The 144179-nt window shown below is 45.1% G+C and overlaps 1 protein-coding gene and 2 long non-coding RNA genes across 5 annotated transcripts; 2 read left to right on the top strand and 1 right to left on the bottom strand.

Annotated features, from left to right (window-relative positions):
• Positions 1 to 35698: 35698 nt before the first annotated feature.
• On the top strand, positions 35699 to 72826 carry LOC149454050 (uncharacterized). Of its 3 annotated transcripts, none has more exons than XR_016314386.1 (4): positions 35699 to 36093; positions 40959 to 41044; positions 65322 to 65446; positions 72686 to 72826. It is a non-coding gene; the product is annotated as an uncharacterized LOC149454050 (long non-coding RNA). The 3 variants fall into 3 exon arrangements; XR_016314385.1 differs by lacking the exon at positions 35699 to 36093 and adding an exon at positions 36345 to 37760; XR_016314387.1 differs by lacking the exon at positions 40959 to 41044 and having other exon boundaries at positions 35713 to 36093.
• On the bottom strand, positions 72690 to 83021 carry LOC149454051 (forkhead box protein C2-like). Its single transcript, XM_089687899.1, has 3 exons — positions 82515 to 83021; positions 81515 to 81687; positions 72690 to 72900 (listed from the first exon to the last, which is right to left on the bottom strand). Exons 1-3 carry the CDS (start codon positions 83019 to 83021, stop codon positions 72690 to 72692), a joined length of 891 nt encoding a protein of 296 aa, XP_089544025.1.
• Positions 75019 to 91429, top strand: LOC149454052 (uncharacterized). Its single transcript, XR_016314388.1, has 3 exons — positions 75019 to 75465; positions 82727 to 83041; positions 91126 to 91429. It is a non-coding gene; the product is annotated as an uncharacterized LOC149454052 (long non-coding RNA).
• The last annotated feature ends 52750 nt before the right edge of the window (positions 91430 to 144179 follow it).

Raw genomic sequence — 144179 nt, forward strand, 5'->3', positions numbered from 1 at the left:
CGCCTATGCTCTCACCTCAACGACAACAACCTCCTCGATCCCCTACAGTCCGGCTGCCGTCCCCTACACTCCACCGAAACTGCCTTACTCAAACTCTCCAACGACCTGCTAACCGCCAAAGCTAATGGCCACTATTCAGTGCTCCTACTCCTTGACCTCTCTGCGGCCTTCGACACAGTCGACCACCCCCTCCTCAAAAAACTACACTCCCTCGGCCTCAGAGATTCTGCTCTCTCCTGGCTCTCATCCTACCTGTCACAACGCTCCTTCAGCGTTACCTATAATGCTACCACCTCCCCCTCACTCCCCCTCTCTGTTGGGGTCCCTCAAGGCTCTGTCCTTGGGCCCCTTCTCTTCTCCATCTATACCTCCTCCCTTGGCCAACTCATACACTCTCACGGCTTCAACTACCACCTCTATGCCGACGACACACAAATCTATCTCTCAACCCCCCACCTCACCCCCTTGGTCTCAGCCTGAATCACACACCTACTGAGCGACATATCAGACTGGATGTCGCTCCACTTCCTTAAATTGAACCTCTCCAAAACCGAGTTTCTTGTCTTCCCCCCAGCCCGGACACCACCCCCCATTGATTTCTCCGTCACATCCAACAACGCTACCATCAAACCCGCCCTGCAGGCCAGAGTACTGGGTGTCATTTTGGACTCCAACCTATCCTTCCAGCCCCAAGTCCAATCTTTAACAAACTCGTGCAAACTCCACCTCCGCAACATCGCCAAAATCCGCACGTTCCTAACCCCAGAAACCACTAAACAGCTCATCCACTCTCTCATCATATCACGACTCGACTACTGCAACTCCCTCCTCACTGGCCTGCCTCGCCGCTGGCTATCCCCGCTTCAGTCGATCCTGAAAACGGCTGCCAGACTCATTCACCTTTCCAACCGCTCTGTTTCCGCCACCCCCCTCTGCCAATCCCTCCACTGGCTTCCGATTGCGCAACGGATCAAATTCAAAATCCTAACGCTGACGTACAAAGCTGTCCACCATACTGCCCCGAACTACATCACTGACCTAATATCCAAGTACCGCCCAGCACGCACACTCCGCTCCTCACAAGACCTCCTTCTCTCTAGTTCCCTGGTCTCCTCCTCCCATGCCCGCCTCCAGGACTTCTCCAGGGTGTCACCCATCCTCTGGAACTCCCTGCCCCAACCCATCAGATTATCACCTACTCTCCTCTCCTTTAGGCGCACCCTGAAAACCCATCTCTTCAGGGAAGCCTACCCCACTCCCTGCTAACTTGCCGACCTCCTCCACTCTTCCTACCACTCCATCCCCCACAGCTATCTCCTCCTGTGCCACCACCCCCTCCCTCCTAGATTGTAAGCTCGAAAGAGCAGGGCCCTCGAACCCCTCGTGTATCACATTGTATTGGTATTGTTCTGTCACATGTTCTGTCCCCCTTTGTAATGTACAGCGCTGAGCAAACTATTGGCGCTTTATAAATACTGTATAATAATAATAATAATAATAATTGTCCATCTGCACTGTGAAGCGGCGTCCAATGAGTTCTGAAGCATTTGGCTGAATATGAGCAGATAATATTGCCCGAAACACTTCACAATTCATCCTGCTGCTTTTGTCAGCAGTCACATCATCAATAAATACAAGAGAACCAGTTCCATTGGCAGCCATACATGCCCACGCCATGACACTACCACCACCATGCTTCACTGATGAGGTGGTATGCTTAGGATCATGAGCAGTTCCTTTCCTTCTCCATACTCTTCTCTTCCCATCACTCTGGTACAAGTTGATCTTGGTCTCATCTGTCCATAGGATGTTGTTCCAGAACTTTGAAGGCTTTTTTAGATGTCGTTTGGAAAACTCTAATCTGGCCTTCCTGTTTTTGAGGCTCACAAATGGTTTACATCTTGTGGTGAACCCTCTGTATTCACTCTGGTGAAGTCTTCTCTTGATTGTTGACTTTGACACACATACACCTACCTCCTGGAGAGTGTTCTTGATCTGGCCAACTGTTGTGAAGGGTGTTTTCTTCACCAGGGAAAGAATTCTTTGGTCATCCACCACAGTTGTTTTCCGTGGTCTTCCGTGTCTTTTGGTGTTGCTGAGCTCACCGGTGCGTTCCTTCTTTTTAAGAATGTTCCAAACAGTTGTTTTGGGCACGCCTAATGTTTTTGCTATCTCTCTGATGGGTTTGTTTTGTTTTTTCAGCCTAATGATGGCTTGCTTGCTGGAGAGTTGACAGCAACAGATTCCAAATGCAAATAGCACACTTGAAATGAACTCTGGACCTTTTATCTGCTCAGTGTAATTGGGATATTGAGGGAATAACACACACCTGGCCATGGAACAGCTGAGAAGCCAATTTTCCCATTACTTTTGGTCCCTTAACAAGTGGGAGGCACATATGCAAACTGTATTCATTTATGGACCTGACTGTATCAACTAATTGACACTCATGCATCAGTTTCTTTAATAATCTCTAGGACCTGCTCTCTTCCCTCCTCATATAGGAAGTAGTATCCATCCGCGGGTCCATACAGACATTAAAGTCTCCAGCTATTATCATACAACCCTTTTTAAAGTCCATCAATTTCTTCAATACACGTCTCAAGAATATCTCCAGTTTCTTATTTGGACAATATATGCTAGCTATTGTACACTCAATTACCTGCAATTTACCCCTCAAAAACAAAAACCTTCCCTCCGGATCCGTTATTCTCTTCTCCACCTCAAACCTTATATTCTTTGCGAAACCTATATCAACCCCTTTTGCTCTTTTATTTGGTGAGTCCGCATAATTCCATGTCGGAAAATATCTAGTCTTCAGCCTAACCTTTGACTCCATCTCTAAGTGTGTTTCCTGTAAAAATACCACCGAAGATGTTCTATGTTGTAGTTATTTAAATAACCTGAATCTCTTCCCAGGGCAACACAACCCCTTTACATTATAGGTTATAAATTGGATTTCTTCCATCTTACCCTACTCCTTTTAACTCCTTCTTCCTCCTATCCTTCCTCTTTCTTGTTTCTCTTGTCCCGCAGAGTGTTACTACCCCACTACTCTTTTCCCTAACCATATCCCTCCATCCCGCTCTCAATAGCCCCCTCCACCCCCCCTTCCACTCCCATCCGTCCCCATCCCCTCCCCCATACTAGGCCTACTATTTGCCTTCTAATCCTTTGTGGCCCTAATGCCACGTTTGATTTTTAACCCTGGGGTTGGGCTCTGTCCATGTGCGGCTCACCTTCCCTCCATTTCCCCCAATGTCCCCTTATCTATCATTTCTCTATTTTCTCCTTCTAACTAGCTGCCATTCCTCTTTTCTCATAGCACATATCCCTCCTTCTTTCTCCTCCCAACCTGGGATCTCTATTTTCTGAATATTAAGTTTATCAAAAAAGTCTCTTAGTTCCTCAGGAAATCTCAGGTATGCAGTGACTCCATTCTTCCATCCAATTAAACACGTCGAGCTACTCCATCTATATTGTGTATTCTGTTTTTTCATCTGTTCTAGTAGTGGTTTCAATGATCTCTTTCTCCACAATGTCTCAGCTGTCAAGTCTGCAAAAATTTGTATATTTTTTCCTCCATATATACAGTTGTGACCAAAATTATTCAACCCCCAATGCTGTAAAGGGGTTTAGGGACTATAGTGTACATTTGGAATTGTATTCAGAATCAAATCCTACAAGGACGTTGTAACTACCCAAATGCAACTAAAATGACATCAATTGTTTATGTAATACAGTAGTAAATGGTTCTTATGTGGTTTCTTCATTGCCACAATTATTCAACCCCTTAAAGACTACCACTCTGAAGAACAGAGGTTCATACAGGTGCTTTCCATCAGGTATTGAAAACACCTGTGGATGTCACCGAGCAGCAATCAAGCATAATAAGCACCAATTAGGCAGCTTTAAAATGACTGTGATACTCAGCTCCTTCTAGACATTTACTGGTGTGGTTACAAACATGGTGAAGGCAAGAGAATGGTCCAGGAAGACAAGAGAAGAGGTGATTTCTCTTCACAGGAAGGGCAATGGCTATAAGAAGATTGCAAAGATGTTAAACATACCAAGAGACACCTTAGGAAGCATCATTCGCAAATTCAAGGCAAAGGGCACTGTTGAAACGCTACCTGGTCGTGGCAGAAAGAAGATGCTGACTTCGACTGCTGTGCGCTACCTGAAGCGTAGAGTGGAGAGAAGTCCCCGTGTGACTGCTGAGGAACTGAGAAAAGATTTGTCAGATGTGGGTACAGAAGTTTCAGCCCAGACAATAAGACGCACACTGCGTAATGAAGGCCTCCGTGCCAGAACTCCCAGGCGTACCCCCTTGCTGTCTCCAAAGAATAAGAAGAGTCGACTGCAGTATGCCAAAAGCCATGTGGACAAACCACAAAAGTTGTGGGATAGTGTTCTGTGGACTGATGAAACAAAATTAGAACTGTTTGGGCCCATGGATCAACGCTATGTTTGGAGGAGGAAGAACAAGGCCTATGATGAAAAGAACACCTTGCCTACTGTGAAGCATGGTGGAGGGTCAATCATGCTTTGGGGCTGTTTTGCTTCTGCAGGTACAGGGAAGCTTCAGCGTGTGCAAGGTACCATGAATTCTCTTCAGTACCAGGAGATATTGGATGGAAACGTGATGCAGTCCGTCACACACCTGAGGCTTGGGAGACGTTGGACCTTTCAACAGGACAATGATCCCAAGCATACCTCCAAGTCCACTAGAGCATGGTTGCAGAGGAAAGGCTGGAACATTTTGGAGTGGCCATCGCAGTCACCAGACTTAAATCCGATTGAGAACCTCTGGTGGGACTTAAAGAAAGCAGTTGCAGTGCGCAAGCCTAAGAATGTGACTGAACTGGAGGCCTTTGCCCATGAAGAATGGGCGAAGATACCCGTAGATCGCTGCAAGACACTTGTGTCAAGCTATGCTTCACGTTTAAAAGCTGTTATAACTGTAAAAGGATGCTGTACTAAGTACTAAGATTGAATGTCACTTGGGGGTTGAATAAAACTGATAATGCTGTGAGCACAGAAAAGACATTTGTGGTTATTTCATTATAACTGTTATGTTATATTTGTCTGACCTACAAGTGCCTCTTTAATGTAAATGTAAGCAAGATGACTGAATGATCAAAAGCAATGTCAAACTGGCCAAAACACTCAATTTCAGTGGGGGTTGAATAATTTTGGTCACAACTGTAATACTGGTTCTTCCTTTTATCTTCTTCCATACCTCTTCTCTGTCTCCATATTTATAGAATTGTACTACTACATCTCTTGGTCTCTCTTCCACCCAATCCCTTTGGAACTTCCTATCCTATATACATTGTCCAATTCATATTTCTCAGTATTGGGTTTATCCATAATGGAGTTTAAGATTTTACATATTGTCCCTTTTAGATCTTCTCCTTGTGTAAACTCCGGGACTCCTTTTATCCTAAGATTATTTTTCCTATTCTTATTACCTTGTATCTCCAACTTATACTGCAGCTTTTTTTGTTCTTTCCTCTTCTCCAGTATCTGATTTTTTAATTCTGGAATAGCTTGAGCATGTTTTTTAATTTTTTCTTCCATTTCTTCTACTCTGGATAATAAATGTCCCAAATCATTCCGAATGATCCCCATCTCTTGTTTAATAGATTTTTCCAGATTTTTAAACATTTCTGCCATCTCCTTTTTATTTGGGATTTGTAGTTCTCCTTCATTTTCTCTTAACTTTGTTCCCTCTGATGTTTGTTGGCTATTATTATCTATTTCCTCAGAAGACCTGGCGCTCTTATCCAAACTGTTTTCCATTATACTCCTTTCACATGCCTCCTGAGATCTTTCTGGGGTCACATTTCCCTGGGACGTATATTTCCTGATCGTTCCAGATTGGGGGTGCTTAGGACCACTCCCTTTACTATTTTTACTCTTCATATTTGCTGTAAATCCAGTCCCTCTTCTCTAAGCTCTAGGGCATGTGCTATAATTACCTTTGGGAGAATTCAAATTTTCTTCTGTCCCCTTGGGAATCCCCCTTTTCCTCCGTGTATTCATCCTCTACTTCAACCTAAATAATCCACATACAGGATCAATATACAGTCCAGCCACCCTCACTCACCCTCCTTCCGACTGCTTTTTCAGTGAGGCGTTCTTCCAGGTTCCTTATCTGCTGTCTGTCTTTATTTCCTCTGTAGGGGGATTCCTCCGGGTCACACTCCTCTTCCTTCTCCTGCTCTCCTTGACAGGTAGCAGGCAGGGTGCCTCTCTGTCGAGCCGGCGTCTCCCCAGCTCCTCAACACGCCGGTCGGCTCTTCCCTTCTCTTTCTCTCCCTCCTCACAGGGCCCGTGTCTGTCTCCACTTGCGGCTGTCAGTGAGAAGCCGGCACCTCCCCTCTGCCTGGGAACGCCGGCCGGCTTCTCTTCCTCCCAGTAGTCCCTTGCGAGGGGTCACGTGGCCGCCTTGCGTCCTCCAGGCTCCCAGCAGCCCGCTGTCTCGGACGGGAAGCTCCAGCCGTCCCACCGCAACGGACCCATAGCGCTCCGTCCTCCTCACTTCTCCGGTAGGATCCCGCTCACAGGTAGGGCCTCCTGGGCATCTCCAGTGGCATTCACAGGGCACATGGAGGGGAAGGTGACTGTCTTGCGGAGAGAGAGCTTACATCGCTCTCTCCCCTGCCACCATGACCAGGCTCCTCCCCCCCCACCCAGGTCTTATACATCTTGACCCTATTTCTGGCATGCTTGCTGGGCAGAAATTGTTTGAATGCAAGGCGGCCAGAAAAATTAATGAGGAACTCATCATCGCAAATGTTTTGCTGGGGAGTATAGACATCTGCAAATTTTTGGTTAAGGTTATTTATGAGGGGCTGAATTTTGTGGAGCCGGTCAAACTATAGTCTCATATCTATGCCTGGCCATGGCAGCAGAAAACATGGGCATATGATGAATCAGGTCTGTGGACCAATACGACCGCAATTGATTTTTTTTAGTAATGCCCATGTTGAGGGTTAGGCCCAAAAAACTTTAAATTCGGAAACCGCAATGGGTTTCCATGCGAATGGTCTGGCAAGGTTTGAATTTGAGTTAGTGCTGATGAATTGTTGTACATATAAATAGCTTTGATCCACATTCAATGCATAGAGATCTTCCGTGAAAAACCGCTCCAAAAAATCAAAGGGAGTAGTTAAATTTGCTGTTTCCACCTGAATTCTGGCTTGGGCAGTGAATGGGGGAAGTACGGATGCTACAGAATTTGTGGGCTGCCAATTGGGATTTGCAAGCACATCTGGAAGGATACTAGGGGCTCTACTGGCCTGTGTGTGAATTCTTGGTGGCTGCAGGACACTACTTGTGCTCGCCACCGCACCAGCTTGTACTGCACTTATGGGACTTGCCATATCATCAAGTGATACTGCAATGCTGGTATGTAAAAGACCAGGAGGTACTAGGCCACTGGTGCTCGCCAGTTCACCAAAAGGTAGAGTGGCAGTCTGCTGTATATGAGAGTCATCATGTGATTGTAACTTCTCAGCAACCTGGGAACGGGGTCGGGTACGCCTGACCTTAACAGGGATCTCTTCTCCATCGCCTGAGCTATCTGTTAGGGTGCTGCTGATGTCTACAGGTTCGTATTCTGAGGCTGATTGTGTCAGTGAGTCTTCCCCTTCGCTCTCAGCTGACATGCTCAGAATCCTTTAGGCCTCTTTACTAGAGTACCTTTTGATTGACATCTTGGCCACTAAATTTATAGGTACCTAGTGCAACTCATGGGGGAAAAAGAGGACCTGGCTGTCAGGGACTGCTTGAGCCACTACAAAAAAATTTACCGGCAAGTGCTAACAGAGATCAGGCCTGAGCAAAAAAGTATTTAGTCAGCCACCAATTGTGCAAGTTCTCCCACTTAAAAAGATGAGAGAGGCCTGTAATTGGCATCATAGGTAGACCTCAACTATGAGAGACAAAATGAGAAAAAAAATCCAGACAATCACATTGGCTGATTTGGAAAGAATTTATTTGCAAATTATGGTGGAAAATAAGTATTTGGTCACCTACAAACAAGCAAGATTTCTGGCTCTCACAGACATGTACCTTCTTCTTTAAGAGGCTCCTCTGTCCTGCACTCATTACCTGTATCAATGGCACCTGTTTGAACTTGTTATCAGTATAAAAGACACCTGTCCACAACCTCAAACAGTCACACTCCAAACTCCACTATGGTGCAGACCACAGAGCTGTCGAAGGACACCAGAAACAAAATTGTAGACCTGCACCAGGCTGGGAAGACTGAATCTGCAATAGGCAAGCAGCTTGGTGTGAACAAATCAACTGTGGGAGCAATAATTAGAAAATGGAAGGTGGAGCCCAGGACACCATTGACACTACGCCGCCGGTGCCACGTGGAGGCCCGGCTGCCATCTTTAATCTTAAAGGGTCAGTCATTTGATTAAACCTGGCACCATTGTGAGTTTTTTCTGAACACTCCTGTTTTTCTTGAATAAAATCATTTTCATCAACCTACTACACTATGGGTTCTTTCCTGTGTCTTCTGCGATGAGCCTTTTCAGCTTCTGCAGACCCAGATTGATCGCTGCACCAGCCTTTGAGAAGAGGAATTTTCCACTTCACACACTTCTGTAAGGATTTCTGTGACCTGCTGGACCTCCATTTCGCCACACGAGGGCGCTTCATCTCCACTATCTTCAGCTCCTGCCCATTACCAGACCAGAAAAGAGAGGGGAATCTCCATGATATCATATACACATGCGTATTATTAATACGTTTCTGGTTAGTGCGCATTTCTAACTTTTGCACTGGGAATCAGCGAGCACCATTACTGGACTGTGATTTATTTATTTATTGATTCATTTATTAATTTGCTTTGGTTTCATTTATTATTTATATCTGCCCCCAATATAGTAACATCACACAGCGCTGCATTTTCTTTATATATATATTTTTGGGACTTTTATGTGTTTTCCTTGAATGTTCAGCTGCTGACCATTGGAGCGCTCACTGTATTTTTTATACTCTTATATATTAATAGCTGCACTTTAGAAGTCATGCACACTTGAGCTCAAAAGGGACAATGCACACTGGGCATAAAAAATTCTGCTTATACAGTCTTTTGACGTTTTCTTCAGCCTGTGTAAGTAGCTCTCTATTAGTCTATTAGGGATATTTACAGGCACATTTGCAGAGAAGCATTTTCAGGCAGAAAGAAAAAAATAATTCCATTTTGAGAGTTTTCAGGCAGAAAAAATGCTTGATGTGCATAAGCTCTCATAAATGCTCATAAATATGCATAAACACAGCATACAGGAGAATTGACCCATAAACAAATTCCAATAAACTCTTATAAATTCTTGTAAAATACAAACCACTATGAGCATTTTTATGCTGCTTTTTCTGCCAAAGATTGTGGCATTTTATCAGCCACCTAGTGTGCATACACACAAAAGTACCTAAACGTGCATTAAGGGCACCCGATTCTGGCCATAATCCTAGTTTCAATCCTGGTACAGGACTAGTGATTTTGGGCTGCCTAGACTCTCCATTACTTGCTGTTTTCCGGGGCGAAGACCAGGTGCAGAAGCACCGGCTTGCCACACAATAGATCCAGTGAGTACTGAGGTCTTGGTGGGGCCTTTTGCTTCTGTCGCTTGTGACATAGAGACACAGACTGATGGCACAGACTCTACCTCCTCTGACTCCACCAATTTTGACTCTGTTATGCAGGCTATTAACACTTGCCAGACTGCCCTTACTACTAAGATCGACCATGTGAAAAGCCCACATTGTTCTGATCCACTAAGATCTTGAACGATTCCATGAACATGTCACCAAGGTCAAGCACTGGGTGTCTGCAGTGGATAATGTGCAACAAGACCATAATGTTGACCTCCACACAAGATTAAGATGAAGCACCTAGAAACCAGAGCTGGGAATGCGGGAAACCACAACCAACGCAATAATCTGTGCATGATTGGGGTGCCTGAGGGCTTTGAATTCTCTGATCAAACCACCTTTGCTGTAACTCTCCTGAAGACCCTACTGTACAGAGCCATGTTTTCGCCCTATTTTTCTGCTGACCCACTTTCCGTATTCAACCTATGGCCCACAAGGGGTACCGCCCAACACCTTTATTTTTAAACTTCTGCATTTCAGAAACCTTGACCTTTTGCTACATGAAGCTCGCAACCAAGGTGACCTGCTGTTTGAAAACACCATATTACTTGTGTTCCTGGATTATTCTGTGAAGACGCTGCACCAACGTATGTGCTTCTCTGGAGGATGCCGCATCTTGGGTTGAGATTGTCCACAAGTAACTTCTCCTGTTGTGTATCTCCTTTAGTTTGCTCTGCTATTTGAGCTTTGGGGGCCTGCTGGCCTGTTCTGTTAATGCTGTGATAACCAGTTTGCCTGCCTTGTGCTCTGGGGGTGTTCCTTCCCTGGGAGTTGAGTTTCTACTGGGGTGGTTTCTTCAACTGCTCTGGAATTCTACTGGATATTGTTCCCCCCTCTGATGTATGGAGATCATGTTATTGGCCACTTTATCCATGCTATGTCCTTTAGAGCCTTTGGCTCCCTACACTGATTACAGTTGCCGTTCTGTTATAGTTAATAATTAACTGTACACGTTTAAGTAACGTACCCCCTGGTTTATCCGGGTGACCTGCACCACATTTATTATAATTATAGTGCAGCTCCTCACCTCACTTCAGTACTTAATGTGACATTAATATCAACCATAAATCATACACTGTGCATATAATATGTGAATTCCACAAAACAATAATTGTGCAACAAGTCCCATATGTCCTTTTGAATCTTCCATACTGCTCTTCCAATAATGCAACCATAAAACAATTCACAGTTCTATCAATCTAGTGTCTTCAGATTCACTATTAGTGCTCCTTCACCATCACCCAAGATGTGCTCTAACCTGGATCTTTTGACCTCACATATATAATGTTTGATCAGAAAGCACTTGTGTCCCTTAGATAGGTCTAATTGAATGGTAATTCTCAGATGGATATCCTTCTCCTCCTGACGCGTCGTATCCTCTGTTACACCTTTTCCTCCTCCTTACTCCATCAATCCATATATAAAGCAAAATAGGCAGAAATCGTGTTGAAATACATTTCAATAAATAAATATATATATTTATACTGTATGTTGAAATGCGTTTTTCATATATATTCCATATATATATTACAAAATATATGAAAACTTTTTAAAAATATTTATTTTTTAAATATATTCTTCAGATTTTTTTTTAATATTTAAAAAAGTAATTTTAACATATATTTTTACATATATTTGTAAGTGCATTCAAAAAATGTAGATACTTTGAAATATATTGAATATGGCCAAAATTATAGTATTTCAAATATATTTCTCTTTGTGGGCTGAACTAGCAGGGATGACTCAGAGTGCATAAGTAATCATTTAAAATAACGAATTAACACTTTAACCATTTGCCCTCCTGAGGATTTACCCCCCTTCATGACCAGGCCATTTTTTTCATTAAGGCGCTGCGTCAGTTTAACTGACAATTGCGCAGTCATGCAACGCTGCGCCCAAATTAAATGCACAGCCATCCTGAGCAGTGTGCCTGAGCTGACTGTCAAGGTCCTACCTTTCCTCAGACCTTGTGCTTCTCCATGTGCTGGCATCCATCTTAGGTGTCTGCAAAGCATTGTGGGATCTTTTATGCTTTCAGCCCTCTGCGGCTCCTCCCCCAGGAGGTGGCGGCTTGTCACATATGTCTGCTGTTTGTGGCTGTCCATTGCATTCGTGTCCTGTCTGTTGCACAACAGCAAGCTCTTGTTTAGCTACTCATTGCTTTCCTGGATACCGACTCGGCTTTGGCTAAGACTCCTCCTGGCTTCTGACCCCGGCTCTGGCGACCATTCTTCCTGGCTCCTGATCCCGGCTGTGGCGTTGATTCTTCCTGGCTCCTGATCCCAGCTCTGGTGACGATTCTTCCTGGCTCTTGACCCCGGTTTTGGCTACGATTTCTGCTGTTGGACTTGCATAGACTCTAATCTTATTTTTATATTAATAAACCTACCTTTAATTGCACCTCCTTGTGTGTCTGGCTCCTCGCTCCCTGACACTACACGAATGTCATGAATCCTGACGGTGCAGGTACGCCCCCGCTCCTTATGTTGGTTGCCAGACTTGATCAGCAGGATCTCTTGTTGGCTCAGTTCGCTCAGGCGTTGCAGACGCTGCTTGCACGCACAGCGCACCTTGCTCCTGGTGCTATTAGGCCGTTTTTCACTCCTGTGGTTGCTCCCGTTGTTGCTCCGGTTGTTGCGCCTACCTCCGCATCTGCTGCCGCACCTGCGGTGCCCAGAGGTATGACTGGTTCAGCCCCCCTTCCACAGCGCTTTGGGGGTGAACCAAGTCAGTGTCGGGGTTTCCTTAACCAAGTGGGCATATATTTTGAATTGATACCCCACGCTTTTCCTACTGAGAGGTCAAAGGTGGGCTTCCTAATCTCGCTGCCCTCGGATAAGGCCTTGGCCAGGGCAAATCCCTTATGGGAGAACACTAACCCTGTGATTCACGAGTTTGCCGGTTTTGTTGCCTCCTTCCGTACGGTATTTGATGTGCCTGCTTGCTCCGCCTCTGCTGCTAAGCTGCTCATGTCCATGCATCAGGGTTCACAAACCGTTGCCGAGTACGCCATAGGATTTTGTACCCTGGTGGCAGAGGTGGGTTGGAACAATGAGACTCTGGTGGCTGCTTTCTCTCATGGTCTCTCAGATGCGTTGAAGGACGAGATTGCAGCCAAAGAACTGCCTGTGGAGCTCGAAGCACTCATTTCCTTCCTAATCCTGATTGACACCAGGCTCAGGGAGAGGCCTTCACTTAAGGAGCGTCTGCGGAGGCCTCCTAACCGATTGGCGCCTACGTTTTCTGTCCCTCCCTCTCCTCCCACGCCTCCTGGGGATGGCTTGTCTGGCGGTGAGCCCATGCAGCTGGGGTTTGCTCGCCTTTCCGAGGGGGAGCGGGCCTCTCGGCGTCGGTAGGGTTGTTGCCTGTACTGTGGTCTCGGTGGGCATTTTCGGCAGTCCTGTCCGGTCCGTCCGGGAAATGCTCGCACCTGAGATCCTGTCGGGGACAGATCTTGGGTGGAGTTTCCTCGTTCCTGGTTTCCCGCAAAGATAAACCGCTAATCACCGTTGTCCTCTCTTGAGCGGAAGGCTCGGTGATGGCCCAGGCGTTGGTAGACTCTGGTGCTGGACAGTTTGTTTGCTGCCCAGTACTCCATTCCTCTGCAGGCTCAAATTACTCCATTAGTCCTCGAGGCGATAGATGGCAGGCCCCTGCAACCGCCGCAGGTTACCTACGAGACCCTGCCGGTGGAAGTAGCTATTGGGGCTGTTCACAGGGAGTTGGCCTGTTTCCAGGTAATTTCTTCCCCGCACTACTCTGTGGTTTTGGGATATCCCTGGCTTCAGAAGCACAATCCAACCTTTGATTGGCAGTCGGTCGAGATTCTCTTGTGGTCTCCACAGTGTGGGGCAGGTTGCATCTGTGGACCTGTTAAGGTGTTGTGTGCCTCCTCAGACTCTGTGTTACCCACTGACTATGGGGAGTACCTGGACATTTGACAAGTTGCGCGCCGGTGCTCTGCCTCCTCATCGTCCATATGATTGTGCCATAACCTTAAAACGCGGTGCCACTGCTCCGCGTGGCAGGGTGAATCCTCTTTCGGTTGCGGAGAATCAGGCCATGGAGGAGAATGTTGCGGATGCGCTTTCCTGGGGGCACATTCGCAAGTCTACTTCTCCAGCAGGAGCTGGCTTTTTCTTCGTGAAAAAGAAGGGCGGTGAATTGAGGCCTTGCATTGATTTTAGGGGTCTCAATCGAATCACGATTAAGAATGCTTACCCAATTCCGTTGATAACCGAGTTGTTCGACCGCCTCAAGGGAGCAACGGTCTTTACTAAACTCGACCTTTGGGCTGCGTACAACCTCGTACGGATCAAGGAGGGCGACGAGTGGAAGACCGCGTTCAACACCAGAACCGGCCACTATGAATCCCTGGTTATGCCCTTCGGGTTGTGTAACGCGCCCGCGGTCTTTCAGGAGTTCATTAATGATGTCTTTCGTGACTTGTTGCAGCAGTGTGTGGTGGTTTACTTGGACGACATCCTGGTTTACTCTGCGTCCATGGAGTCTTATATCCAGGATGTTAAGCAAGTGCTGCAACGATTACGTGAGAACAAGCTTTTCTGTAAGCTTGAGAAGTGTGAATTTCACCAATCCCAGGTTGCCTTTTTGGGCTACATCATTTCCGCTGTGGGATTTTCCATGGACCCTCAAAAGGTTTCGGCGGTTCTGCAGTGGCCTTGTCCCAGTGGTCTTCGGTCCATTCAGCGCTTTTTGGGATTCGCCAACTATTATCGGAAGTTTATCAGGAACTTCTCCACGCTGGCCAAGCCTTTCTCGGATCTGACCAAGAAGTGCAGTAATCCCCACGAGTGGTCATCCGAGGCCATCTTAGCTTTCGAAGCTCTGAAATCCGCCTTCGCTTCGGCTCTGATACTGTCTCATCCCAATCCTGGGTTGCCTTTTGTCCTCGAGGTTGATGCATCTGAGATGGGAGTAGGCGCCCTCCTGTCTCAGCGTCGGTTGCCCGATGGACCCCTACTTCCCTGTGGGTTCTACTCCAGGAAGCTTTCCTCCACAGAATGCAACTACCAGATTGGAGACAGGGAGTTGTTGGCCATTATTCAGGCTCTCAAGGAATGGAGGCACCTGCTCGAGGGTTCTTTGGTTCCGGTTCTCATTCTCACTGACCACAAGAACCTGACATATCTCTCAGAAGCTAAGAGGTTGATACCCCGTCAGGACAGATGGGCTCTGTTCTTGTCGCGTTTTAACTATGTCGTCTCCTATTTGCCTGGCTTCAAGAATGTCAGGGCTGATGCCTTGTTGCGGCAATACTCTGAGCTGTTCAGGGAGGACTCTGAGCCGACCTCGGTCATACCTCCGGATCAGATCCTGGCTGCCATTCGTACCAGCCTGACTTGTCCCCTTGGGGAGCAGATTTTGGTGGCTCAAACTGATGCTCCCTCTGAGAGACCGGCTGGTAGATGTTTCATACCTGAGGGATTGTGCATCCGCTTGCTGCGTACCTACCATAATTCCAAGACCGCCGGTCATCCAGGGAGGAACCAGTTGTCGTCTCTCGTTTATTCTGGTGGCCATCTCTCCGTTCCGACATTGCCTCATATGTAGCGGCATGTTCTGTCTGTGCCCAGAATAAATCTCCTCGGCATCTTCCATTGGGCCTTCTGCAACCCATTCCCAATGGGGAGCGTCCCTGGTCACACCTGGGCATGGATTTTATTGTAGACCTCCCTGCGTCTCGAGGCCATACAGTCATTCTTATGGTCATTGATCATTTCTCCAAGATGTGCCATTGTGTTCCGTTCAAGAAATTGCCTGGCTACGGATTTCGCCAGGGAGATCTTTCGCTTGCATGGGTTGCCTAAGGTGATTGTCTCGGACCGTGGAGCCAGTTTGTGTCCAGGTTCTGGCGCGCCTTCTGCTCCCAGTTGGGTATCAAGCTCTCCTTCTCTCCGGACTACCACTCGCAGTCCAATGGGGCTGCGGAGCGTTCCAACCAGGCCCTGGAACAATTCCTTCGCTGCTATATCTCTGACCATCAAGACAATTGGGTCGATCTCCTGCCATGGGCAGAGTTTGCGAGGAACTCGGCTGTCAACTCCTCCTCTGGGATGTCTCCTTTCATGGCCAACTATGGGTTCCAACCCGCTGTATTGCCTGAGTTGTTCTCGCCATAGGACATTCCAGCTGTGGATAACCATCTTGCTGCCCTGCGTTCCTCGTGGGGGCAGATCCAGAGGTCCTTGAAGGACTCGGCTCAGCGCCAGAAGCTCCAGGCTGATCGTAGACGGTTGCCCGCTCCTTCATACTAGGTCGGAGATCGGGTGTGGTTGTCCACTCATAACCTCAATCTTCGGGTGCCCGCACCGAAACTGTCTCCCCGTTTTGTTGGTCCTTTCCGCATCCTCCGCAGGGTGAACCTGGTTGCCGATGCCCTTGCTCTTCCTCCTGGGATGCGTATCTCCAATGTCTTCCACATATCCCTGTTGAAGCCTCTGGTCTGTAATCTCTTTACTGCCTCTCGGCCTCGTCCTATCTGGGTTGACGGTCATGAGGAGTATGAGGTGAGCCGCATCCTGGACTCTCGGTTGGTCCGCGGTCGGGTGCAGTTCCTGGTCCATTGGCGTGGTTATGGTCCCGAGGAGCGTTCCTGGGTTTCTTCCACGGATGTTCATGCTCCTGCCCTCCTCCGTGCTTTTCACACCCGCTTTCCACAGAAGCCTTATGTTGAGCCGCGGAGGGGGAGGGGTCCTTGAGGAGGAGGTACTGTCAAGGTCCTACCTTTCCTCAGACCTTGTGCTTCTCCATGTGCTGGCATCCATCTTAGGTGTCTGCAAAGCATTGTGGGATCCTTTATGCTTTCAGCCCTCTGCGGCTCCTCCCCCAGGAGGTGGCGGCTTATCACATATAAGTCTGCTGTTTGTGGCTGTCCATTGCATTCGTGTCCTGTCTGTTGCACAACACCAAGCTCCTGATTAGCTACTCATTGGTTTCCTGGATACCAACTCGGCTTTGGCTAAGACTCCTCCTGGCTTCTGACCCCGGCTCTGGCGACCATTCTTCCTGGCTCTGGCAACGATTCTTTCTGGCTCCTGATCCCAGCTCTGGCGACGATTCTTCCTGGCTCTTGACCCCGGATTTGGCTACGATTTCTGCTGTTGGACTTGCATAGACTCTTGTCTTATTTTTATATTAATAAACCTACCTTTAATTGCACCTCCTTGTATGTCTGGCTCCTCGCTCCCGGACACTGACAAGGAGGAGGACTGTTAGTAAACAAAACAGTCCTCCTCCCCGTCGGAGATCTTCAGAAATCACCGGGCGCTTGTGAGTAATTACTGGCCGGGATCCGGTGATGGACAGCCGTGGGTGCAAATGGCTGTGCAGGTCCCCTACCCGGAAATGCAAAATCACATATACAATTGTGTTCAAAATAATAGCAGTCAGATATCACTAACCTGATCAATCACTGTTTTTGGTAGAAATGATATTTCTACATGGCAAATAATTTACTAGCAGGTGTAGTAGAGTAATAGAAATCCAACAGACCCAACAGTCATGACATGCATGCTGCTGATTCTGTGTAGCTGAATCACGAATTGAAAGGGGCATGTTCAAAATAATAGCAGTGTGGAGTTCTATTAGTGAGGTAATTCCTTCTTTAAAAAACAAGTGGCAATTATTGCCCTTATTTAAGGAAGGAAAGCAGCAAATGTTGTACATGCTGGTTACAGTGCATTTCTCTCTGAAATTCTGAGGAAAATGGGTCGTTCCAGACATTGTTCAGAAAAATAGCGTACCTTGATTAAAAAGTTGATTGGAGAGGGGAAAATATATAAAGAAGTGCAGAAAATGATAGGCTGCTCAGCTAAAATGATCGCAAATGCTTTAAAATGGCAACCAAAACCTGAAAGACACAGAAGAAAGCGAAAAACTACCATTCGAATGGATAGAAGAATAGCCAAAATGGCAAGGACTCAGCCAACAATCAGTTCCAGGAAGATCAAAGAAGGTCTAAAGTTACCTGTGAGTACTGTTACAATTAGAAGACGCCTATGTGAAGCCAAGCTATCTGCAAGAAGCCCCCGCAAAGTCCCACTGTTGAAAAAAAGACATGTGCTGAAGAGGTTAAAATTTGCCAAAGGGCACATTGACTGGCCTAAAGAGAAATGGTGCAACATTTTGTGGACTGATGAAAGTAAGATTGTTCTTTTTGGGTCTAGTGGCTGGAGACAGTTTGTCAGACAATGCTGAATTCAAGCCACAATACACTGTGAAGACAGTGAAGCATGGTTGCACAAGCATCATGATATAAGGATGCTTCTCATACTACGGTGTTGGGCCTATTTATCGCATACCAGGGATCATGGATCAGTTTGAATACATCAGAATACTTGAAGAGGTCATGCTGCCTTATGCTGAAGAGGAAATGCCCTTGAAATGGGTGCTCCAACAAGACAACGACCCCAAACTCACCAGTAAACGTGCAACATCTTGGTTCCAGACCAACAAGATTGATGTTATGGAGTGGGCAGCCCAATCCCCAGATCTTAATCCAATAGAAAACTTGTGGGGTGACATCAAAAATGCAGTTTCTGAGGCAAAACCAAGAAATAGAGAAGAACTGTGGAATGTAGTCCAATCATCCTGGGCTGGAATACCTGTTCACAGGTGACAGAAGTTGGTTGACTCCATGCAACACAGATGTACAGCAGTTCTCAGAAACAGTGGTTATACAACAAAATATTAATTAAGTGATTCAAAGAAAGCAAAATCTTCAAACATTTTTCAGTTTATATAGTGAATGTTTGAGTTTGTAAAGAAGAATACAAACACTGCTATTTTTTTGAACAGTCTAATATTCACTTTTCTTAAATTTTTTTAGAGGAACAACACAAATTTGATATATTTTTCTTCATGTTTTGATTTGGAATAGAATGTGTAGTGTTCCCAATGCATTTGTGTGTATGGAAATAAAAGCTATTAGAAGGATTTTGAGCTTTATTTACTTTTTTCAACACACTGCTATTATTTTGAACACAACTGTGTGTGTGTGTGTATATATATATGTGTGTGTGTGTGTGTGTGTGTGTGTGTGTGTGTGTGTGTGTGTGTGATTTTGCGCACCTGTGCCGCCCTGTAGCAGTATTTCTACTATAGGGCGGACTGGACTGGAAGCTGTTAAAAAGAATATAGCCAATCTTCCAAAATATCTTCAAGAAAATCCAAATCGATTCGGAACAACGAATATACAAATATATTAATATATTCAAGGAAATCAATTTAATGGTAAGTCTAACTCTGGCTTTTGCCTTTAGTTTTACTTTAACCACTTGCCCTCCAGAGGATTTAACCCCCTTAATGACCAGGCCTCTTTTTGCTATTCGGTGCTACACTAATTCAACTGATAATTGCGCAGTCATGCAATGCTGTACCCAAACAAAATTTACGTCCTTTTTTCACACAAATAGAGCTTTCTTTTGGTGGTATTTGATGTTTTCACGGTTTTCATGTTTTTGGTAAAAAAATCCAAATACGTGTATATTGATTGCTTTGTGTGAAAGTTATAGCGTCTGCAAACTATGGTATAGATACTGCAATTTACGCCATTTTTTTGCTATACTGCACTAGTTTAACTGACAATTGCGTGGTCATGCAATATGGTACATAAATGAAATTTATGTCCTTTTTTTCACACCAATATAGCTTTCTTTTGGTGGTATTTGATCACCTGTGCGCTTTTTAATATTTGGCGCTATAAACAAAAAGTTTTTCTTTGTGTGAAAGTTATAGCATCTACTAACTATGGTATAGATAATAGAATATACACAGCTTTTACTTTCTGACTGCCCTTCACATTTCTTGAGGTGCTAAAATACCAGGATAGTACAAACGCCCCCAAATGACCCCTTTTCAGAAAGTAGATACTAGGGGCGGACTGACAACTCATGGGGCCCCCGGGCAATAGTGGATCATGGGGCCCCTGTGTCCTTGCCCAAACTCAAAAAAGCCTATGAAAAAGGTAACAGGGGCATCTCATGGGGCCCCCTACTGACCCCGGGCCCTCGAGCAGTGCCCCAGTTTCCAAATGGTCAGTCCGCCCCTGGTAGATACCCTAAGCTATCTGCAGAGAGGCATATTGAGTCATGAAAGATTTTTTTTTTTCCATAATTTTCTGGAAAATTACAAAAACATTTTTTTTTACACAAAGTTGTCATTTAAATTATATATTTCTCGCACAAGCCATGGGTATATGTGGAATTACACCCCAAAATACATTCTGCTACTGCTACCAAGTATGGTGTGAGACTTTTTGGGAGCCTAGCCACATACAGGAGCCTGAAATCCAATGACCACTTTGAAAGTCTGAAGGTGCGTAACTTCCTCATTTCACTTCCTCACTACCTATCACAGTTTTGAAGGCCCTGAAATGCCAGGATAGCAACAAACCCCCCCCCCCCAAATGACCCCTTTTTGGAAAGTAGACACCCCAAGGAATTTAAAAAGGAGGAATGGTGAGTATTTTGCAGATCTAATTTTCTCTCACAAGGTTTTGAAATATAACAAAAGAAAAAATATGTTTTTGTTTTTTTTCTTCATTTTCCAAAAACTGGCGGCAACAAACGAGATCTGCAAAATACTCACCATGCTTCTTATCAAATTCCTTGGGGTGTCTACTTTCCAAAAAGTGGTCATTTGGGGGGGGGGGGGGGGTTGGTGTTATCCTGGCATTTCAGGGCCTCTGAAACTGTGATAGGTAGTCAGGAAGTGTAATGAGGAAATAAAGCCCTTTAAAAGCCTGAAGGTGCTTATTGGATTTTGGGGTCCTGTACTTGGCTAGACTGCCAAAACATCTCTCACATGTGGTACACCCATACTCGGAAGAAATAGCAGAATGTATTTTGAGGAGTAATTCCACATATACCCATGGCAGGTGTGAGCCATCATTTAAGTGACAATTTTGTGTAAAAAAAAAAAAAATTTCATTTTTCAAAAACTTGTGGTAAAAAAAATTAATTATTCTATTGATTCAACATGCCTCTCAGCAAATAGTTTGGGTTGTATACTTTCCAAAAATGGGTCTTTTTGGGGGGTGGGAGCATTTTATGCTTCACATCACTCACTCTTCTAACCACCTGAAGATCAAGCATTTTCTGACACTTTTTGTTCACATGAAAAAAAAAATCAGTATTTTTGCTAGGAAATTAATTTAAACCCCCAAACATTATATATTTTTAAAGCAAACACCCTAGTGAATAAAATGGTGGGTTCTGCAATTTTTTATGTCACATGGTACTCGCGCAGTGATTTTTCAAACACAATTTAAAATGCACAAAAACACAATATATTGGCCAATTATTTGGTAAAATATAAAAGATGATGGTATGCCGAGTAAATAGATACCAAACATGACATGCTTTAAAACTGCAATGGCGACAAACTGCATACGTTTTTAATATCCATACGCAACGTTTTAAAAGCCTTTACAAGCTACCATTTTAGATTAACAAAGGAGGTCTAGTGCTAAAATTACTGCCCTTGATCTGACATTCACAGTGATACCTCACATGCATGGTGCAACCGCTGTTTACATACCAGCACAGGGCCAACGCTCATGCACGCGGGGGGGTGGGCCAAGGGTGATTTTGTTTTTAAGTTATTTTGATTTTTTTCAATTATTTTTACACTGTCCCTTTCATTTTGTTTTTATCACTTTTAATGCTATCACAGGGAATGCAAATATCCCATATAACTTCAATGGGAAGTGTCATATATTCTTGTTTGAGAAATCTGGGATCTATCAGACTCCTAGATATCTCCTCTGCCCTTACATTATCTAATCCAGCCAAGGTCGGTGTGATCAGATGCTTTCCCAATTTACAAATGGCGCTGTTTATATCCTGCGAAACTGAAGTGATGAAATGCTCGTAGCTTCTGATTGCTATAGAGATGATTGGCACCATTCTGGTCTCCAATCAGCTCTATGGTCAGCTGGCAGAAACATCGGCTGCATTCTCAGGTTCCCCCGATGGCACGGGACTGCCCGAGAAAGCTGTGGAAGGCAATGGGGGAGGGGGACATCATCTCCCGCTGCTTCCTGCAGCTAATTAGCCACTAGCATTGCTTTTACATGAATGCTCATCGCTGGCTGAAAAATATTGTACCAGGATAATGCCTGTAGCTGTAGGCATCATCCTGGTATAGCCATTCAAAATCCAGTGATGTACCAGTACGTCGCTGGTCCTTGTTTGTATATATGCTATGTTCTTTTTTTTTTTTTTTTTTTTCTTTTTGTATGCAGCCTGTGGGCTGAATGAAAATAAGAGAAGAAATCTCTGCCAGAAAAAGTGTGCCCACCATTAGACTATACTGCCCTGCATCCACCCACTTCTAATGGTGGGCACACATTAGGTCGCACGGTGCCATATGCGCCAGTTCCAAGATTGTACAAATGTCTAAATAGTGGCAAGCTTGAATAAAAATTGTCCACGTATAAGTGGTACCCCATATGGAAAAAGGATGACGCAAAGTCCCAAACTATCTTGCCACTGCTCCCCATGTAGTCTGGGCATCCGGGGGGCTCCACATGACTATCTTTTCCCTCGTAAATCTGAAACGTATATGTATAGCCTGTTGCCCTCTCACAGGTCTTCTACATTTTGACCCCATATCTGGCACACTTGCTGGGGAGAAATTGTTTGAATGCAAGGCGGCCAGAAAAATGAATGAGGGACTCATCGACACAAATTTTTGGCTGGGGAGTATAGACATTTGCAAATTTTTGGTTAAGGTGATTTACGGGAGGCTGAATTTTGTGGAGCCGGTCAAATTCAGGGTCACCCCGAGGAAGACAGAGTGTATTGTCGTTGAAATGCATAAAACGCAATATAATCTCATATCTATACCTGGCCATGGCAGCAGAGAACATGGGCATATAATGAATCGGGTCTGTGGACCAATACAACCGCAATTCATTTTTTTTTAGTAATGCCCGTGTTGAGGGTAAGGTCCAAACAAAATTTAAATTCGGAAACCGTAATGAGTTTTCATGCAATCAGTCTGGCAAGGTTTGAATTTGGGTTGGCGGCGATACGTTGTTGTGCATATAAATTGCTTTGATTCACAATCAATGCATACAGATCTTCCGTGAAAAATAGCTCCAAAAAATCAAGAGGAGTAGTTAAACTTGCTGTTTCCACCTGAATTCCGGGTTAGGCAGTGAATGGGGGAAGTACGGGTGCTGCAGAATTTGTGGGCTGTCAATCGGGATTTGCAAACACATCCGGAAGGATACTAGGGACTCTATGGGCCTGTGTGCAAATTCTTGGTGGTTGCGGGACACTAGCACCAGCTTGTACTGCACTTATGAGACTCGCCACGTCACCAAGTGATACTGCAGTGCTGGTATGTGAAAGACCAGGATGTACTAGGCCGCTGGTGCTCGCCAGTTCACCAAAAAGTAGAGTGGCACTAGTACTGGCACTCTGCTGCATATGAGAGTTATCAAAATTTACTGGCAAGTGCTAGCAGAGATCAAGCCTGATTCTACGAACACTGCGGTTTTGTGTGCAATGTATCAAGTGACAGTGACCTACTGACACTACACTTGCTGGGGGAGAAGGGGGGATAAGTGTAGGGGCTAAATGCAGCTGCTGGCAGGTGCCAGGGCTGATCCCTCTAATGCTACATTTTTGGGGACCCTATACTTCTGTAATGTGAATGCTGGTATAGTGCTGATCTGATCAAAGATATTGATCCATTCAGACACTACACTAGCAATGGAGGTTTATTGTGTATGAGAGTGTTTCTGGCAATCAAGGGGTTAAATTTGATTACTGGTGTACTGATGGGCAATATGACACTATCTGGGAGAGGTGTGAAAACCACAGGAGTGGGAATCACTTGTGTATATATATATATATATATATATACACAGTTGCAAGAAAAAGTATGTGAACCCCTTGGGATTACGTGGAGTTTTGCATGAATTGGGCATAAAATGTGCTCTGAACGTCATGTAAGTCACAACAATAGAAGAACACAGTCTGCTGAACATAATACTACACAAACATTAGATGTCGTCATGGTTTAATTGCACATAACATGTAAACATTCACAGTGCAGGGAGGAAAAAGTATGTGAGGCCCTAGCCTAATGACTTCTCCCAGAGCTAATTGGAGCCAGGAGTGAGCCAACCTTGACTCCAATCAGTGTGATGATATTGGATGTGTTGCTGACAGCTGTCCTGCCCTTAAAAAACACACACCTGTTTTGGGTTTACTGGTTTCAAGAAGCACTGTCTGATGTGAACCATGCCTCGCAGAAAAGAGCTCTCAGAAGACCTACGATCAAGAATTGTTGACTTGCATGAAGCTGGAAAGGGTTACAAAAGTATCTCCAAAAGCCTTGATGTTCATTTGTCCACGGTAAGACAGACTGTCTACAAATGGAGAAAGTTTAGCACCGTTGCTACTCTCCCTAGGCGTGGTCGTCCTGTAGAAATGACTGCAAGAGCACAGCGCAGAATGCTGCATGAGGTAAAGAAGAATCGCAGAGTGTCAGCTAAAGACCTACAGAAATCTCTGGCACATGCTAACATTTTTGTTGACACATCTACAATAAGGAAAACATTAAACAAGAATGGAGTACATGGGAGGACACCACGGAGGAAGCCATTGCTGTCCAAAAAGAATATTGCAGCACGTTTGAAGTTTGCAAAAGAGCACCTGGATGTTCCACAGCACTACTGGCAAAATATACTGTGGACATATGAAACCAAGATTGAGTTGTTTGGGAAGAACACACAACACTATGTGTGGAGAAAAATAGGCACAGCACACCAACATCAAAACCTCATCCCCACTGTAAAACATGGCGGAGGGAGCATCATGGTTTGGGGCTGCTTTGCTGCCTCAGGGCCTGGACGGATTGTTGTCATTGAAGGGAAAATGAATTCCAGAGTTTATCAAGACATTTTGCAGGAAAACGTACGACCATCTGTCCGCCAACTGAAGCTCCGCAGAGGATGGGTGATGCAACAGGACAATGACCCAAAGCATACAAGTAATTCAACAAAACAATGGCTGCAACAGCACAGAATACGCCTTCTGGAGTGGCCTAGTCAGAGTCCTGACCTCAACCCGATTGAAATGCTGTGGCATGACCTTAAGAGAGCGATTCACACCAGACATCCCAAGAATATTGCTACACTGAAACAGTTTTGTGAAAAGGAGTGGTCCAAAATGACTCCAGATCGTTGTGCAGGTCTGATCTGCAACTACAGGAAATGTTTGGTTGAGGTTATTGCTGCCAAAGGAGGGTCAACCAGTTATTAAGTCCAAAGGTTCACATACTTTTTCCTCCCTGCACTGTGAATGTTTACATGTTATGTGCAATTAAACCATGGCAACATCTAATGTTTGTGTAGTATTATGTTCAGCAGACTGTGTTCTTCTATTGTTGTGACTTACATGACGTTCAGAGCACATTTTATGCCCAATTCATGCAAAACTCCACGTAATCCCAAGGGGTTCACATACTTTTTCTTGCAACTGTATATATATGTGATTTTGCGCACCTGTGCTGTCCTGTAGCAGTATTTCTGCAATAGGGCGGTCAGGAAGCGGTTACATAAGCGGTTTGTGTTATGGCACTGCGTTACTTTAAGTGACAATTGCGCAGGCATGCAACGCTGCACCAAAATGAAATTTACGTCCTTTTTTCCCCATGAATTGAGCTTTTTTTTGGTGGCATTTGATCGCATTTGCATTTTTATTCTTTGCGCTATAAAAAAAAAAGAGTCCGACAATTTTGAGAAAAAAAAACAATATTTTGGACTTTTTGCTATAAAACATGTCCAGTAAAAAAATTTAAAAATCAATTTTCGTCATAAATTTCGGCCAAAATGTATTCTGCGACATGTCTTTCCAAAAAAAAAATCCCAATACGTGTAAATTAATTGGTTTATGTAAAAGTTATAGTGTTTACAAATGGCGGTATATATTCTGGATTTTTTTTTATACTAATAATAGCGGCGATCAGCGACTTATGGTGGCGATCAGCTACTTATAGCGGTACTGTGGCAGACATTCTGACATTGGGGGGAAATAACTTGGGGTCACTGACATCCCCAGTGACACCAATACAGTGATCAGTGCAAAAAAAAAAAGCACTGACACTGTACTAATGGCACTGGGGAGGAAGGGGTTAATATTAGAAGGCAATCAAAGGGTTAACTGTTTGAGGGGAGTGTTTCACTAGGGGGCGGGGGGGGTGTGCTTCACTGTAAGCACACTGATCTGGAAGGTTGAGCTCATCCATCCGGATCAGTGTGCCCAAACTGACAGGGAGGAGAGCTCCATTGAAAACAATGCAGCTGTGCTCCCTGTCAGTGTTTGCCGGCAATCGCAGGGCTCCGGCAGGTAATGACCAGCCGGGACTCAGTGATTGACATCCGCAGCCGCAATCGGTGCCGCGTGTAGGGCAGTCGCGTGCCTCGTGTGCGCCCCCTACCCCGATATCAGGATGACATTTATAAACGAGATCCTGCACACAAGGGCTGCCTTGCCACAGTATATGTACTGTCGGCGGTCCCATAGTGGTTAAAGTTAAAATTCAGGTAAACCGCTAAATAAACAGTTGAAGAGCTGTCTTTCCTGGCTTTATATTTCTGTCCATTCAGATCCTGAGATTTACAAGGCCTTACCACAAAGCACAACCAGCCTGGTGATCTAACTTTTTGCTGCTGTAGTAAAGCAACACAGGTGACATATTCTCTCCTCTAGTTAACATGTTCCTTAAAGGATAAGTTTACCTTTTAGACAAAAATAACAAATGCATTTTTTTTGCAGGTAAAAAAATGTGCATTTATTATTTTTGTCTACAGGAGCCTGGAAAACATTGCACCAGCGATCAATAGATCCCTGATGCCATGCAGATCTCCTGCAGACCTGTCAGAATATCTGCTTGCTACATGGGATGTACGAGAAAGCAGATATTCTGACAGGAAGCTTCAATGAACTACAATGGCGCTGCACAGTGCCATGGTAGTTAATTGAAAACTACAAGCGCGACAGCCGCTAAGGCTGTTGGGACTTGCAGTTCATTAATTCACAGAAGTCTGCGCTTTTTTCAAATTTCACAGACACTATGGAGAGACTGCTGCCTGTACTATCAGTCAGAGGGGGGGGGGGGGGTGCTGTGTCTGCGGCTATAGGAACATGTTACATGTTCCCAAAGGTTAACTTATCCTTTAAAGCGGAGCTCCAGGCTCCCCAAAATAATAAAAGTAAGCAGCTACAAATACTGTACTGTAGCTGCTGACTTTTAATAATAGGGCACTTACTTGTCCCGGGGGTCCAGCAATGTCCTCAACCTAGTGGATTCTTCAATTGGCTTCGGTTGTTGGCGCCGGCATCTTCAGTAAGGGAAACCAGAAATGAAGCCTTGTGGCTTCACAGCCAGTTTTCTTCTGCGCATGCACTAAGTGTGCTGCACTTTGTGAATGGGCTGCAGTCTTCTGGGACCTGTGAAGTGTCCTAGAAGGCTTTGGGGTTTGGGGGGGTGAAGTTCTGGCTCGTGGAGATCTGACCCGGAAGTGGGAGCGGGCATCTGTCAAACCCAGGTACCTACCCCCAGCCTCCCCCCCAAAAAAGTGCCAAATGTGGCAGTGGAGTGGGGGAGGAGGCAGATAAGCGGTACTTGGATGGAGTTCTGCTTTAAAACAGTGGTTCTCAACATTAGGGAGACCAGGGATCAGTAAATTCTTCTAAAGCCTTCCATGTACCAACATGGCCAGGATTGACAGGTAGACACCCAATGACCTGTTGCCAACCACAAATTTAAACCTTCCCTACTCTATCCATAACAAACAAAAAAGGTTTGGTGTATAGATAAACTTTAAGGAAAAAATCCAGCTATGGACCAGCTTGGATCAGTGTAACTATGTACACACCATAGCTAGGCAATGCTACTAGAAGCTGGAAATCACTGAAGTAGAGACCACTATTTCAGTGTTCTCCACTTGCTTCCGGGTTTCATGCTGAGCAGCCGGCCTGATGTATTGTGACTACAGGAGGTTGGCTGCTCATCATGGGTGTCATTCAGAAAATGTTTTACATTTTCTGAATAAATGCAAAGCCCTCTCTGGTTGGATGAGGTGGAGGGTGTGACGAGTAGAAGGGAAACTAGGCAGGCAGGAGGAAGGCTTCTGCCCGATACTGGGCCTTGGCTCCGTGGTTGAGAACTACTACATTAAAGTGTGTTTTCCCATACACAAAGCATGCCTAGTGATAATAAATTTGCTCATTCACATAGGCATCTTAAATGGTGGGTATAGATGTGTACAGTGTATAGTTTTGTACACATCTAAAAGCAGCACTATAGGAATCAGTGGGGCCATACACACAGTTTCTGCTACAAACGAAAATGTTCTCCATGTTTGACAGTGTACAAAAAAAAGTAAGACACAGCTACAGCCAGGGTGGTAAGCGGTGGTACCCAATGCAGACCGTCCTCCCTCCAATTATGCCACTGCAGTACAGGTTCAGTGCTGGGGGTGCCAGAATGTAGTATTATCACACGGTCATAGCACACCGCTGTCAATGGATGGCATACTCTAGTATGCTGTCCATGACTGGTACACTGTTCACTTCTCCCTGAGATTGACCAAAATAACCACACTGACAACAAAGATACTTTTAACTGCGTTGATACTTTATTATTTAAGTATCGGCCACAGCTTGATATCTATGAATAATGAACAATCAACCAATAAAATATATCTAACACCAAATCCCTTTTATCAGTGCTGAGTGGCGTATCTCCACTTTTCTTCCTTAGCAGGAGCCAATTCAGCCCCCAGTTGTCCATGTTAGGCTCAGTGGCTAACTTGGGCCTGCTGCTACCAATTCCACCACCTCTACCAGCCACCTGCCACCTCAGCCTGCAAAAGGGATAAACGACACTGTCAGGAGAACGATGATCGACTCCCTGACCGCCACAAGGAAAGAGCCCATTCAATCCAATCCTGCAGCAACAGGTTGAAAATGCAAGACCCACATCATTAAGATGGACCCTATCCAACCGAAAATAACAATGCCTGCCTTCCAACTCCACGTGACGAGCCACCAAGCCATTCCAGGAAGCAGTAAACTTAGAGATAGCCCTGTTAACCTTAATACTCCGACCATACCAGAAGAACATTAGGATGGTCATCCAAACAGGCCGTCAAATCACGTTGCATGGCCAAAATAAGGGCACAGAAGGGGACAACCCCAAGGTCACCCCCCCCACATGTAAAAGCAAAATGTCTGGAGGTCCCTCCAGCGCCACTCGATTTCGAAGAAATCAAAGCCCAAAGCAGTCCTCGAATTCCAAACCACGCCAATTTGAGTTGGACCAACAAGAAACCTAGAAAAACCTAGTTGCAGACCACTGCGGCGAGGCTCTGCTCTACGACCCGCCCAGAAAATAAAGGAATGGCTGACGATCCAGGCCACAAGCCACCACTGCCTAAAAGAATTAAGACAAACAAAGAAAAAATAAATCACCATAGCAGCAGAAGGTGTAAAAAATGCAACACGCAAAAAAGAGGTCAAAAACCCAACACATCAGAAATGTACCGAGCTGTCCTATGCCTCACATATGCACGATAGCGGCTCGACTCCCACCTGCCAATCCTCTGAACCACATCCCTGGACATACCTAACCTGTGGCCACACCAGTACAGAATGAGTGCATCCCATATTCGGACGTCGACAGCCCGAGTGTAGATAGGCAACGTTGAAGGAGGCACGTGAATTGAAAGCGAGAGAGGAATACACCATTCTCATGCAAAAGGTTGCCCCCCCCAACACAAGATCGAATTGCCAAAAATGCCATCAAACAAGCAACAGGACATGTCACACAGCCAGGCAGTGCAAATAAAGGAATAGCCACACCCCGATGCAGCTGATTGCAAGACAATCTCAATACCATGGTCCTTCCGTTGGACATCCTCCACTAGGAGACCCCCAGCTGTCCTTTTGTTGGGGCACCAAAGAATGCCAGGGAAAAAGCCAACACAAAGAGAGACACTTCATAGGGGGAATATCATAACTGAGGTAGAACCGTTATCATATTACGCAACATGTCCCAGGAAACCGGCCTTCGGCGATCCGCACACCTCCGCAGCCTCCTACACCCTTTTAATGCCTGGCGAACCACGAACAACTTAGTGCAGTCAGGCCATCCCAACAATTTAAACAGGCCAATGCTGCCAACTTCCTGTCAATAGCTGCAGGCGATTCACCACATTGCAATAGTCCGCCAACAAACCAAAGGAACAGATCCTGCCGACTGTTACCATGATGCAACTCACCAGCCAAACGCTCCATTTAAAACCACTGGGACCACACAGTGACATACACTGACCATGTAGATGGATCTAAGGAACCTCGAATAAATGGCCACATACCTGTTAAACGAGGGTCCATAGCCAGGCCGGACAGGGGTCGCCCTCCTCCTGCGCTTCGGGCACCAACATCCTGAACTGGCTCCACTGGAAACGAGAGAGAGAGTCGGCAACGTCATTAAACAACCCAGAAATGTGAATTGCCCTAAAGAGCAAGATATAGCGCAAACATAAAAGTACAAACTGTCTCAGAAGCGTGACAACAGGAGGAGAAAAGGCAGACAAAGTGAAAGTGCACAGACTTATTGTGGAGCCAAGGACCCCAAATCGTGACTGCCACGAACAACGGAAAGAGTTCCAGAAGCGTCAAGTTCTTCATAAATCTGACATCAACCTAAAGAAGTCCTCTGTAGCAACTGCTCCCTCCTTTGTTCCATCCCCCAGCTCTTCTCTGCCTTCAGCTGCTCTATCCACTTACAAACCTGCGCTTACTTCCTGTGCTCCAGTAACTAAAACCAGGAAAAAGAGAAAATTCTTTCCAACCAGTACCATCCTGCCAGTATCCAAACCGGTCAGCCTGAACGTCTGAGAACCCGCCTTCCGTGGTTCAGCCTGGTGCCCCAGCACCCGCAATTCAGCCTGATACCCTGATGCCTGATGACCCAGTGTACGCTACCCAGCCTGATGGTTCTACCCAGCCTGATGGTTCTACCCAGCCTGATGGTTCTACCCAGCCTGATGTTCCTACCCAGCCTGTTGAACTGATCGAGCCAGATGACCTGTTGCCAGATGACCCGATGCCCGCTGTCAAGCCAGATGACCCCGGTACCCGCTGTCGAGCCAGACGATCCGATGCCTGATGACCCGGTGCCCGCTGTCGAGCCAGATGACCCGGTACCCGCTGTCAAGCCAGACGATCCGATGCCTGATGACTCGGTGCCCGCTGTCTTGCCAGATGACTCGGTGCCCGCTGTCTTGCCAGGTGACTCGGTGCCCGCTGTCTTGCCAGATGACTCGGTGCCCGCTGTCTTGCTTGCCGACCCGATGCCCGCTGTCTTGCCAGATGACCCAGTGCCTGCTGTTTTGCCAGTTGACTCGGTGCCCGCTGTCGAGCTTGATGACCCGATGCCCGCTGTTTTGCCAGATGACTCAGTGCCCGCTGTCTTGCCAGATGACCCGGTGCCCGCTGTTTTGCCAGATGACTCGGTGCCCGCAGTCTTTCCAGATGACTCGGTGCCCGCAGTCTTTCCAGATGACTCAGTGCCCGCAGTCTTGCCAGATGACTCGTGCCCGCTGTCTTGCTTGACGACCCAATGCTTGCTGTCTTGCCAGATGACCCGATGCCCGCTGTTTTGCCAGTTGACTCGGTGCCCGCTGTCTTGCCAGATGACCTGGTGCCCGCTGTTTTGCCAGATGACTCGGTGCCCGCAGTCTTGCCAGATGACTCGGTGCCCGCTGTCTTGCTTGACGACCCAATGCCCGCTGTCTTGCCAGATGATCCGGTGCCCACTGTTTTGCCAGTTGACTCGGTGCCCGCTGTCGAGCTTGACGACCCAATGCCCGCTGTTTTGCCAGATGACTCGGTGCCCGCAGTCTTGCCAGATGACTCGGTGCCCGCTGTCTTGCCAGATGACCCAGTGCCTGCTGTTTTGCCAGATGACTCGGTGCCCGCAGTCTTGCCAGATGACTCGGTGCCCGCAGTCTTGCCAGATGACTCGGTGCCCGCTGTCTTGCTTGACGACCCAATGCCCGCTGTCTTGCCAGATGATCCGGTGCCCACTGTTTTGCCAGTTGACTCGGTGCCCGCTGTCGAGCTTGACGACCCAATGCCCGCTGTTTTGCCAGATGACTCGGTGCCCGCAGTCTTGCCAGATGACTCGGTGCCCGCTGTCTTGCCAGATGACCCAGTGCCTGCTGTTTTGCCAGATGACTCGGTGCCCGCAGTCTTGCCAGATGACTCGGTGCCCGCAGTTTTGCCAGATGACTTGGTGCCCGCAGTTTTGCCAGATGACTTGGTGCCCGCAGTCTTGCCAGATGACTCGGTGCCTGCAGTCTTGCCAGTAGACTCGGTGCCCGCTGTCGAACTTGACGACCCGATGCCCGCTGTTTTGCCAGATGACTCGGTGCCCGCAGTCTTGCCAGATGACTCGGTGCCCGCAGTCTTGCCAGATGACTCGGTGCCCGCAGTCTTGCCAGATGACTCGGTGCCCGCTGTCTTGCCAGATGACTCGGCGCCCGCAGTCTTGCCAGATGACTCGGCGCCCGCAGTCTTGCCAGATGACTCGGCGCCCGCAGTCTTGCCAGATGACTCGGTGCCCGCTGTCAAGCTTAAAGCCCCGATGCCTGCTGTTTTGCCAGATGACTCGGTCCCCACAGTCTTGCCAGATGACTCGGTGCCCGCAGTCTTTCCAGATGACTCGGTGCTCGATGTCTTGCCAGATGACTCGGCGCCCGCAGTCTTGCCAGATGACTCGGCGCCCGCAGTCTTGCCAGATGACTCGGCGCCCGCAGTCTTGCCAGATGACTCGGTGCCCGCAGTCTTGCCAGATGACTCGCTGCCTGCAGTCTTTCCAGATGACTCGGCGCCCGCAGTCTTGCCAGATGACTCGGTGCCTGCTGCTCTGCCTGGTGGCCTGGTGCCCGCTGCTCCGCTTGGTGGCCCGGTGCCCGCTGCTCCGCCTGGTGACCCGGCGCCCAGCCTGATGTGCCTCTGTCCTGTGCCCAGTCTGATGTGCCTCGGTCCGGTGTCCAGCCTGATGTGCCTCTGTCCGGTGTCCAGCCTGATGTGCCTCTGTCCGGTGTCCAGCCTGATGTGCCTCTGTCCGGTGTCCAGCCTGATGTGCCTCTGTTCAGTGCCCAGCCTGATGTGCCTCTGCCCGGTGCCCAGCCTGATGTACCAGTCCTTGATATCCCGCCAATTACCAGATCCGGGCGGTGGAACATTTTGCCCATTTAGGACGGTTTGGAGCGTCCTGAGGCCGCTCCTTGAGGGGGGGGGGTACTGTCAGGAATGGACTGGCCAATAGTGGTGGGACTCACCTGCCTTGTGGGTTGCAGTACCAGGACTGGCCAGCGGGTGCTCTCAGCAACCAGAGGCTCACTCCTGCAGTCAGCCAAAACACCTGAGGCTGATTGCAGGAGGTGCATATAAGGAATGGCCAGACTTGCAATCAGGGCCTTGGTGTATGTTTTCCCAAGAGCCCCTGTACCTGCATCCTGTCGGCTTCCTGTCTGATCCTGCTTGATCCCTGACTCTGATTGAACTCCGCCTGTCCTGACCTCTGCTATTCCTGACCACTCTCCAGTCTGCTCCTTTGGTACCTTGTCTGCCTGATTGTTCCTGACTCGGCCCGTCTGACTACGCTCTGCCTGCTCCTTTGTACCTTGCCTGCCCATTTGCTACCTACCCGGCCTGCCCGACTACGCTTAGTATTGTTCTTTTGTTATCTTTTGGGGGTTTTGGTTCGGTTTGTTTGCACTGTGTTTATGTTTAGTCTTGCACTGCATATATGTATTGTTTAGTCTTAAATAAATTATATTGTTTATACTATATCTGAAGCCTGCGTTTTCCTGTGTCAGTCCACACACCTCTGGTCATACCGGGAGCCCTGACAGTGATCTTTTTTCCCTGCAGAGCTAAGTCAATGCTAGAAAGCAAGTCAGCGATTTTGTTGGCAGGCTGTCTACAGACCCCCTGTACAGAGTCAATTTAGATGCTCAAAAATTTGATGACTGTAGAAGGATCCTCTGTCTTGTCAGGGGCAATAGGCACACCAAATCACCAAAAAATGCACGCAAGACTGTGGAGCATCATCTCGCAAACCTGGGAACGACTGGGACCGACAGTCATCAAGGTAATGGACCACATAGTCAAATCCAGTGTGAGTTCTGACAACTCATTCTAGGAATGAGCTGAAAAGCTTAAAATAGGCACAAGAAATAGAGCAGCCCATGGGAAGGCACTGGTCTACATAATAAGCCCGTCAAAGTGGCTCCCAAGAAGAAACAAACTTTCTGGATGAACTGGTAATAGGCAGAAGGCAGCTTCAATATCAGTCTTTGCCATAAGGGCGCCAGGCCTGAACGATTTATTTAAAGACAGGGCGGCATCGAAGGATGTGTAGGAGACAGAAGAAAGATCCTTACTAATGCCATCATTTACGGACTTCCCTTTCAGAAATGATAAGCGATGGATCATGCGAAAAGTACCTACTTCCTTCTTGGGGACATCACTAGATTAGGAATAGGCGGTTCCGAAAAAGGGCCTGCCATGCGGTCCAAGGTGACCTCTTTTTCCGTAAAACCTCCGGGTGTTGGCCAGCCGACTTTAAATTGAGAGAGGATGGCAACGTAGGAGGGAGGTCGCAAGGTATAACAAAGCCAAGAAGAAAACCCTCCTCCAACTGTGACGCCGCCCGCCTGTCTGGGTATCTATTGAGCCTTGGTCGAATCACCTCTATGTTCACCGATGACCTCCCCTTTCCCAGAAACATCCCCCCGGTTTGTGGAGCAAACCCTTGCCTTTTTTGAAACAACGACTAATGGGGTGGTTTCCCCCACAGCCTGACCACTTGTGCCAGAAATGGCAGGCGGAACCCCACTTGCAGTGGGAATTGTTGAAAGACCAACACCCCCTTTTTACCGTGTCCTGAAGTCCTGCTCCTGCAGAGGTGTGGTGCCAAACAGAAAGGGAGAATGCGCAGACGTATTGGTATACACTCCACCTTTTGAATTCATGACTCTCATCCAAACTACAATGTCCTTATGATCCCAGCTAAGATCCGGTTGAACAGACATGCGCTGCTGAAATTGTTCCTCATATCAAAGCCAAGCTATACCCCCATAAATCCTGTGGGCTTCCCAAATGGAATCAAGATAACAGAAAAGAGCTGAACAGAGCTCTGGCTGCATTTCCCCCACAACACTACCCAAGATTATTATTATTATACAGTATTTATATAGTGCCAACAGTTCGCTCAGCGCTGTACGAAAACAATACAATGTGATACACGAGGGGTTCGAGGGCCCTGCTCTTTCGAGCTTACAATCTAGGAGATCATAAAGGCCTGAAGCCAATTCCCAAAGGTACGAGGGATCAACTGAAAATGTTGCCGATCCTCCTCCTTATGGTGCTCTTTACCCTTTTCCCATTTATTGATCGGGAAACGTTCCAATGGGAGTAAGGTGAAAATGTCGATATATTCTCTTTTCCTGATTTTTTCCTTAATGTCTGGCTTAAGATGAGCACCCAGGGGCCCTCATAACAGACATAGGAGTGCCCCTTTGCCGAATCTGAAATTTGGACAGTACCCAATGCAGAGGTATCCAACGCCGATGTGGAGAACACCCCAGTCGCAAGCACCCTGACCAGATGAGAAAACACTGCAGATGAAATCCCTGCTGCGGGTGTTGTGGACAAGGGTACCTACAGAGAAGAACCGCTCCCCGATGAATCCCAGACCACGCCAGGGTTCAAAGGCCAGCCGCCAGACCCGGCCTCCAAATTCTCTAGCAAAGCCCGGATACCTTGCATGAACCCGTGAACCCCCCCATCCAGTGTCGCGGGAATGTGTTAACAAGCAATGGTGTGTGAGAGTTCATATGTGGGAGGCGCAGGAACTTCACTTCCCCCGACCGGACGATTGGGATTCAGCCCATCGGTGCCTGATGATCTCAAAGCCAACGCCATGCCCCTCTGGAAGTCCATCGAAGAAGCCACGGGAGGTGTGGACTGGAGCTCGTTGCAAATCCCACCTGACTGTGGTACCTGTGGACCTGCAGGGGTTAAGCTGGCAGAATCTGGTGTGGCCCTTCTCTCTCCCCATAGCCTGTGACGATCAGGGGGAGATGTTTGGATGCCCGAGCAGAGAGCTGACGGAGGGAGCTCCGCCCCCTGTAACTCTGGCCGGCTCCACAAACACAGAGGACCCAGCAGCAGGATCCCCGCGGCCCGAGGAGGATCTCTGAGCAGCAGCAGCTCTCCTCTGATGCCTGATACCGGGGCAGGGGCTCCTACTGCCCAAACGCTGCACAACCCGAGGAGGGGATGGACTGAGGTGGGAAGCAGGGCGGCAGATCCGGCATGGTCAGACCTCAGGAGCCATTTGGGGGAGTCCAGCCACCAGACCCCTCAGCCAGTCCTCTCCACGCTGCTCAGCTGCCAGGCGGATATGAGCGAGGAGCTTCTCCATGCCAAGATAGGAGAGTGGATGGAAGGGGATGGAATGGAAAGGGGGGGCACATGTGGGGGGCAGAAGTGCAAGAAAGCTGAGCGAGGGGGACTTCTTTCTTCGTGGAAGGGCATCAGCTGAGTGACCAGTATATCACGGGACTTAACGTGATGCAGGAGTCCCCTCTTTTTTTCTTCCTCCTACCAATAATCTGCCACCACGATCCAAATCACGCCCCTTCACCATCCTGTCCTTTTGCCATCACTTAACCCCTTTATTATCCTACAGACTAGTCTAAAGGGACCGTCCCCAGTCATGATGCTTGCTGTGTTTATAACACAGGGCATTGCTTTCTGAGCACAGTGAGCATGTACCAGTGTCACAATTTAACCGTTTTCCTGCCTGTATAGTTTTACCTCCTTGCTACAGTGCTACTCCTAGACCTGATTCCTTTCATTCATTGGCTTTTGTGCTTACTAATGGGCATCACCTGAAATTCTGTGGCTTTATATTCCCTTACCATTCCATCACTTCCTGGCCCACCTTCCAGTTTGCTTCTCTATATAAAGACATGCTCAGTGCAACCTGCATTGCCTGAGCACTTTCCTAGTTCTCTGAGCTTCTCTTTGTCCACTATTATGTGTATTCAGTATCTGACTTCTCGCGTATCGACCCTGGCTTTGTCTACCGTCTGTTCTTGCCTGCCGCTTGCCCTGACCTCAGCTTGTTTCCTGGATTTCCCTCTGTCTCTTGCCCTTTGTACTCTGAAAACGCAAGTGATCTCTGCATCCTCAGATGGGCGTACCTGGGGGTTGTGACCTGGTTCCAGCTTGCTGCAAGTCCATCCCCACCATCAGGGGCCCTGGTGAAGAAGCAGGCAGGGGCTTATACTTCGTGCCATGGGGAACCCTGAGTTTGCAGTCTACAAGGGCCCACTATCACAGACCAGTGATGTCATCAGCCTCTATAAATGTGAATATCTCCTAAAACGGTAGACCTTTAGGAGATGTTCACTGTACCTACAGGTAAGCCTTATTATAGACTTACCTACAGGTACAAGCCATAAAGTAGACTTTACTACTGCTTTAAAGGAAAAGTCCACCTCTGGAACATGTTACATGTTCCACCCATTTTTAGGGTGGAACATGTAACATGTTCCCATAACTGCAGCCGCGCCCGCTGCCCCCCTCCCTCTGACAGATAGTACAGGGAGAGATAACAGACACTGCTGACACGAACACGACCCAAGAAAGTGATTTGCAAGTATTCAATCTATTTAAGATGTCATTAACAATTGACCATCTAACAGTATTGAGGAGAGTATTGTCCTTTGTACTTACACAGGACTTTAACCTATTTGAATGGGGTGAAAATATAAATTTGTTTGCCAGGAAACTGGCTTTGAAGAAGGAATATAAGGAAAAACCATCTAATACTCTGATTGGTCTGACATCTAGAGATATGGAAGCCCGAAGTGTATTGGAATCATTACAAGCTGAAAATAACAGTGGGAATGCTGAAATACGGGGTCCTTTTTCCACATTCAAACCAAGGTATAACTTTACCCTGCCCTTCCTTCAGGGGAGCAGCATCTAACTGTTTTTAAAATTGGTTGAGAGAGATTTGAATGATTTATGGTTAAAAAGGCATATGAAAAATAAGTCATATAATATGACTTATTCTGATTGGAAGGCATTGGAAGATCTGCACAGTGATAAAGAAGTAGTTATAAAGGCAGCCGACAAAGGGGGAAATATAGTCTTGATGGACAGAGCATTTCATTTGAAAATGTGTTATGAGTTATTAAACAATGAGGATAACTATGAAATACTTCAGAATCATCCAACCCCCAAATACTTGAGTGAGTTGAACTTTATTTTGAAAAGGGATGTTGAAGAGGGGATCCTCTCCAAAGATGAAGGTGCCTTTATTATGAATGCACATCCAATTATTGCAACTTTTTATGCCTTACCTAAGGTACACAAACATAAAGAAAAACCGCCTGGCCGCCCAATTATCTCGGGCAATAACAATCTTACAAAAGGAGCAAGCAAATATCTACATTATATCATGCGTCCATTTGTATATAGTTTACCTTCATATATCGAAGATACACGAGACTTTGTGAACAGACTAATAGATATCACAATGGAAGATGATGTGTGGTTAGCTAGTCTAGATGTGGAGGCTTTATGTAGTAATATCAGTCATGACTTGAGTCTAAAAGCTTGTAAATACTTTCTGGAAACTAGAGGCAACCTATTTGAGAACCATACCACATTCACTCTCCAACTTTTGCAGTTTGTATTGGAACACAATTTTTTCCTATTTGATGGTAAAGCATATAGACAGTGCAGAGGAACTGCGATGGGTTCATCGTGTGCAGCTAAGTATGCAAATTTCTTTCTTGGGTGGTGGGAGTGTACTATGGTCTTTGTAGAAGGACTAGAATGTTTTATGTTACACATTCTTATGTGGGTAAGATTCATTGATGATGTGTTCATATTATATCAGGGTCAAAAGTATCTGCTCATGGAATTTGTAGCCACCTTAAATCAAAACAATATTGGGATGTACTTCACGAGTGAAATTAAATATAGCATATATTTTTTGGCCTTGGAGATTAAAAGGAGTGAAGGAGGCAATATTAATACAACAATCTATTGAATACTGACCTCCATGAATAGCCTGTTACATTGGGGAAGCTCAAATCCAGCAGCCTTGAAAAGTGGAATCCCCACTGGTCAATTTATGAGAGCAAAGCGAAATTGCTCAATGGAAGGGGCATTCCAAATGGACAGTCAAAAATTGTTTGACAGATTTATGAGACATGGCTATCATAAGACTGATTTAGTTAAATTCTATGAGAAAGTAAAAGAGGTTCTGAGAGAATCTCTGTTGGGTCAGAAAGCCATAAAAGTGGATGATCAGCAAGGCATGCTTATCATAGGAAAATACTCAAATCAATCAGGGCAGATTTTCAACATCATAAAGAGATATTGGAATATTTTGGATGAGGACAAATATCTATCATAGATCCTATCTAAAGACCCCAAGATAAACTACAGACAGGGTAGAAGTTTGAGAGACATGTTAGTACATAGTCATCTAGAAAAAAACTCTAAAACATCAATGAAACACACTTGGCTATGAGAAACCAAAAGGTAGTTTCAGGTGTAGTCACTGTAAGGCATGTACTTTCTTGAGCAATACCAAGGAGTTTGTTAATCCTAAAAATGGGGAGATTATTAAAACAAGAGATTTCTATAATTGCAGCACAGAGGGGGTGATGTATGCTTTAAAATGCCCATGCCCCCTAATATATGTAGGAAAAACAATTAGCCCCTTTAGGAGACAAGTTCTTGAACATGTGAACAATATTGCTCGAAACAGGGATAGACCAGTAGCAAGACATATGATACAAAAACATGATGGTAAGGCTGACTTCTTAAACTTTTGGATTATTTACAAATATAATCTGGGTCCTAGAAAAGGAGACCTAGATAAATGTCTTTTGAAACTTGAAGCAACATGGAATTTATGTAAAGGAACAAGGGCACCTTATGGTTTAAATGAAGGATTTACCTTCCTTCCTTTTTTGTGTGATTAGGGATTCTGTGCTTTTTGTTTGATTTTGCACCATAAATGCTATATAATGGTATGAACTGTAGTTTTGGTCCTTAGTTATTGGGGTATTAACAGTGTTTGAGAACACCAGCATTGTCTATTGTGTTGTGGACTGATGTGCTGCTGTGATGTTGTTTTTTGTCCACAAGATGGCATCTGTTGAGGTACTGAGCATGTGCAGTTTTTAGTCCACAAGATGGTATCTGTTGAGGAACTGAGCATGTGCGGGGGCCATTTTGATGGCCATCTTTATATATACAGGTGAAACAAACGATAGGTGCCATTTTGCCCCCATGTGCAGCTGAGCACAACTTCGAGCCACTATATGACCTATTTTAATTCTTTATATCCTGACTAAGCTCTGTTTTCTGGAGCAAAACATGTAGAGTTTCTTTTTTTCTTTGGGTCTTTCTTTGGGAGCACTTTTTGAAAGCACATGGTATTCACTCCTCTCCCCCCTTTTTTTGGAGAGGTCTGTACTGCATTTTACAGTGCATCCTTTGCATTCCTCAAGACAGAGAGGTCTGGATATGGTGATGTATGGGACTTCTCCATGAGAGGCTGACATTTAAGCCTGTGAATGAGTGTACCCGTATTACATATCTGTAGCAAGATAGATTATACTGTCTAATTAGTTTTGTCCATGGGGTAACTCCATTTCCTTAACAGAGATTATATATTCAAGCTGTTAGGCTTATGGTCAAACTACAGTGCCTCTTTGTATGCCATCACTTCATTCACTGCCATCCCGTACGCCAAGCAGATATTCTGACAGGTCTGCTGAAGACCTGAATGGCATCAGCGATATACTGATCGCTGGTGCAATGCTTTCCAGGCTTTTTTGGACAACAATAATAAATGCAAATTTTTTTCACCTGCAGAAAAATGTGCATTTATTATTTTTGTCCAGAAGGTGAACTTATCCTTTAACATGCACTGTAATGAACTTTAGGGAAATGTTATATAAACCTTAAAACTCAACCTTTAAATGGTGTCTGAATGTTCCAAAACCACCATCCAGATTAAATAATTGCGCCTATGTATATAAATGTTGGTATTAAGGGAAATTTAGGGAAATGTTGCTTTCATTTTTTTTTAATTCAGTTCCACTTTTCTTCCAGTAGATGCCGCCACAGGACAGAATCATTATTCATAAGTGTCTGGGAGAACAAGTGAATCCATGTTATGTAAGTCTGGTTGTCTCCCATAGGTATGTAGTTGTTGTCAGACTTATCTTTTAAGACTTTTCCAAGACTAAGTGCAAAATATTTTTCTTTTTATTGTTTTTTATTTTCAGTTTATAAGTGATAACAGAACTGGGTGTAAATAATCATGTAACAGCATGACAGCACCTCCTAGGCAAACTAAGGAATAATCATGTTTTGGTAAGACATACATGCAGGTGTATCGCACATTTAGAATCATTTATATACAAATGAAAAGTCAGTGGTACAATATTTCTGATCTTTCACATGCTTTGATTCAGTGGTATAAATGAAACCTTATAATGATCTGGTAATGGGCAACACAGTGGCTAAAAGGTTAGCACTTTTGCCTGACAGCACTAATGTCGTTGGTTTGAATCCTAGTCACAGCATCACCTGCCTGGAGTTTGCATGTGCTTGTGTGGGTTTCCTGTGACACAAGACATGCTGGTAGGTTAATTGGCTCCTGTTTAAATTGGCCCTAGTATCTGTGTGCAGGGGCGTATTTGCCGTGAGGCAAACAAAGCGTTTGCCTAGGGAGGCACTTTTCAGGGGGGAGGCACCCCCCCTTCCCACGGAAGGTACACTTCTGTGGGAAAGGGACAGGGGCTTCTGTGTCTTACCTGTGTCTGCAACTCCGTGCCCACTTTGATCCAGTCCACGAGGCGCTGCTGGAGGAGGGGTGCAGAGGGTGTGATTCCGGTGTCTTCATCTTTCTGGATCTTGATCGCAATGTGGGCAGGATGACATGCCACCCCTCTCATCTGGTCACACCCCTGAGATAACTGGGCAGCCTATGTAAGCCTGTCCCTCCCTCTGCAAACTCTACCTCCTCGCCAGTGATTGGCCACTGGATCTGTAGCTCAGGAAAGGCACACAGGCAGCCAATCACCGGCAAGGACGCAGAGCTTGGAGAGAAGGAGCTGAGTAGCAGCGCGAAGATCAAAGAAGATCGAGATAGGGACCAGCCGGAACCGGGGAAGAAGAGGAGAGCAGCCAGAGAAGGAAGACAACTGATGGGTAAGGTAAGTGTGGCCTGGATCTGGGCAAAGCAGATGGTCCTGCTGCAGCCGGGTATGCTGGCTGTGGATGGGAGAGGGAGGGAGCCTGGGCTGGAGCAGGAGTTAGCAAGGTAAGTATCATTGGTGTCCGTGGGAGTAATAGTGCCCCATCATTAGTGTCACTGACACCAATGAGGGGTCACTTTTCTTCACACTGACACCAATGATGGAACGCTTTTCCTCCCACTGACACCACTAACGGGGGAACCATTCCTCCCACTGATACCAATGATGGGGCACTATTCCTCCCACTGATACTAATGATGGGGCACTATTCCTCCCACTGATACTAATGATGGGGCGCTGTTCCTACCACTGACACCAATGATGGGGCACTATTCCTTCCACTGAGACCAATGATGGGGCACTATTCCTTCCACTGAGACCAATGATGGGACACTATTACTTCCACTGACACCAATGATGGGGCACTATTCCTCCAACTGACCCTGATGATGGGGCACTATTCCTCCCACACTTACACTAATGATGGGGCACCATCGTGGGTGTCAGTGGGAGGAATAGTGCCCCATGATTGGTGTCAGTGTGGAAGGAATAGTGCCCAATCATTGGTGTCAGTGTCACTATTGTCAGGGGCACTATTCCTCCCACACTGATACTAATGATGGGGCACCATCGTTGGTGTCAGTGGGAGAAATAGTGCCCCATCATTGGTGTCAGTGGGAGGAATAGTGCCCCATCCTTGTTGTCAATGGGAGAAATAGCGCCCCATTGTTGTTGTCTGTGAGTGGAGCACTAATAGGAAAAGATGGAGCCTAAAGAGGAAGGGGTGGAGTTTACAGTTAAAGGGGTGGATCTTAAACAGGAAGGGGTGGGGCAAATTTAGATGTTGGGGGGTGCCCGATTTTAGTCTTGCCTAGGGCAGCACAAAACCAAAATACAACACTGTCTGTATGTGAGTGTGTGACCTTAGATTGAACACTCTTTGAGGGTTAGGGACTGATGTGAATGTACAATATATATATATATATATATATATATATATGTGTGTGTACAAAGCTGAATAAAGTGATGGTACTATATAAGTACCTGTAATAATAATATAAACAAAGAAGGGGAAGACTGAAAAAGAAAAATGAGGGAGGGGGTGTAGGGAGATGGGAGGGAGGAGTGCCTAGAAATCTAGAGGAGTCAAAATAAGCTAAAAAAGGTATAACTGTTGATGGTATAAGTCCAGCAGGTACCAGTCAACATCTTCCAGTAGGAAGTGTAAAATCCTATGACTCCCAGGTCTTTTTAAATGTTGTTTGTGTAGCAGGAAAGATTAATCCTATCTGTGATTGCTGTGATCTGCTGACTGGCCTCTCCTGTGTAATCTAACACTTGCACTGACATAGACGAAGCAGTGAGGGATTTCAGCCCCCCCTCTCCTTTCAGACTGTAATAGAGAGAGAGAGCCAATCATAAGAGCCATTAAAGGAGCTAATGACAAGGACTTTCTCAAGCAGGGAGGTGCAGCTGAAAAGCATTGTGGAATATGTAGTCCTGAACAGAAATGGCCTGATAGGATTATATTGCAATGAAACTACAAAGGCCAGAATGCTGTGTGAGAGCAGAGTGAAGGACTCCATCTTGTTTCTCCTGAGGAGAGTGGAGTGCATGTGGCAGGAGAGAGATTGGACCTGGCAAAGAAGTGCTTATGGGCAGTGCACTGCATGCTTGGTGATCTGCATCAGGCAAGGGAACATCCAAACTGAGAGAAGTGGCCTACAGTACAGTGCCCACCCTGACAGTGTGAAGTGCTCATCGTGAGGTGACCAGAGGAGCCTGTCTTTTCCAGGACGATCGTTTGGGCCTTAGTCACAGGATCTGGTGAGAGGGATTATTCCCACTGTCAGATGACAGGAACACTGCACACATACTGCATCATACCTTGCTCATATTCACCAGGCACTGGGTTGTGTAGATGACCCTGCTGAACAGACACAGTATTCGCTTTGCTATGCAAATACTGTCACAGGATTACAATTATATTTTAAGTGTTTAAGGCGTTTGTGTGCACCAACGAAAGTGGCTAGCTGAAGATCCCAAGATTCATCCTGTTACCAAGAGACTGAAGTTACTGGTGCCATACGTGCATGTGCACGCGCATGCGTATTTAGGCCTGTGTGTGCTTTTCATTGGTCCTTGCACTTACACTATTGCCAGGTGTGTCAGTTGGGGCAGAGTGAACAAACTTAAGCAGCCCCTTCGGGGGTATCGCTACATGTGGGGGCTCATCCGGGATAATTTCCAATACTCTACAATTAACTCTTAAAGATAGATACATGCTGGACCCAGAAGTCAGCACCTCAAAGCCAGTGACATCCTTAGAAGAATCCCTTTCTCTGCTAGTGGCTGAGTTTGGCAAACTAGTTACAGGGCTTCTGAAGAACTCAGTAGGGTCCACCAATTACAGGTATCACGAACTACAGTTCTTTTCGGGGAAAGTTCCCACACCCTCAGGAGAAGATGACTTTGATACTTGGATGGATCAAGCCATCCAAGCTGTGGAAGAGTGGGATGTGATTGACACGGTAAAGAGACAGAGGGTAGTAGAGAGCCTGCGGGCACCAGCTTCTGATGTAGTTCGAAACCTGAAACGGGATAAACCCACCTGCTCAGTTTCTGAGTGTCTAGAAGCACTCTGTGAGGTTTATGGGAGAGTTGAAGATTGCACAGAATTAATCTATCTCTTTCATCACACTTATCAATTGGAGGGTGAGAAGTTAATAAACTATGTCACGTGGCTGGATCAAACCCTTCAACAAGTTTTAATGAAAGGTGGGATGAAAGCTGAAGAGGCCAATAAAGCCTTAATGCTACAGGTGCAAAGGGGAGCCCAGCCACTGGATCCCATTGTGCTACAACTTAAATCCAGGAGTCCAACTTCACTTACTCCAAATTCATGAAGGCTATTAGAGAGGAAGAAGCTCTCATTGCAGCCAAGGCACAGATACCTGAGTCTGCCAAGGGTCTTAAACATGGCGCTACGGCTTACATCATACAGTCTCGGTCTGCATCGGAGACCAGCTAAGATGGAGGGCCGGCAGCTCTATTGACACTTTGACACAAGCTATAGTTCAGTTGGCACAGGCGCAAACTACTCTAGAGCAAACATTCTGTGGAATTCCGAAAACAGTAGGACAAGTGATGGAAGCCCATGCCGATATGCAACAATCACTTGAGGAAGTGAAGCAGAAGGTGTCCACCATGATCAAGGGAGGAAGGAGTGTTGTCTCCTCTAACGATAAGAAGTGTTATCGCTGTGGAGAGGTAGGCCATTTTATCACTAATTGCTCAAATGAAGAGAACCTGACAGAAGTTTCAGCAGAGTTGGTGAGAGCATAAAAGAAGCTGTCTCTTGGAAAGTCGCAGGAAAACCTTCAGAAGGCCCCGGTGAAGGAGCAAACTGGGTGCCCATCTGAAGTAGTGAGCTTCATAAAAAAAGACGCGAGGAGACAACAGTGGAAGTCCAAACCTTTGCAGAAGGCTCCTGTTGTTGCCTCTGAGCAACCCAGTGCCCCATTTGCTTTGGCACTTATGGCCAAGCAACAGAGGATCAATGCACACCAGATGCCCAGCACTCAAAGGAGACTCAAACCAGATCAGAATTTTCACAAGAAAGTAGTGCGGATTCAGGCCACCAAACAGACTCGGATCCCCACCACCCCCAAGCTTCCAGACAGGCTGGTGGGACCTGCTCCTGTCGTTTCCATCAAAGTAGAGGGAATTTACACTAAGGCCCTTTTGGATACTGGAGCTCAAGTGACCCTTCTCTACCGAGACTTCTATGACAGGCACCTCAAGCACCTGTCCTTGCAGAAGTTGAAGGAGCTGGAGATATGGGGAATTGGAACTCAGAGCTTCCCTTATGACGGTTATTTACCAGTCAGGCTGACTTTTGATCCCTCAGTGGCTGGGAAAACTGAGACATTTGACACGTAAGCAGTGGTCTGCCCTCGCCCAATAGGGGTCAGTATGAGCTCCCTGATCATAGGTACCAATACTGATCTGGTCAGAAGACTGTTGACGCCTGTTGTTCTGGAGTCAGGCACTTCAACTACAACTGTTCACCCCATGTTGAGACAGGCCTATCAGCACCTGGTACAAGAACAGAAGGCTCCAGCTGAAGGAGTTGGGAAGATCTGGCGTTTGGACCACAGGGAGAAGGTGATACAGCCTGGTGAAGTGGCTTGTTTACAAGCGTCTGTCAAGTTGAACTGGAAGCAACCTGGCCCTTTCATTGTCATCAAGGCAGATGGCCAGAGGAAAGGTTCGCGAATAGAGATAATTTCTGAAGTTGTTTGAACTAAAGCGTTACAAAGAAATCATGGAAAAATCTCAGTTAGTGTCTGCAACATAACGGCCTTGCCTGTGAAGATGCCAGCACGAATGTTGTTGGGACAAGTTAACCCAACCATCCCAGTCTCACTATCTGATTTGGTGGGGGAAGAGAAAGATGGGATCCCTGCCAAGGAATTTTATCTGGAAAATACTCCCCTTCCACCTGAATGGAAGGAAAGGGCCAAGGCTCAGCTTCAGGGATGGAAGGTTGCATTCTCCAAGAGTGAATTCGATGTGGGATGTGCAAAAAGTGCCAAACACCGAATCCGTCTTAAGGAGGATAAGCCATTCAGGGAGAGAGTTCGACTGATTCCTTTAGGGGACCTGGCAGATGAAAGGGGCAAGTATCATCCGAGAGTCCCGGAGTCCATACGCTTCTCCAATAGTGGTGGTACGGAAGAAGAATGGGGCATTGAGGCTGTGTATTGATTATCGGACACTGAACAGGAGGACCATTCCTGACCAATACACCACCCCACGAATAGAAGACGCCTTGCAGAGTCTATCAGGAGCCAAGTGGTTTAGCGTGTTGGATTTGAAGAGCGGATACTATCAAATTCCCATGCACCCAGAAGACCGCTTTCATTACCCCGGTGGGGTTCTTCAAATTTGACTGCATGCCACAAGGTCTGTCCGGTGCCCCAGCCACTTTCCAGAGGTTAATGGAAAAGACGGTGGGCGACATGAACCTGATAGAGGTATTGGTGTACCTAGATGATATCATTGTCTTCGGCAAGACTCTGGAGGAGCACGAAGAGCGTCTAGAGAGGATACTGAAGAGACTCCATGATGAGGGGTTGAAGTTATCCCTGGAGAAGTGCCAGTTCTATCAACCTTCGGTTAACTACCTTGGCCACATTGTTTCTGCTGATGGAGTGGCCACTGACCCCCAGAAGCTGGAGGCTGTCACTTCTTAGGCCAAGGCCTACTAATGTGACCGAGCTTAGGTCATTTCTGGGATTCTGTTCCTACTATAAAAGATTCGTCGAGGGATTCGCTAAAATGGCTCGCCCACTCAATGAACTACTGAAGAGCGAGGATGAAGACGATGACTCAGATCTGCCTATACCTGTCCGATCAGCTGGAGGTCCTAGGAAACCCAGAGAGTCCATTCAAGAACAGTGGACTACTCGGTGTGAAGAGGCTTTCAGACAGCTGAAGTGGAGTCTAACCACTGCTCCAGTTCTAGCCTATGCAGGCCCAACCAAGCCATACGAGCTGCATGTTGATGCTAGCAGAGACTGGTTAGGCGGGGTGCTGTATCAAGAGCATGATGGGCACCTTCAGCCTGTTGCCTATGTGAGTCGGAGCTTGGCACCCACTGAGAAGAACTATCCCACACACAAGCTTGATTTTCTGGCTCTAAAGTGGGCAGTAGTGGATAAGCTGAGAGATTACTTGTACGGGGCTGAATTCGTGATCAAGACCGACAATAACCCTCTCACCTATATCCTCACTACGGCAAAGTTAGATGCCACAGGTCACAGATGGCTGGCTGCCCTATCTGAATTCACTTTCAGTCTGAAATATCGACCAGGAGTTGGAAACAAAGATGCGGATGCATTGTCAAGAAGGCCTCATTGTTCCAGGGACTATCCTGAAGAATGGACTCAGCTGACTCCCGAAGGTGTACAAGCCTTATGTCGAGGAGCAGAACACCAAGCTGGAGGAGGTTCCAAGGCCAAAGACATTGGAGTGTCAGCTGTTAGTGTTCCCAGATGTTACTGCAATGTCAACCAACTCGGGGATGAAGGCCTGCCAAAACTTTCCAAGAAAGACTTGCGAAGGGATCAGCTGGAAGACCCTCTCTGTAGCTTGGCATTGAAAGCCTTGGAGAGCCAATGCCCTGACTTGCTCCTCACTGACTCCCTTAAGGAAGCCCGTTTACTACACCGAGAGTGGGATCGGTTTCAGTTGCACCAAGGGGTGGTCTACCAAAGGGGCCCCTCTGGTGATCCTGAAGAAAGATGGCAGTTGTTCCTGCCAGAAAAACACACAGAGACAGTATTAACTGCCTTGCACGATAGTCATGGTCACTTAGGACCCGACAGGACCTTCCACCTGGTGAGGGACAGATTCTACTGGCCCTGCATGCGGGCTGAAGTTGAGGGTTACTGTCACTCCTGCATTAGGCGCATCCAAAGGAAGACTTTGCCTCACCGAGCTGCCCCAATGGGCTATCTTCATAGTCAGGGACCCATGGAGCTGGTGTGCATTGATTTTCTGAGCTTGGAGCCTGACTTGAGTGGACAGGGAAATATCCTAGTGGTAACTGATCACTTCACTAGGTATACCCAGGCTTTTCCCTTGAGAGACCAACAAGCATCCACGGTGGCCAAGATCTTGGTGGAGAAATTCTTTGTACACTATGGTCTACCTCAACGCATCCATTCTGATCAAGGAAGGGATTTTGAAAGCAGCCTCATCAAGAAACTGTTAGACCTATTAGGCACCAAGAAGTCTAGAACCACCCCATACCATCCTCAGGGAGATCTCCAACCAGAGAGATTCAACAGAACCCTCTTGGATATGCTTGGGACTCTGACCTCTGAGAAAAAGCAGCACTGGAGCAAGCACATAGCAGCTATCATGCATGCTTATAACAGCACCAAAAAAGATGGCAAAGGATACTCTCCCTATCGTCTGATATTTGGGCGGGAGGCCCGGCTGCCAGTAGATTTGGCTTTTTGCACATACATAGACCGTACCTATGCAATCTCACACAGAGGATATGTGGACTGCCTGCCGAAAAGTCTGAAGGCTGCCTATGACAAGGCCCAAGCTGCTTCAGATGCCTGAGGACAGAGAAACAAAAGAAACTTTGATCTCAGGGTGCGAGTGCAGGACTTACAGCCGGGTGACAAGGTACTGCTGAGAAACCTGGGTGTCCCTGGAAAACGCAAATTGGCTGACCGATGAAAATTGCAGCCCTATGTCACCTGCAAACAGCTGCCAGGGCTCCCAGTGTACCAGATCCGGCCAGAGGGAAGCACAGGCCCACTGAAGACTTGGCATCGTAATCATTTGTTGTCTCTATCTGAAGCAGTTCATATGCCACTACAGTCAGATCCACAGTCATCATCCAGGGCCACCCAGAGATCTCGGCCAGTGACTCGGTCTCAGTCTGTGCTCCAGCCTGCAAAAGATGGGGACAGCGAAGATGAAGAGATAGGAATGGATTGGCTGTTGTTGTCTCAGATGCCTGAATCTGATATCCCTCCTTCTCCTTCCACAGTAATCGACACCGGGATACTCAGGCCAGAAGCTCCTGAGTTTGTGCCTCAGAGTCCACTAATTGAAGAGCTGGAAGACTCTCAGTCCTCTTTGCTGACAACAGACTCTGCAGACTTCCCATCCTTCATTGAAGAGGAAGTTAGGGATGAAGCTAAAATTCAGGGAGACCAGTGTGCTTGCAACCCCAGAGGATAAAGAACAGCGAGAGCGTAGGGTTATTCACCAGCCAAAGAGACTAACATATGATACTTTGGGTGAGAGCTCTGAAGAGGTTGTTCTCACCGCAAAAAGGACTCTTGAAGCACCTGATCCATCCATCGCAGATTTGGTGGTTGAAAATCCTGCCGCGCCCCCTGTCACATCTGGCTGGGCAAGAACAATTAAGGTGGCTTATAGGCTACTAACTGGTGGGAGGTTCCCCTGCCAAGATTTTATGAGAATGTAAATTGTTTGGTTTCCTGTGCGTACTAACTTGTTTTTCTCCGCGTGTATATATCAAGCATGTACCAGGTCAAGGATTGTTACTGCCTTTGGAGGACCAAAGGTTCTTTGGTGGGGGGAGTGTGTAGCAGGAAAGATTAATCCTATCTGTGATGGCTGTGATCTGCTGACTGGCCTCTCCTGTGTAATCTAACACTTGCACTGACACAGACGAAGCAGTGAGGGATTTCAGCCCCCCTTCTCCTCTCAGACTGTAATAGAGAGAGAGAGCCAATCATAAGAGCCATTAAAGGAGCCAATGACAAGGACTTTATTAAGCAGGGAGGTGCAGCTGAAAAGCATTGTGGAATATGTAGTCCTGAACAGAAATGGCCTGATAGGATTATATTGCAATGAAACTACAAAGGCCAGAATGCTGAGTGAGAGCAGAGTGAAGGACTCCATCTTGTTTCTCCTGAGGAGAGTGGAGTGCATGTGGCAGGAGAGAGATTGGATCTGGCAAAGAAGTGCTTATGGGCAGTGCACTGAATGCTTGGTGATCTGCATCAGGCAAGGGAAAATCCAAACTGAGAGAAGTGGCCTACAGTAAAGTGCCCACCCTGACAGTGTGAAGTGCTCATCGTGAGGTGACCAGAGGAGCCTGTCATTTCCAGGACGATCGTTTTGGCCTTAGTCACAGGATCTGGTGAGAGGGATTTTTCCCACTGTCAGATGACAGGAACACTGCACACATACTGCATCATACCTTGCTCATATTCACCAGGCACTGGGTTGTGTAGATGGCCCTGCTGAACAGACACAGTATTTGCTTTGCTATACAAATACTGTCACAGGATTACAATTATATTTTAAGTGTTTAAGAAGTTTATGTGCACCAACGAAAGTGGCTAGCTGAAGATCCCAAGATTCATCCTGTTACCAAGAGACTGAAGTTACTGGTGCCATACATGCACGTGCACGCGCATACGTATTTAGGCCTCTATATTTTATGGTGTGTGAGGGAATAGCTTTACCTTGGAAAGCAGCTTTTAAGCATCATTTGGGTACAGTGATTGCCTATTGGGCTTGTGGTGTCGGGGGTTAGAAGGGAGAAGTTTGACACAACAGAGAGTCATTTTTCTGCTCTCCTCCTGCTTGGACATCATAGAGCCGAATCTATGTAGAGGAGGTAAACCCACTTTCAGGTTGCCATTTAAGTGTTTCCTCTGCTCTTGGGGTTATTCACGGTTGGAATCCCCTGAAAGCAGACTGAGTGTAAAAGTGAGTTATATTGCTTTTGGTCACAGTATTTGCTGTTCTCTTGATTCACCGAACATATACAGTCAGGTCCATAAATATTGGGACATCGACACAATTCTAACATTTTTGGCTCTATACACCACCACAATGGATTTGAAATGAATTGAACAAGATGTGCTTTAACTGCAGACTGTCAGCTTTAATTTGAGGGTATTTACATCCAAATCAGGTGAACGGTGTAGGAATTACAACAGTTTGCATATGTGCCTCCCACTTGTTAGGGGACCAAAAGTAATGGGACAATTGGCTTCTCAGCTGTTCCATGGCCAGGTGTGTGTTATTCCCTCATTATCCCAATTACAATGAGCAGATAAAAGGTTCAGAGTTCATTTCAAGTGTGCTATTTGCATTTGGAATCTGTTGCTGTCAACTCTCAAGATGAGATCCAAAGAGCTGTCACTATCAGTGAAGCAAGCCATCATTAGGCTGAAAAAACAAAACAAACCCATCAGAGAGATAGCAAAAACATTAGTCGAGGCCAAAACAACTGTTTGGAACATTCTTAAAAAGAAAGAACGCAACAGTGAGCTCAGAAACACCAAAAGAATCGGAAGACCACGGAAAACAACTGTGGTGGATGACTGAAGAATTCTTTCCCTGGTGAAGAAAACACCCTTCACAACAGTTGGTCAGATCAAGAACACTCTCCAGGAGGTAGGTGTATGTGTGTCAAAGTCAACAATCAAGAGAAGACTTAACCAGAGTGAATACAGAGGGTTCACCACAAGATATAAACCATTGGTGAGCCTCAAAAACAGGAAGGCCAGATTAGAGTTTGCCAAACGACATCTAAAAAAGCCTTCAAAGTTCTGGAACAACATCCTATGGACAGATGAGACCAAGATCAACTTGTACCAGAGTGATGGGAAGAGAAGAGTATGGAGAAGGAAAGGAACTGCTCATGATCCTAAGCATACCACCTCATCAGTGAAGCATGGTGGTGGTAATGTCATGGTGTGGGTATGTATGGCTGCCAATGGAAGTGGTTCTCTTGTATATATTGATGATGTGACTGCTGACAAAAGCAGCAGGATGAATTCTGAAGTGTTTCGGGCAATATTATCTGCTCATATTCAGCCAAATGCTTCAGAACTCATTGGACGCCGCTTCACAGTGCAGATGGACAATTACCCAAAGCATACTGCAAAAGCAACCAAAGAGTTTTTTAAGGGAAAGAAGTGGAATGTTATGCAATGGCCAAGTCAATCACCTGACCTGAATCCGATTGAGCATGCATTTCACTTGCTGAAGACAAAACTGAAGAGAAAATGCCCCAAGAACAAGCAGGAACTGAAGACAGTTGCAGTAGAGGCCTGGCAGAGCATCACCAGGGATGAAACCCAGCGTCTGGTGATGTCTATGCATTCCAGACTTCAGGCTGTAATTGACTGCAATTGATTTGCAACCAAGTATTAAAAAGTGAAAGTTTGATTTATGATTATTATTCTGTCCCATTACTTTTGGTTCCTTAACAAGTGGGAAGCACATATGCAAACTGTTGTAATTCCTACACCGTTCACCTGATTTGGAGGTAAATACCCTCAAATTAAAGCTGACAGTCTGCAGTTAAAGCGCATCTTGTTTGTTTCATTTCAAATCCATTATGGTGGTGTATAGAGCCAAAAATGTTAGAATTGTGTCGATGTCCCAATATTTATGGACCTGACTGTACCTGTTGTTTTTGTTTATTACTTCCCATAGAGGTCTTACAGTAAAGCTGATCTCTGTGTTTTATTATAACGTGTGTGCTTTTTATTGGTCCTTGCACTTACACTATTGCCAGGTGTGTCAGTTGGGGCTGAGACAGTTCTTGGGGTTGAGAGACAGAGTAGCGGAGTGAACAAACTTAAGCAGCCCCTTCGGGGGTATCACTACATTTGCACCAGATAGCTTTTACATTTTATATTCAAAGTGTTTTGAAGTCAAGGCTTACCCTGAATGGATAGTGCTAGAGTGCCTCTGTTTGTGTTGACCAGGTTCAGCTTTCTAAATCAGCGTGTCAATGGAATGGGGTTGTCACCAGATCATTGGCACTGTAATGGTTTCCTCCTGATGCCATTTAATCTGTTGTTGCCCATGTAACACACATATGCAGCTGCAAAAGGGTGGGCTTTAACACCCATAGGCCACAAATATGCATTACTGTTTATGTGCTGAGAGCTCTCTCCTAGTACAGAGACCGAGCTGTCAAAGACGGCTTTCTGTCCCCAATAACGGTCAGTAGTGGGACCAGGTCCCACTCATGTTGCCACTGTGACAGCCAATTACAGTGGTCACATGATCTCCTATCCTTCTGGCCCCCTGGGCGTACAGATCCTGTTAAAGGGACACTGCAGCTGGAAGACAGGAAGAGGATAAAAACCAGGTCTGGATTATGTCTAATGTGGGTTGCAGTCACAAAATGTCAGGGAAAACATACTGTCAACACACCTTTGTTTTATCTTTGTGGTTTTATGTGTTTCAAGAATTCTTATTGTTAACAGTCTTCTTAATCTTCTCTTTGTGTGCCACAGTCCTTGAGAAATGCTAATTTTTATACTGGATCTTTCAGGGCCGTCTTAATAGCATCATGGGCCCCTGAGCAAAGTAATGCACTGGGGCCCCGACCAGCATGATACCATTTACACCTATTCTCAAAAATTAAATTATAAATAGTTGATACATTTAAACATAGTATTGAACATAGGGCACAGTACAGGGGGTAAGGAGAGCACAGTACAGGGGGGACAGAAGATACAGTACAGGGGGGCACAGTAAGGGGGAAAGAATGGCACAGTATGGGGGAACAGGAAGACACAGTACAGGGGGCAGGAAGGCACAGTACGGGGGGGGGGGGGAGGAGGGCACAGTATGGGGGAACAGGAAGACACAGTACAGGGGGCAGGAAGGCACAGTACGGGGGGGAGGAGGGCACAGTATGGGTGCAGGATGGAACAGTACAGGGGTCAGGAGGGCACAGTTTGGTATGGCAGTAAAGCACAGTTTCAGGGCAGTCTTAATAGCATCATACATAGTACATCCAAAGGGGGAAGAGTTAAACACAAGCTGACATTTGACCCTGGAATCACATCAACCGGCTTCAGGATGCTGAGCAGGAGGAGACATAGGAACGTCCATTCTTCAACCTCCTCTTTCAGTGATTGAAGCTGAAAGCAACAATGATTTTGTCACTTTCAGTTTCTGAGCTGTTTTCTAAAGCACAATCCTGACCCCTGAACTTTGTGCATTACTCAATCCTGACCCATGAACTTTGTGTGTTACTTAATGATGACTCCTGAACTTTGTCCATTACTCAATCCTGACAACTGAAGTCTGTGCAGTGGGAGCATACATAGAGTTTACGGGTCAACACACTTATTCAGAGGTCATTTAAGTAACAGTTCTGGGATCAGGCAAACTTGTCCCTGTGAACCGCCAGGAAGTGTAAGCATATCTCCTAACAGTCCTGGACTGGGCAGGACTTTCCCACATTTTCACTTTTGTCCAATGGTCCCAGTGTACAGGAGTTTTGTCCCGCATTACTCTATCTATTCTTTATATGTGAACTTCCAGACGAGCAGGACCTGCAGCAGTGTGAAAATTTTTTTAACATCTAGCACAGCCAGGGATTGGCAGGCAAGCCAGCAGAGCTTGAAGCCGCAATGAGAGAGAGCATGCAGCTGTCAACTCCAACCTGTGATGTTGGAAAGGGGTGGGGCTGATATGCATTTCAGGTGCTCTGCCCCCTTTGTCAAGCAAGCACTGCATAGATAAACAACTGGTATTTATATATTGCTGGCCAGGGAAGAAGGTGACAAGGGGCAGGACCAATTGGAACTACTGCTTGTGCACCCGCAGCAGTGTATAATAAACCTGAATTATACACCGCTACAGGTGCACATGTAGTAGTTCCAATTGGTCCTGCCCCTTGCCACCTTTTCCCCATTTGAAACTGTATAAATGCTGAGTGTTTCCCTATGAAAGGGTTGTTTTTAAAAGTAGGCGGAGCCACTGAAACACATATCGGCCCTGCCCATCCCCAACATCACAGGTTGGATATGACAGCTGCACTCTCTGTCATTGCAGCCATACCCCCGCCGGCTTGTTCACCAATCCCTGGCTATGCAAGATGTTCACACTCCTGCAGGTTCTGCTCAGCTGCACTCATTTGTTATCCATCTGATGTCTGCATTCTTTCCTCGGCTCCTGTATGCTGTTAATCAAGATTTTAGAACGTAAGTGTATGTTTAATTGGTGTCTTTGCTGTTTAACTAACTTTTGAACTTTGCAGTCTGTACATAACGCATTCCGAAATCCTGCACTCTGTATGAAATGCACTCCTGAACCTTGTACTCTGTACGTAACACATTCCTGAATCCTGCACTCTGTGCATAATGCATTCCTGAATCCTTCCACACTTTGTGTAATGCACCCTGCCACAGTTTGTGCAAAACCAGTTGTAATGGGAGCTTTTTATTCTTCTTATTATTTTTTTTAAATGATTGTGCTGGGGTTTGTGTCCGTGAGACTCTTGCTTGTGGCACAGCAATCAAAGCATATTTTATAGGTACAAGGAAGCCTGGGGCTTTTTTAACCACTCCCCTTAGGCCCCTCCCACTGTTAAGCATCTGGTCACACCCATTTTTGCCACAGTGCACTACACATGCCACAGGTCACTTCCTCCCTCAAATGTCCCTCATTCTGAAGTTCAAAAGTTGGGAGGCATGTGTAAGGTTTGCATTGCTCAGACTCCAACCCACACTTCAAACTAGATTGGCTTTTCGCAGTGTGAGTTAAAAATGGCATTCATGGAGTGGTCTGCACTTGCACGAGAGCATGACCCTTGAAGTGCCATTTTTTAGTTGCCGGTAACCTGTACTCTACAAACTTAAGACTCAGTTGACAAAATTTACTCCCAGGGACAAACATGAGGTTGCCTATTTCCCAGGCATTATCCCTGGGTAACGGGGATGAATGGCAGCCTTCTTCTGTTTCCCCTAGTTGTATTAACGGTCCTGATGCTTCCTGCAGTAGTATTTTCTGAAATCTCAGAGAGAAGATCCAAGTTAGCATACAGATTTTCAAACACATCCCTGTACACATTGTAGTGACCTCTCTTCCGTATTTCCAGTAGTCTTTTCAGAAATGGCACATTGTAATGCTGTGTAATGTAGTGATGATGAAATCATGAACCTGATAACTAAAAAAAAAAAGTTTTTCCACAAGGCTCAGCTTGCATAGCATGCACCACTGTCAGATAAAGCTGATGATTGTATGAGGGGAATTCAAGTTAAACCGGAACTTTTGAGTTTATATAACAATAGACTTTATATAATAAATGACTTGAACTGTAAAGGCTTCTTTCTGGCAACTCGACCATGCAGCTCATTTTTGTTTAAGAATTGTATTGTGCTCCTTAAAAAAATCCACACTGTCTTTTTCCAGAGCAACCTGTGTTTCTTCTGAGGTTACCTGTGTTTTTTTCTTTGTATCCCGAACAATTCTTCTGGCAGTTGTGGCTGCAAGTATCATCATACTTGGGAGGAGTAACAGAATGTGTTTTGTGGTGTAATTCTAGGTATGCCTATGATATGTGTTAGAAATATCTTATTAATTGACAAATACATTTTAATTTTCTTTCCTGCATTTTCCAAAACCTTGTGGCAAAAAAATTATATTTTCAAAATACTAACTATGCCTTTCCAAAAATATCTTGGAGTGTTTGCTTTCTAAAATGTGTTCAATTTGTGGGTGTTTTTCCTGTCCTGGCACTTCAGGGACTTAAGAAATATGATAGGTAGTCAGGAAATTAGTCAAGTATTTTATGCTCCTTTAAAGCCCAAAGGTGCTCCTTGAATGTTGGGCCTCTATGCATCTAGGCTGTGAAAATGTACTATCCTCATACTCGGGAGGCATAGCAGAATGTGTTTTGGGGTGTGATTAAAAGTATGCTTATGTGTGAGAAATAACTTGTTCAAATAGCAACTTTGTGAAATTTTATTTGACTTCTTCATTCAACAAAAAGTTACAATTTAAGCAAACGTATCATGCCTCTAAATACCTTAGACTGCCTACTTCCCAAAAAAGGGGTCATTTGGGATTATTTTTACTGTTCTAGCCTTTTAGGGCCTCAAGAAACGAGATAGGCAGTCAGTAGATCAGGATTGATCATATATACCATAATTTGTAGACTCTGTAACTTTCACACAAACTAAATCATATACACTACAGGTTATTTTTACCAAACAAATGTAGCAGAATACAATTGGCAAAATTTTAAAACAAATACTAAAAAAACTGTTAAATTTTTCAGTCTTTTTTCCTTTATACAACACATAATAAAAGACCCAGTGGTGGTTAAATACCACCAAAATAAAAATGATGTAAAATTAATTTGTGTACGGTGCTGGTGTAAAGTAATTGTCATTAAAAGTGTGACAGTGCTGAAAACTGAAAAATGGCCTGTGCAGGAAGGAGGTGAAACAGTCTGGTCTAGAAGTAGTTAAGCCATAAAAGGTTCAGTGTTTCTCCCTTCTGCGCCTTCGGTGAACTCTAGCAGGCAAATATTATTTCCTTACAAGTGGACATTTTATTTGTACATAGTTACATACAGTAGTTAGCCTGGTTGAAAAAAGACACAAGTCATCCAGTTCAACCCACACAAAAACACACACACACACACACAAAAAGAAAACCTGCATATACATAATCCTATACCCACAGTTGATCTAGAGGAAAGCAAAAAAACCCCAACAAAGCATGATCCAATTTGCTCCAGTGGAGGAAAAAAAATCCTTCCTGATACCCAAAATAGGCAATTGAATCAATTTTACCTAGTATCCAGTTATATTTTGTGCATTTAGTAAAGAATCCAGCCCTTTTTAAAACAATCTACTGAGATGGCCAGAACCAGCTTTTGAGGTAGTCTATTCCACATTTTCACAGTTCTTAATGTGAAAAAGACTTTCCATATTTAGAGGTTTTCTGTGATGACCTTAAAGTGAATAACTCTACACCAAGCACACTATATGGACCACTTACGGGATAATACATGTTGATCATATTCCCCCTTAATCTTGTCTTCTCAAAAGAGAATAAATTCAGTTCAGCTAATCTTTCATCATAGCTTAGCTCCTCTATGCCTCTTATCAGTTTGGTTGCCCTTCTCTGCACTTTATCCAGTTCTCCCATATTTTTTTTGTGAACTGGTGCCTAAAACTGAACTGTATATTCTAGATGGGGTCTCACTAGTGATTTGTGCAGGGGCAAAATGATGTCTCTCTGGAGTCTATACCTCTTTTAATACAAGAAAATAATTTTACTCGCTTTGGAAACCGCAGTTTGGTACTGCATGCTAGAGTATGGTATATATAAAGTGCTAGTGAATATTTAGATAATGAAATATTAACCATTAGCCGCCCGGCCAATGGCCGTTTGGCGGCTTCAGATGTGTCTCTGCATTCCGGGTGCACGCCATTTGGCGTGCTCCTGCACATGCGCCGTTTGCGCTAATGCAGAGCGGCGCAGCAGTGCGATCTGTCACCGGCCGTGCACCTCGGACACGGCCGATGACAGATCCGAGTACCGGCTCCCGTTGCTGGTACCATGTGACCTGCTGTGACCAATCACAGCAGGTCACATGACAGTTGTATACAGTGGATGGCTTCATTCATGATGCCATCCATTGTATACTAGTGCCTAGCTGAATGGTCACAGCTAATCACATGCACATGTTATGTGATTAGCTGTGACCAAATCACAGCTAAGCACAAAAAAAAAAAAAAAAAAAGAAAAAAAAAAGCTGAATGAATCGATTTCATTCAGGTAAATGCTTGCTTATAGCAAAGTAATTCTTTGCTATAAGCAAATTGTGTAAAAAAAAAAATACTGATCACTTCCCCAAAGTAGTACAATGTTACTATGGTAACATTGTACTACTTTGGTCATAGTAAAATTTAAAAAAAATTAAAAAAAAATGTAATAAAAAATTAAATATAATAAAAAAATAAAAAAAAATAAAAAAAATATATATATATTTTTTTTTTCATACTGTCACCAGTCAGTGTCCCTGTTCACCACCATGCCAGTTATATGATGACGCTGTACTGCACTGGTGACAGTATGTAAAAAAAAAATAGTGAAAATAATTTTTTTAATTTTTTAATTTTCCGAAAAATTATGACAAAAAAATACAAATTCAAAAAACTCGCCATGCCTCTTATTAAGTACGTCGGACTGTCTACTCTGCAAAAAGGGGTCATTTGGGGATATCTGTACTGTTCTGACATTCTTGGACCTCAAGAAATTAGATTGGCTGTCAGTACTTCAGGATTGATCACTATTCAGATCTATACCATAGTTTGTGAACTCTATAACTTTACTACAAACTAAAAAATACATCCTAATTTGGGTTATTTTCACCAAAGACATGTAGCAGAATACATCTCGGCCTAAATTTATGAAGAACAATTATTTATTTGTAAACTTTTATAACAGAAACAAAGAAAAATGTGTTTTTTTTCAAAATTTTTGGTCTTTTTTTGTTAATTTAGCAAAAAATAAAAACCCCAGCGGTGATTAAATACCACCAAAAGAAAGCTCTAGTTGTGTGAAGAAAATGATAAAATTTTAGTTTGGGTACAGTGTTGTATGACCGTGCAATTGTCATTCAAAATGTGAGAGCGCTGAAACCTGAAAAATGGCCTGGGCAGGAAGGTGTAAAATTGCACGGTATTGAAACGGTTAAACGATAATAAAATTGTTGTGAAACCAATACAATGGTGAAAATTAAAATAAAAAAATAAAAAATAAAAATTGTGTAAAAACTGAAAAAATGTGGTTCGCTTACACTCTACACATACTCATACCATTGTGTTATAGAGAATACTGCCAGAAATAGTGTCGTGCTCCACTACCAATTGCAATAATAAAATAGTGATTAAATAAATATTAAATATAAATTAAATAATAGTCCAGCATCAAAAAAATATATATCAATATCACTGCAATTATATTACAGCTGCAAACATGTCCTTATTAAGTCCGTGATTTTGATACTTCTGTGATATGAAATAATAACCGTGCAGTTCACCAATTATGAAAAATCACCTTCACCGGTTGTGCTCTCACCTGGTGTATGTTACCAAACCGTTAAGTGAGGTAATAAAAAGCTTGTGTCCCTTTATTTGGACTTAGTAGTATATGGATAAGATTATCCAAACAAACAATGGCTTTGAAATGACAGAGCTCAATTCTTTTAAGACGTGGGTATATGCCATCCGGTCCAGATGCTTTATTCATCTTTATTCTGTATACATTTTTGTGGACCATATCAATTTTGAGCTGTAGTGGTTTATTTGGGGCTATGTCAATATTATTCCCATTATGGACTTGAGCCCCCCCGTGCTCCTTTGTATATATAGAGCTATAGAAGGTATTTAATATATTTGCCTTCTCTTTGCCCCCAGTCACCCACTCCAGATTGTTTTGTAAAGGGCCTACATGCTCAGACCTGACCTTTTTATTGTTAATATATATGAAGAATTTTTGGGATTTGTCCTGTTCTCTTTTGAAATCTGTCATTCATTTGGAATTTTGCAGCCTTGATTTCCTTTTTACATATTTTGTTATATTCTTTGTAACATTTGATTATAGTGTTCCTTAATTTTTATTCTCTTATAAGTTATTTTCTTATTTATAGCTTTTGAAATTTTGGTCATGAGCTACTTAGGTTTTATTTTTAGCCTTTTAAACCTATTGCCCATGGGAGTATACTTCTGTTCTATGTTCTTCAATGCCAATATTCCCTCCTAGTCTAAGTCTTGGAGAGCAGCCCTCAGCCTTGGAAAATGTGCTCTTTTATTTTTCCAGTAGGTGCTTGTTGTTTACAGCTAACATTTAATGAACTCTTGTTATGGTCACTGCTGCCCAAATGTTCTTTTATACAGTTGCAAGAAAAAGTATGTGAACCCCTTGGGATTACGTGGAGTTTTGCATGAATTGGGCATAAAATGTGCTCTGAACGTCATCTAAGTCACAACAATAGAAGAACACAGTCTGCTGAACATAATACTACACAAACATTAGATGTTGCCATGGTTTAATTGCACATAACATGTAAACATTCACAGTGCAGGGAGCAAAAAGTATGTGAGGCCCTAGCTTAATGACTTCTCCCAGAGCTAATTGGAGCCAGGAGTGAGCCAACCTTGACTCCAATCAGTGTGATGATATTGGATGTGTTGCTGACAGCTGTCCTGCCCTTAAAAAACACAAACCTGTTTTGGGTTTACTGGTTTCAAGAAGCACTGTCTGATGTGAACCATGCCTCGCAGAAAAGAGCTCTCAGAAAACCTACGATCAAGAATTGTTACAAATGGAGAAACAGAAAAAGGGCGCAACGATCAAGAATTGTTACAAATGGAGAAACAGAAAAAGGGCGCACCGACCTAGTGCATTATCGTCCATACGATAGAACCCTGGATGACCAACTGGCTAACGCGTTTCGAGGACACAACCTCTTCCTCAGAGCCGAGGTTTGTTTGTTGTTTGGATCATACATCTTGTTCAGTTTGACATGCCTGTGTTATTATGTCCATTGTGAGTATGATACCTATTTTATTCAATAAATTATTTTAAACGATAATGCACTAGGTCGGTGCGCCCTTTTTCTGTTTCTCCATTTGTATCCAGTGTATTTGTTGAGGGCAGTTAGCAGTGCATATTCCAGAAAATTCCAGAACATTCCTATTGGGTCTACTGAGTCCTTTCCTAGCGCAGGAGTAAAGTGTTTGTTGTGTTGGATCAAGAATTGTTGACTTGCATAAAGCTGGAAAGGGTTACAAAAGTATCTCCAAAAGCCTTGATGTTCATGTGCCCACGGTAAGACAGACTGTCTACAAATGGAGAAAGTTTAGCACTGTTGCTACTCTCCCTAGGCGTGGTCGTCCTGTAAAAATGACTGCAAGAGCACAGCACAGAATGCTGCATGAGGTAAAGAAGAATCCCAGAGTGTCAGCTAAAGACCTACAGAAATCTCTGGAACATGCTAACATTTTTGTTGATACATCTACAATAAGGAAAACATTAAACAAGAATGGAGTACATGGGAGGACACCACGGAGAAAGCCATTGCTGTCCAAAAACATTATTGCAGCACGTTTGAAGTTTGCAAAAGAGCACCTGGATGTTCCACAGCACTACTGGCAAATATACTGTGGACAGATGAAACCAAGATTGAGTTGTTTGGGAAGAACACACAACACTATGTGTGGAGAAAAAAAGGCACAGCACACCAACATCAAAACCTCATCCCCACTGTAAAACATGGCGGAGGGAGCATCATGGTTTGGGGCTGCTTTCCTGCCTCAGGGCCTGGACGGATTGTTGTAATTGATGGGAAAATGAATTCCAGTTTATCAAGACATTTTGCAGGAAAACGTACGACCATCTGTCCGCCAACTGAAGCTCCACAGAGGATGGGTGATGCAACAGGACAATGACCCAAAGCATACAAGTAATTCAACAAAATAATGGCTGCAACAGCACAGAATACGCCTTCTGGAGTGGCCCAGTCAGAGTCCTGACCTCAACCCGATTGAAATGCTGTGGCATGACCTTAAGAGAGCGATTCACACCAGACATCCCAAGAATATTGCTACACTGAAACAGTTTTGTGAAGAGGAGTGGTCCAAAATTACTCCAGATCGTTGTGCAGGTCTGATCTGCAACTACAGGAAACGTTTGGTTGAGGTTATTGCTGCCAAAGGAGGGTCAACCAGTTATTAAGTCCAAAGGTTCACATACTTTTTCCTCCCTGCACTGTGAATGTTTACATGTTATGTGCAATTAAACCATGGCAACATCTAATGTTTGTGTAGTATTATGTTCAGCAGACTGTGTTCTTCTATTGTTGTGACTTAGATGACGTTCAGAGCACATTGTATGCCCAATTCATGCAAAACTCCACGTAATCCCAAGGGGTTCACATACTTTTTCTTGCAACTGTATGAACATTAGTAAAAGCTCTGCATGGTTTGAGCTTAGCAGAGCATCAGTTCTAGTTGGGTTCTCTATGAGCTGTACCAAAAATGTGTCTTGTAATAGGTTTATAAATGTTTGCCCTTTAACTGTCCCAGCAGTGCCATTACAATTAATTTCAGGGTAGTTAAAAACCCTCATTATCATCACTGTCCCAGCTCTTGGAAATCTTTCTGTCTGTGCAAGGATTTGTGTCTCCACCTCCTCAATAACACTGGGTGGCCTTTAAGAAACTCCAATGATTAACGTTCGAGTACGCACACCCATATATAGTTCACACATAATGCTTCAGTCTCATCATGCTCTCCATCAACTAGGTCCTCTTTCACACTCACTTTGAGATCACTTCTGACATAGAGGCAGACTACACACCACGTTTACATTTTACCCTTTTTTTTTTTTAAACAGAGCCTAGCCAGGAATATTAATATTAATATTAATATTAGCGCAATCATGTGATGAATGAAGCCAAGATTTAGCAATACTAATTAAATTATAGTTCTCTGTAGCTTGTTATGTTACCTAAGATCTGCATTCACATGGTGGATAGTGTTCTCTTGATGGCCAGTCCTCTGCTGAGTCTGCTCTGCTTCGCTAACTCGGTTTCTAACAGAATCGCAGGAGGTGATGATGGAGAGAGCTGTTCTTTATGTGCAGGATGCATAAGCAGATGGGTGAACAGCAGTGGAGTTTGCTCAATGCACTGCTTTTATCCCATAAATTTTCCACACCCTCAGTACAATATTTTTCTGGCTTTCTCTGCAAAATAGTTTTGATTTTTTTTTTATAAAGCAAGCTGGCCTCTGCCTACGAAAATGTAGCTTAGTAAAATTACCAACACAGTGTGCTTGGAATCTGTACAATATTTCTGGCTGTTGTCCTGGAAATAATACTTTAATGATAAAACCTGCCTGGTCTCCCTTACATAAAATGCAGCCTAATAAAGCTGCTGAATTGAGATGGAGCATAGAATGCATTAAGGTAAAAAAAACCTTCTGTCAAGACAATCCCCCCCTTTCCTATTCATAGGGGAACACGCCACAGATGCCCTCTTTCTCCGATACTTTTTGTTTTAGCTACAGCTTGTTGGTCACAGGTGTCACCTTCGCTCACCAAATCTTTAAAGTTAGCGCATTTGAAGATGACCTGCTTCTGACTCTGACCCGACCACACACCACATTACCTACCCTCTTCTCCATTCTAACCAGATTTTCTAACATTTCAGGTCTAATAGTAAACAAAGACAAATCTTCAGCCCTTAACGTTTCCCTACCCATAGAGGACATAAATTTGCTAAAACAAAACTTCAACTTTACCTGGCCCCCAGCGCATCTAGAATACCTGTTCTGGTTAGCATTTCTCCATCCATCAACCCCCAATATTTGCTTCCAAGGCTGTAATGCATCGGGAGATGTTCTACACATATGGTGCACCTACCCTATGCTTTCCCAGTTTTGGTCAAAGGTTCTCAAACTACTCCAATCATTCTTTACTTGCCCCTTCCCGAGAGACCCTTGGTAAACTATTTTACAAATAAAACTTCTGGGTCTGTCCAAAAGCTAATTTAAATTAGCCACTCATGTGCTATTGGCAGTCAAACAAACCATACCGAAAGCCTGGAAACAACAGTTCATATCCTTCACAGAAATCCACCGCCTCCTCGCTTTCTTGTTAATGAAAGAAAAACTGCCTAGCATTCTCTCAGATTCCCATGAGAGATTCCTTAAAACTTGGACTCCATGGATCCCCGGGATCTCAGTGGATAGCTTCACTTCACTATAGCCTTATTAAACTTTATAAGCTGAACTCAAGTGCTTTAGATGTTCACCCCCCCAAATTTGTCTCCATTCTTTTGTCTTTATTCTTTTTCTCTTCCTTTTAGATTTCCGGTCTCTGGCTCTTCCACAGGGATGCCTCACAAACCAACAGATGTCCTATACATCTCCTGTTTTGATAGCATATCCTAATGATATAATCCTTCTATCAATGCCGGCTGATGAGCTACAGGTAGGTAGCCTTTTCTGTTCACTAACTAGTCAACCTACTCAAAATGTATGTCTTATTCCTGATTCTTTGACAAGTTATCTATACCATTAGTTATTATAGTTATCTTCCATTTGTATATGACTGCTGTTGACTGCTGTTCATTGTTGTGACTGCCTGTTTCTGTACTAGGGTTTGTACCTTGTGCCTAAAATATAAAAAAAAACCATTAAAACTCATCGAAAAGGAAAAACCTACTGCCTATGCTTTTTTTATCTATAGTGTAGTGCATCTCATCGCATGTCACCGCATTGGATAAAAGTTAAAAGAAAAGTAAACATTGTGATGCATTTAAATGGCCATCACACAGCCCCCTGCCAGATCTCATATTGACAGCTGCCTGTGTTGTAAAATGCTGCATGTTACTGTGAGGGCTAGTGTGAGCAAGCCTTAAAGTGATATTAAAGGCTTATATTGTTTGTTTAAAAAAAATAACAAATACATCATACTTACTTGTTCTCTGCAGTGGTTTTACATGGAGCAGCCCCTATCCTCCTCTTCTTGGGTCCCCTGCTTGCACTCCTAGCCCCTTCCTCCTGTCGGATGCCCCCACAACAAGCAGCTTGCTATGGGGGCATCCACTGCTGCATGTGTCCATTCACACATGGAGCCGTGGCTTGGCCTCCTCCCCTTCTCTGTTCTCATTGGCTTACCGGCTGTGATTGACAGCAGCCATAGCCAATGGCTTCCACTGTTGTCTCAGCAAGTGAGGAGAGGGAGCCCCGGGCTTGTCAAGACTTCAGTGCGCATCGCTGGATAGAGAGGTGGCTTAGGTGAGTATTTGGGGGAGGGCTGGGGGAGCTGCTGCACCCCTTCCTGTGACACTGTCCCCCTCCTGTGACACTGCCCCCCACCTAGCCCGCTACCCTCCCTCCTGTCTCACTGCTCCCCACTTGTCTCCGTGCCCCCTTCCTGTGACACTGCTCACCCACCTATTCCACTGCCCCCCTCTTGTGACGCTGCCCCTTCCTAACTTTTTTGTAATATATTTTATTGTAAAAGAGGGCAACATAAAACTAGTTCAATAATGAACACTGTTTTTGATAAACTAATGCATCAATATCTGGTTCAATGGATGTAGTAGCAACTCTCAATGAATGCTTGTCAGATATTTTGGTTCTAATTTTGCCCTTCGTGTGCTTCATCCTTGCAATTGTTGCTCAGAAATACACTCACTGGCCACTGTATTAGGTATGCCTGTTCAATTGCTTGGTAACACAAATTGCTAATTCGTCAATCACATGGCAGCAACTCAATGCATTTAAGCATCTAGACGTGGTGAAGGTGACTTGCTGAAGTTTAAACAGAGAACTAAAATGGGGGAGAAAGGGGATTTAAGTGACTTTGAATGTGGCATGGTTGTTGGCGCCAGACGGGCTGGTCTGAGTATTTCAAAAACTGCTGATCTACTGGGATTTTCACACAAAACCATCTCTAGGGTTTACAGAGAATGTTCTGAAAAAGAGAAAATATTCAGTGAGCGGCAGTTGTGTGGACGAAAATGCCTTGTTGATGTCAGAGGAGAATGGGCAGACTGGCTTCTGCGACATTCAGAAGGTATGGTCAGAATTTGGCGTAAACAATATGAAAGCATGGATCCATCCTGCCTTGTATTAACAGTTCAGGCTGGTGGTGGTGTAATGGTGTGAGGGATATTTTCTTGGCAAAAGCAAGGTGTACCTAATAAAGTACTTCCATATGGGTATATAAGTACCTGTGATAAATTACATAAATAAAAAAGGAAAAGAGACATGTAACATTTTCTTTGGCATTTGTAAATGCATTTTAATAAAAAATTCCCAAAACAGTCAACATTTTTAAGTAACGATTTTGTGATGGGCCACATTCATAGCCATCTTGGGCCGCAAATTCCTTGGTCAGAACCTTTACTTTCTATTATACTGTTATCTGAATCTCTATTATGAAGCGTTCCCCTCTCCCAGATGAATAGAAAAAAACTTAATGGATTCCCCCATCCACACAATCAAGGTGGATGAGTCAATATATTCTGCAGCACTGATCGAACCAAAATTTTCAAAAAAGCCCTTTTGAGAGCAGTCAGATTTTAGATTATCTACTGTCAAATAGGAATGACCATAGATGGATTGAGATTTGCCTGGTCCTTTCTGACTGCTGAACTGGATGAATTTCAGTCCATCTTTGGTCAGCTTTACACTGAGACAGGAGGCACATCTAGAAAGCATATCTGCAGAGATGTTAACCCTTCCTCACTTTTGTAAGCAAAAAGTTTTAATTGACCACAATAACTAAGATTGGAAGTGAAGGAAATATTCTGCAAAGGGAACACAGACACTACTGTAATAACACACTGACAGAGGTAACCCTTTCACATTTTATGCAAAAAAAAAAGTTTTGAAGGAATTTCTAGTTATATTTCTACATGTAAAAAAAAAAAGAAGATTACAACAACAGGTACCAGCAGGTTTTATACTCACACAATCACTATGTCTAGTGAAAAAGCATAAAACACAATGCAGCAATATAACATATGAGTCACATGAGTGAGACTTGTAGGACTGCAACACAATAATATTAGCAAAATATAAAACAAAATACTGTTATTTACAAAATGAGTACAAATGTGTCCGGAAACAAAAGTTTACTCTATATATATATATATATATATATATATATATATATATATATATATATATATATAGTAAAATTTTGTATATACACACACATGCATTATAATGTGCATCCCTTCAATCATATATAGAGTTGGTATTACATAATACAAAATCAGTCTTTTACATGAAAATAATGTTTCAAGATTATTTTTAATGGTATTAATCCTCATAAATCATGTTCTAAAGCAGCCATCAAGTGAAATATGTTTACCTAGCCCAGCCCTTTCATTACTTTGCAGATAACTCCTTCCTGACCAGACCATTTTTTGCGTTTTGGCACTTCGTTAATTTAACTGACAATTGCATGGATATGCAACGCTGCACCCAAATTAAATTTACGTCCTTTTTTTAAAAAAAATAGAGCTTTCTTTCAGTGGTATTTGATCGCCTGTGCGGTTTTTATTTTTTGAGCTAATAAAAAAAAAGACTGACAATTTTGAGAAAAAAACAATATATTTGCCTTTTTGTTAAACATGTCCAGTAAAAAAAATTTGTCATGAATTTATGCCAAAATGTATTCTGCTACATGTCTTTGATAAAAAAAATCCCAATACGTGTAAATTAATTGGTTTACGTGAAAGTTTTAGCGTTTACAAATGGCGGTGTAGATACTGGCATTTTTTTTTTTTTTTACTAGTAATGGCGGCGATCAGCGACCTTTAGTGGGACTGCGGTAGACATTCTGACACTGGGGAGAACTGACTTGGTTTCACTGACATCCCCAATGACACCAATACAGTGATAATAAAAAGCACTGACACTGTACTAATGGCACTGGGCAGGAAGGGGTTAACATGAGGGGCAATCAAAGGGTTAACTGTGTGCTGGGAGTGTTTTACATAGGGAGCCGTGTCAATGTACTTCATTGTAAGCACACTGCTTTGGATGGCTGTACTGTGTACAGCCATCCAAAGCAGTGTGCCCGAGCTGACAGGGAGGAGAACTCTAAGTAAATAAAACAGTTCTCCTCCCTGTCGGAGATCGTTTGAAATCACCGGGTGCCGGCGAGTAATTACCTGCCAGGACCCAGTGATTAACAGCCACAGCCGCGAATGACAGCGGGGGTAGGGCGCATGAGCATGAGGAAATGCAAAATCACACACACATATATATATATATATGTGTGATTTTGTGCATCCGTACCGCCCTGCAGCAGTATTTCTGCTATAGGGTGGCGCGGAAGCAGTTAAAGTGTATGCACACCCTAACAATAAACTTCTTTTACATTTCTGCCTGTTAAATATACCATTAAAAACATTTTGTTAGATCTGTTCAATAAGTGCCAAAAAACTCCTGTCGCTCTAGCCAAACTGCTTGTTAGCTGATGACTTTCTGTGATATCTACCACCACATCTTTACTAATTTCAGTTAGCATTGTTCCTAGCTATTTCTGTGGAGTGGAATACCTCTCACACATGTTAAAAAGAAGAGGAGAGGGGGAGGTAGGCAATCTGTAGTCATAAAACAAACATTTACTGTCATGGGGTAGCCACAGTATAGTGAGCATTGTCACTCTAGGATAGAAAATGTGCTACTGACAGGATCACCAGGTGAAAGTAAAGGAAAGAAATCTTGAAAAAGAAAACTAATTCAGCCACCACATATACGGACTGGTATGATGCAGTATATAACATTTTTGTTCTTGAGTTTAGATACGCTATAAGTATCTCTGGTGGCCAAAATGCCCTTGTACTTTGAAATGCAGAGGCTTCCTGAATTAGATGGGTTAAGTGCTTAGTACTATCCCCAACCCCAACTGCTTGCCACTGAAGTAACCCATTACAGTAATGACCCAATGCCTAGGAGAAGGCGTTCAACCCATCTAACCTAGGAAGTCACTAGATATCACAGCGCCAAGCATTGTGGACTCCGAAGGCACCTGAAGTACTGGCTCTGTGATCAAAGTGCTGGAATAAAAATTTAATTTCAGAGTTGTGTTAATATTCTCCATACCACTTGGAAAACCAAAGTCATACTTTTCTTAATATGTGGTTTGTTTCAAACCTAGTGCTTCAGGTGGAGCTCCAGGCAGGAAGGGGGAGACAGTGCCGGGGGGAGGGGGTGGCATATCATGTAGAGTGATTGGAGCATTATTCTTAACTTCTGCTGTGTGTGCCTTTATGTAATGTCAGAGGACTAGTGTCACAAGTGGTAATCACTCACTGTAGTGTATGACTGCCCTGTGTTCCTACCTGTCATTTCAAGCACTAGGGGGTACAAACAGAGCTAGTGGCCAGCTGCAATGTCAGAGTTGATGTGGCATAAGTACAGTCAGTCAATAGATTGGAAAGATGACAAGTGACAAATCTTTATTGCAGTTCCAGTCAGTCAATGAGATAGGTGGTTGTGGGGTCATCAATGTAGGTAGCTAGGTTGTGGGATAGTTGGAGTGCATGCACATAGATGTAAAGTCACATGTGGGGGGGGGTATTTAAAACTGGAGATTGCAAAATCTGGTGCAGCTCTGCATAGAAATCAATCAGTTTCCAGGTTTTATTGTGAAAGTGTAATTGAACAAGCTTAATTTAGAAGTTGATTGGCTACCATGCACAGCTGCACCAGTTTTAGTAAATCTACCCCTTAGTGTCAATCAAGAGAGCCTACAGCCAATATAGCAGCAAGAAAACAGATTACCCCTCACACAGTGCATACTCAGTTGTAGATTTTTTTCAGTTTACAATGGTATTTTCAGTACAGTTAGTGGACTTCGTACCACGGACACGAATAGGCGCCACAGACAGACATTGAGCCTTTGATTGTTTCTAGAGTGCTAACATTTGCTGTTGGAGCTCCATGATTTGTAGTTACTCCCCTAATATTGGAAAATGTTTGATCTCTGTAAAAAAAAAATTCTAGGTACACTAGATAATTTGTGAAAATTAAATTTTTGCCAATGTAAACAGATTAAATAACTACACGTATACCACTTTCCCTCCTGTCATCATTACATCATAGCAGCTGTGTAAGCAAAATAATAGAATATGTAGTGTTTATCACACATGTGTCACAGTTCATAGGACAAGGCATAAGATTACTGTCATAAGCTTCCTATTTTTCGAAGTTCAGCAGATTCTGATTAAGTGGACAGATAAATACAAACACCGTGAGCTCCAAATCCTACTAAAGCACAATTACAGCCTTAAAGCTGAAGATCTTGTTAAGCGCCTCACAGGCAATTAGTTGTAATTAGGACAAGTTTGGAATATGATGTGTGATGGTTCGTTGTAGGAACAGCAGAAGTACAGCAAACTAGCATAAAAAGCTAGCTGCATCAAGCAACAAGGTTGTAAAAGAAATAAGGCAGAAAAAAGAAAGTCAAAGAAAAGTGCTAGTGCAAATAGAAAATTAAAAAAATGTTACTGGGTTCAGAATACAGAATGCTAGTCATATATAAAGTACATGGACTACTTTCATTCCACAGTAATACTGATTAACAAAATAACAAAATTATGTACAGTATGTGAAAACCTTTTTGCTAGTTATTTTATCAATATATTGTCATATTTATTTTTTGCAAACTATAATACTATTAGTGTTTTGTCACCAGACTAATTTACTGCTTTGATAAGGTCATCATCATAAGGTAGGCTTGTTAAACTCTAGAAATTAATAGGTTCCTTAATGAAAATGTTAATAGCTTCCTTTTTAAAATGTTAGCTGTCTGGCTGGGTCTAACATTAATAAACAGACTCAGAACATGCATGCTGAAAATTAATTCAGATAAAAAAAAAACTTGCTCCGCACTAGTGTGTAAGTGTTGAAGTTAAAGCCAGGTAACTATCAGTTTTATCAGGAAGGGCAGCTGTTGTGTATTTTAAAGGATAGTTCACCTTGTGTAACATGTGACATGTTACGATCTGACTGGCCCCGCTTTGACAGTTAGCGGGGGATCTTTCCCCCCTCACTAGTTGTCAAATTTCAAAAGAACGTGGCTGTGTGTGGCCGCATCACTCATTCACAGTATGCTGTGAATGAGAGACTACAAGTCCCTGCAGCCTTAGTGGCTGTCAGCTTGTAGTCCTCAATAAACTACCACGGCGCTATGGAGCGCCATGGTAATTCATTGATTTTTCCTGTCAGTATATATACTTGTTCGTACATCCCGTAGGAGCAAACAGATATTCTGACAGATCTGCAGGAGACTGCATGTGCAATGCTATACAGGCTCCTGCAGACAAAAATAATAAGTGCACATTTTATTTAACTGCAAAAAATGTGCCTTTATTATTATTTTTTTCTAAAAGGTGATCTTATCCTTTAAATATGCACTCATATAAAGATCGGGTCAATCTTTGCTCAGATTGGCATACGCGGTAATGCTGACATTTTGGATAATTAGGCAGCAATAGAAACAGTTCTGCTGCACCTTCCATCATATGCTTGCCAAATTACTTTCATTTTACCATTCTGTGGAACTCTTAAGTGCTCTATATGAAGTACATTTATAAAAAATGTTATACAAGAGGAACTTCATAAAATAAATATTTTACATGTTTGCCATAGTGAATCCAGTTTAGAATGGAGTTTTGAAGTTCTCTCTCTAACTTTTCAGAATATTATATGTAAGGAGGAAGCTGATGCCAAGGCCAAAAAAATGGTACAGCAAGAGACCTTTGTGATTGGTGCTGAACATTTTCTCCTAAAGGCCACATTTGATTAAGACTGGAATGAACATGGAGAGAAGGGCACCAGATGCAAAACCTTTGGTTAGCACAAGGCAGATTGCAGAGGGGTAAGTGAGGTGAACATCCAAGTACAGAGGACACCCTGTTGAAGAAAGAATTTTGTATATTAAAATAAATCACAAAGAAAATAGCAAAGCGATTAATAATCTATTATAAACACTGGGTGGGGCCCAGTTAAAAAAATCTGTTCAAAGAGCAGTAATTACTATTATTACAGAAATGATGGGCAAAGTGCATTACAGCTGGCCATACATGTAAGGCCCCGTTCACACAGGTGTTCCGTATGTCTGTTTTTCGTCTGGCCATTTATGGATGAAAAACAGACACCGATGTATTTCTATTGACTAGCAGATGTAAACGGATGATCATCTGTTTACATCCGTTAATGTCCACATCCGTTAACATCCGTTCTTTTGAAAGGAAGAAAACCCTATTTTTCTTCTGTTAAAAAAAAACAAAACAGATGGTAAACGGACAAAAAACGGATGTAAACTAATGAAAAACAGATGTAAACGGATGAAAAACGGCCAAAAAATTGATGTAAACTAATGAAAAACTGATGTAAACAGAAGAAAATTGGATGTAAACAGAAAAAAAACAGATGTAAACTGATAAAAAACTAATGTAAACTGATCCATTTTTTCTTGGAAAAAACGTGACTGAGCTGATTAAAAAAAACCGGAACGTCTGTGTGAAATTGATTTACCAACAACTACTGTATGCAGTGTGCCGACCTACTTGACTCAATATAAATTTAATTGATTGGTTAGGTAGGCCCTTGCAAAACTGTATGGCCTTCTTTAATCAGACCCCTTGGCAAACAGCTAAATACACATGTGAATACAAATTTGTGATCTATTTTATCTACCAAATCATCTGTAATTTGGTCATGTCTTTTGATAGACACACCTCTGATAGTCACTAGCTGTCCCCTCACTTCTTGTCCTATAACCAAAAAGGAAGTGTGAAGAAATCACACCAAAATGAGGGAATCATTGGTTGTCAGCAGAATTATTGTCCCCATAGGAAGAGTTCCCTCAATTCCTGTTCTGGGGACTTCCAAAATTTTGTATTTTTTTTTACTTTCACTTTCAGTGATATCAGTAAAATGGGCAACTATAGGGGGAGACAGACAGCAATATAAACCTGACAGGTGTTCTAATCCCCTCTCTACTCTATCCAAAACTAAAAAAAGTTTTGCCTTTAGATACACTTAGATAACTTACCTGACTGCAGTGAGCAGAAATCTGATTAGCTGTGAAACATCCTTGCTTGTGGCACATAAATCAGCTAACCTCAGGTATAACATATTTTCATTGTTTCTGCAGACATGTTTGTACATGTTCAAATACTAACTAAATGTTGCAAATGTAGAGCTCTAGTAGAAGTGTCCTTCAGCTCAAAAAGACCAATTTACCTTTTCAGGGGGCTTCTTATGTAGCCAGGTGCTGGCTATATCATTATGTCATTCAAGGACATTTACAGATGAGACTATGGTTAATCTTTTCCCTTTACTGGCCAGTATTCGGACTGCTACATTACTTCCTGTTAGCAGAGTGGATTTAGTTTTTCTAACAGCCAAGGATCTTGGGACCTGTAGTCCTATAGGACTACAGGTCCCAAGATCCTTGGCTGTCAGCCAATGATCTTGGGACCTGTAGTCCTAATGTGTTAGTGCTAATGTCCCCCCTGATTGCTAGCAGAAGACAATGGATAGCTTCATATCAGGAACTTTAAACATCAAAGGACTCAACTTGCAATCTCTAGTTAAAGGGACCTGTTGTCTTTTAAGATAATTGGGGTACTTTTAGCTATTCATAGTGAAGTATACTTTTACGTAATTCTCTGCATCCCCTTTAGCGGCACTGGTGGTCTGGAGGGAGCTGATAAGTCAACAAGCCTTTTCTTCCTTCTCTTATTGCTGTTGCTGCAATTAAATGATTGATGTACTCTTGATGTATAATCTATTAAACATTGCTAATTGATTGTTTCCATTGTACCAGTGTTCTGGTTTATGCATTAACTAGGGTTGTATATCTTAAACCCATTATTTCTGGGGCCTACTCTTTTTAACATGTTTAATAGAGAGGTGTTACAGAATAGTATATAATTGTGTCTCTTGCACTATTATTCTATAGTGTTGAAATATGTCTGAACCTAGAGTGACAGAGGTGTTGGGAGGCTTGCAAGGTCAGGGCAACCACTGGGGAGAAGCATTATCAAGTAGCCCCCGTGGTGGTAGCGCTACACTTCGTTTTGTCTAGTCTTTTTTTTATTTGCCATGTGTAACTCCTGATGAGGACCCACAGACCTGAGTTGGTACAACAGAGAATGTGAAATAGCTGTTGGAGAGGACACACTGCTGTATCTTTAGAAAAAAAACCTTTATTACCCTGTCACTACCCCATGAATGTGCCTACTACATTTTTATGTAAAAATAATCATAATTTAGTAACTGACTCACTTTACTTTCCAATTTTGGGCTCCTAGTGCACTGCAAACAGACTAAGTAATCTACATGTACTACAACACTTCTAGAGGAAGACTATCTTTGCAAATCAATCAAGGCTTCCCCATTCATAGCAGGGAAGTCGGGTCCTGGGAAGGTGAGCAGCCATGCCTGGCTGGAATGCAGAGCCTCCAACAGGTGAGGAAGATAGTGTCAATGTTTGCAGGACACCAGCAAATCGAAATTTGAAAATAAAGGAAGCCACAGCTATTTCAGTCAGTAGTTTTACATGGCAGCTTAATCCTAGCTTGTATGGGATGATGACAGGGTCTCTTTCAGCCTACCATTACTAACCCACCTTCCAAAAATAGTTGGCTGGCTTTTTTGTCTACTAAAGGCTTTATAGGCTAAGTTTGCTTTTTTTTTTTTCTTCTAAATTCCAGCTTCCCTATGTACTATTATACCATGATTGTGCCTCTATTGCAAAAAGAAAAGGCTTTCTCTGTCTTTTAGGAAAAGGCCTTACCTCAGCCCCCAGGGTGTTCATAGAAAACTTCTACATTACTTCCTTCTCCATTCTGAATTTGGTATTTAGGACATAAATACCAGTAGAAGGAAGTAGTTCACCAGCTGACCTCATTAACACCCACCCTGCACCTCTCACAAATACTGAGTACTTTCCCCCGGGAAAGAATAAGATATCAGGGAGATGGTTTAGAAAGGAGGATACCCAACTGAGAGATGTTTTGGTGGAGGGGGAATTGAGATCACTTAAAGATTTAATAGAGAAGAAGGGAGATATTTTTATTAGAATAGATGAGTGGAAATATCATCAATTGAAATGTTTTATTGGAAATCTACCGAAACCCCTGAGAATAAAACAGGAGTGGAATATGTTTGAAAGGTTGTTAGAGACACGAAGGGATGGGAAACACGGTATTTCAAAAGTGTATAGAATACTCACAGAATTAGACACAAACACAAAGTTAACTTTTATCACAAAATGGGAAAGGGATATGTGAGTTGGGTTTGATGAAGATAGACAGAGAAAGATGTTTAGATTGATACACGATAATGTTAGTATGAGAGAGGTTGAGGTTAATTATAAGTGTGTGACACGATGGCACATTACACCGAGTGTAGAGCACAAGATGAATGGGGAAAATTCAAATATGTGTTGGAGAGGATGTGGAGAGATAGGCACGGTGTTTCACATATGGTGGGAATGTCTGAAAATCCAGGCTTTTTGGAAGATAATAGTCAAACTGATTGAAGAAATAACTGAAATTGACATAGGGTTAGACCCAACGACGTGCCTCCTACACAATGTGGAGACATCTGTAAATAAATATAAAGATTCAGGTATTTGGTACTTCTTGAATGCGGCGAAAGGGTTGATACCCAAGTTTTGGTGGAAAGCTGAGGTACCGAAGGAGGAAGACTGGATTAACAGAGTAAACCAGATAGGTAGAATGGAAAGATCATATCATATGCAGGAAGATAGGATGAGAGTTTATATTAGGAGATGGGAAAAGTGGGAAAGAGCAGGATTGAAAGAGAAATATAGGAAAATATGAACTAGGATGTTAGCAAAAAATTAATAAGCCTCAAGAGATTAGAATGGGCTAGAGTCTGCAGGGGGGGAGGAGGGGGGATGAGGGGCGGGAAGGGGGGGTAGTGGGATGGGAAAAAAAAAAAAAGTTTTTAGTAAGGGAAAGGTAGAAATGTTATAAATGTCTATTTGTATGAGAATTATTTACCTTTTTGGGTTTTTGTATTAACATGAAAAATTTAATAAATATTTAAATTAAAAAAAAAATAAAAAAAACACCCACCCTGCACCTGTCCTCCCTTAAAGTCCACTATACAATCTGATTGTACAACTTCCTTTAGATCTACCATCAACTATGTAGTGCAAAAGCCTGCTTGATTAGGTACAGAATGATGCGATAGATAGGTGTGTCCTCTTATATAGTTTTGGTAAAGGTAAAGGAGATTGTACAAAGATTGCACAATCAGATTGTACAGGGTATGGCCAACTATATACACCTAAAATAAACTAGTGACACTTTCGGTGTCATTGATTGTTAACAGCACCCCAAATGCAGAAGCAAACACACACTTTGCCACACAAAAGAATTGTGAAAAACACAGCAAAATGCACAGTAAAAAATGTGCTAATTGCACCACACCAAAATGTCCCATGAGCTTCTTTGCCACTTGTAGGGCAAGCCATTGAAATCAGTGGGCTGCCCTATACATGTTGTGCGTAAAATCAGCCAATAAATGTGCGCTCCCACTACACTAGGTTTATACAAGAACAATGAAGCTCCATTCACATCTGTGCATTTCTGAATGCATGGCAAATTGCATAGAAAACATGAGCTTTGCTGCATGTTTTGGAAATGTACTGCAAATGCGTATTGCACGTAATGGTACCCCAAGCGCAGGTAACCGGCATGCGCCTGCTTTGCGACAAATGCACTATAAGTGCACCAAAAAACAGGGTAAAAACAAACCATGCTCCACTCTAAAGAAATTTCTGAGGCTTCTTTGGGGCGTTTGTTACACATAGGGCAGCTCATTCAAGGTAATTGGCTGCCCTATGCGTGACAAGCAGAAATGCTCCAAAACGCCCCCCCCCCCAAAAAAAACCCAAAAAAAACACACGCAGGAACGTGAGTGCCTCCTATATGGAGATGTGAATGGGGACTGACAGCTGAGTGTCTCCAGTCACTCTGTCCTCCTATGTACTTGTATAAAGATGGCCATACACTATGCAATCTGCACAATCTCCATACAATTTGCATCAAATCAGACAGATCCTTGCACTACATCCCTGATGGTAGATCTAAAGAGAAACAGAAACGTGAAAATTGAAAACTTCAGTGGATGAGGTAAGAGATAAGAACATTGGGATGGCTGGGGCAGAAAGGACATTAGAAGAGGCTTCTATTTATTATGAAAAGTGCAATTCTGCCCGAAAAGGTGAATTTATCCTTTAATATTTTAGAGTGGCACACCTAGAACAAGTGTGCATTTCAGAAAAGTCACAAGATTTCATTTAATATATTGATTTTTATTTCTAATGTAAAAGTGAGCAGTTCTCAGCACTGAACACCACATGACTTCTCAATTCTTTTACTTGATTATGCTAGTAATTTCTTAAAGGATAAGTTCACCTTTGGAACATGTTACATGTTTTTAGGATGGAACATGGAACATGTTCCCATAGCTGCAGCCAAGCCCGCTGCCCCCCCTCCCTCTGACAGATAGTACAGGAAGAAGTTTCTCTGTACTATCTGTCAGATTTGAAAACAGCACAACCATGAGGGGCGCCATCCACACGGCACGTCACTTATTCACAGAGTTCAGTGAATGAGTGCCTACAAGTCCCGGCAACCTTAACGACTGTCAGCTTGTAGTTTTCAATGGAATACCACTGCGCTGTAGAGCACTGTTGAAGCTTCCTGTCAGTCTATCTGTTTGCTCCATACATCCGGTACTGCAAGCAGATATTCTGACAAGTCTGCAGGAGACCTGCATGGCATCAGCGATCTGCTGATCACTGGTGCAATGCTTTCCAGGTTCCTTTGGACAAAAATAATAAATGCACATTTTTTTACCTGCAAAAAAATGTGGATTTATTATTTTTGTCCACAAGGTGGACTTATCCTTTTAACGTCAGCTTTTAACAACTGGGGGGGGGGGGGGGGGCTTTTAGGGACAGTGTCATCAGTGATCTGTTTGAAATGCTTATGAGAACATTTAAACTTTACTGACAGGTGCTTTAAGACTCGCAGTTGGCTTCCTTCTGAACTGAATCTGACCAGCTTCAAACATGTGTTGCTTTCCTACAGATTAGTATAGGATTGCAAAACTTGCTTGAAGTCTAGTAACACAGACTTATATACAGACCACCAGTTACTGATCAACATTGTAAAAGGACAAAGCAATCTTTGTCTGCGTTTCTTTCCTGGCCATTATTATAATTAGTTTTATTTATTCATTTTTAGCTGTATATCATTTTTATCAAATGTACCCTAAAGTCCATACATTGTTTTAAGAGTTTCTTGGGAATAAAAAGTTGAGAAAGGCTGACCTTAACCATCACAACATATGTTGTATTCTGATAACTGTAAACAACTGACTAGCGAAAGATTGGTGAAAAAGCGTGTATAAGGTACAACACAAAAAAAGTCATCTTAAAGCAGAACTTCACTCGGGGACTTGCAATACATGGTTTATGGTAGATATAAAGGAGGTTGTACAGTCAGATTGTATAGTGTATAATGAGCTTTTCGGACTTCTAGGGGCACACTTTTCCTGTTTTCAATACTACAATCCTGCTCCACATAGGCTGTTATTTGAACGCTCAGCTACTGCACACTCTGCCAAATGAACGATCTAGTGTAAGAAGAAAATAAAGTATAAAGCAATCAATCATCAGAGGAAGACAAGGGCTGTGTATTCAGGGAGAATGGTGCTAACTGGCAATGACTGCTTGTAACTACAGAGGTGGGCAGGAGCAATCTCCAGGTGGGGGTGGGCAGGTGAATGGATGTGTGTCAATGAGGTCAACTGCTGAAGTACTTCCTTCTAATGATTTTCCTGTCCCAAATACCAGGACGAATACCAGGAAGCAATGGAAGAGCAGAAGTACATTAACGCGATATTGGTGCATAGGTAACCTGGAATTTAGAAAAATAAAAAGGTGAACTTAGCCTTTAAATCAGGATCAGAGTTAGAACTTCTTGAGGGTAATGGACAAAGTGAACATTACTATCTTTAACCTCTTCACGCCGGTCGCACACAAATGTGCGGCCTCCCGGCGTCTAGGCCTAGATGCCGAGCGGCCGCACATTTGTGTTCGTGAGAGCCCTGGGGAAGAACGGTTAGTGCTTGGACCCTGTGTCTGTGGTGAGTCCTCATCATCCACCAGGGTTACCTGCTCGTGTACATATCATGCTGATCAGTGTGAAACTCTCTACTGCAATAGCTACTGGTCTTTCAGCCCACCCCTGGTCATGACAAACTGGTCCCCCCTTAGGATCCAAGTAATGTGACCCTGGGTTTTTGAAAGATTTGTCCATTTGGTTAGTGACATAACTAAAAAGATATTAATGCCGTCCACCCTTACTCCGAGAACTATTTTAGCGTGCTGAGTAAGCTGCATGCATAGTGTGCCTTGGTGCTAAGTGGGAGCCTGGTTTTAGCAAAACTATTCTGGAAAGCCTTCTATTGACAAACAAACATCCTAGTACAGTGGTAAAGATTAACCTGAAGACATGTAGAGCCTCCCAAAAAATAAAGTAATTGCCAAAAAAAAAGCAATGGGGAGAGATAAACACTGCTCTACACAGAGAGGCACAACCCCAAGAAAAATAATTACTTGCTTACTGACTTAGAGAGCTGTGCATGGAAGCTTCCTGTTCCTTTCTCAGCCAGGGATGACTGCACAAATCCATTCATTTAACCTCTAATGTGATTCTCAGGAGACTGATTCTTTGCAATCAATCCAGGCTTATTTGGAAATAGCAAACCCCCTAAACTAAAATGTCCACTACACTATTGTCCTCATCCTTCAGGATTTATAGCAGCTGCCTGGGCTGCTATAGAATATGCTTTGCATATGATTTATAGATGTACAATAACAATATACGTGTATCTACAGATATATTACATTTCACCCACTTGCAGGATTCCACACAGCAATAAATGCATTTCAAGTGCCCTTCATGCATTTGAAGTACACTGTGGTATGTAACAGCACACGTTAACATATTCATATGTTAACATGTTTTGCATTAGGACAGCCTATTCATTTTAAAAGGGCTCCCAACACATCAAAATACACAAAAAGAGGACTTCTTTACTCTACTTACTTTTCTTACTTTTTTAGCAACACATTCCATCACATTGTGGATTTTGTGGATCTGTGCATTTTGGTGTTATGCAACACCCATTTTGTTGGGTTGTGTTTGCAAGATGCACTGAGGTTTCTTTCAAAATTTAATCCACCACATTGCAGCACACAGCCACTCATGCACTACCATGCTTTGTAGTCACACACACGATCAAACTTTAATTTTACTGCACCTTATCACAACACAAAGGTGTGAGGCTGGTCTTTAACACGGCTGCCTATTGCCTAATTTATTTTATAGACCTTGTAACTATTGTACAATGTTTTTATTTTTGCATCTTGCAAATAGTAATAGTTTACAAAAACAGTGTGAATAATTACCTGCGGATACGTCTTCTAGTCCTGCGGCGCTGATAATCTCCTCGAGAAAAAGCCTCCATGTTGGCAGGATGAACAGTCCAGTAATGCCCTTTTCCATTATCACTACGTCCTGCCTTAATGAAGCACTCATTTAAGGAAAGATTATGGCGGACACTATTCCTCCAGCTTTTGTCCTAAGGAAACAATAATGTTGTGTAGTCAAATGCATTCGCAGAATCACAAATGTTAGTAACAAAACAAATATGTAAAATTAAATGACTGAAGGCAAAATGAAGATAATTTACTAAAAGATGCAAAACCGTTCTCTTGGAAAAGTGTAGGTATACTTAGCTTAGTAAAAAGGTTAATTTGTGTTGCCTTTTATTATTCAGTCTAGATACAATAAACAATCCTGTTTAAATTTCCTTTCTACATGCTGGTGCATTCAGTGTGAACACAGCTTTACCTTCTAAGTGAATTTTGAGATCACTAAGTAAAAAGCCGATATTCCTTAAGTAATACAACCCCAGTGAATCAATGCATTCCAAAACCACAAAAAAATACTTGTTTAGGAAAAGTATCCAGTGGGACAAGATGAAACTTATGCATTATTCATAGCACAATGTGCATGAATTTATAATTCAAGTTTTTATTCAGCCTAGATGTAACAGCTGATTATATTAAAGAGCATGCTACACACCATATGGGCTTTCGGGACGTGTTTTGTTTCGAGGAGAGATGCTCATCTGGCTTAGTCACATAGGCATATAGAGGGGAACTACAACTGCCTTAAAATCCCACATTTAAAATCAAACCTACAGCAATCACTCAAATGAATTGACCTTACTTCTAAAGTAAATCATAAATCTGTCAATTTTTTAAATATAACAAAATGATAAGTAGTTTAAACATGTACATTTAAAACTGAAAAAAAACACACTTCAATTTCCTTATTCGCAAACAAGATCCATTTCGTTAGTAGTTATGGTTACCTTATCTGTTTAATTATTGTAATTTGTACCTGGTTGTGGTAATATGGGTAAGTGTCCATGATCCACTGATATATATCACTTAATTGCAGCCTTTTCTCAGGAGTGGACAAGATAGCTTTTGAAATTAGAGCTATATATGATTGGTTTGGTTTTTCGAGAAGATTATTATTTTCTTCATGTTGATTTCCAGAATGTACAGTCTTTTGTTTTAACTGACAACCTGTTATCATTTTCTCTTCAGATGTGATGCCAGCAGATGACTGTGATTGGCTGATGATATTGGGATTTACACTTTCCCTTTTATCATTACCTTCTGGCTTCAGTATGTTCTCTTTTGTATGGTGTTTAATCATTTTGTCCTTTTCTTCTGACTGACTTGCCCTTAGTCCTGTATTTGAGTATAACTTTTCATCAGATTTGTCTTGACTGCGTAGGGTCCCAAAGGTCTGTGTAGCTTCTTCCTCAGGCTGTGATGTCCAACCCATCAATGCTTCTATGAGAAAAGAAGCTCCAGTGGTATTTACAGAAGAGGACATTTTTCAGCAACTTCTCTATAGTAAGTGCTGAGATTGTTTAAATTTGTTTTCCAGATGGGTTCTTTCTGTCCAGCTGGATGTTTGACACCTAACTGTCTCTATAGCTGTTCTTCATGCAATAGAAGCATATTACCACTACTGATAAGTGTGCCTGTTTATCCTTTCAAGTCTTATTCTGTGAGGATTTACACTCTAATCCTGCAAATAACATGATTAATGCGCAAGCCAAACACAAAGCCACATATCCACCTTGATGTTCCACAAACTGAACATACTTATGCCAAAACATATCAAGCAAGCAGTATTCAGCACAGCAGATAACCAAAGACGTTCACTTTTACAGAAAGTTTCACTGTAGTAAAGTAAATCTCTGTAGTAATAAATAATAAGTAAATGCTATATAAAAGCAAAACCTTTTTCCTTTTTTTAGTTTTGTATAGAGTGGGGATTATGAATTAGATCCTCTGCCATGTTTTTATTGCCATTTATGTCCCAGCTGGGGAAGTTGTAAGAAAGCAAGCTGTAAAACAAATCTCTAGAATTGTTGCCGAAGTAAGGGCTAATCAAGTTTTGGCTTTACATATACAGTACTGTAAGGCTAGTCATAGATGTGCCTGTAAATCATTATGAATCTTCTTCCCTCTTTATCCTAATGGTGTCACTATACACAGCAAAAGCTTTCTACTAATTGGCTGAGGTGGCTGAAGCTCCCTTTTAATAGCTAAGCAGCACCCTGCCCTATTCAATTTTGGTCCTGGAGTGGTACTGTATTTTAGCTCCATAAGAAGCAAAAAAATGGGGGAAATGTCTGTGCATCTTATGGAGCGAATATTGACCAGGACTACCCCCCCAGCCGCTGGGTTAGAATACCGGGCCGACCACTTGGTTCTTCTGTGGCAGAGGAGAGGAGGAGTCAGAGTCAGCAGTGCAGACAGCACCAGGCAGGGCCCAAAGCAGCTGCCCCTTAAAGCGGAGTTCAAATGAAAAAAAAAAAGTCAGCAGCTACAAAAACTGTAGCTGCTGACTTTTAAAATACAGCTACTTACCTGTTCCTCGCTGGTTTCACCGGCCGTCTTCTCTCCCTGGTGCCGGTATCTTTAGTGTGGGCAGCTAGCTTGCGGTTTCACAGCCGGGTGCCCACTGCGCATGTGCGAGAAGTGCTGTGGTTTGTGAATGGCCCCATAGTCTTCTGGGACCTGTCACGTGTCCCAGAAGACTACAGGGAGGAAGGGAGAAAGGACAACTTCCACTTCTGATCGCCTAAGTGATCACAGTGGAAGTGGGAAAAGGTACCTGTCAAATTCGGGTACCGGCTCCCCTTCCGCTCCCCAAAGGTGCCAATCCATAATGGGGAGTGGAGGTCAAAGCATTAAAGTGGAACTTCCCCTTTTGGGTGGAACTCCGCTTTAAGCCCGCACCGCCCTTAGGTTTGGGCCCCAATCACTGCACTGCAGAGCCGAATAGGGTACGCTGAAGACATTGTTGTGAGCGCCACCCTCAGAGAGGATGCTGAGCCCGGCTGGCCAGGTATGTCCTCTTCCCCCCCATAGACTGTATATATGTGCATTGCTGAAAGGTCTCTGTTCATCCCCTGTACTATGTCTGCAGTCTCTGGTCATCTCCTGTAGTATGTCCGCAGTCTCTGGTCATCTCCTGTACTATGTTCGCAGTCTCTTGTCATCTCCTGTGCTATATATGCAGTCCATTGTTCAGAATATTTTTTTTCTTGTTTCCTCCTCTAAAACCTAAGTGCATCTTATGGTCAGGTGCGTCTTATGGAGCAAAAAATACGGTAAATGGAATTGGGCAAATGGGACTGCCTTGAAGCAGGCTACCATCAGGCCCAGAACTTATTGCAAAAGCTGAGCGTTAAATGGCTCAGGACTATAGCATTTGAATCTGTGGAGAGTTGGTAATTTGACTTGTGGAAAAAATTCTGGTCAGGTTAGTATCTAACATGACATCCATATAGTCAAAATGATGGGTTAATTCCAGCGCTGACTTCTAAAATTTCAGGTTCCAACCCAAACACTGTCTGACAGAGATTGTGCCGATTGCTGTCTCAGTAGGAGGTTGTCTAGGTATCAGGGAATTCCCTGGGATTGCACAAGGGTTTGCACTGGGGTTAATAACCTTGGTGAACACTTGCCGCATGGAAGACAAAGTGAATAGAAAAACCACAAACTGGTAGTGTTGTGTGCCCACATCAAAACACAGGTAGCATTGATGTGCTGGAAAGCTAAGGACATGCAAGTATACATCTTTGGTGTCCACAGAGGATTCCATGCAAACTTTTTACACTTAAATTAAGACATTGAGAGCTTTCAGATCTAATATGTGATGAATGGTGTGACTTTGGGAATGGTGAACAAATTTGAGTAGAAACTTTGAAACCTTTCATCTTCTGCAACAATGGCAATGGCTCCTTGACTTAGGAGATCCACCAGGGCAATATGGATGTCTGTTTGCATGTGCAGGGACACAGTCAGGTTGGAGGACATGAAGCAAGGAGGAGGCAGATTGTAGCCTAGCTAACTCTAGCTTGTAGCCCCTGGCCTCTTTTACCCATAAACTTGAGATGCTTTTGGTCAAGATATCTGCAAAGGCCAACAGATGCTCCCCCCCCCCCCCACCACACACACACACGCACACTTTTTCAAGTAGGGGAGCCCTTTAATAGAAAAGAGGGCTTGTATGTTGGGAGCCCAGAACCTGCAATTAAACTGGGTCCCAGACTTTGGCCTGGACTTGAAGGCCTGGGAAAAATTAAAGGAATTCTTCTTGGCTTCAGAATCAGGAGAACTGATGCCAGTTTGAGGCTTACTTTTCTATTGCTGCAACATAAATGTACTTTTTCTGCCAGTGTCATCTTTAATAAAATTGTCCAGTGAAGCACCAAAAGATCTTCCTCAAGAAGTGTTTTTTTTGCAAATGTCCCACAGAAAACATTTTAGAGTTCTCTGCTTATTAACAGATATGAGATTCGTTCTGGAGTTGAAACAAACAATATCCACTAACCCATCAACACAATAGTGTATAGCCGTAGGTAGAAGCTCAAAATGTTCAATAACTGAGTGGTCAATAAGGATAGTTTCAGGTTCGTCGGACATGTGATAACACCATGACAGCTATAGCAGGTTGCATAGCAGGGCCTGCTGGGAGAACAAAGTCTTAGAATGGTCTCTTGTCAGTCAGATCTTTGAACACTGGTACATCCTTTACAGGAACAGTCAAGGTCTTGTTTTTGTTTTGTTTTTTTTCCCACCTTCCCACCCACCTCCTCTGATCTTCATAACCCTTTCATTTACTTCTTGTTCTTCTGATGTTGTTCTATCTGGCTTCTTCCCCCTCTTATCCTTTTCCTACTCTCTTATCCTTCTCATACTCTTATTCCTTTACCTTTTGCTTTCTTTTTTCATTACACTCCAACCACTTCTAAATATCTTTTTGATTTTTTGAAGTCGTGCAATCCTTCCCAGGATTTTTACATTTTTTAAATTTTATTCACATCCAAGTGGTATAGGTCTTCCATATATGCTCAACTCTGTTTATCCAGTCTTATATTTTTGGGGGCTCTATTGCTTGCCAGGATTTGGGAATGAGACTTTTGGCCTTGTTTAGTAAATGGAACAATATTGCATTTTTGTATTGCGTCACTGAAGTCTCAGATTTATGGAATAAACAGACCCACGTTCTTATTAAAGCAAGGTCTTATTAAAACAAAAAATGGTTGGATCCACAATGGGAACAGCTCATTTCTTTAAAAAATGCATCATAAAACTGATAATGCTTTGCAACGTGTTTGGAATGAGAGAACAGTTTGTCAGGAGTAGTCGAATGTCTGTACAGAATAGGTTTAAGTAAGGAATGTACTGGAATGGTTTTGATAGTCTTAGGACCTGTAACACTGACCTTAGTCTATCAATGAAAATTCCCAAAACAGTTACACTGTTTGCAAAAGTGACTGCAGAGCTCAATCTCAGTTTTCACAGGACTGAGATTGAGCTCTGTAGTCACTTTTGCAGCAGTTGTTTTCTTATTCTGGGTAACAATCCTGCACAATGTCCTTTTGTCTCTGTCGGTCAGTTGACCATTTCGACCGTGCTTATACTCAGCAGATTATGTTTGCCCTGAAATTGTATATGCCTTCATAACCTTTGATACTGTACCTCATAACACGGCAGATAAATTGGCAACTTCAGTCACACAGGCACCAGCTGAGCGGGCACCAACAATTAGCCCTCTTTGAACCTCAGTAAGCTCTGACACAACTCCATATTGCTAGCAGCATGGACAGTGAATGATGAAAGTGAGGCTTCCCACTGGTTAGCTAGGTGTCTCATCACACAGTAGAAGCAAAAGAATGTTACATCACTTCTGCTTTCAATGCAAAACATGTCATCACTTTCAAACCTGCAAATCATCTAGTGTTTCCTTTTTTTTTTGTCTAACCCCTGTAGGCAGCATTTATTTCTTCTGCACCTTAACCCTTTGAGCGAAAAACAGTGGCAGTAGAAAATAGCATCCATGCTCACACAGGGCTAAGTCACAGACATAAACTATAGCTGTAATCCTGGACATTGCTCTGTTACAAAGAATCACAGTACTAGGGTACTGTAGATTGCCATAAGCAGGACCCAGTGATCGATGTTATATTCCAGGAGTTTTTTCACCCTATTCAAGAGCACACCCCCAAGGGGTCATCAGGAACGGGATGTGTCACAAGCAGAGCCCAGTGCCCAAGGGTCACATGATAGGTATGCCAACAAAGTTGGGTCTGGCAGGGTTTGGATACAGCCTTCAAAAAGACCATCATAAATAAGCCAATCCAGATAGCTTCGTAAGAGCTCAGCTCAACAACAAGACAATTAAGTGGAATTATCTTGTGAAAAATAAAAAATGTCTAGTAAATTAGGGTGGGAGGGGTTATACCTGCCTGGCCAATGTTTCTTGTTTGCTAGTGTCCAGTTCTTCCTTAAGCCATGACTATAATCCAATTGTTTCTGATGTACATCTGATCCTATGTCTTTAATTGAAAAATAAGGAAGCATCTTTTTTTTCTTTTTTTCTTTTTTCTTTTAATCAGTTTTTCTTTATTTTGCATCCCTCCCATCTGTTTTTGTAATACATGCACACACAGACTACAAAAAAATCCATAGCATACAGAACAAAATAATTATAGGTCCTTTCAAACAAGTGTCATCGGTTTCATTACAAAAACTAATAAAAAAGCTTGATTCTCCCCAAGAGATTATGTTCATTATGAGCATTCTTCTGTCAAATTCATGCACTTTTCTCTAAATTCTTCTGGGTTGGTAAGCTGGTGAGCAATAAACGCACTATACTCAAGCAGACTAAATTTGCAGGGGAGCTTGGTTTTTCAGATGTAGGACTGGTCTTAGATGGAGTGATTTTATTTCTTGCAACTAAGGGTTGCAGGAAAGAAAATAGGTTGGTCCCCCCCCCCCCCCCCCTCCATTAACACAATCAGTGTTGATGGGGAATCCCTACCGCAAATCTATTGTGTTCTGGCAGGGGGAGGTGGGGGGAACCTTCTTTCCGAGAGAACACAGTGATTACTGTTAGCAGCTATAATAAGGCTGGTTGAACCCAAGTTGATTGATCGATAAACTTGGGTACATTCAGCCTGCCCATACCTGGTTCGAATCTCAGCCAGTCTCTGCTGAACCAGCCAAGATTCGAACTGTCTATGGCCAGCTGTATACTCAGACATAAATGGACTTAGATCTAAGCCAATGTAAATGGACGGATGTCTGTTTACATAACCCCACTCATAGACATACATTGTCTGACAGACGGATTCAGAGTGAACGCCCATGTGAAAGGGCTGTAATGCAGGCCATAGATGGGGGTGAAATCTGGCGATTTTTCGGCCGACATTAAAATCGTCAGATATTTGTGCCGTGTATGGGTCATTTTGTCGTCTGTTTTTCGTTTTTTGCTCATTTGGATTATCGGTCATGCTGGAAAATTTTTGTTAAACGACCGATTTTCATCTCATTGATGGTCCAACCGAACGAATTTCCAAACTATAATTATATGCGCATGTGTGGTGACCTGGAAAGAAAAGAATTTTCTCACGAACGAAATGTCTTTTCTGGAAGAAAGGTCAAACGTTCTAGCATGTAAACCAAACATCATTTCAAATACTACTTTGTTATTAGCTTTGTTTGTGATGTACATAAGAACATGAATCCTCTATGTTTATTGCACTGTGCTGTAGTACCCCACAAATTAACAAATTTATGTTCATTATCAACATCTATTAAACTTTATATATTTATACACACAAATAATAACAGTCATATACTTTTAAAGCAGCATAGCTTTATTGACACATTGTCATTATCCAAAGCAGTTGTTTTTTAATCATGTATTATCTTTATAAAAATATTACTTTTTTTTTTACAATATAAAATGTGAAGTGTACATTGTATACATATATTTATAGACAAATATTGTTTAATGGTACAGATCTTCAATAAAGAAGACATAATAAACATCATCCACAATGTGTGCAATCACATTGTAGTCTTGACATATATTAAACAATACACTACCCTAAGTGTTTTTTATTTGCTGACATGACATGAATGAAAGCATTTCCAAAAATTGGTAAGAGAAAAGGACAATCTATTTGCAAGACATCCTTTGCCAAAACCTATATTGACAAGACAGTAATCAGTATGCTAAAATATCTGAAAGATTGATATGTAATGTGCAAAACCCCAAGTGCTAACATGAATGAAAGCTGTTCAAATATCCTGAGGAAAATGTTAGACATTCAACAGCAGGGGTGGACTGACAACTCATGGGGCCCCCGGGGAATAGGGGATCATGTGGCCCCTGTGTCCTTGCCCAAACTCAAAAAAGCCTATGAAAAAGGTACCAGGGGCATCTCATGGGGCCCCCTTCTGACCCCGGGCCCTCGGGCGGTGCCCGAGTTTCCAAATGGTCAGTCCGCCCCTGTTCAACAGTAAACCTTTTTTTTAAAAATGGTCTGGCAAATATAATACAAGATTCATATCAGTTTGCAGAGTGTATCTAAAACTGTATTGATCCTGCATCGCAAGGTGTTTAAAGTATTTCAGTTATCCTCAATCTGGATGTTACAAGCCATCAATTCTGCTCTAAGTTTCTGGGTGGTATAACTATTTAGTGCTGTTGAATCAGGATTTCCTGATACAAAAATTGTGAATTATTAAAATGTATGTTTTGAAACACAGATGAATGCATGTACAGTATATACATGAGAATACTTACCATAACTTGTGCTATTGACTGTATCCTCAACAGGCATAATGTTCAGTATTGCTTCCTCAAAAACTTCCACAGGATCATCCATAGCCTTTTTTTCTAAATCCTCCTAGACAGCTTCCTCATTATCTGTTTTACTCTTACGTTCTCCTGTGTGAATTAAGTTTAAATTAATTAATACAGCATTGATGTTCTATTCACTGCTTAATTTCACATTAATTAACATAATTAAATAGGTCACATCACAAGCAGCACATTACATTAATGAAGAGGCATAGCGCTAGCATAAGCATATGGCAAACATTATACAACATAAAAAACAAATACAAATATATATTTTTCAATTTCAGTGAATAATTCTGATAATTTTTTCTGATTCGCTTAAACTGATCAGCCTCCCTAAACTTCAGATCAGACCATCTTTTTCTCAGTTGGTCCTTTGTACGTTTTACCCCAAATTTCTTCCAGAGCACTTTAAGGGTTTTGCCCATTATTGCATCCTTTCTGCGATTGGTGTTATTGTACACTTGCAGCTTGCAATCATAATCCTTCCGGAGCAGGATTCTAACCATCTCCACCATTTCCTCCAAAGACATGTTGCTTGCCTTTCTTTTTTTCTCTAGTCCGATTTTAGGAAGATGCTGCTGCTGCTGCTGCTGCTGCTGCTGCTGCACCTGCTGCTGCGATCCTTCGTGCTCACTTGATGTGTTTTCTTCCTTTTGCTCCTCCAACTTGTCCCGACAATGAGAGGGAGGGGTGGTCTTTATAGCGTGAAAGAGCGCCAAAATAGTACTTAAATTCGTGTGCGTGAACGTTTTTTCTTCAGAACGATAGTTTCTTGTGAGGGAGACGGCTGGACTGAGCAAAAATTCAACGATCATTGTCAAGATAAACGTGTTTTCGGAGACCAAACGACTAAAACATGTAGGTACCATTCATAATATGATTACTTATGCAACATGTTGCAAGGCTTTCCTGTGCCATGTGCTTTTATGTGTTTCCCATGTGCTTCAATGTGCTTGGTGCTGTGAAAACTTAAACCCATTGTGATAGCATAAGCATATTGTGCTGTTAGCATTATTTCTTATTTCAATCAACATATGTTTGGACCTCATTTTAATTTTATTTTTATTTTCAGAAATGGCCCAGAAGTTTACATCTGTTGCCTTTTTGCCACCGTTTATTGATACGTACAGAGAGATGCCATGTCTGTGGAAAGTAAAATCAAAAGCATATTCAAATCGATTGCTGTGTGATGAGGCTATGAAAAAACTGATTGAGCTATGCAAAACCGTGTGCGTAAATGCTAACGAAAATTATGTGAAAAACAAAATAGCCAACCTGCGTACTGTTTTTCAAAAAGAGCTTAACAAAATGGAAAACTCCAAAAAATCTGGTGCTGGCACAGATGACGTGTATGTGCCATGGCTGTGGTACTTTCAGAACCTCATGTTCCTGACTGACTCAGATATGCCAAGGGAGTCTCAATGCACTTTGCTGCCTGGTCCCTCTGATGAACCCTCCTGTTCGCCTCTGTCTGAATTTGAGGTACTAGAGACACAGGTAATTGAAGTAAAACATTTTTGTTTGCATTATATGATTGAATGAAACCTGAAAATGTACCATTAAATCCATGATCACAAATCATTTAAATATATTTATTTTTTTTGAGCACACACAAAATTTTTTTGCAAATTCAAGTCACCTTTAATACATACCGTATTTTCCGGCGTATAAGACGACTTTTTACCTCTTGAAAATCTTCTCAAAAGTTGGGGGTCATCTTATACACCGGTATACGGCATGCTGACACTTTTTAGGGTGCCGCCGCCACCCCCCCCCACCAACGGAAGGGACACAAAGTGCAGGGGCTGCTGTCTCTTACCTGGCTCCGGTCCCGCGACGATCCGGTCCAGGAAGCGCGGCTGCTCCTTCATTCGGTTCGGCCACTGAATGTTCGCGCGGCTGCTCGGCTCCGCCTCCTCACCGGTGATTGGCCGCCAGAACTGTAGCTCAGGAAAGGCACACAGGCGGCCAATCACCATCGAGGAGGCGGAGCCGAGCGGTCCCGCAAAAATCGAGTGAAGGAGCGGCCGGTAAGTGTGCCGTGCAGAGGTGCTGCTGCAACCACATATGCTGGCTGCAGCAGCACCATACTAGAACAGGTGTAATTGGTGTCAGTGGGAGGAATAGTGCCCCATCATTGGTGTCACTGATACCAATGATGGGGCGTTATTCCTCCCACTGACACCAACGATGGGGCACTTCCCCCCTCCACTGACACCAACGATAGGGCACTATTCCCCCCCCCCCATGACACCAATGATGGGGCACTATTCCACCCCCCACTGACGCCAATGATGGGATACTATTCCTCCCACTGACACCAATGTTGGGACACTATTCCTCCCACTGACACCAATGTTGGGACACTATTCCTCCCACTGACACCAAAGATGGGGCACGATTCCTCCCACTGACACCAAAGATGGGGCGCTATTCCTCCCGCTGACACCAATGACGGGGCGCTATTCCTCCCACTGACACCAATGTTGGGACGCTATTCTTCCCACTGACACCAATGTTGGGACACTATTCCTCCCACTGACACCAATGTTGGGACACTATTCCTCCCACTGACACCAATGTTGGGACACTATTCCTCCCACTGACACCAATGTTGGGACGCTATTCCTCCCACTGACACCAATGATGGGGCACGATTCGTCGCTCTGACACCAATGATGGGGCACTATTCCTCCCACTAATAGCAATGATGGGGCACTATTCCTCCCACTAATACCAATGATGGGACACTATTCCTCCCACTGACACCAATGATGGGGCACGATTCTTCCCACTGGTGTGCATTGGAAGAGGGGTAGTCTTATACGGCGAGTATAGCCCAAACACTACATTTTAACAAGAAAAGTAGGGGGGTCGTCTTATACGCCCAGTCGTCTTATACGCCGGAAAATACGGTACATTAGACAACATTATCCTGCCAATATACAGCACCATTCCCCATAAAATATTGCATGAACTGGACGTGCATGAGCCAAATTTTCAAGGCCTCCATTATCGCTCCGCCATTCTCCAGGCAAAACTTCACCGATTAACGGATCTTCTCTGTCCAGTGATACTGGTGGCATATAGGCAGTGTTCGTAGCCCTCAGAAAATTGTGAATTAAGCAGCAGCACTCCACAATCGCATCAATTGTGTCAATGCTCACATTGATGGGAGTGTGGAAAATCCTGAAGCGACTTGCCAGGATGCCAAAGGCATTTTCCACCACGCGCCGTGCCCTTGACAGCCTGTAGTTAAATACTTTTTGATCGTGATTCATATTTCTCCATGGAAATGGCTTTAAAATATGATCACTCAAAGAAAAGGCATCATCAGCAACAAAAACAAAATTAAGTCCTTCAACTGTATTCTTGGCTGTGGGCAGCTGTAGAAGTCCAGCCTTAACTCTTTTGTGGAATTCTGTTTTCTCCTTCACTCCTCCATCGGAATTACAACCATTTTTCCCAATGTCTAGATACAGGAACTCATATTTGGCGTTAACAATGGCCAAAAGTATGATGCTAAAGAAGCCTTTATAATTATAGTAGTAGGACCCCAAGTGAGCCGTTGGTGTGATGTGCACGTTTGCCATCTATGGCACCACCACAGTTTGGAAAGTTCCACAGGTCTTGAAAGTCTTTTGAAATCTGCAGCCAGTCTTGAGCGCACTTTGGAAACTGTAACAGATAAGAAGTTTTTTAATGTGTGTTTATGTAACATTTAACATATTTCCTAAATTTTTTCAGTTGCAGGAAAGTGAGGCAACACCAGAGAAAAGTACACAACCCGTGCCTGTGAACAAAGGAAAAAATAAAAGAAACCCAGAATCTGAGACTAATTTATTTTTACGGCAAGCTTCTGCTGCCCTGGCAGAAAAAGAAGATGAATGGCTTTGCAAATCATATCGCGCACAAACTGCGGAATATGAGCCTGCAGCAACAGGAAATAGTAGACCCACTTATTTATCAAATATTAACAATTGGCCAAAGGAGAAAGGGTTCCTACGACACCAGAATTGTCGGATTCAGTAGATATCTGAATGCACAGGGCACACCGCAACAGCAATATATGGCTCCGAATACGCCTACGCACAGTACAGCTCGAGAGTCTCAACCTCATTTGCCTGCCACTCCGAATAATCATAACTGGCCAGAAGCATCACATAGTATTTGGGATGTGCAATACACAAATCTTTAAAAATAAATCGTTCCATATACACATTATCGTTACAATATTTAGAAATTATTTAATTGCTGTGTTTTCTGTTCAATAAACTTATTAGTTTTATAAAATAAGGCTGGAGTTTTTTATTCAAAATGTTTTCTCATTGTGTATTTTATGTTTACTGTGGGGGGGGGGGGGGTTGTATTAAGAAGAATTGTTTATTGCATTTTTACCAGACAGTAAAAGATTAAAATGTGGGCAGATGAAATGGCAAACTGTTGACTGTTTCACATTACATGTTGTCAGTGATTTGCACTGTATGCGCACTGCTTTTTATGGGTAAGATACGCAGAGCCATACAAAACCACTGTGCAGGAGCTGAAAGGGGCAAGAGAACTGATTTAAAAAAAAAACACTATTCTTTCAGTCATATATATAACTATATAATATCTACCTTCAAATATTCAGCCCTCAGGACGCGTGATATTGCTGCACACATTTCTGGGATTATCCGGCCCAAGGACTGTGTGGATATACCAGTTGAAAACTTGAGGTCCTCATAGGATTGTCCTGTCACTAGGTAACGGAGTGTTGCAATGAGTCTTTCCTCTGCACTGATAGATTTGCACATGTTAGAGTCTTCTTTCTTAATGTGCGGTCCTACCATGGTTAGGAGGAGCTCAAAAGAATGCTGTGACATTTGCAAATCATTTTTGAAGTCATCAGGGTTATTTTCTTTTAAATTAGAAAGCAGGTTCATGTGTGAAAACATGGCCCGCTGAAGAAGCCAGTCTTTAGCCCATACTCTGCCCTTCCTTGGTTTCTTACATTTTTTTTCCTCCTCAAATGATAACAGACCAAGCATTATAATTAGAGATGAGCGAAGAAATGAAAAATTCGATTCGACGAATTCGTGGACAATATTCAATTCGAGTCGAATAAATTCGCTGTGAATTTAACTTAAAAAAGGGTGTTTCTAGGCTTCAGAGAGACTTAATATTAGTGCAGAACACTGTACCTTTAATTTAAATGCCCTTGGAGTCTGCTGGGGAAGAGAAATAATACTGTCAGTCAGTATGACATGCAGATGAGTGCCGTCGATCTTAGAATCACCGCACACTTCACTCATTTGGGCAGTCACGGGGCCAAAACCAGAGTGTGGAGCCACAGTGTGGCGGTGGAGGCAGCAGCAATGGGAGGCCATACAGCACCCTATGACAAAAATGGAAACCACCAGCAGTGTGAGGAGACCTGAAAGTGGCACATGGCAGAGTGTGGCGATAGAGACAGCAGCAATGGGAGGCCGTACAGGGACCCATGACACACTCTGGACCTGGCAGCAGCATGAGGAGGCGGTACAGGGGCCCATGACAGATTACGGGCCTGGCAGCAGCATGAGGAGTCGGTACGGGGGCCCATGGCAGATTACGGGCCTGGCAGCAGCAATGGGAGGCCGTACAGGGACCCATGACACACTCTGGACCTGGCAGCAGCATGGGGAGGCGGTACAGGGGCCCATGACAGATTACGGGCCTGGCAGCAGCATGAGGAGTCGGTACGGGGGCCCATGACACACTCTGGACCTGGCAGCAGCATGAGGAGGCGGTACAGGGGCGCATGACAGATTACGAGCCTGGCAGCAGCAACTTGGACAGGAGGACGTTCAGCTTCTGCACCGTCGGGTGCGTGCTCGCAAACTGTTGTCTCTTGGAAACGGATTCCAAGAAAGACTGCTGACGGAATCCGTGAAGAGGAGTAGCAGGAGAAGGAGCATCTGAACGAGCGGAATATGCCAACAAGCGACAACAGGGGCCCATGTCAGATTACGGGCCTGGCAGCAGCATGAGGAGTCGGTACGGGGGCCCATGGCAGATTAGGGGCCTGGCAGCAGCTATGGGAGGCCCGTAATCTGCCAGCACCCTATGACAAAAAATGGAACCCACCAGCAGTGTGAGGAGACCTGAAAGTGGCACATGGCAGAGTGTGGCGATGGAGACAGCAGCAATGGGAGGCCGTACAGGGACCCATGACACACTCTGGACCTGGCAGCAGCATGAGGAGGCAGTATAGGGGCCCATGGCAGATTAGGGGCCTGGCAGCAGCTATGGGAGGCCCGTAATCTGCCAGCACCCTATGACAAAAAATGGAACACACCAGCAGTGTGAGGAGACCTGAAAGTGGCACATGGCAGAGTGTGGCGATGGAGACAGCAGCAATGGGAGGCCGTACAGGGACCCATGAGAGACTCTGGACTTGGCAGCAGCATGAGGAGGCGGTATAGGGGCCCATGGCAGATTAGGGGCCTGGCAGCAGCTATGGGAGGCCCGTAATCTGCCAGCACCCTATGACAAAAAATGGAACACACCAGCAGTGTGAGGAGACCTGAAAGTGGCACATGTTTGGGGCATGATTCATGGCGGATTTAGTCAGTTGTGTCAGGAACTGGTGGTTTGAAATCCAGACTAATCCACGCCTGATTCATTTTCACAAACGTGAGTCTCTCCACACTTTGGGTGGACAGTCGTGTCCTCCGCGGAGTTGCAATACCTCCTGCCGCACTAAACACGCGCTCCGATGCCACGCTACTGGCCGGGCATGACAGCCTTTCAAGGGCAAATTCAGCTAGTTGGGGCCAAAGGTCAAGTTTCGTTGCCCAGTAGTCAAGGGGATTGTCTATCTCGGTTGGCAGGGTGCTGTCCAAGTAGGCCTAAGCCTGTTGTTTGAGGTCCTGCTCCAGGTCCACCTGATGCTGCTGCTGCTGCTGCTGCGGCTGGTTAGTAGTTTCCTCACTGCGCTGGTGAAGAAAGCTACTCATCATCGACTGCAGACTGAGGCAGCCGCTGCTGGTGGAGCTGCCACTGCTCCTACCACCCCACCCCTCCCCTGCTGCCATGGCAGCGGAACGCGAGCGCACAGGGCCCACAGTGTCTGAGGATGGACGTTGGCGCAGACAGGCAGAGACCAGCTGACTACATAGGTGGTTTTTATAGTACGTTATTTTGGCCTCCCTCTCAGCAGGTGTGAAAAAGGCCACCATTTTTGAACGGTAGTGAGGGTCCAACAAGGTGGACAGCCAAAAGTCATCCCTCTGTCTGATGGTTATTATTCGGCTGTCGCTACGCAAGCAAGCGAGCATGCTATGGGCCATTTGTGCCAAGGAATGCGAGGGACTCCCTGCCTCCATCTCCACAGCATACTGCCACGGTGCGTCTGGGTCCTCTGTCTCCTCTTCCTCCTCCTCTACCAGATGCTCCTGCTCCTCCACTCCTGTCCGCTGAGTGGAAAAACCACCCATTTCACTCAATAATTCCTGAGCACCAATGTCCTCCTCTACCTCCTCCTCTTCTTCCTGTCCTGCCCCCACAGGGGTCATGTGGCGTTGAGATCTGTGCGCCACGTCTACCGCACCCTGACCAGCCATTGTTAACAGCATTTGTTCCAGGACGTGCAACAGAGGAATGACGTCGTTCATCCCATAGTCCTGCCGACTCACGAATAGCGTGGCCTCCTCAAAGGGCCTGAGCAAGCGCAGGTGTCACGCATGAGCTGCCAATGGCTGACATCTAAGTTACACAGGGAGTACCTTTATCCGCTTTTAACATCAGGAAATCTGTGATGGCCTTTTGCTGTTCGTAAAGGCGGTCTAACATCTGTAGGGTTGAATTCCACCTTGTTGCAACGTCACAGCATGAGGAGTCGGTATAGGGGCCCATGGCAGATTAGGGGCCTGGCAGCAGCTATGGGAGGCCCGTAATCTGCCAGCACCCTATGTCAAAAAATTCTACACACCAGCAGTGTGTGAGGAGACCTGAAAGTGGCACATGGCAGAGTGTGGCGATGGAGACAGCAGCAATGGGAGGCCGTACAGGGACCCATGAGAGACTCTGGACCTGGCAGCAGCATGAGGAGGCGGTATATAGGGGCCCATGGCAGATTAGGGGCCTGGCAGCAGCTATAGGAGGCCCGTAATCTGCCAGCACCCTATGTCAAAAAATTCTACACACCAGCAGTGTGTGAGGAGACCTGAAAGTGGCACATGGCAGAGTGTGGCGATGGAGACAGCAGCAATGGGAGGCCGTACAGGGACCCATGAGAGACTCTGGACCTGGCAGCAGCATGAGGAGGCGGTATATAGGGGCCCATGGCAGATTAGGGGCCTGGCAGCAGCTATAGGAGGCCCGTAATCTGCCAGCACCCTATGTCAAAAAATTCTACACACCAGCAGTGTGTGAGGAGACCTGAAAGTGGCACATGGCAGAGTGTGGCGATGGAGACAGCAGCAATGGGAGGCCGTATAGGGACCCATGAGAGACTCTGGACTTGGCAGCAGCATGAGGAGGCTGTATATAGGGGCCCATGGCAGATTAGGGGCCTGGCAGCAGCTATGGGAGGCCCGTAATCTGCCAGCACCCTATGTCAAAAAATTGAAAACACAAGCAGTGTGAAGAGACCTGAATGTGGCACATGGCAGAGTGTGGCGACGGAGACAGCAGCAATGGGAGGCCGTACAGGGACCCATGAGAGACTCTGGACCTGGCAGCAGCATGAGGAGGCGGTATATAGGGGCCCATGGCAGATTAGGGGCCTGGCAGCAGCTATAGGAGGCCCGTAATCTGCCAGCACCCTATGTCAAAAAATTTTACACACCAGCAGTGTGAGGAGACCTGAAAGTGGCACATGGCAGAGTGTGGCGATGGAGACAGCAGCAATGGGAGGCCGTACATGGACCCATGAGAGACTCTGGACCTGGCAGCAGCATGAGGAGGCGGTATATAGGGGCCCATGGCAGATTAGGGGCCTGGCAGCAGCTATAGGAGGCCCGTAATCTGCCAGCACCCTATGTCAAAAAATTCTAGACACCAGCAGTGTGTGAGGAGACCTGAAAGTGGCACATGGCAGAGTGTGGCGATGGAGACAGCAGCAATGGGAGGCCGTATAGGGACCCATGAGAGACTCTGGACTTGGCAGCAGCATGAGGAGGCGGTATATAGGGGCCCATGGCAGATTAGGGGCCTGGCAGCAGCTATAGGAGGCCCGTAATCTGCCAGCACCCTATGTCAAAAAATTGAAAACACAAGCAGTGTGAAGAGACCTGAATGTGGCACATGGCAGAGTGTGGCGATGGAGACAGCAGCAATGGGAGGCCGTACAGGGACCCATGAGAGACTCTGGACCTGGCAGCAGCATGAGGAGGCGGTATATAGGGGCCCATGGCAGATTAGGGGCCTGGCAGCAGCTATAGGAGGCCCGTAATCTGCCAGCACCCTATGTCAAAAAATTTTACACACCAGCAGTGTGAGGAGACCTGAAAGTGGCACATGGCAGAGTGTGGCGATGGAGACAGCAGCAATGGGAGGCCGTACAGGGACCCATGAGAGACTCTGGACTTGGCAGCAGCATGAGGAGGCGGTATATAGGGGCCCATGGCAGATTAGGGGCCTGGCAGCAGCTATGGGAGGCCCGTAATCTGCCAGCACCCTATGTCAAAAAATTGAAAACACAAGCAGTGTGAAGAGACCTGAATGTGGCACATGGCAGAGTGTGGCGATGGAGACAGCAGCAATGGGAGGCCGTACAAGGACCCATGAGAGACTCTGGACCTGGCAGCAGCATGAGGAGGCGGTATATAGGGGCCCATGGCAGATTAGGGGCCTGGCAGCAGCTATAGGAGGCCCGTAATCTGCCAGCACCCTATGTCAAAAAATTTTACACACCAGCAGTGTGTGAGGAGACCTGAAAGTGGCATATGGCAGAGTGTGGCGATGGAGACAGCAGCAATGGGAGGCCGTACAGGGACCCATGAGAGACTCTGGACCTGGCAGCAGCATGAGGAGGCGGTATATAGGGGCCCATGGCAGATTAGGGGCCTGGCAGCAGCTATAGGAGGCCCGTAATCTGCCAGCACCCTATGTCAAAAAATTCTACACACCAGCAGTGTGTGAGGAGACCTGAAAGTGGCACATGGCAGAGTGTGGCGATGGAGACAGCAGCAATGGGAGGCCGTACAGGGACCCATGAGAGACTCTGGACCTGGCAGCAGCATGAGGAGGCGGTATATAGGGGCCCATGGCAGATTAGGGGCCTGGCAGCAGCTATAGGAGGCCCGTAATCTGCCAGCACCCTATGTCAAAAAATTTTACACACCAGCAGTGTGAGGAGACCTGAAAGTGGCACATGGCAGAGTGTGGCGATGGAGACAGCAGCAATGGGAGGCCGTACAGGGACCCATGAGAGACTCTGGACCTGGCAGCAGCATGAGGAGGCGGTATATAGGGGCCCATGGCAGATTAGGGGCCTGGCAGCAGCTATAGGAGGCCCGTAATCTGCCAGCACCCTATGTCAAAAAATTCTACACACCAGCAGTGTGTGAGGAGACCTGAAAGTGGCACATGGCAGAGTGTGGCGATGGAGACAGCAGCAATGGGAGGCCGTACAGGGACCCATGAGAGACTCTGGACCTGGCAGCAGCATGAGGAGGCGGTATATAGGGGCCCATGGCAGATTAGGGGCCTGGCAGCAGCTATAGGAGGCCCGTAATCTGCCAGCACCCTATGTCAAAAAATTTTACACACCAGCAGTGTGAAGAGACCTGAATGTGGCACATGGCAGAGTGTGGCGATGGAGACAGCAGCAATGGGAGGCCGTATAGGGACCCATGAGAGACTCTGGACTTGGCAGCAGCATGAGGAGGCGGTATATAGGGGCCCATGGCAGATTAGGGGCCTGGCAGCAGCTATGGGAGGCCCGTAATCTGCCAGCACCCTATGTCAAAAAATTCTACACACCAGCAGTGTGTGAGGAGACCTGAAAGTGGCACATGGCAGAGTGTGGCGATGGAGACAGCAGCAATGGGAGGCCGTACAGGGACCCATGAGAGACTTTGGACCTGGCAGCAGCATGAGGAGGTGGTATATAGGGGCCCATGGCAGATTAGGGGCCTGGCAGCAGCTATAGGAGGCCCGTAATCTGCCAGCACCCTATGTCAAAAAATTTTACACACCAGCAGTGTGAGGAGACCTGAAAGTGGCACATGGCAGAGTGTGGCGATGGAGACAGCAGCAATGGGAGGCCGTACAGGGACCCATGAGAGACTCTGGACCTGGCAGCAGCATGAGGAGGCGGTATATAGGGGCCCATGGCAGATTAGGGGCCTGGCAGCAGCTATAGGAGGCCCGTAATCTGCCAGCACCCTATGTCAAAAAATTCTACACACCAGCAGTGTGTGAGGAGACCTGAAAGTGGCACATGGCAGAGTGTGGCGATGGAGACAGCAGCAATGGGAGGCCGTACAGGGACCCATGAGAGACTCTGGACCTGGCAGCAGCATGAGGAGGCGGTATATAGGGGCCCATGGCAGATTAGGGGCCTGGCAGCAGCTATAGGAGGCCCGTAATCTGCCAGCACCCTATGTCAAAAAATTTTACACACCAGCAGTGTGAAGAGACCTGAATGTGGCACATGGCAGAGTGTGGCGATGGAGACAGCAGCAATGGGAGGCCGTATAGGGACCCATGAGAGACTCTGGACTTGGCAGCAGCATGAGGAGGCGGTATATAGGGGCCCATGGCAGATTAGGGGCCTGGCAGCAGCTATAGGAGGCCCGTAATCTGCCAGCACCCTATGTCAAAAAATTTTACACACCAGCAGTGTGTGAGGAGACCTGAAAGTGGCATATGGCAGAGTGTGGCGATGGAGACAGCAGCAATGGGAGGCCGTACAGGGACCCATGAGAGACTCTGGACCTGGCAGCAGCATGAGGAGGCGGTATATAGGGGCCCATGGCAGATTAGGGGCCTGGCAGCAGCTATAGGAGGCCCGTAATCTGCCAGCACCCTATGTCAAAAAATTCTACACACCAGCAGTGTGTGAGGAGACCTGAAAGTGGCACATGGCAGAGTGTGGCGATGGAGACAGCAGCAATGGGAGGCCGTACAGGGACCCATGAGAGACTCTGGACCTGGCAGCAGCATGAGGAGGCGGTATATAGGGGCCCATGGCAGATTAGGGGCCTGGCAGCAGCTATAGGAGGCCCGTAATCTGCCAGCACCCTATGTCAAAAAATTTTACACACCAGCAGTGTGAGGAGACCTGAAAGTGGCACATGGCAGAGTGTGGCGATGGAGACAGCAGCAATGGGAGGCCGTACAGGGACCCATGAGAGACTCTGGACCTGGCAGCAGCATGAGGAGGCGGTATATAGGGGCCCATGGCAGATTAGGGGCCTGGCAGCAGCTATAGGAGGCCCGTAATCTGCCAGCACCCTATGTCAAAAAATTCTACACACCAGCAGTGTGTGAGGAGACCTGAAAGTGGCACATGGCAGAGTGTGGCGATGGAGACAGCAGCAATGGGAGGCCGTACAGGGACCCATGAGAGACTCTGGACCTGGCAGCAGCATGAGGAGGCGGTATATAGGGGCCCATGGCAGATTAGGGGCCTGGCAGCAGCTATAGGAGGCCCGTAATCTGCCAGCACCCTATGTCAAAAAATTTTACACACCAGCAGTGTGAAGAGACCTGAATGTGGCACATGGCAGAGTGTGGCGATGGAGACAGCAGCAATGGGAGGCCGTATAGGGACCCATGAGAGACTCTGGACTTGGCAGCAGCATGAGGAGGCGGTATATAGGGGCCCATGGCAGATTAGGGGCCTGGCAGCAGCTATGGGAGGCCCGTAATCTGCCAGCACCCTATGTCAAAAAATTCTACACACCAGCAGTGTGTGAGGAGACCTGAAAGTGGCACATGGCAGAGTGTGGCGATGGAGACAGCAGCAATGGGAGGCCGTACAGGGACCCATGAGAGACTTTGGACCTGGCAGCAGCATGAGGAGGTGGTATATAGGGGCCCATGGCAGATTAGGGGCCTGGCAGCAGCTATAGGAGGCCCGTAATCTGCCAGCACCCTATGTCAAAAAATTTTACACACCAGCAGTGTGAGGAGACCTGAAAGTGGCACATGGCAGAGTGTGGCGATGGAGACAGCAGCAATGGGAGGCCGTACAGGGACCCATGAGAGACTCTGGACCTGGCAGCAGCATGAGGAGGCGGTATATAGGGGCCCATGGCAGATTAGGGGCCTGGCAGCAGCTATAGGAGGCCCGTAATCTGCCAGCACCCTATGTCAAAAAATTCTACACACCAGCAGTGTGTGAGGAGACCTGAAAGTGGCACATGGCAGAGTGTGGCGATGGAGACAGCAGCAATGGGAGGCCGTACAGGGACCCATGAGAGACTCTGGACCTGGCAGCAGCATGAGGAGGCGGTATATAGGGGCCCATGGCAGATTAGGGGCCTGGCAGCAGCTATAGGAGGCCCGTAATCTGCCAGCACCCTATGTCAAAAAATTTTACACACCAGCAGTGTGAAGAGACCTGAATGTGGCACATGGCAGAGTGTGGCGATGGAGACAGCAGCAATGGGAGGCCGTATAGGGACCCATGAGAGACTCTGGACTTGGCAGCAGCATGAGGAGGCGGTATATAGGGGCCCATGGCAGATTAGGGGCCTGGCAGCAGCTATGGGAGGCCCGTAATCTGCCAGCACCCTATGTCAAAAAATTCTACACACCAGCAGTGTGTGAGGAGACCTGAAAGTGGCACATGGCAGAGTGTGGCGATGGAGACAGCAGCAATGGGAGGCCGTACAGGGACCCATGAGAGACTTTGGACCTGGCAGCAGCATGAGGAGGTGGTATATAGGGGCCCATGGCAGATTAGGGGCCTGGCAGCAGCTATAGGAGGCCCGTAATCTGCCAGCACCCTATGTCAAAAAATTTTACACACCAGCAGTGTGAGGAGACCTGAAAGTGGCACATGGCAGAGTGTGGCGATGGAGACAGCAGCAATGGGAGGCCGTACAGGGACCCATGAGAGACTCTGGACCTGGCAGCAGCATGAGGAGGCGGTATATAGGGGCCCATGGCAGATTAGGGGCCTGGCAGCAGCTATAGGAGGCCCGTAATCTGCCAGCACCCTATGTCAAAAAATTCTACACACCAGCAGTGTGTGAGGAGACCTGAAAGTGGCACATGGCAGAGTGTGGCAATGGAGACAGCAGCAATGGGAGGCCGTACAGGGACCCATGAGAGACTCTGGACCTGGCAGCAGCATGAGGAGGCGGTATATAGGGGCCCATGGCAGATTAGGGGCCTGGCAGCAGCTATAGGAGGCCCGTAATCTGCCAGCACCCTATGTCAAAAAATTTTACACACCAGCAGTGTGAGGAGACCTGAAAGTGGCACATGGCAGAGTGTGGCGATGGAGACAGCAGCAATGGGAGGCCGTACAGGGACCCATGAGAGACTCTGGACCTGGCAGCAGCATGAGGAGGCGGTATATAGGGGCCCATGGCAGATTAGGGGCCTGGCAGCAGCTATAGGAGGCCCGTAATCTGCCAGCACCCTATGTCAAAAAATTCTACACACCAGCAGTGTGTGAGGAGACCTGAAAGTGGCACATGGCAGAGTGTGGCGATGGAGACAGCAGCAATGGGAGGCCGTACAGGGACCCATGAGAGACTCTGGACCTGGCAGCAGCATGAGGAGGCGGTATATAGGGGCCCATGGCAGATTAGGGGCCTGGCAGCAGCTATAGGAGGCCCGTAATCTGCCAGCACCCTATGTCAAAAAATTCTACACACCAGCAGTGTGTGAGGAGACCTGAAAGTGGCACATGGCAGAGTGTGGCGATGGAGACAGCAGCAATGGGAGGCCGTACAGGGACCCATGAGAGACTCTGGACCTGGCAGCAGCATGAGGAGGCGGTATATAGGGGCCCATGGCAGATTAGGGGCCTGGCAGCAGCTATAGGAGGCCCGTAATCTGCCAGCACCCTATGTCAAAAAATTTTACACACCAGCAGTGTGAGGAGACCTGAAAGTGGCACATGGCAGAGTGTGGCGATGGAGACAGCAGCAATGGGAGGCCGTACAGGGACCCATGAGAGACTCTGGACCTGGCAGCAGCATGAGGAGGCGGTATATAGGGGCCCATGGCAGATTAGGGGCCTGGCAGCAGCTATAGGAGGCCCGTAATCTGCCAGCACCCTATGTCAAAAAATTCTACACACCAGCAGTGTGTGAGGAGACCTGAAAGTGGCACATGGCAGAGTGTGGCGATGGAGACAGCAGCAATGGGAGGCCGTACAGGGACCCATGAGAGACTCTGGACCTGGCAGCAGCATGAGGAGGCGGTATATAGGGGCCCATGGCAGATTAGGGGCCTGGCAGCAGCTATAGGAGGCCCGTAATCTGCCAGCACCCTATGTCAAAAAATTTTACACACCAGCAGTGTGAAGAGACCTGAATGTGGCACATGGCAGAGTGTGGCGATGGAGACAGCAGCAATGGGAGGCCGTATAGGGACCCATGAGAGACTCTGGACTTGGCAGCAGCATGAGGAGGCGGTATATAGGGGCCTATCGCAGATTAGGGGCCTGGCAGCAGCTATGGGAGGCCCGTAATCTGCCAGCACCCTATGTCAAAAAATTCTACACACCAGCAGTGTGTGAGGAGACCTGAAAGTGGCACATGGCAGAGTGTGGCGATGGAGACAGCAGCAATGGGAGGCCGTACAGGGACCCATGAGAGACTCTGGACCTGGCAGCAGCATGAGGAGGTGGTATATAGGGGCCCATGGCAGATTAGGGGCCTGGCAGCAGCTATAGGAGGCCCGTAATCTGCCAGCACCCTATGTCAAAAAATTTTACACACCAGCAGTGTGAGGAGACCTGAAAGTGGCACATGGCAGAGTGTGGCGATGGAGACAGCAGCAATGGGAGGCCGTACAGGGACCCATGAGAGACTCTGGACCTGGCAGCAGCATGAGGAGGCGGTATATAGGGGCCCATGGCAGATTAGGGGCCTGGCAGCAGCTATAGGAGGCCCGTAATCTGCCAGCACCCTATGTCAAAAAATTCTACACACCAGCAGTGTGTGAGGAGACCTGAAAGTGGCACATGGCAGAGTGTGGCGATGGAGACAGCAGCAATGGGAGGCCGTACAGGGACCCATGAGAGACTCTGGACCTGGCAGCAGCATGAGGAGGCGGTATATAGGGGCCCATGGCAGATTAGGGGCCTCGCAGCAGCTATAGGAGGCCCGTAATCTGCCAGCACCCTATGTCAAAAAATTTTACACACCAGCAGTGTGAGGAGACCTGAAAGTGGCACATGGCAGAGTGTGGCGATGGAGACAGCAGCAATGGGAGGCCGTACAGGGACCCATGAGAGACTCTGGACCTGGCAGCAGCATGAGGAGGCGGTATATAGGGGCCCATGGCAGATTAGGGGCCTGGCAGCAGCTATAGGAGGCCCGTAATCTGCCAGCACCCTATGTCAAAAAATTCTACACACCAGCAGTGTGTGAGGAGACCTGAAAGTGGCACATGGCAGAGTGTGGCGATGGAGACAGCAGCAATGGGAGGCCGTACAGGGACCCATGAGAGACTCTGGACCTGGCAGCAGCATGAGGAGGCGGTATATAGGGGCCCATGGCAGATTAGGGGCCTGGCAGCAGCTATAGGAGGCCCGTAATCTGCCAGCACCCTATGTCAAAAAATTTTACACACCAGCAGTGTGAGGAGACCTGAAAGTGGCACATGGCAGAGTGTGGCGATGGAGACAGCAGCAATGGGAGGCCGTACAGGGACCCATGAGAGACTCTGGACCTGGCAGCAGCATGAGGAGGCGGTATATAGGGGCCCATGGCAGATTAGGGGCCTGGCAGCAGCTATAGGAGGCCCGTAATCTGCCAGCACCCTATGTCAAAAAATTCTACACACCAGCAGTGTGTGAGGAGACCTGAAAGTGGCACATGGCAGAGTGTGGCGATGGAGACAGCAGCAATGGGAGGCCGTACAGGGACCCATGAGAGACTCTGGACCTGGCAGCAGCATGAGGAGGCGGTATATAGGGGCCCATGGCAGATTAGGGGCCTGGCAGCAGCTATAGGAGGCCCGTAATCTGCCAGCACCCTATGTCAAAAAATTTTACACACCAGCAGTGTGAGGAGACCTGAAAGTGGCACATGGCAGAGTGTGGCGATGGAGACAGCAGCAATGGGAGGCCGTACAGGGACCCATGAGAGACTCTGGACCTGGCAGCAGCATGAGGAGGCGGTATATAGGGGCCCATGGCAGATTAGGGGCCTGGCAGCAGCTATAGGAGGCCCGTAATCTGCCAGCACCCTATGTCAAAAAATTTTACACACCAGCAGTGTGAAGAGACCTGAATGTGGCACATGGCAGAGTGTGGCGATGGAGACAGCAGCAATGGGAGGCCGTATAGGGACCCATGAGAGACTCTGGACTTGGCAGCAGCATGAGGAGGCGGTATATAGGGGCCCATGGCAGATTAGGGGCCTGGCAGCAGCTATGGGAGGCCCGTAATCTGCCAGCACCCTATGTCAAAAAATTCTACACACCAGCAGTGTGTGAGGAGACCTGAAAGTGGCACATGGCAGAGTGTGGCGATGGAGACAGCAGCAATGGGAGGCCGTACAGGGACCCATGAGAGACTTTGGACCTGGCAGCAGCATGAGGAGGTGGTATATAGGGGCCCATGGCAGATTAGGGGCCTGGCAGCAGCTATAGGAGGCCCGTAATCTGCCAGCACCCTATGTCAAAAAATTTTACACACCAGCAGTGTGAGGAGACCTGAAAGTGGCACATGGCAGAGTGTGGCGATGGAGACAGCAGCAATGGGAGGCCGTACAGGGACCCATGAGAGACTCTGGACCTAGCAGCAGCATGAGGAGGCGGTATATAGGGGCCCATGGCAGATTAGGGGCCTGGCAGCAGCTATAGGAGGCCCGTAATCTGCCAGCACCCTATGTCAAAAAATTCTACACACCAGCAGTGTGTGAGGAGACCTGAAAGTGGCACATGGCAGAGTGTGGCGATGGAGACAGCAGCAATGGGAGGCCGTACAGGGACCCATGAGAGACTCTGGACCTGGCAGCAGCATGAGGAGGCGGTATATAGGGGCCCATGGCAGATTAGGGGCCTGGCAGCAGCTATAGGAGGCCCGTAATCTGCCAGCACCCTATGTCAAAAAATTTTACACACCAGCAGTGTGAAGAGACCTGAATGTGGCACATGGCAGAGTGTGGCGATGGAGACAGCAGCAATGGGAGGCCGTATAGGGACCCATGAGAGACTCTGGACTTGGCAGCAGCATGAGGAGGCGGTATATAGGGGCCCATGGCAGATTAGGGGCCTGGCAGCAGCTATGGGAGGCCCGTAATCTGCCAGCACCCTATGTCAAAAAATTCTACACACCAGCAGTGTGTGAGGAGACCTGAAAGTGGCACATGGCAGAGTGTGGCGATGGAGACAGCAGCAATGGGAGGCCGTACAGGGACCCATGAGAGACTTTGGACCTGGCAGCAGCATGAGGAGGTGGTATATAGGGGCCCATGGCAGATTAGGGGCCTGGCAGCAGCTATAGGAGGCCCGTAATCTGCCAGCACCCTATGTCAAAAAATTTTACACACCAGCAGTGTGAGGAGACCTGAAAGTGGCACATGGCAGAGTGTGGCGATGGAGACAGCAGCAATGGGAGGCCGTACAGGGACCCATGAGAGACTCTGGACCTGGCAGCAGCATGAGGAGGCGGTATATAGGGGCCCATGGCAGATTAGGGGCCTGGCAGCAGCTATAGGAGGCCCGTAATCTGCCAGCACCCTATGTCAAAAAATTCTACACACCAGCAGTGTGTGAGGAGACCTGAAAGTGGCACATGGCAGAGTGTGGCAATGGAGACAGCAGCAATGGGAGGCCGTACAGGGACCCATGAGAGACTCTGGACCTGGCAGCAGCATGAGGAGGCGGTATATAGGGGCCCATGGCAGATTAGGGGCCTGGCAGCAGCTATAGGAGGCCCGTAATCTGCCAGCACCCTATGTCAAAAAATTTTACACACCAGCAGTGTGAGGAGACCTGAAAGTGGCACATGGCAGAGTGTGGCGATGGAGACAGCAGCAATGGGAGGCCGTACAGGGACCCATGAGAGACTCTGGACCTGGCAGCAGCATGAGGAGGCGGTATATAGGGGCCCATGGCAGATTAGGGGCCTGGCAGCAGCTATAGGAGGCCCGTAATCTGCCAGCACCCTATGTCAAAAAATTCTACACACCAGCAGTGTGTGAGGAGACCTGAAAGTGGCACATGGCAGAGTGTGGCGATGGAGACAGCAGCAATGGGAGGCCGTACAGGGACCCATGAGAGACTCTGGACCTGGCAGCAGCATGAGGAGGCGGTATATAGGGGCCCATGGCAGATTAGGGGCCTGGCAGCAGCTATAGGAGGCCCGTAATCTGCCAGCACCCTATGTCAAAAAATTCTACACACCAGCAGTGTGTGAGGAGACCTGAAAGTGGCACATGGCAGAGTGTGGCGATGGAGACAGCAGCAATGGGAGGCCGTACAGGGACCCATGAGAGACTCTGGACCTGGCAGCAGCATGAGGAGGCGGTATATAGGGGCCCATGGCAGATTAGGGGCCTGGCAGCAGCTATAGGAGGCCCGTAATCTGCCAGCACCCTATGTCAAAAAATTTTACACACCAGCAGTGTGAGGAGACCTGAAAGTGGCACATGGCAGAGTGTGGCGATGGAGACAGCAGCAATGGGAGGCCGTACAGGGACCCATGAGAGACTCTGGACCTGGCAGCAGCATGAGGAGGCGGTATATAGGGGCCCATGGCAGATTAGGGGCCTGGCAGCAGCTATAGGAGGCCCGTAATCTGCCAGCACCCTATGTCAAAAAATTCTACACACCAGCAGTGTGTGAGGAGACCTGAAAGTGGCACATGGCAGAGTGTGGCGATGGAGACAGCAGCAATGGGAGGCCGTACAGGGACCCATGAGAGACTCTGGACCTGGCAGCAGCATGAGGAGGCGGTATATAGGGGCCCATGGCAGATTAGGGGCCTGGCAGCAGCTATAGGAGGCCCGTAATCTGCCAGCACCCTATGTCAAAAAATTTTACACACCAGCAGTGTGAAGAGACCTGAATGTGGCACATGGCAGAGTGTGGCGATGGAGACAGCAGCAATGGGAGGCCGTATAGGGACCCATGAGAGACTCTGGACTTGGCAGCAGCATGAGGAGGCGGTATATAGGGGCCTATCGCAGATTAGGGGCCTGGCAGCAGCTATGGGAGGCCCGTAATCTGCCAGCACCCTATGTCAAAAAATTCTACACACCAGCAGTGTGTGAGGAGACCTGAAAGTGGCACATGGCAGAGTGTGGCGATGGAGACAGCAGCAATGGGAGGCCGTACAGGGACCCATGAGAGACTCTGGACCTGGCAGCAGCATGAGGAGGTGGTATATAGGGGCCCATGGCAGATTAGGGGCCTGGCAGCAGCTATAGGAGGCCCGTAATCTGCCAGCACCCTATGTCAAAAAATTTTACACACCAGCAGTGTGAGGAGACCTGAAAGTGGCACATGGCAGAGTGTGGCGATGGAGACAGCAGCAATGGGAGGCCGTACAGGGACCCATGAGAGACTCTGGACCTGGCAGCAGCATGAGGAGGCGGTATATAGGGGCCCATGGCAGATTAGGGGCCTGGCAGCAGCTATAGGAGGCCCGTAATCTGCCAGCACCCTATGTCAAAAAATTCTACACACCAGCAGTGTGTGAGGAGACCTGAAAGTGGCACATGGCAGAGTGTGGCGATGGAGACAGCAGCAATGGGAGGCCGTACAGGGACCCATGAGAGACTCTGGACCTGGCAGCAGCATGAGGAGGCGGTATATAGGGGCCCATGGCAGATTAGGGGCCTCGCAGCAGCTATAGGAGGCCCGTAATCTGCCAGCACCCTATGTCAAAAAATTTTACACACCAGCAGTGTGAGGAGACCTGAAAGTGGCACATGGCAGAGTGTGGCGATGGAGACAGCAGCAATGGGAGGCCGTACAGGGACCCATGAGAGACTCTGGACCTGGCAGCAGCATGAGGAGGCGGTATATAGGGGCCCATGGCAGATTAGGGGCCTGGCAGCAGCTATAGGAGGCCCGTAATCTGCCAGCACCCTATGTCAAAAAATTCTACACACCAGCAGTGTGTGAGGAGACCTGAAAGTGGCACATGGCAGAGTGTGGCGATGGAGACAGCAGCAATGGGAGGCCGTACAGGGACCCATGAGAGACTCTGGACCTGGCAGCAGCATGAGGAGGCGGTATATAGGGGCCCATGGCAGATTAGGGGCCTGGCAGCAGCTATAGGAGGCCCGTAATCTGCCAGCACCCTATGTCAAAAAATTTTACACACCAGCAGTGTGAGGAGACCTGAAAGTGGCACATGGCAGAGTGTGGCGATGGAGACAGCAGCAATGGGAGGCCGTACAGGGACCCATGAGAGACTCTGGACCTGGCAGCAGCATGAGGAGGCGGTATATAGGGGCCCATGGCAGATTAGGGGCCTGGCAGCAGCTATAGGATGCCCGTAATCTCCCAACACCCTATGTCAAAAAATTCTACACACCAGCAGTGTGTGAGGAGACCTGAAAGTGGCACATGGCAGAGTGTGGCGATGGAGACAGCAGCAATGGGAGGCCGTACAGGGACCCATGAGAGACTCTGGACCTGGCAGCAGCATGAGGCGGCGGTATATAGGGGCCCATGGCAGATTAGGGGCATGGCAGCAGCTATAGGAGGCCCGTAATCTGCCAGCACCCTATGTCAAAAAATTTTACACACCAGCAGTGTGAAGAGACCTGAATGTGGCACATGGCAGAGTGTGGCGATGGAGACAGCAGCAATGGGAGGCCGTATAGGGACCCATGAGAGACTCTGGACTTGGCAGCAGCATGAGGAGGCGGTATATAGGGGCCTATGGCAGATTAGGGGCCTGGCAGCAGCTATGGGAGGCCCGTAATCTGCCAGCACCCTATGAAAAAAAATGGAACACACCAGCAGTGTGTGAGGAGACCTTAAAGTGGCACATGTTTTAGGCATGATTCATGGCGGATTTAGTCAGTTGTGTCAGGAACTGGTGGTTTGAAATCCAGACTAATCCACGCCTGATTCATTTTCACAAACGTGAGTCTCTCCATACTTTGGGTGGACAGTCGTGTCCTCCGCGGAGTTACAATACCTCCTGCCGCACTAAACACGCGCTCCGATGCCACGCTACTGGCCGGGCATGACAGCCTTTCAAGGGCAAATTCAGCTAGTTGGGGCCAAAGGTCAAGTTTCGTTGCCCAGTAGTCAAGGGGATTGTCTACCTCGGTTGGCAGGGTGCTGTCCAAGTAGGCCCAAGCCTGTTGTTTGAGGTCCTGCTCCAGGTCCACCTGATGCTGCTGCTGCTGCTGCTGCTGCTGCTGCGGCTGGTTAGTAGTTTCCTCACTGCGCTGGTGAAGAAAGCTACTCATCATCGACTGCAGACTGAGGCAGCCGCTGCTGGTGGAGCTGCCACTGCTCCTACCACCCCACCCCTCCCCTGCTGCCATGGCAGCGGAACGCGAGCGCACAGGGCCCACAGTGTCTGAGGATGGACGTTGGCGCACAAAGGCAGAGACCAACTGACTACATAGGTGGTTTTTATAGTACGTTATTTTGGCCTCCCTCTCAGCAGTTGTGAAAAAGGCCACCATTTTTGAACGGTAGCGAGGGTCCAACAAGGTGGACAGCCAAAAGTCATCCCTCTGTCTGATGGTTATTATTGGGCTGTCGCTACGCAAGCAACCGAGCATGCTATGGGCCATTTGTGCCAAGGAATGCGAGGGACTCCCTGCCTCCATCTCCACAGCATACTGCCACGGTGCGTCTGGGTCCTCTGTCTCCTCCTCCTCCTCCTCTACCAGATGCTCCTGCTCCTCCACTCCTGTCCGCTGAGTGGAAAAACCACCCATTTCACTCAATAATTCCTGAGCACAAATGTCCTCCTCTACCTCCTCCTCTTCTTCCTGTCCTGCCCCCACAGGGGTCATGTGGCGTTGAGATCTGTGCGCCACGTCTACCGCACCCTGACCAGCCATTGTTAACAGCATTTGTTCAAGGACGTGCAACAGAGGAATGACGTCGTTCATCCCATAGTCCTGCCGACTCACGAATAGCGTGGCCTCCTCAAAGGGCCTGAGCAAGCGGCAGGTGTCACGCATGAGCTGCCAATGGCTGACATCGAAGTTACACAGGGGAGTACCTTTATCCGCTTGTAACATCAGGAAATCGGTGATGGCCTTTCGCTGCTCGTAAAGGCGGTCTAACATGTGTAGGGTTGAATTCCACCTTGTTGCAACGTCGCAGATCAGGCGATGATGTGGAATTCCGTTCTGCCGCTGCAGCTCAAGGAGGGTGTGCTTTGCGGTGTAGGAATGGCTGAAATGCATGCAAAGTTTACGTGACATTTTAAGGATGTCTTGCAGTGGGATGGTGGATTTTAGGAACCGCTTGACAACCAGATTGAACACATGAGCCATGCATGGCGCATGGCACAACCTTCCTTGACGCAGAGCAGACACCATGTTCTTTCCGTTGTCGGTCAACATGGTTCCGATTTTCAGTTTGCGCGGAGACAGCCATCTGTTGATTTCTCTGTTCATTACACTCAGAAGTTCCTCCCCTGTGTGACTACGTTCGCCTGGACCTGGCAGCAGCATGAGGAGGCGGTATAGGGGCCCATGGCAGATTAGGGGCCTGGCAGCAGCTATGGGAGGCCCGTAATCTGCCAGCACCCTATGTCAAAAAATTCAACACACCAGCAGTGTGTGAGGAGACCTGAAAGTGGCACATGGCAGAGTGTGGCGATGGAGACAGCAGCAATGGGAGGCCGTACAGGGACCCATGACAGACTCTGGACCTGGCAGCAGCATGAGGAGGCGGTATATAGGGGCCCATGGCAGATTAGGGGCCTGGCAGCAGCTATGGGAGGCCCGTAATCTGCCAGCACCCTATGTCAAAAAATTCAACACACCAGCAGTGTGAGGAGACCTGAAAGTGGCACATGGCATGAGAGACTGTGGACCTGGCAGCAGCATGAGGAGGCGGTATAGGGGCCCATGGCAGATTAGGGGCCTGGCAGCAGCTATGGGAGGCCCGTAATCTGCCAGCACCCTATGTCAAAAAATTCAACACACCAGCAGTGTGTGAGGAGACCTGAAAGTGGCACATGGCAGAGTGTGGCGATGGAGACAGCAGCAATGGGAGGCCGTACAGGGACCCATGACAGACTCTGGACCTGGCAGCAGCATGAGGAGGCGGTATATAGGGGCCCATGGCAGATTAGGGGCCTGGCAGCAGCTATGGGAGGCCCGTAATCTGCCAGCACCCTATGTCAAAAAATTCAACACACCAGCAGTGTGAGGAGACCTGAAAGTGGCACATGGCATGAGAGACTGTGGACCTGGCAGCAGCATGAGGAGGCGGTATAGGGGCCCATGGCAGATTAGGGGCCTGGCAGCAGCTATGGGAGGCCCGTAATCTGCCAGCACCCTATGTCAAAAAATTCAACACACCAGCAGTGTGTGAGGAGACCTGAAAGTGGCACATGGCAGAGTGTGGCGATGGAGACAACCCACTGACTGTTTTGCTCGCTGCCAAGCTGCCACCCTCTTCTCCTGATGATGCGGAAGCAATAGCCTGATGACGACGAGGCTGCCAAGTGCGATCAGCCTCATCATCATCAATTAGGGTCTCCGCCTCACTACTAGCCCCCTCGGCTGCGTGTGGGTCAGGAGACAGACCTGTCTCTACACCGGCTACCGAGCCACTCTCCTCGCCACTACTTCTTCGCCTGGCTGCTGAAGAGGCGGATGTCTCCCCCCGTTCCTGACCGCCCTCTGTTAGCTCTTCCTCACTGTACTGGATGACACCGGGAGCACTAGCCTCTGGCTGCGAATAGTGCTGCCTCGACCCCTTCCTCTGCTGCCACGTCTGCTCGCTCCTAAAACATTGCCTCCTCTGCCACTCCTCTGCATGTTGTCTGACATACTCTTTAATTAAACGATTCTGTGTCCCTGAGTAACAATTCTGTGGCCCTAAGTAACGGTTCTGTGGCCCTCAGTAACAGTTCTGTGTCCCTGAGTAACAATTCTGTGTCTGTGCGAGTAACAATTCTGTGGCCCTAAGTAACAGTTCTGTGGCCCTCAGTAACAATTCTGTGGCCCTAAGTAACGGTTCTGTGGCCCTCAGTAACAATTCAGTGTCCCTGTGTAACAATTCTGTGTCTGTGCGAGTAACAATTCTGTGGCCCTAAGTAACAGTTCTGTGGCCCTCAGTAACAGTTCTGTGTCCCTGAGTAACAATTCTGTGTCTGTGCGAGTAACAATTCTGTGGCCCTAAGTAACGGTTCTGTGGCCCTCAGTAACAATTCTGTTTCCCTGTGTAAAAATTCTGTGTCTGTGCGAGTAACAATTCTGTGGCCCTAAGTAACAGTTCTGTGGCCCTCAGTAACAATTCTGTGTCCCTGAGTAACAATTCTGTGGCCCTAAGTAACGGTTCTGTGGCCCTCAGTAACAATTCTGTGTCCCTGTGTAACAATTCTGTGTCTGTGCGAGTAACAATTCTGTGGCCCTAAGTAACAGTTCTGTGGCCCTCAGTAACAATTCTGTGTCCCTGAGTAACAATTCTGTGGCCCTAAGTAACGGTTCTGTGGCCCTCAGTAACAATTTTGTGTCCCTGTGTAACAATTCTGTGTCTGTGCGAGTAACAATTCTGTGGCCCTAAGTAACGGTTCTGTGGCCCTCAGTAACAATTCTGTGTCCCTGAGTAACAATTCTGTGGCCCTAAGTAACGGTTCTGTGGCCCTCAGTAACAATTCTGTGTCCCTGAGTAACAATTCTGTGTCTGTGCGAGTAACAATTCTGTGGCCCTAAGTAACAGTTCTGTGGCCCTCAGTAACAATTCTGTGTCCCTGAGTAACAATTCTGTGGCCCTAAGTAACGGTTCTGTGGCCCTCAGTAACAACTCTGTGTCCCTGTGTAACAATTCTGTGTCTGTGCGAGTAACAATTCTGTGGCCCAAAGTAACGGTTCTGTGGCCCTCAGTAACAGTTCTGTGTCCCTGAGTAACAATTCTGTGTCTGTGCGAGTAACAATTCTGTGGCCCTAAGTAACAGTTCTGTGGCCCTCAGTAACAGTTCTGTGTCCCTGAGTAACAATTCTGTGTCTGTGCGAGTAACAATTCTGTGGCCCTAAGTAACAGTTCTGTGGCCCTCAGTAACAATTCTGTGGCCCTAAGTAACGGTTCTGTGGCCCTCAGTAACAATTCTCTGTCCCTGTGTAACAATTCTGTGTCTGTGCGAGTAACAATTCTGTGACCCTAAGTAACAGTTCTGTGGCCCTCAGTAACAGTTCTGTGTCCCTGAGTAACAATTCTGTGTCTGTGCGAGTAACAATTCTGTGGCCCTAAGTAACAGTTCTGTGGCCCTCAGTAACAATTCTGTGTCCCTGAGTAACAATTCTGTGGCCCTAAGTAACGGTTCTGTGGCCCTCAGTAACAATTCTGTGTCCCTGTGTAACAATTCTGTGTCTGTGCGAGTAACAATTCTGTGGCCCTAAGTAACAGTTCTGTGGCCCTCAGTAACAGTTCTGTGTCCCTGAGTAACAATTCTGTGTCTGTGCGAGTAACAATTCTGTGGCCCTAAGTAACAGTTCTGTGGCCCTCAGTAACAGTTCTGTGTCCCTGAGTAACAATTCTGTGTCTGTGCGAGTAACAATTCTGTGGCCCTAAGTAACAGTTCTGTGGCCCTCAGTAACAATTCTGTGGCCCTAAGTAACGGTTCTGTGGCCCTCAGTAACAATTCTGTGTCCCTGTGTAACAATTCTGTGTCTGTGCGAGTAACAATTCTGTGGCCCTAAGTAACAGTTCTGTGGCCCTCAGTAACAGTTCTGTGTCCCTGAGTAACAATTCTGTGTCTGTGCGAGTAACAATTCTGTGGCCCTAAGTAACAGTTCTGTGGCCCTCAGTAACAATTCTGTGTCCCTGAGTAACAATTCTGTGGCCCTAAGTAACGGTTCTGTGGCTCTCAGTAACAATTCTGTGTCCCTGTGTAACAATTCTGTGTCTGTGCGAGTAACAATTCTGTGGCCCTAAGTAACAGTTCTGTGGCCCTCAGTAACAGTTCTGTGTCCCTGAGTAACAATTCTGTGTCTGTGCGAGTAACAATTCTGTGGCCCTAAGTAACAGTTCTGTGGCCCTCAGTAACAATTCTGTGTCCCTGAGTAACAATTCTGTGGCCCTAAGTAACGGTTCTGTGGCCCTCAGTAACAATTCTGTGTCCCTGTGTAACAATTCTGTGTCTGTGCGAGTAACAATTCTGTGGCCCTAAGTAACGGTTCTGTGGCCCTCAGTAACAATTCTGTGTCCCTGAGTAACAATTCTGTGTCTGTGCGAGTAACAATTCTGTGGCCCTAAGTAACAGTTCTGTGGCCCTCAGTAACAATTCTGTGTCTGTCCCTGAGTAACAATTCTGTGGCCCTAACTAAAGTTTCTGTGGCCCTAAGTAACAGTTCTGTGGCCCTCAGTAACAATTCTGTGTCTGTCCCTGAGTAACAATTCTGTGGCCCTAACTAAAGTTTCTGTGGCCCTAAGTAACAATTCTCTGGCACTCAGTAACAATTCTGTCTGTCCCTGAGTAACAATTCTGTGGCCCTAATAACGTTTCTGTGGCCCTAAGTAACAGTTCTGTGGCCCTCAGTAACAATTCTGTGTCTGTCCCTGAGTAACAATTCTGTGGCCCTAACTAAAGTTTCTGTGGCCCTAAGTAACAATTCTCTGGCACTCAGTAACAATTCTGTCTGTCCCTGAGTAACAATTCTGTGGCCCTAATAACGTTTCTGTGGCCCTAAGTAACAATTCTCTGGCACTCAGTAACAATTCTGTCTGTCCCTGAGTAAGAATTCTGTGGCCCTAACTAGCGTTTCTTTGTCCCTAAGTAACGATTCTGTGGCCCTCACTAACAATTCTGTGTCCCTGAGTAATGGTTCTCTGTCCCTAAGTAACGTTTCTCTGTCCCCAAGTATCGTTTCTGTGGCCCTAACTCTGTCCCTAATACAGAGCGGTCTGCCTCTGTTCAATGACTGCAGGCAAATGAAGAATTCCAAAATGGCCGCTATTTATAGCTCGACCATTACACAGTGCTGGCTGGCTGGCTGCTGATTGGCTGATGCGATCACATGTCATTGAGGAATGCATTATGGGTCAGCGCGCCTTGTCTGCGCGCCTTCCCAGACATCCCCGCTCCGTCGCCGCACATGTCCGCCGCCATTTTCGGAAAAATTTCGATTCGCGCGTCCGAAGTAGGCTATTTTTCGGATTCGGCGAAATTTTTCCGATATTCGACTCGAATTCCACTTCGGCTACTTCGATTCGCTCATCTCTAATTATAATGGCCAGTTTTTGTCTTTGGTTTTTTGGAAGTGGCATTTTCAACAAAGAAAAAGCGAAAATTCATACGAACGACACATTGCTGATGTCTACTTCCGTCAGGTAACGTAGAGAGGGAGGGCCACAAAGATCACAAAATTACATCATTTCCAGTTTGAGGTTACGATTTTCAAGACTTTATCCGCCGATTTTCGTAATAATTGGTGGTCACGTTGGCTTTCAGACCAACTGATATTTTGTTTATCGGATGAAAAATCGGGAGATTTTAAACACATCTATGTCCTGCAGAAGTCATGTTCTCTCATTTGGTGGAACGCAGGAGAGTCAAACTTTGAATAAGATCTTTATAGCAGATAAGTGTTATGGCTAGATCTGCTAGATTAAGAGTACCCATATAGAGCTACAATATAGCTGAGTAGTGATCAACTTAAAAGATATAGGGGACCTCAACTTTGGCCTTTGACATCCCCAGGTGGGTCGTACATGTTATTCACTAGTACTACAGAGGATTTTCAGAGATTGCTGATTCACTGCTGGAGATTGTTAGAGACTAGTAACATGCAACAGGTATAGTTGGAGGCTGGAAATATGTTGCAGGAGATGGTTAGAGATTGTGTATATGTTATATGAGACTGCTAGAAATCACTTCCATTACAGTCTTTTTACAAATCAGTGTTCTAACTAATGGCTTTTGCAGTCTTAGGGCTACACCATGAGTACCAAAGGGCAGGGTTACTGCTAGAAATCACAGGGCCCTGTACAGCCTACCTGACAGGGCCCCCTTCCTCCCCAAAATATTAAAACTATATTTTCACTAAAAGTACACTAAAATCATTCTTAGTGAACACAAACATAACATAACTTACAAAATTCATGCTAAATCTTAACTATAAAACTGTATTGAATACATTTGTGTGTAAATGAGTTTTTGGGGCTCAGTCACATAGGTGCTCTAAACTGTACAATGTGAATCAATGTTTTTTTTCTTTAAATGTGGCTGGAGCTGTGTGCAAGCAGCCTATGTTATGCTATGAGGAATATGCAGCAGCTGTACAAACACAGCCGCAGGTCCTAATTTGACAGGCATGTGGATGCAGGTGTATGGCCTCCAAACACTGACAGTGTACACTCACCCACATCTGCACACTTATCAAATTAGGACCATATAGCCGCTACATCCTCATAGAGTTAAAGACAGCTCCAGCCATACAAACAAACCATTCATTCACACTGTATGGGTCAAAGAACCCACGTGAATGAGCCCTTAATTGTTTAATGCATTTTTTTAATGATTTTGTACACTAATTAAAAATTATTTTTTTAATGTATTATTATTTTTTACATTGTTAAAATTATTTTTTACAATTTTGTTTTTACTACGCTGTTGCTGGGGCTTGGATCAAATTTCACCCTGACATCTCACCTGCAGGAGCCTGAGGGAAAGAGAGAAGCTAGCAGTACGTGGGTTGGAGGCCAGGGGGATGGGGCAGACCAAGGCATATGGGGGGGGCACACAGGGGGAATCAGATGTGGGCGGAACAGGAAGGGGGATCGGTGTGGCAGGGAAGGGAAGTTACAGGAAAGATGTCCTGCGTTTCTCTCTCTGCAGCAGCTGAAAGCCAGTGGGAGGGAGAGGGGAGAAACCTGTTTTCAGCTGCTGCAAAGGGCATAATTCCTGTAATTGCTCCTAGCTGCACTGATCCCCTTCCCTGTCCTGCCCACATCTGATTCCACCTACTGTTTGGGCCCCCCTGTGTTCCTGGGCCGCCTACAGAAGAACCGGAGGTACCCCCTTATCGGCGAGTCTGCCAAAGGGCAGCAGGTTGGGCACTAGAGGTCTAGCTAGAACACCTGCCTGTATTCCTGCTTGCTAAGATGTCTTCATCAATCTCTTTCTGCTACCTATATCTGGTGGGGAACCTTTGCCTGACCATTTTGTTTAAACAAATATTTTGTGTAACACATTGGGTTTGAATTACTAAAGGCAAATAGGCTGTGCACTGAAAGCGCACCACTAAAGCACCTGCAAGTGCACTGGAAGTGCGGTTGCTTTAGATCCGAGGGGAAGCTCTGAAATTAGGCAAAGCTCTGCTGATTTCTTTCATCCAATCATGTGCAAACAAAAACGCTGTTTATTTAATTTCCTTGCATGTTCCCCTCAGATCTAGAGCAACTGCACTTTCAGTGCATAGCCTATATACCTTGGCTCTGTTCTGTAACCCTAAGCTGCATCAGAAGCATAATATTATCACATGTACTACAGCTTTTCTCTTTTCAGTGTCCACAGGGGTGCCCCAGGTCTTTGGCTTCCTACTCCCATACAGTACAGAAAAATCACAAGCAATGTTTAAAATCAGGGGAAACTCTTGCTGCTCCAAGGCCATGATCTGGATTTTTGTGCACTGACCTTCTAAGCCTGATATCTGACCTTATTGCATGCACAGGAAGCCGCAAAACTTTGGGTACTTTATGCCTCTACACAGTGCCTATATTGAGGTGGGGGGTAATCAGTGGCAGGGAAAATAATGCATAGGCAAATATACTGTACATACTGGAAACTGGACAAAATGATGGCAGGTGTGAAGAATGTACTTTGGCAGTTTTTCCTTGTGTTTTAAAGGATCTCATCATTGCACTGAGGTTCACATTATTTGTTAAAAGATGAGAGTGAATGCTGATAAACTGCCAAAGTCCATATTTTCAGGGGGTCCAGTAAATAAGTGAAGCAGTTCTTAGAAATTAATGGTGGCTCATTAATAGAAAAAACTATGATTTGCCACCTGCAAACAGCAGGCAATTGTGTGAATACTACTAAAAAAAAAAGTACAATTACAGTGAATGTTACTGAAACCAGAGCTAGCATCTTTAACTTCTTGCCGACCGCGCATAGCTGAATGACGGCTTCACCGCGGCCGGCCAGTTCTGAGTGGACGTCATATGACGTCCTCCCAGAACGCGCTCTCCTGCGCGCCCCAGGGGGCGCGCACCCGGCGATCCCAGTGATCGCTGTGTCCTACGGACACAGCTGATCACGTGATGTGGTGAAAGGCCGATCCCACCGGCCTTTTACCACGTGATCAGCGGTGTCCAATGACACGCTGATCACAGGGAAATGCAAGTGCCGGTTCTCGGCTGCACTTTCCTCACGCTGTCAGATCGTGAGGAAAGTACTGCCGAGAACCGGCAGTTGTCAGAGCGGGGATCGGCACCGATCATCAGGGCACTGATGATCAGTGCCCTGATGATCGGTGCCCAGCAGTGACACCCGCAAGTTCCGCCCAGCAGTGCGCCCACTAGCCCCGCCCACCCGTTCCCAGCAGTGCCCCCACCTGTGCCCAGCAGTGCCCCCACCTGTGCCCAGCAGTGCCCCCACCTGTGCAGCCCAGCAGTGCTGCCAGTCAGTGCCACCAGTCAGTGCCCAGGGGTTGTGCCAGTCAGTGCCGCCAGTCAGTGCCCAGAAGTGATGCCAGTCAGTGCCGTCTATCAGTACCCATCATCAGTGTCACCTATCAGTGCCGCCTATCAGTGCTGCATATCAGTGCCGCCTATCCGTGACCCCTAATTAGTGCTGTCTATCAGTGCCGCCTATCCGTGCCACCTCATTAGTACTGCCTATCAGTGCCCTTTAGTGCCGCCTATCAGTGCCCATCAGTGCCGCCTATCAGTGCCCATCAGTGCCGCCTCATCAACGCAAATCAGTGAAGGAGAAAAAATAGCTGTTTGAAAAATTTTATAAAAGAAACAAATAAACTTTTTTTTTCAAATTTTTTGCACATTTTTTAATTTATAGCGCAAAAAGTAAAGCGCCCAGTGGCGATTAAATACCACCAAAAGAAAGCTCTATTTGTGAGAAAAAAATGATCAAAATTTCATATGGGTACAATGTTGCATGACCGCGCAATTGTCAATCAAAGTGCGGCAGCGCTGAAAGCTGAAAATTGGCCTGGTAAGGAAGGGGGTATAAGTGCCCGGTAGGCAAGTGGTTAATAGCATAGAATAGAACTGTAAAGATGGATACAGACATGCATATATTTACATATTCCTAACAAGCAATAAATAACATTTAAAACAAGCCATTGCTGACCTCAGTAGCAGGCTATTATGTACCAGGATGCGATTTCTTCCAGAGCAATACACCACCCCGGTACCAGGAAAAAGGTTCATTGCACAAAACAAAATAAAACGATTTTATGAAACCAAATAAAACCTTACAGTTAGACCACACTCACATATATACATGCCTAAGGACCGGTACCATGTACATACAATGCTTATGGTTAAGATGGCTGCCACCGCCCCGAGACCAGAAGCTGGCTTGCGCTCCAGGGATGGTTTAATAAAGTCAGCTGCTTTGCACAATGAAGCTTTTCCCCTGATACTGTTTTTTGAGTGGCGGTGTATTGCATTGGAAGAAATCACATTCTAGTACAAATGAATCATCAAGTTGGTGGCAAGACACACAGTGAGTCCAACCAAAAAAGTGCAGTGAGACCTATCTAGTAATAGAAGGTTCTATTGTGGAGAGTGCAAATTCATGTGGGGTCACCTGGAGCACCTGGAAGTGGTCATCTGTTTATCTGTTACTAATGGCACCAGCACCTGTTCACCTATCTTTTGTTTTTCAAGCAACAATTATTTGAATGGGACTTACTGATACATTGGACATTAGTTGGATATTCTGGTTTTGTTTATCTATTTTTGCAATGTTAGATGTGGAAAACTGTGTAGTAACCTTTATTTACATATTTATAAGGTTCACAAATGTAGAAGTTAGACACATTTTGAAGATGGCAGTAGCCGTAATCACGTTCATCTGTGTTTCTTTATTTTTGGTTTCTTTTGGTTTTGCCTGTGGTGCAGAGTTTTCATTGATGTTAGTGAAAGTATAGCCTGATAGTGACGGCATGATCTTTTCAGGGCCAGATTCAGAATGTATGACTACTGCTGATGGGCGACAGCAATGGTGGTGTTGGAATACAGTGTTCATGTATTTTATGCAACAATTACATCAGTATTCAGTAGAGATATATTCTTCAACCATTAGATGGCAGGGTTTATAAGTTTGTAGCTGCATCTATATATTTTCTCTGAATAAAGTGTCCAGTTACCTTGTTTCTGCTTCACTACGAAGCAGAAAAACACATGTGGTCTGTGCACTGTCTGTTCTGTAGGGCTATAGATAGAATTTCTAACAGGTTATGGGCCCAGTCATAGCCAGCTACAGCAAACAGGTGCAAGATACAGCAATAGCAAGAAGACTACAACAGAATACAAGAAAATGGCCAGTAACACAGTTACAACAAAGATTTCATTTGTAAATTTGACAAACCAGAACTACTGGTCTTGGAAATTCAAGATGAAAATGCAGCTAATAAGAGAAGGTACATTGAAATGTATAAAATAAGTCAAGCCAGAACAACCTGCAGATGAGTGGATAGAGAAGGGTCAGAAAGCTGAGAGTACAATCTCTCTTAGCATAGAAGATGATCAAATCATACATATATGCAAGTGTGAAACTGCTAAAGAAATAAGGGAAGGATTACAAAAGGTGTATGAAATAGCTAATTTCAGCAATAAATTGTATTTGATTAGAAAGCTATACCAAGCCAAGCTGATAAAAAGCCAGGATATGCAGGTTTACATAAGGCACGCCTTGGAAATGATTGAACGCCTGAAAGGTATAGGAGACGAAATTAAAGATTTTCACGATGTAGCACTATTACTTAGCAGTTTACTGGAAAGTTATGAAATGCTTGTAACAGCACTTGGTGCATGTCCAGATGATGAATTAACATTGGAATATGCTAAGGGCAAACTTGTCGATGAATGTAAGTGTAAAACAGAAAGCATTAATTGTGTGATGGTGCTTCTGTAGCAGGGTTTGCTTTAACTGGTTCCATACAGGGCACTTTTACCCCCTTCCTGCTCAGGCCAATTTTCAGGTTTCAGCGCTCTCACCTTTTGAATGACAATTGCGCAGTCATACAACATTGTACCCAAACTAAAATTTTATAATTTTTTTCACATAACTAGAGCTTTCTTTTGGTGGTATTTAATCACTGCTGGGGGTTCTTATTTTTTGCTAAATTAACAAAAAAAGACCCAAAATTTTGAAAAAAAACACGTTTTTCTTTGTTTCTGTTATAAAAGTTTGCAAATAAATAATTGTTCTTCATAAATTTAGGCCAAAATGTATTCTACTACATTTCTTTGGTGAAAATAACCAAAATCATTATTTATTTAGTTTGTAGGAAAGTTATAGAGTTCACAAACTATGGGATATATCTGAAAATTGATCAATCCTGAAGTACTGACAGCCAATCTAATTTCTTGAGATCCAAGAATGTCAGAACAGTACAGATATCCCCCAAATGACCCTTTTTGCAAAGTAGACAGTCCGACATATTTCATAACAGGCATGGCAAGTTTTTTGAAGTTGTAATTTTTATGTCATCATTTTTCAGAAATGAAGAAATTAAAAAAATGATTTTCACTATTTTTTTCTTACATACTGTCACCAGTGCAGTACAGGGTCATCATATAACTGGCATGGCGGTGGTCAGGGACACTGTCTGGTGACCGTATCAAAAAAAAAAAATTGATAATTTTTTTAATTATTATTTTTTATTACATTTTTTCCTTTTTTTTAAGTTTTTTTTTTTTCATATTTCACTATGAGCAAAGTAGTATAATGTTACCATACTAACATTGTACTACTTTGGGGAAGTGATCAGTATTTTTTATTTTTTTTTTTACACAATTTGCTTATAGCAAAGAATTGCTTTGCTATAAGCAAGCATTTACCTGAATGAAATAGATTTATTCAGGATTTTTTTTGTGCTTAGTTGTGATTTGGACACAGCTAATCACATGACACAGCTGGGCTGTGATTGGCCCAGCTTGTGAATGTGATCGCTGTGACCATTCACAGCTAGACACACTTGTATACAATGGATAGCATGAAAGGAAGCCATCCATTGTATACAACTGTCATGTGACCTGCTGTGATTGGTCACAGCAGGTCACATGGTACTGGCAACGGGGTCGGTATACAGATCTGTTATCGGCTGTGTGCGAGGTTACATGGCCGGTGACAGATCACGCCGCTGCACGGCCCTGCGAGCAGGCGCAATGCGCATGTCTGAAAGGATGCCATATGGTGTCCACCCAGAGGGACGAGCTGTATAGCCAAATGGCGGCTGGGCGGCAACTGGTTAAAGGCAAAAAAATTGGAATAAAAACAGTAACATGCAGCAAGGAACATGTGAATGCTTTGTGTGCAAGAAACAAGGCCATTTAAGAGCAGATTGCAGAATATGGAAAGCTAGAATGCAAAAACAAACTAAACTACAAAAGGCTAAAAGTGTGAAGACAGAAACTGATTGTTCTTCAGATAATAAATATGTGTTTCAATCATCTTTGCAGGTATGGTGTGTTGATTCAAGTCACATGACAAATTACAGAGATTTCTTTATTCACCTTGACCAGAGTAAAACAGAAAAAATCACCACAGCTAATGGGAAAATAATGTAATCTGAAGAAATAGGAGACGGTTTTCTTTAATGTCCTATTTCCCAGAGTGTCACCAGTAAGATACCTGTGAACAATGTCCTGTATGTCCCTGCTCTTGAAACTAATCTTTTGTCAGTAATCAAGTTCACAAAACAAGGCAATGTAGTGACCTTCCAAATGTTAAAATTACAGATGAACTATATCAGCTGAACTGCAATGAGGCGGTTAATATTGCCAGGGAGGAAAAACATTCAAACTGCATTCACACATGGCACAGACGACTTGGGCACAGAAGTCCTGACATAATAAAGAAATTAACTGAGACTGACTATGGAAGTGAAATAAAAATTAGTCCATGTGATCACACAATGAAATGCACTAGCTGTAGAACAGGAAAAACAACATAAAAAGTCTTTCCAAAGTAGAGCTAAAAAAACCTCTGGACTAAATTCATTCAGATCGTTGTGGTCCAATGGAAAAATTGACTCCAGGAAAAAAAGAGATATTTTCTCACTTTTATAGATTACTTCAGGTACACTACACTATATACAGTCAGGTCCATAAATATTGGGACATGGAAACAATTCTAACATTTTTGGCTCTATACACCACCACAATGGATTTGAAATGAAATGAACAAGATGTGCTTTAACTGCAGACTGTAGCTTTAATTTGAGGGTATTTACATCCAAATCAGGTGAACGGTGTAGGAATTACAACAGTATGCATAAGTGCCTCCCATTTGTTAAGGGACCAAAAGTAATGGGACAATTGGCTTCTCAGCTGTTCCATGGCCAGGTATGTGTTATTCCCTCATTATCCCAATTACAATGAGCAGATAAAAGGTCCAGAGTTCATTTCAAGTGTGCTATTTGCATTTGGAATCTGTTGCTGTCAACTCTCAAGATGAGATCCAAAGAGCTGTCACTATCAGTGAAGCAAGCCATCATTAGGCTGAAAAAACAAAACAAACCCATCAGAGAGATAGCAAAAACATTAGGCATGGCCAAAACAACTGTTTGGAACATTCTTAAAAAGAAGGAACGCACCAGTGAGCTCAGCAACACCAAAAGACCCGGACGACCACGGAAAACAACTGTGGTGGATGACCGAAGAATTCTTTCCCTGGTGAAGAAAACACCCTTCACAACAGTTGGCCAGATCAAGAACACTCTCCAGGAGGTAGGTGTATGTGTGCCAAAGTCAACATTCAAGAGAAGACTTCACCAGAGTGAATACAGAGGGTTCACCACAAGATGTAAACCATTGGTGAGCCTCAAAAACAGGAAGGCCAGATTAGAGTTTGCCAAACGACATCTAAAAAAGCCTTCACAGTTCTGGAACAACATCCTATGGACAGATGAGACCAAGATCAACTTGTACCAGAGTGATGGGAAGAGAAGAGTATGGAGAAGGAAAGGAACTGCTCATGATCCTAAGCATACCACCTCATCAGTGAAGCATGGTGGTGGTAGTGTCATGGCGTGGGCATGTATGGCTGCCAATGGAACTGGTTCTCTTGTATTTATTGATGATGTGACTGCTGACAAAAGCAGCAGGATGAATTGTGAAGTGTTTCGGGCAATATTATCTGCTCATATTCAGCCAAATGCTTCAGAACTCATTGGACGCTGCTTCACAGTGCAGATGGACAATGACCCAAAGCAGACTGCAAAAGCAACCAAAGAGTTTTTTAAGGGAAAGAAGTGGAATGTTATGCAATGGCCAAGTCAATCACCTGACCTGAATCCGATTGAGCATGCATTTCACTTGCTGAAGACAAAACTGAAGGGAAAATGCCCCAAGAACAAGCAGGAACTGAAGACAGTTGCAGTAGAGGCCTGGCAGAGCATCACCAGGGATGAAACCTAGCATCTGGTGATGTCTATGCGTTCCAGACTTCAGGATGTAATTGACTGCAAAGGATTTGCAACCAACCAAAAGTTTGATTTATGATTATTATTCTGTTCCATTACTTTTGGTCCCTTAACAAGTGGGAGGCACATATGCAAACTTTTGTAATTCCTACACCGTTCACCTGATTTGGATGTAAATACCCTCAAATTAAAGCTGACAGTCTGCAGTTAAAGCACATCTTGTTCACTTCATTTCAAATCCATTGTTGTGGGGTATAGAGCCAAAAATGTTAGAATTGTGTAGATGTCCCAATATTTATGGACCTGACTGTATGTTACACAACAAACATTCCAGAGAAACTTGAACAGTATTTGGCTCAAGTAAGCAACAAATTTGGCAAATTACTAAGTGTATTGCGCACAGACTGAATATATAAGTAAAAACACACATTCTCAGAAAGCATGGCATAATATTTCAAACTTCTGTACCATACAATCCAAAACAAAAACGGGGTTGTAGAGAGAAGGAACCATACTCTATGTGAGAGTGGAAGAACCATGCTGTTTGATGCAGATATGCCAACCACATACTAGAGGAAGGCAATTATGACCATATCCTATCTCCAACATCGACTACCGGGAAAATCAACTGAGAAAACTGCATATGAACTGTGGAATGGAAAGGCCCCAAATTTGAAACACCTAAAAATTTTTGGAAGCAAAGCCTATGTGCACATCCCAAAAGAAAAACATACAAAATGGGATGCTCATGCAAAGGAATGTGTACTTGTGGGATACAGTGAATCTCAAAAGGGAATTTCAATGTGTTCAAAATTGCATGAACACAAATGCTTCAAACTGAGGGAAATTCCACATCAGTGTCACATAAGGATAAGCAACAAAGTGACAAAGAAAAATAAATAAATACAGACAACCCAAATACAGTAAAAGAAAAAACCAGGCCACAAGGGGCTTCGATCAGGAAATCCACCAGAAGCAATAAAAGCATCCCAGCCAAACATCTGTCCTGTTTTGCTTGCATAGCATTAAAACCAGAGCCTGCTTCATGGGATGAGATGCAAAGACTTACAACCCATAAGAAACGAAAGAGGATCAGAGCTACTGATGAAGAGAACTTTTCCAATATGGAACTAATATAAAGGCGTAGTTGTTGAGTGGGGGTGTTGGAATACAGTGTTCATGTATTTTGTGCAACAATTACATCAGTATTCATTAGAGATATATTCTTCAACCAGTAGATGGTAATGTTTATAAGTTTGTAGCTGCATCTATGGTAAATCTATGTCTTTTCTCTGAATAAAGTTTCCTGTTTCCTTATTGCAACAAAGCAGAAAAACACATGTGGACTGTGCACTGTCTGTTCTGTAGGGCTATATACAGAATTTCTAACAGGTGGAGATAGCATTTGGTTGGTGAAAATGCCAGCCACTCCATATTCTGTATACAGGGCCTTGTTTCTGACAGTATAAAAGCATCTGTTAGTTGAGTCAAAATACTAAAGTAGCTTAACTTAAAACAAATATCACACATTGCCTACACAGAAAGTATACACTACATTAATATTTGTCAATTTACAGAGTTATATTAGTTATAAAGTGTAAATGATAAAGTGAAAATCTGAAATGGCACAAAATATTACACTGTATGTATCCCAATTGAACCAGAATAAGCCTCTGATCAGAAAACTTGAGCTTTCAAATCTTATATCTTTGGGATTTCTGGAGAATAAATATCTACCAAGACTTTCTTTAAAACCATGTGATGTCCGCAATGTTTTTTTTTAAAGTGCCCCCATCCCTTTGTGCACGCAAACGTAAGTTGTGCATGCAAATGTAAACTGTGTTCACAGCACACATGTGAGGTATTGCTGCGAATGTTAGAGCGAGAGCAAGCATTCTAGTGCTAGACCTCCTCTGTAACTCTAAACAGGTAACCTGTACAAAGTTTTAAAGTGTCGCCTATGGAGCTTTTTAAGTACCGTAGTTTGTCACCATTCCACGAGCGTGTGCAATTTTAAAGTGTGCAATGTTAGATATCCATTTACTCACTGTAACATCCTCTTTCATATTTTACAAAAAATTGGGATATATATTGTGTTTTGTTTTTTTTTCAATTAATGAAAGTGTTTTTTTCCCAAAAAATTGTGTTTGAAAAACCATTGAGCAAATACCATGTGACATAAAAAAATTGCCATGCTCGCCATTTCATTCTCTACGGTCTTTGCTAAAAAAAAACCTATATATTGTTTGGGGGTTATAAGTAATTATCTAGCAAAAAATACTGATTTAAACTTGTAAAAAGAACGTGACAGAAAATGCTTGGTCTTCAGAAAGTGGATATTAATAACTAATTCAAATGGATACATCATAAATGTACTTTTGATATAGAATTTATTGAGGAATCTCAGATCCTAAAAAATAGTTTCTTGGAAATAAGCTATCCATCTAGGCTTATTGAAAGTGCCTTTAATAAGATACTCTCTCTCTCACGCTAAAAGATTATACTCCAAAGACACACTGGTAGGTTAATTAGATCCTGTCTAAATTGGCCCTAGTATGTATACATATGAATGTGAGTTAGGGACCTTAGATTGTATGCTCCTTGAGGGTTAAGGACTGATGTGAATCTACAACATATATATTTAAAGCACTGTGTAAATTGATGGTGCTATATAAGTACCTGTAATAATAATTAAAAGCCAAAGAAAAAAAAAAATGACAAGAAACCTATGAAGACTGATGTTCTTTTCATTACGAACTACAACCCAAAAACAAAAAAATATATATATTGTAGCTTACCAATCATTGGATGAGGCGGCTACATTTTCTTTCTTTTTCCAGGCCTTTATCCATTTAATTTAATCTGGTGGTTAACCCTTAACACACCTCCTGTGTTATGGTGGCTACATTCACTCCTCACTGTATCTATGGAGGAACAACATAGCCACGCTTGGAGAGCAGCATTGTCACTCAGTGTAGAAGACAGTGTTAGATGGACTAGTAGGTTTAGATGGACTTAGCACGTATTAGGCAGTTACAGCAATAGTTCCTTCTACCTGCTATAAGGATAATTACTGTGATGGTGGCAATGGGGGGGGGGGGGCGGGGGCAGGAGGATATCAGCCGGCAGAGGACATCCAGGCTGCTAAGTGTGGGAGCTGTTTCCAGACCGCAGTCCGTTATTTAGTGATGCCTGGTATAGACAATAATTGAATATTCTACGCAGCTTCCTACTTAAAAAGTGATTCTAAAGGGTTAAATTAAAAAAAAAACGTGTCTATACTTACCTGCTCTGTGCAGTGGTTTTGCACAGAGCAGCCCGGATCCTCCTCTTCTTGGGTCCCCCACCAGCGCTCCTGGTCCCTGCCTCCTGTTGGGTGCCCCCACAGTAAGCAGCTTACTATGGTGGCACCCGAGCATGTGCACTCCTCAACCTCTGTTCCGTGTGTCCATTCACACACAGAGCAGAGGTGGTTTGGCCTCGCCCCCTCTCCTCATTGGCTCACTGGCTGCCAATGGCTCCCGCTGCGGTCTCAGCCAATGAGGAGAGGGAGTCCCGGGATAGCCGAGACTCCAGTGCACATCACTGGATGGAGAGGCGAGTATTGGGGGGGGCTGGGGGGATGCTGCACAAAAAGGGTTTTTTTTACCCTGAAGGTTAAAAACCCTGAACTTTTACAGCCACTTTGATCCTAATATGTATTTATTCACACACGGTGGAGATTTACTAAAACTGGAGCACTCAGAATCTGGTGAAGCTTTGCATGGTAGCCAGTCAGCTTCTAACCATATCTTGTTCAATTAAGCTTTGGCAATATAACCTGAAAGCTGATTGGTTTCTATGTACAGCTGCACCTGATTTTTCACTCTCCAGCTTTAGTAAATAAACCCCATTCCATCAGTTAGATCCAGCCATTCACAGATTCAATTTAGTTCACCCTTTAGCAAATAGATACCTCTATTCCCACATTCACATACACTTAAAAACCTATCTAATCTGCCACTAGAGGGCCACAACTAATTTGCTAACATTCATCTATGCCCATAAATTTTAAAAAATGCAGCGCAGTACTATAAACTCAAATACGGTGCTACTAATATCCAACATGCATAAATGAATAGTGAAAACAAAAATTGTGCTTAGTGACAATAATATGTGCTACATCAAATATATTTCAACACATACATATGAATACTTATAAAACTGCATACATCAGTGCAAAACGAATAGTGTACACAAATATCAAATGAACTATTCTAAATAGTGGACTGTCCTTTTAACACTCCAATATCTTCACATGTGCTTGTGCGGTATAGCTCTTGTGCATCGTATACCAAATAAACCATCAATAAGTGTCCCAAAATGATGATTTCAAAATAATGGTGAACCTTCCCTTTAAATCCGCTGTACTCCAGGTGGGTCTGTGTGATCACGCTACTGTATACACATGTATGGTGCTCTTGTGTCACCCCTTAGTGCTCATCCACCTCTGACACACTATTGCACTCACCTTCAAGTTTGACCCGAAATACCAGGTCAAACTACGCTTTTCCCTTTAACCCGGGAGGGTATATTGGTACCAAGATCTTCACCACCGTCAGCACTTAAAATCTCCAGAACGCTCCACAAACATATGAAAAAAAATGCTCCATATAGTGAAGTATTGCCAAATAAAACTGACTTTATAAAAATAATCCAAATACATTCACATTAAAAAGTGTCCACCTGGGTAAAAACTCACTATACTGTGTGACTGTAGAATAAAGTGCAGGATTCCCTTATCCAAAATGGCGGCATGTGCACTTCCGGTTTGCAGCTCGACATCATCAGCGTACCCTACGCGTTACGTCATGTCATGTGACTTCATCAGGACTCCTGATGAAGTCACATGACTTAACGTAACGCGTAGGGTATTTGAAGTCATAACAGCTACATCGACTCTACACTTGAAAGAGCTGAAACCAGAGCAATCAGCTTTGGTGCTCCAGAAGTTATCTTCCTGGAGCACAATAAACCTGTCAGATCTAAATTAAAAAGAAAAGTCCAACAGGTGGAAGGCATCTTGTTGGACTGAACTCATAGCATGCCTGAACTTTTTACAAAGCTGCTGAACTCCTACAGTTCCGCTTTTAGTCTAGGAGTAGCAGAATAAACTGTAATACTTACCTTGTCTCTCACTACTGCAGGCTTCTACCATGCTGTGCGACTGGTCCCCCTAAGTTGCTTCCTCTTCACTGCTTCACCGATCACAGGCTTTTTGAAGTCATCACATATAATGCAGAACCTGCAGTCCTTTATTGTATGTGAGGACTGCAAGGGCCTGCCAACAATCTGGAATGCCATAAAGAAAAGGAGAGTGCCAGCTTCTAGGCAAGGAGGATTAGGGTAGGTATTACAGCTCATTCATCATTCCCAAGGATAATAAAGCATTTAACCCTTACAGCACGGGGGAAGGGGTGTCAGTGTTACCTACCTACAATGGTTTGATGCATGGTAGGGGTCAATTTTGGGTTTTACCCATGCCTTCCTCCTTAAACACTGTGCAGCAAATTAAAGCAGTGTCCTGTCCCTGAGTGGCCCCAGACACTCACAGCAGAGCTCTCCTCCTTATATTACAGCCTATCAGTGTGTCACTCTCTGGCCATGCTGTATCAATTTAAATTCTCCTTTATCTTGCTATTCAAATTTGGTGTAGCCCTTTGCTTGTTGCTTGACCTATGCTTTCACTTGCCAGCTGCTGAGCCATAGTGAGCTTTTCCCATGTAATGAGCTTTGGCCGTGTTTCGTGATCCTCTGAGTCTGCTACCTCACCTGACCTTTGGCTTTGTATCTTATTTTCCACGTCTGCTGCCTACCCTGACCTTTTGGCTTTGTTCCTTGTTATTCGGGTCCTGTATCCTGCCTATCATGTCCGCTACCAGCTTCAATCTCTGTACTGTGCCTACAGTCTACCTTCCTGTCTCCCAGTTCACAGTGTTGAGTAGGGTGAACCTGGTGGTAGCAGCATGTGAGGGGTCCCTATTGAATACCAGCTGGCATTTGGAGGCTGCATCCTGGGGATCCCATGTAATCTGCTATCATGTGGAACCACTTAGTGATTGATTTCTCTGGCCCCTACACTCATCAATTCCAAATCATTCCAGGGTGGTTCCTACTCCACAGGTCAAGCTCCCAGTTCTAACTCCTCCTGAGGAGCCTTGTCCTACTGGAAGCCTGCTGTTGTTATAGACTTCTCAGGTATGCCTACTGAAATTCTTAAGCCATTCCTTATAGTGTATCCTTTGCGTTCAGCATTAACAACCCACAAAATGCATAAATAGCAAAAAAAAATCTAATCAATATTTGCTGTGTCCACCCTTTGACTTTAAAATAGCATCAATTCCCTTATTCTTGCACATATCTTTTAAAGCAACTTGGTAGGTATATTGTTTCAAACATATAGGGCAGGGGTATTGAAATAAAATTCAAGGAGGTCACTACAATTTTCCTCTAGCCGAGGTCTCAATTTCATGTTTGTGCTATGACTCAGAAAGATTGTAGTCACTGTATACCTATAAAAAAAAATGAGAATTGTACAATTTCCATAGCATTTCAACAATATTGTCCAGTTTCAGTTACGACATTAAACATGTGGACAGATGTAACTAGGATGGCTATACATTTGCTCAGGTCTTTATATGTAATGCAAACAACTATCTTTGACAGAAACAACATGGAAACAAATAAATAACTCTTTAATAAAACATAAAAATCACATCCATATTTCAAGTAAAAGAAAAGAGCACCTTCTGACTTAAATAACTAAAGGTGTCAATCTGAAAAAGTGCACACATTGTTCTCTGTTTTCTTTAAATTTTTTTCCCACCCAAAAACCTCTACCTTCCCTGTCTAGTGAGAGAAATGGGCTTTTCATTGTCCTGACAGTAGTTTGAATCTTGGCTTAAATTGAGCTACTGCCATTCTCATGCACATATAAGCTGTAGGTGCTCATTGGTGAGCCTGGAACTTAGTTTTAATAATGTTCATAGTGCAGAAAGCTGACTCACAGCTGTACATAGATCCAAAACATGGTCAATTTGTGTAATGCTACCTTGTTGCAACATTTGTTTGCGTATCAATAATTTCTGTCTGTAGAGATCTCTCCTGTGCCCACTTGGAGGTCTGCATCACCTCCTTTGAAAACACCCTGATATCTTTAATGAGGAATGGATTGTGGATGAGCAGGAGGAGCTGCTGTCCAAGACTGAAGCTGTCAAACCGTTTACTGACGTTTCCAATCAGTTTATTTATGAAGAACAAAAGGACTTTCTGACTTTTGAGTTGTACTAAGAAAGCTGCTACTTCTGTTTGAATGGACCAAAAGAGTTCCAATACGCTGTCGTTACTCAGCCATCTAACAGTGGAAAAAGGTAATTTGCATTTGCCTCAACTTCTCTAAGAAACTCATAGTAAATGATGTTGATGGGATGAGGAAGTTGATGAGTTTCATCATTGTGTCCATTATCTCTGCAAACCTTTCTGATAGAATGGTACACAGGACATTCTGGTGAATGATGCAGTGTTAGGCAATAAGGTCAGGGTTTTCCTCTTTCAGCTTTTCCCCAGCTCCTCTCTGTTTTCCTACCATGGCAGGAGCACCATCTGTGGTGACTGAGACCACCTTTTTCAGATCTATACACCTCTTTCTCAGAATCCCTTTAATGGCCTCATATCTTGTCCTTTTGTATGTGTCTCAAGTGGTGTTACACTTAACAGGTCCTCACAGAGTTATTTTGCTTCTTTGAGAAAAAAAATCTTACATATACCAAAAGTTGGGTATTATCAGTTATATCTGTTGATCAGGGGCGGACTGACAACTCATGGGGCTCCCGGGCAATAGGGGATCATGGGGCCCCTGTGTCCTTGCCCAAACTCAAAAAAGCCTATGAAAAAGGTACCAGGGGCATCTCATGGGGCCCCAGACTGACCCCGGGTCCACGGGCAGTGCCCGAGTTTCCAAATGGTCAGTCCGCCCCTGCTGTTGATTCATCACTGGCTAAAGAAACGCAGAGTGCACTCTGAGTAGCTGCATTAAGCTGTGCCAATACATCCTCTGGTAATATTTCAGTCTTTTTTGTTGCTGTTAAAGCGGACTGTGGGACTTGTTTGATTTTTCACACAGCTCATCTTTTTGTTTACCCTCAAGTAAAGTTTCAGCACCAGCATACAAGCACTCCTTCACACATGTACAATCAGTAAATGGTCTTTTGTGTTGCCTCAAAATCCATCCTACTTTAAGTGAACATTTATTTGCACACTGCTGGGCTGTAAGTGAATGTGGGACGACTTTGGTGGTTCTGTCATACAGGGCTATCAGTTCAGCTATTTTACATGCCCTCACCTCGGAATGCAGTGGATATCAGGGGCGGACTGACAACTCATGGGGCCCCCGGACAATAGGGAATCATGGGGCCCCTGTGTCCTTGCCCAAACTCAAAAAAGCCTATGAAAAAGGTACCAGGGGCATCTCATGGGGCCCCTTACTAACCCCGGGCCCTCGGGCAGTGCCCGAGTTTCCAAATGGTCAGTCTGCCCCTGGTGGATATGTTTGCTAAAACAAGCCATGTTGTGTTTCACAGTGGCGCTTCACATTGCTACTTTTTATTATCACCATAGTTTCGCAACAAATGAGACAAACTGGTTTTAAAATTCCCATAGGAAGAATGAACATATACTATATTGCCAAAAGTATTGGGACACCCCTCCAAATCATTGGATTCAAGTGTTCCAATCACCTCCATGGCCACAAATGTTTAAAATCAAGCGCCTAGGCATGCAGACTGCTTCTAAAAACATTTGTGAAAGAATGGGTAGCTCTCAGGAGCTCAGTGAATTAAATCATGGTACTATGATAGGTTGCTACCAGTCCAATAAATCCATCAGTTAAATATCCTTGCTACTAAATATTCCACAGTCAACAGTTAGTGGAATTATAACAAAGTGGAAGCAACTGGGAACAACAGCAACTCAGCCATGAAGAGGTACGCCATGTAGAATGACAGAGCAGGCTCAACTCATGCTGAAGCGCACAGTGCGCAGCAGTTGCCAACTGTCTGCAGAGTCATTAGCTATCACCAAGTGCAATGCAAAGCGTCGGATGCAGTGGTGTAAAGTACACCACCACTGGACTCCAGAGCAGTAGTCAGGTGTTCTCTGGAGTGAAAAATCACACATCTCTGTCCAGCAATCTGATGGACTTGGCTGGGTTTACCAGGAAAACAGTACTTGCCTGACTGCATTGTGCCAAGTGGAAAGTTTGATGGAGGGGGGATTATGGTGTGGGATTGTTTTTCAGGGATTGGGCTTGGCCCCTTAGTTCCAGTGAAAAACTCTTAATGCATCAGCATACCAAGACATTTTGGACAATTTCATGCTCCCAACTTTGTGGAAACAGTTTGGGGATGGCACATCAGTGCACAAAGCACAATTCAGACATGGATGAGCGAGTTTGGGTGGAGGAGCTTGACTGGCCTGCACAGAGCCCTGACCTCAACCAGATAGAACACCTTTGGGATGAATTAGAGCGGAGACTGGGAGCCAGGCCTTCTCGTCCAATATCAGTGCCTGACCTCACAAATGCGCTTCTAGAAGAATGGTTAAACATTCCCATAGACACACTCCTAAACCTTGCGGACAGCCTTCCCAGAAAAGGTGAAGCTGTTATAGCTGCAAAAGGTGGGCCAACTCAATATTGAACTCTCTGGACTAAGACTGGAATGACATTAAAGTTCATGTGCGTGTAAAGGCAGGCTGACCAATACATCTGGCAATATAGTGTATATAAAGTCCACAAAGCCATTTTCTGTACTCTGATGCCACCTAGTGGCTCATGAACAGTGTGATAATATATTTGATATCCAGCAACATGTTAGGATTAGACACCAAAACACTGGATATGTGGATGGCATCAGTTATCCTGCCAAAAACACATCCTGTCTAAGCTAAATAACAAATCTCCAAACAGCTAAACAGTAGAAGTCAGTGTAGCCTGGATCACATTTCCAAAAAAGGTTATTTTTTTTCCCTAGCTCTATACATAAAAGTCCAGCAGACCTTATATTTCTTCACAACATAACAATGAGGTGCAGTCCCCAAAGACGGAAAACAACGCCACAAAAAAAAAAAAAAAAAAAATCAACCGCGATCGACAGGTTACCATTTTTTCTCTGTATCAGTTGGGCAATCGGTGACAAGGGCAGAGGATCCATCAGGTCACTACCTAATTTAAACAACAGTCTGGTCCTTACACACCAACAAGGAGCAATCAGTGAGATAAGGACTGGAAAAACCAGACACAAAGGTCACAATCCTCATCTCACAGCCACAGGAGTAGCCCGTTGTCCTCAGTCTCGGCTATGAACACATCTGAACACTCCATAGCTTGATGGAGGCATCCAGAGCCTGATGCCTATTGGCAACTACTCTGGAGAACTTCAGTGCCTTGGTGCAAAACCCCTAGACTTCACCTCATCCTGAAGATGCTTTGTGGCAGATGATTGGGTAGCAGGTGTAGCAGCGCCTCTACACAATACCCACAGTGACTCCAGGCTCAGACATCCAAACCTAATGCAGACAACCGCCAGGTGCTCAGACCTCTCTATAGTGTGCAGAGACAGGTGTCGTCTGTGTACCAACTGCACACCAGCATACACCAGACACTCTCCCTGGAATTCAACCAGCCAATCAGGATGTACCGGGGGAATGGTACTCCCAGGCACCATCACTGCTGCCTGATAGCTGAAAAATCTGTAATACACCATATTACTTCACAACACTCCACATGCGTAGTCTTCCCTGGCAAACTAAGCTCACATGACCAGGCTTGTAGCTCCACACTTCTTTTAGCTCTAACAGTGCTGTAATCATTTAAATTTAGTGAAATGAGCCCATAATGCTCCTGGAGGTTCTTGTGGTAAACAACCAGTTCCAATTATAGGCAAGGCCTTGAACAACATATAATCACAAACCAGAACGGAAGAAGGTGAAGTGGAGTATAGGTGACCGGAGGTGCAAAGACCGGCAGTGGATCTAACCAGAGATCATGGAATTCATGTGGTGACTCCTCATAGCAACAGCAGAAAGGACATGTGAGAGGCCTCTCTGTAGGAGCGGCTGCTGTTATCCCTCACAGCGCCAGAAGAAAGCCGCTTAGGACAGGGCTCAATTCAAAAAACACTATCTACCCCTTAAATATCTGCAGTAAAATAGCTCATAGCATTTTTTAAAAATGTTTTTGCAATTAACTTAAAATGCTACTAAAATACCGCATGAGACATTTCTGGAAGTGATGCAGTAAACATGCGGTATTTTAATGCTGGTACCCACCAGTAAATAGCTGGTTTTTAAGGAGACAGCACCTGCTGTGTCCTTGACGACCATGACTCAACCTGCTGACAGCAGAATGTAAGCAAAAGATCAGGCAGCATACAAAAAAAACCACAGTGTTTAGGGATGCACGATTTATATCACCCATCGCCTGGGACATGCAGTTTCAGGCACGGGGCAGGAAGCTTTTTTTAAACATTTACTGGTCAGCTGGAAGCATTCAGGCACATGCGCTGTCACCCAAATGCTTACACACACACCAGTGAAGTGCACCACCCTGTGCCCTCCCCCCTTCCCGCTATGTATTCCTGGGCTCTGCTTGCCCATCTGGGGGCTCAGGACTGACATAGCGGATGCTGCTGGGTAGAGGGGAGGGAGGAGAGTCGACGCAAGTCCACTCTCCTCCCCATCTTGTTGTTGACCCAGAAGTGATGTTTATAACGTCACTTCCGGGTCCCTGTTGTCAGTGCCCCTCCCTGCCATTGAGGCTGGGAAAAAAATCTAATGCAATGTGATCTGCACAGCATTACATTCAGTGGAGTAAAGGGGAGACATCAGGGGTCTTTTAGACCCTGGATTTCTCATTAAAGAGAACATGTCACCAAGAAATCATCACATACGGGATTTTTTGTCCCCTATGCGATAAACAAAATTAATTTTAAAAAATTTAGGTTACACCAAAGCATATAAAATCCCCCCCCCCCAAAAAAAATTGAGCCTCGCCCCACATATGCGCATGTACAAATATAAATGCATATGCCAGGACCACCAACACGTAAAAAAGGTGATTGCGATACACGTTACATACCGCCATGCACAGCGGAGTAAGAGCAATATTTCTAGCCCCAGACCTCCTCCATTACTCTAAACCAGTGTTTCTCAACTCCAGTCCTCATGGACCCCCAACAGGTCATGTTTTCAGGATTTCCATTATTTTGCACAGGTGATTTGATCAGTTTCACTACCTTAGTAATTACCACAGCTGTTTCATCTGAGGGAAATCCTGAAAACATGACCTGTTGGGGGTCCATGAGGACTGGAGTTGAGAAACACTGCTCTAAACGGATGAGCTATAAGGAGCTTTTAAAGCGTTGCCTATAGAAAATATAGGGTACTGAAGTTTGTCACCATTTCACAGATGCACGCAAACTAAGTGTTACTAAACCCACAACAGTAAAATCAGTCAGTATTTGCAGCAAAGAATGCTTGTTATACTCACTGCGGAATCTAAGGGGTTAATCTTCCGCATTGTGTAAAAAGGCTGTTTGATCCTGTCTTCTCTCACCCCCCCCTCTTCCACAGTCCCCAATCCATCTGCTAATAGAACAGAGCCTTGGGGGTAAGCTGCACATGCACAGTTTGGTGTGTATTGCTAGAGAGTTTTTTTTTTTTCTTCTTGGGAGAGTGCATGAGATCAGCTCAGGACCAATCAGCGCTGTCCAGACCGAGGATTATGCAGACCATAGACGGGAAGAAAACCGGCCGTTTTTTAAACAAAAAAATGAAAAATAGGTCTTTCAATAGGCCGACGTTACCACCAACAGTAAAAAAAAAATCGGCCGATTTTCTTCCTGTCTACGGCCGGCATTTAATTACTTCTGTCCCTGCAGAGGGCCCCGCTATTATATTTGACATTTTAAGGTATTGCGGTTGCAACATTGTATCTATTTGTATCCATTTCAGGTACAGATGTTTTTCCGGATACAAATAGATACATTGTTGCAACCACAATACTTTTTAATATCAAATATAATAGCGGACTGGAATTCTTCTTTCTCTTCTTCTTCTTCTTCTTCTTTCTCTTCTTCTTTCTCTTCTTCTTTTTTTTCTTCTTCTTCTTCTTTTTCTTGCAGGTCACAGCTCATGCCCAGATTTTTTATCGGTAAAAAGATCGGCCCATCATTGCCGTGAAAATCGGCCGATCGGCAAAATCGGCCGATTTTTTTCCAACTGTACTGATCAAAAAAATCGGACAAAATCCAGAAAAACGGCTGACCAATTAACCCATTAACGGTGCGAAAATCGACCGATTTTTTTTTCCGGCCGAAAAATCAGCCGATTTTTGACCCATCTATGGCCTGCATTAGGGATTATGCAGCCTCATAAGACAATCAGGGGAGAATGAAAACTCCTCCAAGCTTTATTTAGTGCTCTGCTGGACACTGATAGAAGTCACAAGACTGTTCTAACTGCTGATGAGATAAGGTACAGTATTTAGCGGTTTATGTCTACTAAAATAATTGCATTTCCATGTTGTGTGTACTGTGGAAGACCAGATATAGTGAATGCAGGGTCCTGGGTTTAGTAACACTGTACGGTTTGACATGTTGGGTATCTATTTACCAAAAAAATGGGTAATCTATTGTGTTTGTGCTCTCTAAAATTACCTTTAGTGTGTTTTTGTTACTGAAATGTAGGATTTTCTAGAGCTCTGCGGTAATACTGTGTGACATAAAAAATTGGAACTACCACTATTTTATTCTCTAGGGTGTCTGCTTTCAGAAAATATATCATGTTTTTTTTTGGGGGGGTATGTAATCTTCATGCCTAAAATGACCATGTGCGCAAAAAATGCAAAAATGAACCCGGCAGCGAAAAGGTTCACTTTCAGGAACATGTTATGTGTCCACTCCTGCAGTGGCTGGTCAATCTGAGCCCTCTGTGTGACAGCAGTACAAGGAGAAGTTCGCCATGCCAGCTGTCATTCGTTCACCGAGTTCTACAAATGAATCTACATCCTTTGCGGCTGTCGGCTTGTAGTTCTCAACTGCCACAGCGCTGCTGAGTAATGTATGATGTACAGTGTACGAAATACAGTGTATGATATACGGTATACAATGTACATGTACATGTATGATGTACAAAGTATGATATAAGGTGTATGATGTACAAAGTATAATGTAGATGTACGGTCAGGGGCGGACTGACAACTCATGGGGCCCCCTAGCAATAGGGTATCATGGGGCCCCTGTGTCCTCGCCCACACTCAAACCACACCCTACTGACCCCAGTGCCCGAATGATCAGTCCGCCCTTGTGTACGGTGTATCATGTATGTTGTATGGTGTACAATATATGATGCACAAAGTATAATGTAAAATGTATGACATACAGTGTACAATGTGTGTTGTACGTTGTACGATGTATGGTGTATGATATACAGTGTATGATTTATGATGTACGGTGTACAATGTATGATGTACATCATGCATAATAATGTCCTCTGCCCACCAACAGCAGTGCCCTCTACAGCCCTTCACATCGCCCCCCCCCCCCCACAGTAGTGTCCTCTACCCCCACAGCAGTGTCACCTGATCCCCACTTCCCCTATAGCAGTGTCCTCTGCCCCCCCTTATTAGTGTCCTCTCCCACCCTTCACATCACCCCCCTTCCCTAAAATAGTGTCCTCTGCCCCCCCTTCCCCTAACAGCAGTATATTCTGAGCCTCCCTTCCCCCATAGCAGTGTCCTCTACCCCCCCCCCTTCCCCCCATAATAGTATCCTCTGCCCCCCCTTGTACCCCATCATAACATCCTCTGCCCCCCCAATAGCAGTGACCTCTACCACCCTTCACATCACCCCCCCAGTAGTGTTCTCTACCCCCCCTTTCCCCAACAGCAGTGTCCTCTGCTCCCCCCTTATTAGTGTCCTCTACCACCCTTCACATCACCCACCCCCTTCCCCCCACAATAGTGTCCTCTGCCCCCCCTCTTCCCCCCAACATGAGGACAAGATGCTTTGGGGGGATTCCCCCTATTCAAAGCACCCCACCCATGTTGAGGGCATCTGGCCTGGTATGAGTCAGGGGGAGGGCCTGCTGGTCTACAAGCTCAGATAAGGGTCTGGAATGGATTCTGGGGGGGGCACCATTTTTGTTTTATTTTGGCATTGGGTCCCCCTCAAAATCCATACCAGATCCAAATGGCTTGATATGGATTGGGAAAGACCCCCATGCTGTTTTTTTTGTTTTTATTTTTTAATGCCAGCTCTGGTTTTGTTTACATTCCCTCTGACTGCAGATGAGTCATGGTTGTAAAGGACACAGCCTCCCACTGCATGGGAAAATAAAAAAAAATGTGACTGGAGTTCTGCTTTTAACGATCACATACCTGAACCATTACTTATTTAACGCATGCATTTATTTCATTTAGTGAATTGATTTTAAAGCTGTTTTGTGCAGTATTTATCAAGCGGTTTTGCTTTTTGAGGTAAATACCACATAAAAGGATTGTCAATTGACATTTTCAGTACCGCATGAGATATCTGTGAAAAATGACCCAAATACCACATAAGATATGCTGTAGTGAATGGAGCCCAGAATCTGGTAATTAGTCTATCTATCCATTCCGTCATATCTGACCCTTGGTGATTGCATGGACTGTCACTCGTAAGCGACTTTTTCCATGAATTCTCTTAGCAATTATTTTACAGGGTAGGTTGCCAGGTCTTTCCCCAGCCCCTACCATGCAGGAGATCCCACATGACCAGAGATGAAACTAGGACAATTTAGACAGGAGCCAATTAACCTACCAGCATGTCTTTGGAGTGTGGGAGGAAACCAGAGTACC

The sequence above is a fragment of the Staurois parvus genome, unplaced genomic scaffold, assembly GCF_062004578.1.
Source record: "Staurois parvus isolate SC_StPar_1 unplaced genomic scaffold, SC_StPar_1.0 ptg000439l, whole genome shotgun sequence".
NCBI lineage: Eukaryota > Metazoa > Chordata > Amphibia > Anura > Ranidae > Staurois > Staurois parvus.

Bases quoted from the DNA above. Each gene is read 5' to 3' on its own strand.
- LOC149454051 (XM_089687899.1), bottom strand. From the start codon at position 83,021: ATGTCCTCTTCTGTAAATACCACTGGAGCTTCTTTTCTCATAGAAGCA. The intron at 81,688-82,514 runs GTACAAATTACA...TTGTTTCCTTAG, and splicing joins ACCCATATTACCACAACCAG to GACAAAAGCTGGAGGAATAG. The intron at 72,901-81,514 runs GTAATTATTCAC...TTTCTTCAACAG, and splicing joins ACTAGAAGACGTATCCGCAG to GGTGTCCTCTGTACTTGGAT.